Source organism: Poeciliopsis prolifica, unplaced genomic scaffold (assembly GCF_027474105.1).
Source record: "Poeciliopsis prolifica strain line A6 unplaced genomic scaffold, Auburn_PproV2 SCAFFOLD009, whole genome shotgun sequence".
Taxonomy (NCBI): Eukaryota; Metazoa; Chordata; class Actinopteri; order Cyprinodontiformes; family Poeciliidae; genus Poeciliopsis; species Poeciliopsis prolifica.
Window position 1 is genome coordinate 14,047,322 of NW_026562384.1, and position 144,179 is coordinate 14,191,500.

General features: G+C 37.8%; 4 protein-coding genes across 7 annotated transcripts; 2 read left to right on the forward strand and 2 right to left on the reverse strand.

Moving 5' to 3' along the window:
• Positions 1-575: 575 nt before the first annotated feature.
• On the reverse strand, positions 576-3,795 carry thoc3 (THO complex 3). Its single transcript, XM_055033896.1, has 6 exons — positions 3,600-3,795; positions 3,233-3,389; positions 2,946-3,150; positions 2,068-2,229; positions 1,873-1,973; positions 576-973 (listed from the first exon to the last, which is right to left on the reverse strand). Exons 1-6 carry the CDS (start codon positions 3,777-3,779, stop codon positions 810-812), a joined length of 969 nt encoding a protein of 322 aa, XP_054889871.1. The 5' UTR covers positions 3,780-3,795; the 3' UTR covers positions 576-809.
• A 534-nt stretch (positions 3,796-4,329) lies between these two features.
• shtn3 (shootin 3) lies at positions 4,330-27,852 on the reverse strand. Of its 3 annotated transcripts, none has more exons than XM_055034562.1 (17): positions 27,619-27,852; positions 23,690-23,750; positions 15,263-15,357; positions 14,845-15,016; positions 14,303-14,400; positions 14,116-14,197; positions 13,721-13,815; positions 13,186-13,332; positions 12,372-12,525; positions 11,638-11,806; positions 11,390-11,454; positions 11,032-11,135; positions 9,880-9,894; positions 9,567-9,626; positions 9,224-9,359; positions 8,397-8,673; positions 4,330-7,584 (listed from the first exon to the last, which is right to left on the reverse strand). In XM_055034562.1, exons 1-17 carry the CDS (start codon positions 27,688-27,690, stop codon positions 7,479-7,481), a joined length of 1,908 nt encoding a protein of 635 aa, XP_054890537.1. In that variant the 5' UTR covers positions 27,691-27,852; the 3' UTR covers positions 4,330-7,478. The 3 variants fall into 3 exon arrangements, with proteins under 3 accessions (XP_054890537.1, XP_054890536.1, XP_054890538.1); XM_055034561.1 differs by having other exon boundaries at positions 9,224-9,362; XM_055034563.1 differs by lacking the exon at positions 9,880-9,894 and having other exon boundaries at positions 9,224-9,362.
• A 777-nt stretch (positions 27,853-28,629) lies between these two features.
• gm2a (ganglioside GM2 activator) lies at positions 28,630-33,489 on the forward strand. The gene is made up of 4 exons (XM_055034564.1): positions 28,630-28,853; positions 30,109-30,261; positions 31,580-31,762; positions 31,969-33,489. The coding sequence occupies exons 1-4, from the start codon at positions 28,734-28,736 to the stop codon at positions 32,122-32,124; spliced, it is 612 nt and encodes a 203-aa protein (XP_054890539.1). The 5' UTR covers positions 28,630-28,733; the 3' UTR covers positions 32,125-33,489.
• A 7,251-nt stretch (positions 33,490-40,740) lies between these two features.
• On the forward strand, positions 40,741-57,630 carry pcdh12 (protocadherin 12). Of its 2 annotated transcripts, none has more exons than XM_055034697.1 (5): positions 40,741-43,702; positions 47,260-47,351; positions 50,301-50,452; positions 54,862-55,029; positions 55,958-57,630. In XM_055034697.1, exons 1-5 carry the CDS (start codon positions 40,832-40,834, stop codon positions 56,206-56,208), a joined length of 3,534 nt encoding a protein of 1,177 aa, XP_054890672.1. In that variant the 5' UTR covers positions 40,741-40,831; the 3' UTR covers positions 56,209-57,630. The 2 variants fall into 2 exon arrangements, with proteins under 2 accessions (XP_054890672.1, XP_054890673.1); XM_055034698.1 differs by having other exon boundaries at positions 47,263-47,351.
• Positions 57,631-144,179: the final 86,549 nt, after the last annotated feature.

A 144,179-nucleotide genomic window follows, 5' to 3' on the forward strand; every position in this document is an offset into this window, starting at 1 on the left:
TGCCCAGTTTGTTGCCCTATTCAGAACCAGTTTCAAAGTCCTGGCTTCAGGCCATTAAAAGTTGCACTACACCAAGACTAAAACCTAAATGCATCTGTTGATCCAACAGCTTCAGCCTCCTTTCACAAAAGGGAATTTTTTGGTTCCCTTCTGAAGACGGCTTCAACTCTTTGAGGTTTGCAGACGTTTATTTCTGCACAGCTCTCCAAAGGTCCTGCAACAATACGTGATCAAGCCTGGAGTTTAAGTAGCCCAATTCCATAACTTCATTCTTTTCTTTTTCAGTAATTCTGTTACACATTTTCACACAGCCATATCTCTGTGATCAGAAACGTCAAAAGATTGCAATTTTTTTCCCTTCACATGTAAACTTGTGAAATCACTGGATCTTTGTTAATAGTTTTTAGAAACTTTTTCTGGAGATAGGTAGCAAATGTCTGCCTATCTCTAGCACCCCTCCAGACCTCACTAGGGACAAGGGCGCACAGAAAATGAATGGATGTTTAAAATCTAAGCAGCTAAAAGAAGACCTTGAATTCAAGAAAAAAAATTCAAGAAAAAAACCCCAATAAGAAACCATTTTTATTACTTTAAAAAAACACGCTTTATTTTACATGAAAATATTTTACAGTTATGAGTTTTTACTGTATAAAAACAACCCGGGAATGACGTCAGCCGATTCAGACCAAAGTAAGGAAAGTTGCACCACCTGCTGGTGTCAGAAAGTTACTGCAGTTCCTCTTTTTAACATTTCACTGCCTTCGTCATCAAGTTGTAAATACTCCTGCCAACAGACGAGCTGATGCTCCTCAGGAGTCGTTGGGAAGGCCAAACAGTTTAACTGTTCCTGCCTCTCGGTTGTTGTCATATTTGCCCTCCTTGTCGTCGCAGGCGTAGGCCAGCAGGGGTCTCTTTGGGTGCCAGGCGACTGTGAACGTTGGGGAATCGCACTGAACCTCCCACAGCTTCTCACCTGCAACGTAAAAAAAAAAAACTACTGGTTTGTTTGCTTCTAAATATTTTCAGCTCGAAAACTAATTTCATTCATTTAACAAATCCCTATTTTTGTCCAGAAGGATGAGATTCGATAACTCTGAGGTTCTGACATATTATATGTTAACAACTTTATCTGCAATGTACAGCGGCACAGGAGCTCAAGCTTCGAGAACATCTGAAACAATATTTAAAAAATGACAAGCTCAACATGTCTAAACAGAAGTGTTAAAAGAAATCCACAAAATGTAATATTGAATCAGTGTTTGTGAAAACATTTGGACATGCTTGAGTGTGTTAGAATATTTGAAGGAGTGTCTCAGGAACACGTAGGACAATGTACTTGTGTGCTGCAGATTTCACAGAGGCTACTTGACAGACTCGAGTCATTTAAAATGAACATTAACACTAAAGCATTGGTGTATCATATTTAAAATATGATACACTAAATTAAAAATCACTTAAGAGTTAAATGCAGCAGGTCTGAGGCTTATTAAGAAATATAATCAATTCAGACTTGTTCATTCTGCTTCGCTTTCACCTCTGCGCCACAATCTGCTCTGCTGAATGTTGCGCAAAGTGTACCACAATACAGAGACCTGCTAACGAAAGCTGAACCATGGGAAGAGGTTTAAAACCTGAACGATTTAAAGACTCTGCTCCAAGACCGACAAAACTAATAAAGACCCGTGTGACATCAGCAAAAATAATTTAGCACACAGAATTTGCAAAAAGGAGGATTCATTTTCCATGATGAAGTGAGTGGAAACCTCTGAGGGGAATTGGAGCAAAAAGGGCCAAGTATCTGACCGAATCTGACTAAAGATATTTCCACATGTCAAACCCTGCTGCTAAATGTCTGCTGTCACGGTTACTGACCTGTTTCCACCTCTGCGATGTCAATGAAGTGATCCTCAGACGCGGAGGCCAACATCTTCCCATCATTGCTGAAGCTCAGCGTCCTCACTGGCCAGTCCAGTCTGCAGCGAGAGCAGCAAGAAAATAAAGATCCCACATTCATCCAGACGTTTGTCTGAGGGCAAATGGTTTGGAGAAAGAGAAACATGGACTGACCTGGAGAAGCAGCGGACACACACCAGCTCCTCCACGTCCCACAGACTAACGAGAGCATCAGCACTTCCTGTGGCAAAGTATTTCCCCGTGGGGTCGAACTTGATGCATATGCAGTTGGACGGGTGGGCGTTGATGGACTGGATGGGCTTCAGATCTGGATAACTGAACACAAAACATTTAAGATCTGAAGCACAGAAAAAACTTCTCATATAAGATCTCATCCATTAGGTGCAAAAAAAGTTTAAAAAAAAAAAACAAAAAACGATCATACACAAAAACACAAAGCCATATATAACTAAAAAAAAAAGTGTCCACACACTTTTACTTTTTCAAATTTAAATGGAGACATCTTGACTGAAGTAAAGGCAATCCTGCTACACAATTATTACACAATTATTATATCATAAATACAAGTATATAGAAGGAATGAGGACAGAAGTTATTCAAGACTAAAATACTGCTGATACATAAAAGTGCATTTACATTTAATAATTTAGACATCTGGATATGAATTACAATACAGAGTACTAATTATTTATCCATATACAACAGAAACACAGACATCGGGGGATCTGACATAAATTAAACCATGGATGTTTTCTTGCTCTCCCCATTTGCAAAAAATGACTATTCTGTCGTTAAATTCAGGACAGTTGTTCAATAATTTGAAATGAAACAGTATGAAAGTCCTACATGATTTTTCGAATTTGGCTCCAATACTGAAAAATAAAATAATTGTCAAGAATTTATTTGTCTGCTTTTTTCTTCATCAAAACCACTAACAGTTCATTTTTAGAAAGCAAGACAAAAACACTGTTTTTCATGGACACAGAACATCCTGCAGGAACTTCCGGTTCACAGATCAATTTGGTTCCTACCTGAGGATATTGATACAGCCGTTCCCGTTGGTGAGGAAGAACATGTCGTTGTCGTTGTTCCAGGAGATCTCGTTCACTTCGAACTTGAACTGCTCCTCCGCCCTGGAGCGGTGCGTCTTGGCGTCGATGAAGGTCACCACGTCGTCTTTGTTCCCGACTGCGATGGTCTGACCGTCTGGACTCCAGCAGATATTAATGTTCTCACCTTAACAAGAAAAAGAAAGAAGGTGATTTGAGCACTTGAGTTTCATTAAAGCCAGATTCAAGCAGTCTGTGTATGATTGTACCCTTTGTGTTGACTGTGGCGACACATTTGGTGGTGCGCACATCCCATATGCGAATGGTTTTGTCGCCAGACGCAGTGACGAACAGATCCGGGTTGGTTGGATGCCAGCACAACTGATCCACACTGTCACTGTGTCCTCTGTAGTTGTTCTCCTTCACCTGCAGAAAGGTATGAATTAGAGCCACGTTCAAATAAAACCTGACATGCAATCAATAATCAGAGTAATCAGGATAAGAAATATGTATATGTGGGGGCAGCTTTGTTGACAATTCGGCTATAACTAAAAACATCGTATTCATAAGAGCGTGAAATAATAAAGAAGAGAGCGGACAGGTTAAGCTTGCATTGCACTGCGCGGCTTCGCTTACCAAGCGGTCCTTTTCCAGGATGAAAACGCTGGCTGTTTTATCAAACGAGCCGGAGGCGAGCCTCCTTCCATCGCAGCTCCACGCCACCGAGTGAACTTTAGCTGTATGAGCCGGGAATTCCCGACTTTTGTTGTTATTTCTGAAGCTCTCCTGCATTTCTTGGTAATACTGCGACGCCATCTTTCCACCCTCAATCTTCTTCGTGGGATGCCTTGAAGGAAGGTGTCGTCCTCTTGCGGCTGGATTAGGGTTTGCAGTCATATATCATAAGCAAAAATGTTGTATTTGTTTGCAGAAAATGAGGAATAGTCAAAGTAACAAAAACTCCGCCGTGCTTTCAGACCTCAAATAAGAAAACAAGTTTATGTTAATTTAGAAACAACAATACTAATGTTTTAATTCATGTAGAGTTCAGAAATCAATATTTTGGTGGAATAACCATGAAGTTTGCAATGGGGTTCAGTGCAGTGGGCTCTTTATTTTTTCCAGAACTGCACATGGAGAATTTAAGTTGCAATGTGCAAATATTATTGCTTTTAATTTTTTATGTTGAAAAAAAGTGTTCAATTACCTGACTTTTAATCGTCTGATTGTAAATTTGCTGCAGTAAAACATTCTTTCAGATAAAATCACTGTGAATTTACAGTGTCCTCTAGTGACCAAAAGATGAAAGTCCAAAAACTGTCTGTGACTGGTGCCAATTTCTTTAAAAAAAAACCCAAATAGCTCATTTCTTTAAATTGCATTTTATTTCAAGTGATTCTAAAATGAAAATCCATGAAGTTAAAAAACCTTTAACACTCAGTTTACATTTCCAATAGTACACAATCCCTACTCAATGGCATACAGGAAATCCCTTTAGGTAGCCACATTGTTATTAAATGCAGTTATTTAGAGGATGCAACATGTTACCCAGCTGCAGGTTGTATTTTTCTGCTATGTGGAGGTTTTGTGCAAGGCCTCACTGCACAGAAAATCCAACTCTATATATGCAGTAGAACCATACAGTTCTGGTCCTCTGCATGAGTAAAATACACCAAACGAACAGAACAAGATGCACTTTAATATGTGAGTTTGTGAGTTAAGAAAGAACAACAAGGTGTGTGAAAGCGTCATACAAAGGTGCCTCACGTAGTTTGCATAAAGGTGTTCAGAAAAGCTGTAAATGTACAGTAGAAAAGAAAAGTCAAGGAATGCACAATAAGCGTAACAATATGTGCATCACAGGGCTCAGTGCTGATTTAGTGCAGGAAGACGTCTGATCTCCAGTGGAGGAACTACGACAGCATCTCACAAGTTGTCATGCTACAAATTGATGTTTTTAGAATGTTTCAGTGTAGAGGCAGGTGTCAATGGAGAGGTAGAGAAAAATACAAAAGCACCTTATTCCTCCAAAGCACTTCTACTCCACATTTAGCCAGAAAACATGGCTTTCCATTGGTTTTCTTCAACATTGGCTCCCTAGACTTGGTGAAGATCTGTCCTTTGGATCCTGAGAACGTTCCTGTTCAATGTGCTACATCTACTCCTACTGATGTATGTCAATCAGATTCAGTTTTATGTCTCCATTTTACAAACTTCTCTAACCCGTCAGGCTGATAGTCGACACGCTGGAGCTGAAACTGAAGCAGCAAAAGTGGAAGAGAGGAACCCTGGTTGTGAAAACATATTCCTGGGAGTTTGCGCTCAGGAGCAAGTTCAGATTAATAAAAGAACTTCAGGATTGATACAACAGTCGGGGTGCACACTTAAAGGGTCACACAACTGAAGGCAGCTTGACTAAAAATGTACATTTACTCAACTTATGTGTTACAAAGCTTTTGTCAGAAGCTGACGTTTGCTTAAATTAAAAGAGAACTCTTCAAACCTCTTTGCCAATACAGGAAAAAAAAAAAAACATAAAAAATATATATATTTTAATCACCAGTAGCACAATTATTGGCACACCTGTTAATATGTTGTACAATTTCCTTCTGATCTTTGCAAAACAAAAAATCTTGTGAAGTTTTGAGCCTAAGGAGAGAGGGATCTTTGACCATTCAATGGTCTAGAGACAAGTTCTCCAGATTGTCTTGCGTCCTCTCTAAGGTTTTCCTTTCTTTAATATCTCCCAGATTCATAAGATTTAGCTCTGGGGGTTGAGATAACCATGGAAAAAAGTTTGGTCATGTCTCAGCCAAACCATTTATGTGCTGACAAACTTTATATTATGCGGACAGACCCAATGATGCCTTGCAAGGTCTGCAGGAACGTTAGAAGAGAAACAGGCTCACAGAATAACAGATCTTGTGATTCTCACGTTTACTGAACGGTGATTTTTCCCATGTCCATCCTTGCTTCACACCAACTCCATCTGGTATGTTGGTGTGAATTTGTCGCTTTACAGAATTTTACAGCTAAATTCTGTAAAGTTTTTTTTATTTTTTTTCACTCACAAACAACTACTTGGCTTGCAGATAGCACTTAATGATTATTCTTGTTGTAGTTCTCCAACCCTGACTATCCTTTCTAATTATTGCTCTTAGAGATGATGAAGGTCAGCTTAGATAGGAGCTACAGTATTTTATTCTAAGAATTTTCCAACATATGAAAACTTGATGCCATGTTTTTTGTTTTTGTTCTTTTCCATCTTGAACGGTAGCCAAGGGGAATATTTAAATCTCAGGAAACGGAAGTGTATGGATTATTTACGAACATTTTTAGAAAAACCAGATCATATAAAAAGTAAACTATAAAAACAAAGTCTTGAGTTTTACTCATTTTACATAGTAAATGTGGAATTGCTGATTTCACCAAAAAAGCTTCTTTTATATACCTGATATCTTTCCCGCTCCCTGAATAATTTAACTCAAATTATGTAGTAGTTTTTAATTTCTTTACTTTTCTGTATGAGATGTTGCTCCAGAGATAAAAGCTGAATATATTTTAAGGCTTTTTACATATCTTTGTCAGGGGTGCCAATAGTTGTGAAGGGAAGTATATCTTTATCAGTACCTATATCAGTCAACCTTTGTAGGTATTTATCTGTACATTGGATATGGGCATAAAGCTGATATTAAGCATCCTAAAAAATGAACTCCAGTAAGTTCCTACACCGCAGTAAGAATTAAACACTTTTATTGCATAAAAGCAGCTAAACTCTCTAAACAAATATGTAGCGGCAAAAAAAAAAAAACTAAGTTCAAATTATTAATTGGATTAATTGATACTTTAATCCACTACCACAGGTGTCACGTCTACGTCAGCTGCAGAAAGTGGCTAAACTGCATTGCACTGCAGACAAGGTGAAGAAAAATCTAATGACATGGTGCATTTTTTCTGATGACAGAAAGTTTATCTGAGAGCATCTTTTGTCAAAAAGAGATAAAATAGAAGCTACAATTGAGATTTTTGCAGGTAATAAAAGGTGACTTTGTTTCATAAGGCTGCAGCTTTTTCTGGCTCAAATCAATCAGGTTCAGAAAACCTGATCGACAGATTGTTAGCATCTGCCGAGAATCCTTCACTGACTGCACCAGCAGCTGAACAAATAATCCTCTACTTCTTACTGATTCCAGGTAAATCAAGAATTCATCTTTGTTAGTTAGGTTTCTTTCTTCAGCATTTTAACCTGGACTTTGTTATGAATCTCTATTTTAGAACAGTTTATGGAAACTTGGGAGCTAAAACATCTGACTGAACTAGCTGTGTCTTGTTTTTATTAGTTAGTTGCCTATTTTTGTATGTGGTTAGTGTAAATATGAAAAAAAAACAAACAATCCCAACAACTAACAAACAACATTTTCAATGCGCATTTGATACCATAATTGTAAAAAGGCAAATGTGTTTCATCGCTCTGATTTCTCTCTGTTCACAGAATGAAACCCGCTAGAGTTCATCTCAGCAGTCGGCGTCAGCACCAATGTTTACATGCTCGTTTTGGTCGCCATCGCTGGGCTCCTCGTGGTCAACTCCATTCGACTTTATCTGATTTTCCTCATCGGTGCTGTGGTGCAGAGAAAGAAGAGACGCCATTATTTGATTTAGTATTCGAAACTACTTTCAAAAGTAGTCATATCAATTGAGATTGAGGAATATGACTAAAACGAAAGCAGTGTCCCTTTAGAAGTCACTTAATTAATAAATAGGTTAGAAAAAAGAAGCAATAATCAGAGAAGAGAGAACAATAAGAGAACTGAAGCAATCTACAACTCTCCTCAATAAGCTTTTGATGAGACAACACGCTAGCATCCTTGTCCTTATGGAGAGAAGCCATTGGTAAAAAGAAAACACAGGAAGTCCAATTTGTAGTTTTAAACATGGTAGAGGAACTATCATGCTTGTGCTTAGCTCTAGCAGGGACAGGAAAGCTGCTCAGGAATGACGGGAAGAGGGAACAAGATAAATGCACATCTGGACGGTTGTCAAAGACACATCTGGGAGTCAAAATATACAAACATTCAAGGCTTCAGTGAGCCTTAATTTAAATCTTAAAGCTTATTACTTCAAATGCTCTAGTCAAATCAAGACCCAAATCAGATTAAGAATTGGTGGAAAAAATTAGAAATTGATGCTCACAGATGCTAATCCTCAAATCTGACTGATCTTAAATGACTGTGTCAAGAATAATAGAAAAACATCACAGCATAGATGTGTATTGTTACTAAAGACAAACCCCAACAACAGTTCACTGGTTCCTGTACTGATGGTGGTGGCTGAATAAAACTGATTAGTTAGCATGTGACAACTCAAGGCTCTTCATATTTAAAACTAACCGATCATCTGTTCCTCATATTACATGAAGCTGAGATGCTTCACCTGCTGATGCAGCCGTTGCTGACCGGAGACTCTGACATTTCCTTTTCAGACAGAGAGCTGCAGGATCTCCTCTCCAGGTCAGAGCGCTTCCTTGGGGCCACCGCGGGCCCCGGGCCGGAGCCCCTTCTGTCTGGACTGACCCGGATGACTCCTGCTGCCTCAGAGGGGGCGCTCAGGCTGCTCGCTCCCTCTGAATCTTTGCCTGAATCGCTGCTGGTGCGTCTTCCATTCAAGCTGTCAGAAGACGAGACGTGGCTCATCTGGCCCTCACGTTCATCTGGAGGTGGAAAGGATATAAGATTCATGGAGAAACAAACACAGATGGATCTCTGCCTAAAGGACAGAAGCTAGGGCGTCTTTGCTATTCAATATTGAACAGAAGTTGATGGGTATGTAAGGTTACATTCACACAGCAGCCAAATGGAAATGGTATCCGACTCTTTCACAGCAGTATGAACTCCTGACTTCTGATCCTTTCACACACAGGCAAAAAACATCAACATAGTAATAATAACAAATCCAATCTGTGCCACTTGCACTAAAGGTACTAAATCGGTTAAGAATCCGGTCATTTTTAAAGAATTTAAAGTCTGAATTGTCATGTCACTCATTATTTCTGTAAACAATGCATTGCAGTGTGATATGTTATTTTTCTGCACATGTAAGGTGCTTTGGTGACGTAAAATGTTCACGCAGAAGCTCGACTAATGTTGGATTTACGTAGTAGAGTGAATGACCACATTATTAATTGGTCATTCCACTACTAAATAGTCCTGCCGTGTGAATGAAGCATAAGGTTGGGCTTCTGGCGGGATGGACGGGTTCACCTCCTGATCCGGCCTCTCCAGCCTTGTTGCGCCGGCGCCTCAGGATAACCTCCAGCTCGCTGTCCTTCTTCACCGGTGGTGATGGTCCCGACGGTCCGGACTCTTGGGAGCCTCGGCTGGGACTCCTCTTCACCGTCTCCTTCAGCAGAACGGAAATGTCGCAGCATTAACGGACAGCGTATTCACTCAGATGAAAGTGCATCTATCATCTATGTCTCTACCTCGTCGGTCAGACTAAAGTGAACATAAACTCTACATAAACTGAAAAACAAATAAAATATTCAAATCTGAAACCAAAACTTGAACAGTTGGTAAAAAGCACTTGGTATAATATGTCTTTTACCAGGATGCATTTTAGTTCGTCCATGGCGCTTTCCTGCTGCTTCTCCTCACAGGGTGAAGGCTGCAGGGGAAAAAAAACAAGAGTTTGTGATGTTATACTTTTCATATTATTAGAGTATCATCTCAAGGAAACAATTTCTGAGGAAAATACTTTTTGTGTGTTTTATTGATTAAAAAGCTTTGACATGCTGCAAAATGTTCCATTTAATGTAATTTAAGCAGAGTTAGCAGAGCCTTTTAGGTTGCTGGGTTAGAGCGACTGCAGGGAGGAATGATCTGACTGTCCTGATTGATGCAAACATCAATATACTCACTTTCACTGCTATTCGCTTGTGTAGCACAAAAACGTGAAAGCAGAAAGGAAAGAGAAGAGACAGAGAACAGTCAGAGTCCTAAGAGAATCATGAGACATCCTGGTCTTTATAACAAGATGAGAACCAGGACAGAAGAGGACAGAAACAGCAATCTGGGTTTCCCTGCTTGATATTTGTGACTTTATTAGCATAATAAAAGCTTCAACAGCAGGAGAATACAAGCGACACCCGGAAGAAAAAATACAAAATAGGAAACAATAGTGGCATATTGAGAGAAGACAAAGAGCTCATTCACACCTAGTGCTAACAATCTGATCATGTCCTGGCAGCATCAGAGACGCTTTTTATCCCAGACCACCCTGACCTATCTGCTTTAGTTTAGTGATGTAATCCATTTTGAAGGACCACCCACTGACCTGGTGTGACCCTTCTCAACCAGCAGCGTTATCTGTTTAAGTAACAGACAGCACAGACAGTGGCTGGGCAATTTCAAAGCAATAGCTTATGGATTCTTCTAAAAAAATGTTGTCAGACATTTTTCAAAACTTGTTCAAAAGATCTTAATGTAAAACAGAAATCACAGCTTGAATTGAATTATCACAATACATTACAGGATGAGGTATGGTTGGGTTTTCTCACACTGCAGATTATTTCTGCAGTGTGATTATTTCTGAGCTGATTGTAGGCCTCCTGCTGCAGTAATTGTGTTGTAAAATGCCCTCTGTCAGTTCCATTACAATACAAGCTCTTCAGCAGAGCTCCTCATTTTTACTGATTTAGAAGCACAATGTGAGCAATGGAAGTTTGGAGGGGAGCTGCATCAAGTCATCAAATTATTTAAATTTTACTGGCTTAATGACAACAAGTCAGAGTCTGGAGGGGTCATCACAGAGTCCTGACCTCAGTTCCATAGAAAATAATAATTTGGCTTCAGTGATTTAATGTTTCTGTGTTTGTTTGCATCTATAGCAGGTAACTGAGATCTGGGCACCTAAAACAGATGTGAATAACAGATCTGGTCCTGCCATTTATCTGAATCCACCAGGACACATGTCACTACCAGGTCACAATAGGGCCAAAGAAATAGAAAATTTATTTTCTTTTATCCAACTCTGTAGTTGTCTTAGATTAAATATAAGATTATATTCTCACCTTACTGTCCTGACTTTTGACAGGTCGCAGGACGACCCCGTGTTTGATTCGCTCCATCATCTCATTCACTGCCTTCACCTTGACATCGTCCACGCCTTCAGCAGCTGCCGACACAGAGAGAGAAGATTATGACTTATTTATATGACAACCAGACAGAAATAATTAGGAAACATGGAGGGAATACCCAAATGTACAAATTGGAAACCCATAAGACCGATTGCATGACATTACAGAAACAGTAACAATTCCAAAAAATCTACTGATTAAATAAGTGATCTTTCACTAACCTGATCATGAAACAAAGGAATAAGGTGCTGTCCGACTGGCTGGTGAATGGAAACTATAAATAGATTCTCACCTGGAGTTGGCTCTACTTTTGCTTTGGAGCCTTTGGATGACTTCCTCATAATGGCGATCAGAGAACTAAGAAACAGAAAATCTCATTAGAAGCAAGAACTGCTCACTCGTTATCTGACCTGCTTATGAATATTTTCTACCAGTTTTTTATGTTTAAAGTTTAAACGCAGGAAATAAAATGTGCTGCTGCATCACAAAACCCCCCACTGTGATACTTCTAAGTAACTGCTGTTTGTTGACAAGTCTCACCTGAGGGGGTTGCATCTGGATGGAGGTGGAGGTGGTGGAGGAGGAGGTGGGGGAGGAGGGGGTGGAGGCGGCTGTGGAGGAGGTGCGGGAGGCGGTGCTACCCCAGGTTCTGGGGGAGGGAGGCTGGTGCTGTCTGTAATCTTTTTCTGGGCCTCCTGGAGCTCATGGACTGTGAAGAGACGACGGATCGAACCAAAACCTCAGTCACTATCACCACCAAACAACTAATATGTACCACAGATATGTCAAGGAGACGGTTAGAGCTAATTAATGAACACATTAACACTGGAAATCATGCAACCCATAAAAGGAAGATTGTATTTTTGATTTATTATGTAATATTTATTATTATCTGAATTCAGCTGTCAGGTTTGGGTCCTGTGTGACCTCAGGAACACTGAACTGCTTCTCATGCAGCTCAGGGGTCAAAAATGTGCGTCAGCGTCAGTGAAATCAACAATTGTTACATAAATGCACAACTGCATCACTTTATTTTGTTTTCCATAAACAGATTCATAACCTTACAGCTGATAATCTTATCATTTTAAATGATAAGATTATCTTTAACTTTCTTGTAAATTCTTATTATTTTCCTTTTTAGAAAAAGGATTTTTCACTTGTTTTTCAGCTAATCAAGAAACAGTAGTTTATGTTGCTATGCAGATTTTAATTACAGAACTATTCTGTCTGCTCTTTTTTTAGCCCACAAATGGCCTTATCCCCCTTCCACCCACCTCTTTTCTCAAGCTCCTCATTCTTCTTCTCTGTCTGTTGCACACGTCCCTCCACCTCCTTCTTCTCCACCTCCAGGAGCTCCAGCTGTCTCTGAAGATCTTGCAGCTGTTTCTTCACACAGCTTTCCTGAAGTTGGGCCTCCAGACTCTGCACCTACACCCCCACAAGTTGATAAGTCAGACAGATGCAGAGCAGGGTTAAAAGAGGTCTGCTTTTTAGCCTTTAGGTTTTCAGCATCATGCAGCACTGATTATTTAGATTGGTGCGTGTTGGTAAGGCTGATTTTATTGCATAGATCAAACAAATTGTATGTAGCAATCTACTGTATTTTCTTTTCATTTTGTGTTTAGTGAGTCAATCAAATTCTCAACAAAGCACACATAAAAAGTCAAATGGATTCAGGTGCATCTCCACAACTTAAAATGTCATTTAAATTTGTATTTACTTCAATAACTTCAGTTAGAATGTTTTACAATATTTGACTTCAGTTCTCGGCGTGGCATGAGGTAGCCCTGCTGACGTTGTTTCAGTAGCAACCTTGCATTGTCTGACCTGTTGCACGTGGTGCTTCTGATTTAAGTAAGAGGCTTAGTACTGCTCTTCTACAACTCCTTTGCTGCAGGAAAATTTTACACACTTTTTGTCATTTTCATTTCCTTTTTCAGTCTTGAAATGTGAATATCTGCCTGATTCATTGAGAGCTTTAGGTTTGCACTCGTTGCAGCGGCAAAAATGTCATGAAGATCAACAAATCCTATCCTCGCCTGACATTAAGAGTAAGGATGCAGGAAATAAAGAGGCTTCTGGATTTACCTTCTGCTGATGCTGCAGACGCTCCTCCTCCAGGGTTTTAGTGATAGAGGCGATGTCTTCCAGAGCTTTCAGCAGCTGAACGCTGGGCTCAGCACTCTGCAGCAGCAGCATGCTCTGCCTGTTGGCCTCCTTCTGCTTAACAAGCATCTGAAAAAAAAATCAGGAGGACGCAGAGACCGGAAAAAAAGATAATTACGAGAAAGAAAAGAGGAAATGTGCATTAGCCCTTTTGCTTTCAACACATCATCTTCATTTGTCAATTATGTTCAAAGTTTATATGAAACACTTGACATAGGACCTTTTTAAGGTTATTATCACACATCAAATTCCAACATGGCAATACGGATCACAGCTGCAACATTTGGCTACTCATCACTCAGATTATACAGGCAAGTTATTAGGTTGGTCTCAAAAATTATGCAATACAGTAGAATGAGGGAATAGCTACAGCTATTGTGTTTCCACCGCTTCTGTTAAATGTCTAAAAAAGTTTCCTACAGTTTTAATCCAGTATTTCTATAACCTCCTTCTTTACCTCGTGTGCGTACGTCTCAGCTTTGACTCTGAGGTTCTGCTCCAAATCAAGCTGCTCCTTCATCCCTTCATACTCCTGAGCTGCCATCATAGAGACTGTAGAAACATACAGATTATATGGTGTTAAGTCACAAACATACCAATTATATGGTGTTAAGTCACAAACATACCAATAATATCAAATTTAACATTTGATATGTTCTCAAAAATATGGGATATTGATTTTTCAAGTTGAAGTTTTTTGTTATAAATTTGTGATCTGTCTCAAGACATAAAGAGCTGAAAACTGTGTTGCTGACTTAAAACTTATCTATTTATGGTCCATATAGGTTATCTATGATCTATTATCTATTTAAGTTGCTTGTAAATTCAGAAGTTCCTTCAAATGTGACTTACCTCTGTTAAATCTCTTGATTGTTTTGCTTTGTTGCTCGACTGTTTCACGAAGCTGTTTCATCTCCTCTTGATTTTTCTCAGACTGGTGAGAGAAAACAAAACGCCACAAATTCAGCATCACTTAAAGAAAAAAAGAGGAGTCAAAACATTTAATAAGAGGAGGGTGAGTGCATACACCTGATCTCACCTGTGTGGTCAACTCTTCTATCTGTCTCTGCTGTTCGTGAATCTGACAGACAAAACCTTTCTTCTCCTCCAGTAGAACATTTACGGTCTCTCTCAACTCTGGTGGAACAACATTTTGCAGTTTGTAAAATGTGTTATTTATTTATTAAATGAAATAGCCCCCCTAATGTGGCAATGAGTGACAATGAGTTTTTATATCTGTGTAGATATTTTGATCCAGTATCTTGCATCTTTGCAATGGTTGATCAAAACAAAATAAATCAACAACTAGATATTTTTCTGGTTTACTTTGTGACTTTCTGGATGAGTTAGTGATGTGCTCTTGGAGTGATTACTTTTTCAAATAGATCCAAGTTCATTTAGATAGGCTTTTCCTTATAATAAATAAAATCATTACTTCATTAGGTGAATTAAAGAGAAATAGAAAGATAAGGGAGTTTAGAGAATGTGATATTCTGAAAATGAATATATCAAGGATGGGAGGCTTTGGTGAGACACACAATGTTAGGCCATTTTGGATAAAAATATACAGTTTGGTGTTACCTTTAACCTGTTGCTGGCACTGAGAGAAGGTGTCAGGACTGTTTCCCACTGAATCTGCAGAGTCTCCGTCAGCTTCGAGGGCAATGCAGTCAGAGATGCTTGGCAGCAGTTCATCCAAACATGGCCGAGACGATAGGCTCAGGTACTTCAATTTTCTGTTCTCACAATTTAGCTGCAAATCAAAAATAACAGGGATTGACAGCAAGTAACTAAATTCAGCTGCATCATGGTTCAACCATTTAGTTTTTATTTCACCTAAATAAATCCAGTGGCTTTCATGTTAACCCAAAAATTATATAATGAGAACGTCTCTGCAGCGTCATCCTTACTCAACTGTTTGCCCCATTCGCTGGCCTACGGCACCTGACAACGCTGATTATCTTGCATTGATTACTAAGTGTTAAGGTGTGAGACAAACCTTGGTGGCCAGGGCCTCTGCATTCTCTCGGCAAGACTTCTCAATCTCGAGCTGAGTCTGCAGAACACCCACCTCTTCAATCACCATCTGAGAAACTAGTTAATAACACACAGACACAGACTCTGTAATGTAGATGTCCACTGCCGCAGCACAAAGCATCCAATGATATCATTAACAGGATATTTATGATTTGTTGAGCCTCCTTGCTCTGACCTATGTTCATTCAGGCTTAAAGAAGTTTGATGTCTAAATATAACACAAAACTTAATGAACTTGTTTGAACTGGACATTATAAACTTTCTTTCTGTCGTAAAAGATCCGTTCCCACCTCTTTAGTTTAGCTAAAGGAAGAGTTTCATTGTGGAAAAGGTAATTCCCAGAATTCCCATTCTGATCTTTAGAAGACTTTTAAGTTTATTGATAAAAATCAACAGATTTAATTTGATGGTTTTGGTTTCACAGATCTGTGCTCATATGCCTTTCTTGGGCTCCAAATAGGTTTTAACGTCAGCTCATCAAAGATCCATGTGAATAAATTTTTAAATAGGTTCTGCAGATAACTTTTTATTGAAACCTCTTTAGACCAACACATTATGACAGTCACACATTGCCATGTTGTCTGTTGCTTCTTATGTTTTCATACTCATGAACGAATCAGTTTTTTTATTTTCCCAAAGCCTTACAGATTAAAAAGTCAAGCACAATAAAAAAGCACTTAATGATTTCAAGAAATGCATGTGTACATGTAAAAAACAGCAAAGATTATGAAACATAAAAAAAAATCAAATAAATATTGAAAATGATCAATGAAAACCCCATTGCAAATGCAGTTCCAAGAAGTAAGTAGGTCCAACGAGTAGTGAGTGTTTGGGTTTGAGAAGAAGTAATTATTGCACACAGTTCTGTCGGCGACATTTGAGAAGTAGAAAATTGGTCTAAAATAAAAAGCAAGAATCTTTATGGAGAGAAGAATCTAATGTGGATAGAAGACTGGCTTTCAACTTGGTACTGAAAACCAGTTCATCTTTAGAGATTTGCTGCTCAGTTATTTTAGAAAGACCTAAATATGGAGGAAATCCAGGTTAAAACAACAGTAGTCCCCGAATAAATATTCCAGTTAGCAAATAGACTGTTTTGCTTTAAATCTTTCTAAAATCCTGAGCTTTGTGTCACCGTACCTTTGTCTTCCTTTATGACCATAAAGTTGGAATCCATCACTAACTTCAAACAGAAAGCATGTGGATTTCTCTTTCATAGATCTCCAGTGTGTTTGAGAAAGTTCTTCACTCCTGAGTGACTGATGGGGAGTTTCTGGATTAGAAACCTTTGTTGGGGGCACATCTTCAGAGTCGCTGTAGTTCTGTGACCCACCCACTGGAATCTGCGGATCATCGAGATCTTTGTCATCCATGACTTGTTATCTGCCTCCCCCAAAATGTTCCAGTCACATGATTCATGGTGACAATGGTTGTGAAAGCACCCAAAGAGCAAAAGTGTTTGATAAGATAAAAGAAAGGCCATCACTTCTGATAAATTGTGGTTTTAACACTTGCAAAACGAGAGTGTCTTTAGATTTATGTTGACTCAAACAGGCAGAGACTGATGATCAAATGTGTTTATAATGTGTTTATAATCCAATTATAAATGTGAATGTAAACAAGATACATTTTTGAATTAGTCTTTTAGTCATGAAAATCGTTTAGTCGAGAGTCCAATGCTGTATGAATCAACTATAAGCAGAAAATGGGAGCAGCAAAAGAGAAGGACAAGACTTTGAGGAAATGAAACCAGTTTCATTTAATGGGATGAAAATCTTTTAAAAGAATCAGCTGGAAGGAAAAACTCTGACTGAATGAAAAACAAAACATTCTTTAGCCATGGATAGCAGAAACACAAAGTGAGTACAATCAGCACGTGAATATTTTTCCACAGTGTTTCGTTGAGGAGGTATTACAGGTTAATACACTCTTGATTTAAATATTATGTGAGTGAATTTGTGTTTTGGTGTAGATTTGGTGGGGATAACATAAAATGGAGGTTGTTCAGCAGTGGGAGACATACTGGGTAAAAGTAACAAAAAGGCAACATTTTTAATTCTGCAAATGAAGGTAAAATTGTAGAATCTGAATATTTCCCCTGGTCAAAAGATAAAAAGTCTGTGGTAATAAACCTTATATAAGTTTGATGTAAAAGGTCTCAAAATGCCAGTTCAGTCCTCTAAAATTTTGAGAATGCTTCTGGACTGGACATAGGACGGGATTTCCTTAAACTCTGTTACTGCATATGCCAGAAATTTTCCAAGCTGATTTCCATAGCTTTTTTGGAGATTAATAAGTAACAGTACAATTTCCCCCAAACGCCAGATCAGTTCACCCCTTCAGCACATCACACCAACATTTCCTACAGGTCTGCCCCTTTATACTTTGCAGTCAAATCTGTGCCCATGCACCCAACTATAATTTAGCTGATTGTTTTTTTTTGCTAGTTAGGTATAGTGATGAATTATAATCATTATTAATAATAAAATACTCAAATATCACAAATATGTTTAGTTACCTATGATTTGATTGAAAGTGTTTGGTTTTTGTCTAATTGCGCAACGTATTGTATTGTAATTTCCGATCCAACGAAAAGAACTGTGAGCAAGGCGTCAGGTATGGATTTGCAAAACAACATTTTCTTTCTGTAAACTATGAGCAGAGCATAGAAAATCACTTAAAAATTCGATAAATAAACATGACAATTGGATCCTGTATGTATTGGTTAAAGTTAGCTGTAATTCTGTATGTGTTTGCAATAAACTAAAAACTGTGAAGAGAAGAAAACAAGCAGGGTGAAATAAGTTTTAAGTGTATTTTAAGAGATGTTAATAAGAACAAAAGAAGGGTTCAGCTGTTAAAATGTACATAAGTTGACTTTATGGAAATAAAATATATAAAACTGGAAAACAAAATGAAGAAAAAAAATATTCTGATGTGATGACATATTATGTCGTATCTGGTTTGTAACATTTATCTGTTGTTTCCATGTAGCACTAAGACAGGAATTGCATAGTTTCTCCAAGTTTAGTATTCTAATAATTGACCCAAAATGTCACATAATAGTTCAGCCCACTTTCATGCTCTGTCAGATCTGAAGGCTAGTCACCATTAGTTAAGAAAAACAGACCTGTGTTTCTAACCCTTAAACCAAATTTCAACATTCACCATGATTAAGCCATGAGTAACACTTGTGATCATCGACTCTAAGCATCACTGACATCAGCTCAACCAGTAATGACCGGCTGCTGGTCCTTTGTTTTCCTGACTGGTTGTTAGGAGGCTGTAAGTGAAGCCCTCCTGCCTCTGAACGCACCGTCAGGTTTCAAACAGACAACAAAATTATCTTCCGCCTGAAATACTATGGTCAGTCCACTCTCAAGGAGTCTGTTATTATACACTGTCATGTTATTGTAGAAACTGGGCTTTTATGTACAGATCAGTATCACAGTTTCTCTGGAAGTCACCTACTGCTTGTAGAAACAAGCTACATATATTGCTCAAATGTGTTTTTGATTCTTCCACAGAAACTGACTTCAGATCTTCAAGGTTATGGGAGCTTTCTCAATTCATATTAGCTTTAGTTCATTCTATTGGGTGTTTTTTGGTCTTACTGTCATGCAGAAGACCCCATCATCCTTTCATTATTTGTATACTAGTATGGCAACAATTTCCAATCCAAAATACCCTAATTAATTTCTCAATTCAACCTTTTGACCAAAGGTTCAAATATAGCCTGAGCAAAGAAAATGAAAATCTAACACTTTTTAATCACTTTCACAGTGCAATTGATGTTATTTTGTGGACTTCTTTTAACCTTCAACTTTCCAACCACAAATCATTTTGTTTCCATGAAAGGTGATGTTGCCTTTTCAATGTCCAATCAACAAAAATATGCTTGAGGGTATAAAACCCAAAAAGTCTTGAAGAAATGTCAGAGATGTCTCTGTTCTCTGTAAGTTCTTCTGTAAGGCACTTGGAAAAATTCAAAGCTAAAATTCATGAAGAGTAACACCAGTCTGTCATATTTAAAAGATTTATTTCATTTCGGAGACTCAAAAGGCAGCAGAAGCAAGAGATGTCAGTTATGGGATTTCATGGCTTGGACCTCCTGGTTTGCTCTCATGCTGAGCAGTAATAAAAAAAGCCAATGGGACTAAAGCCACAATAAACCTGGATCTGTGTCAGTGAAGGCCCGAGGCCTGAGCCCATTATGCTCCCCTGAGACTGGATCTTACATGCTACTCAGGTGAACATGACTAATGCTTTTCCACCAGATGATGTAGCCTGGGAGCAAAATGAACATACAGGAGAGGGAGCGCTGGTTTTAATGTGATTGCAAGCAGTGAGATGATTTTATGGAGCAGGCTCTCTGTAGGATACCACTGGTTTATATTGATCCGATATCCAAAGCACAGACAGATGCTTTAATTTCAATCTGCACAGAAATGAGGTATTAGGGATCAAATCAGCCCCTTTTATTTTACAACAATGGTTGCTCGGATCTTAGAGACATAATGTTATTTTAGAAGATGGATTAAAGTTTAACTTTTCTATTTGTAGAATTCACTAGACAAGTAAAATAATCAGAACGAGTAGAACCTAGCCCCCCTCTCCCCAACCAACAAAAAACAAAACAAACAAAAAAAGAAAAACCTAAAAAGAGATTTTTACTAAAACATTAAGTTTTAATAATATTAAAGGACATGTCTGAGCCAGAGTTCTCCTAAGGACAGCGAGGGAGGGAATGAGATCAGGCAAGGCTATTGGGTCATTCTTTAATGCTTCATTCAAAGTTTAATGCTTCAGGGTTGGACGAGCTGGGGCTGAACTTATTTAATCCTTCAGCATATTTGTTCATATTCATTCAGATGCACTGTAATTCCACTCTGCTTTAGGCGTGTGGGTTGAACACGTCACAGAAAGGCAGAGATGGAGAGAAGATCTTCCATTTAGGACAACAGCCAATTTCTACAAAACATACATTAGGCTGTAAGTAGAGGTGGTTTGTAACTAGTTACATTTACTTTACTTTACTGTACTTTACAGTAAACACTGGCTGTAAGTATGCACAAGAATTTCATATGTGTTTTTTATTGAAAAAAATGTTTAAAAACATGTTTCTCCTGCTCGAATCAGATTTTGGTCATTGTGTTATTTATTTATTTAGCATTTAAAGTACCTCATAACTTCATATTTTGTCAGTCTGATTAAATTATTTTTTAAACATTACATCAGCAGTTATGACTCCACTGCTACTACAGTAGGCTTTTAAACAAATATATATATATATATATATATATATATATATATATATATATATACTATTAACTCATTTCTTGGATAGCTACTTGTTAGTTTTAATTGAGAAAATATTTTGAAGTAGTGCTACTCTTATTTGAGTACAATTTTTGTTCTTACTTCTGCTTAATAGGATACAAAGGTTAAAACAACAAAGAAACTCAATGAAATTAACTTTTCACATTTATTTTTAGAATAAAAAAACAATTCATTTGTTTGTAATGATAGATAAGTTCCCGCAAGTGTGAAGAAACATTTGTTGCCTTGTTCATCGTCCGCAGAAGTTGGTCACTGCTGACAAGAAGCTCCCTGTTCAGCATGGCATATTAGTTTTAAAGTTTATTATCTACATAATCAGGTATTCAACTCATCAGTCTCACAGTTAAGTTTCAAACAAGTCTGACCTGAAGACGCTGACTGGTGGCCAATTCTCATTAAAACCTTTTAAAAAGGCCATCAGAGTTAAAGTATCAGGTAGAGAGGATGGGGAGGAGTGACAACAACTAACACTAATCCTTCCACATCTCTTGCTGCTCAATAATTCATGTCAGAAGGTTTCAATAATTCATGAGAATAACATGACAAGAGCAAGCGCTGTTCCCTCTGGGGGCAGGGCAGTGAATGAATAAATGAGTGAATGAATGAGAGACTGAGCGCACAGAGTGACGAGACTCGCAATGGAGAGGGGGATCAGCATTTCTGCTGGCTACACTGAGCATATTAGACCCAGTTCTGCAGCTGCTGACCAAGTTTTGACATTGAAGAATGAGAGTTTCAGTCACACCTTAAGACTTTTCCCAGCTCTCCAGATTTTCACAGTCAAAAAGAGTAATAAGTGATACATCCTTGGTATGTTTGTAACTCTACACCATCCCCAGGGAACAAAGCTACTGTGGTCTGTTTTACATGTCCTATAGTGACCTTCATCCACATTGGAGAAGATGCTCACTAATCATTCTACTCTGACAAAAAGAAGTAAAGAAACAAAATTTCACAGAGCTGTTTCATCTAATACTCCCCTGAAGAATAGTGTCATCTGGTTATATTTCTGTGCTGCTCATATTTCTTTTGAATTCATACATTTATTTGTTATCCTACAACTTAAATCTTCAAAAGGACAGAAAATAAGCAGAGTCGACCTCCTGCCAGGACTGTAAGACAGTACTAGACGATCAGCACAATCAACCAGAAATTTTCACTAAATTCATGTAACCTGAAAATCTTTCTGTTCATCCAAAATATCTTGCTATTTGGTTAGCTGCAGCAATTACCTCAACCTTAAAGGACATTTTCCTTGTTAATATACAAAAAGCATTTATCATTTAACTGTGAAAATGTATGCATTACAGTTAAGTAATGGTGTCTGTACCGCACTTCTACAGTGGTGGAACATAACTTTGACAGTGTTTATTTTTGTTTTAAATTTGCTTTAATTTATGAATATAAATTCACTAAAGGGATGTCTAATAGTTGATTTCAAGACAGACAATACATTTCTATTCACCATGTTTTCTTAGTCTGATTATTGAGTAGCTTCTCGGTCATTATAGAACAAAAATGCTCTCATGATAGAAGGAAAATGTGGCAGGTTTAGTGGGTAACCCAATCTTCTGATCAATTTAAGAGGAGATGTTTCATAAAAGCAGATGAAACAGAACACTGAGCTGCACCTCCAGATGGAGACCGCTGGGTTCTCCGGTTACCTTTTCAAAGGTAACGTCTCACTCAGTCGCATGGACTCACCCGAACTAATGACACCTATCATCTTAATATGAGAGAATTAAGCCATCAAAATGCAAATAAGCAGAAATTTAAAGATTTCTCTTTAAACTTTTTGTTTTTTTGAAGCTCGTCAATTTTAAAAGCCTGAATTTTGGTCTGCATAATTAAGTATTCTGTTCACATCTTTATCAGCAGCTATCAGATTGTTTTATTTCCTGCAATGAATGCAGCCCAATTGAGATCTTTGTTCTTAGTTTGTTAAGAGGAGATAATATCAAAATCTCTCTTACCTCTGTAAATAGTCATAGCTGATGGAGTGAAGCTCCAGTTCTTGACTGTCTGGATTTAAAGGTTAAACTCCTGCAAACTTGGATGCTCTGATGCTGTTGGCTAAGTTACCTCTCAGTTACCATAGAAATGGAGAAGTCCTGCCCTTTCCTCCCCCTTAAACACACCCATTAAGCGAACAAGGTGTCAGTGATGTCATGCCAACAGAGGTGGAAATGTGTGAAGGGAGGAGAAAGATGAGCAGAATGGCGTATCTCCAGTGTTCTTTTTTTTTTCAATGGATGCATTAAAAGGTTAGCAACCTTCAACATTTAAAATAATTATAGGAGTTTAGCTTCTACTTAGTATCTGAAAAGGGGGGTTCCAGCAGTTCAGAGTTATTTCCTCGTGGCTTGTGAGTGGCTTTCCAAGAACATGCTCACTATGTTCCTGGAAATTGAAAATTATTTTCCTTGAACCTACAGGTTACTGTGCTGGAACATCCAGGATGATTTCTGGACCTGCTATAGTACATGCACATACATTTCAATGTCAAATTTAGAAAAGCTTTTAGATTTTACAGCTTTCCTGAAACTTACATCTATAACATGCCAGAACTTTAAAGGACATTTTCTGGGTTCTTCATAGAACCTTAAGTTGTTTTTGGATTCTTTTATTCTCCTGGAATATGAAGCGTATTTTTTGTGGTTCTCTCTAGTGGCATCATGCAAAAATATTCACATTCACAAAAAGACAAAACCCAATAGTTCCCCATTTCAACTCTAATTATAAGTCTGTATCAACACATCCAAAAAGCAATTAAATTCAGAAGCCTTGTGATGAATCTTGTTTCTTGTCCAAACAGGCAACCTTTGATTTCACAGAGAAATATTTAAGGATTGCACAATGTGGTAAAATAAATAAAATCTAGCAGTATCTCATACATCTCATAAAAGACAGCGAGAAAAAAAAAATTACAAGAAGTTGAAATGAGCCAACTCTTTTTTTCATGAACTAATTATTTCAAATCTCAGCTTGCTTTGGTTGTGTCTCTGTGATGATGGAGATGTCGGATAAGGCGGGAGGAAGTAGGACTCACCTCGTTTGATATGTTTGAGCTGCCTCTGCGCCTCGTCCCTCTCCTCAGTCAGTCTGTTGCACTGCGGGAGCAGACAGCAGGTCAGACCGTTAGATTGTGTTTCACAAAAGCACAGACCACACAGGTCACCACTAGTGCCAGATAGAGTTACACAGACACACTAAGCAATTTAAGCTCTTCACACATAATGGTCATCATGGAAAAATCTCAAAATGCGATATTGTAAATATTTTTTAGCAATCGCCAGGTTATCAAAATATGACGCACATCAACAATAGCAATTTTTTTCTGAAAAAACTGAGAAGAATAAACAGAGGAAAAAACATACAGCAGATTTCAACAGATAGTTTGAAAGGGTGCTTCAGGTATTCATTTTTCATCTCTAAAAATAAATGTCTGAAGCACAAATAAGGTTGCAGATCAATAAGGACTTCTTGTGAACAAAACAAAGGAGAAATGTTTGACCATAGTGTACAGAACTATGTTTGGAGGAAACACAGCATATCAGCACAAATACCCCCTATCAAATGTAAAGCCTGATGCCACAAAGGCTGCGATTTGGGCTTTTTTCAGCTGCATAACAGAACTTGAGACCCTTACAGGCATTGACTCAAACTTAAACCAGTTTTATTGTGAAAGATACGTCACACAGATTCTAATCTTCCAAAGCGTGGACATCTAAGCAAATTCAACCCAACGTCAGATTTGAAACGCTCACAAAAAAGAGCTGCATTTCAACTTGTTCAGAATAACTAGCATGATTAATGTTGAGGCTAATGATAAAATGGTCAGAAGGAGACTCAACAAGTATTTGTCGATAAGAAGGGTTGTGGGAGAAACTGTGCTGAGACCTTGAAAGTGAAGAGTAGAAGCAAATGTCAACAAACTTCAATGATCTGAAGCAACATTGTAAACAATAATTTCTTCCACCATAAGGTGAGAGACGATCCTATAAACTTATTCCATATCAACTATAAAGCACGGCAGTGGCAGGCAAATGATAGACGGTTGAATTGCAGCCTTTCAGTAATAGAATCTATCATAAACCCCTCTGTGCTAGTACATCTAAAAAAATGTAATATTGAGTAAAAGTGCAACTGTGCTACATTTGTGCAACTTCACTAAAGTGTGCACAGATTGTGTTAAAGTGATCTGTTTTTCTACTCAAGCTTAATTGTTCTGATGTTGTTCTCTATCTGCTGAGCCTGCAGTGCCACTTGGAGGTCAAGTAATTATACAGTAAACAGTGCATTGATTCAGTGCAGTGTGTTTAGTGATACTGAGCAAGCTGCAAGAAAGTGACAGATAATAATGTGAACAGCTGCCCTACAAAGACACAACAAAGAGAGGCATTTGCTGCTTGTTCTCACTTCCTCGGGTATCTGAGGTTTGAATTGTTTCCTGTTCCATATATAGAGTGGACGGCTGTGGAGATATCTGGAGGTCGGAAATTTAAAACTTGAGTGAAAAAAATGGTAAATTTTCAGGAGTGTAGAATAGAACAACAGCTGAATTATACTTTAATCTGTTAATTAAAAATATTTAGCTTTTTTTCCTTTTTAAAGTTCAGCTTATATTGACACTTCCAGATGATGGAAGTGGTGTTGTTATTCAGTCATGGCTGGAGTTGGATAAATCCAGTCTGTAAAAAAATCAGTTTTCAATTCTTCTAAATAAATTAGTTTTCAATTACTACATGTTATAAGTAAGACAGTCATCAGTCCTAAAATTGTTGACTATCATTGCTCAGAACTGAGTGTCATCCTTTTTGTGGCTCCCCAGAATTCATATAAGTCTCTTTTTCTTTGTACGACAGACGAAGCTGAACTTTTACTGACCAGAGTCGAAGGAGGAGTTTCCGCAAAGCTGCTCTGACATCCACTCGCTTCATTTGAAATGGTAATTGGAACTCGTAAAGAATTCAGTGACCTCTCGTGCAGCAAAAACAACAATAGTGCAGGCAAACAAAACTGTCCCTATGGTTTCAAAAGACCTCCAGAGATCACTGAATGTCTACAAGCTTTTAAAAGGAACCAAAGAGGAGAAGAGAAAAAAGCAACATGGTTTCCAAAACATCAGACGACACAGGGGTCAATGTCACCATCTAAAATCCTAACCAATGTTAAAGTTTAGATCAAAAGCTTAAAACCAGTTTGAACTAAACTGAACTAAAAATAAAAAATCTATAAACTATTAATAGTTTATATTGGCCTCCCACTGCTGGAGACCAGTGAATAAAATGAACATTATACAGGACAAAACAGTCAAGATTTTGTAGCAAATAGTTTTTTAGCCCGTTAATCTGACTAAATATTATCATTGCTTGCAAGTGAGGTTTAACAGAATTAACAGACAAAAGATACAGAAGCACACACACACCCACTGAGATTATTTGTCAAATAAAATGCTTTTAAGCTAATTTAGGCAAAAACGTAGCTTACAAGTGGTTCACATTTCAGTATGTGGAAGCACAAAACTGCAACAAAACCAGGCTGATCTCCCTGGATAAAACCTTCATTCTGCTCCTTTTCACTGCTCCAGCTGCAGGAAACTATTGGCCCAGATTTGTCCCACTTCTACCTGCTTTCTCACAAACTGTCATCTTAGATTTCTCCAAGGAGCCCAACAAGAGTAGCAGGTTCACTGAAACACAGAAAGACACTGATGCTGTCAAGGTAACCAATAGAATATCAGCACCCCGATATTCTTTTGCAACACCTGAGGAAATGCAAGATGTTTACACTCCACATGAGATAATCTGCAGACAGGGAAACTATTAGTCATTCACTCCACAAAGCTGGTCATTATGGAAAAGTAACAAATAGACAAGCATTGTTGAATGAAAACCATCATTTGACCTGTTTAAAGATCTGTGTCATGCTGTGTAGAGGACAACAAACATGTAGAAAAAGGCACTCTGGTTAGGGGAGATTAAAATTGAAGCTTTTGTGTGGTGTGCTAACACCACACATCACCCTGAACGCACCAAGGTGTCATATGGTGGTTAAAGAGTCATGCTGTGGGGATACCTTTCTTGTATAGGAACAATGATGTTGGTCAGAACTTATAAGAGGATAAACGGAGCTAAACACAGGGCAGTCCTAAATTAAATTTGGAATCTTGGAATAAAACAAACCAGGCAAAGATACCTTGGGATGGCCCAGTCAAAGCTCAGAAACACTCTTCATACAATCTGAGAGTGAGTTTGTTTGATTAATGTAAAAATATATGTATCCCAAAACTCTTGGTGTATTGCAGTCAAAGGTTGTTGAGCAAAGCCTTAACTTCACAATTATTCACTACTTTGGATTGGTCTGGACCATAAAATACAAATAAAACACATTTAGTTATTGTCACATAAAATGTGAAATAACTCAGTGTATCAATATTATCATTATGAATAATAATAATAATAATAATAATAATAATAATAAGAAGAAGAAGAAGAAGAAGAAGAAGAAGAAGAAAAGGGGTTATATCTATAGTTTCCTGGTTCCCCCACATATCCTGTATGAATATATATATATATTTAAAATATAGCTACAAATAACAATTTAAACCAGAGGCCATTTATTATCTCACCTTAAAATTGCAAATCAGACATTACAGCCCGGAAAAATGCCTGACAGTTTCTCTATACTCAGCACCTGCTTTTTGAGAGAGAGGCTCAAAAGATGAACGGTGGAGCACATTTAACAAGTAATTCCTCATTTGCGTGAAAATGGCGAGTGCGGGGCGACTGATCCAGGGAGGGGTCTGGCTCTTTCATGTCGATGCCGGCCGGCGCATGCAGCCAGCCGGCAAAATGTCCCATTGGAGACGGAGAGTAAAATAAGTGTTGTTTTTCAACACTCTGGTACGCTTCATCTGCAGTGGAAACGACTTACACGAGAAGAAGGTGGGGTTGTTAGTATGTTTTATCGGTTTACCTCTGTTTCCATGTGTGTTTCGCTGTCCTCTTCGCATCCCTCCGCCTGCGCGGATGATGAGCAGGGAAGCATTATTTCCAGAAAAAAGGCTGAAAATAATCCAACTGGCGCACGTTTAACTTTAGGGTGACCTTAATAAAAGATTTACTCTAGAAGCAGCTCATAATGCCGTTGTGTTTGGCTGATTTTCTTTCTTCCAGACACATGGGATAGAGCGCAGCTCTTTGGTCCTGATGGTTGCTCTCCTCTCCCTCCTCCTTTCACTGACAGCATCATCTGCCCCTCCCCTTCCATCCAGCGGTGGAGTCCAGTCAAATGTGCGCATGTGTATGGAGATCATTCCCAATAATATCTAGTCATTTATGCTACATGGTCGCCTCCACAGTTTGTGATTAAAAAGAAAAATGTTGTCGGGATGCGTTTAACTGCTGAAGAAGGAGTCGGAAAATCCGATCGTATATATATCATATATACATATATATATCTTAAAAAATATATTTGTATACTTTTTAAAATATACAATGATAAAGAAATATATAATTAAAACAAAAAAAATTTAAATATGTAATAAATATTTCATATAATATGTAATATAAATACTGTATATATATTTATATATGTAGATATACACAATTACAGTTGCACAGCAGTGCCATCTACCGTCTATGAAATGGAATTACAACATCTTTTTTAGTTCTAAAATACTCAGAATAATATAATCTGTGTTCAAATAATTTTGTTTATCCATTAATTAATGTAAAAAAAAAGTCACAATCATGTATTGTATAGACTGAATATATAAGGTGTTTCCAAGAGGTTAATGCTATTTAATTTTGATTATTTGAATAACAAAATTTTAATACATATAAAAGTTGTATTTTAGTACAGAAATGTTATGCTGTGGAATGTTATGTTGTGCAAATAAATACTCAACTAGTGCATCACCATTTCAATGAAAAACTGTCGTCCGTCACGTGACTCTTGTGGATCACGTGACAGTCTGTTCAGGCGGCGGTTGTAAATACGGAAGCGATGGTCTGGGGAAGCATTCTGACTTTCTCTGCCCGTGGAGAAGCTCGCTTTACCGTCGCAGAGTAGCGGGGTTTGCCACCGTAATGATGAACAGGATGGCCGGCTGTCTGAAGGGGAGTGTAGCCGTGATGGTGGTTTTAGCTACGGTGGTATTTCAGGCGAACTGCGACTCCTTTGGAAGGAAGAGAGTCACAAGCGCAAAGGTAAGTTTTCTTCTTTGTCAAAAAAAAAAAAAAAAAAAAAAAAAAATCTCTGTTCGGCTACACCCGAGTTCTTACAGTGTTTATTTCTCAGTTACTTTCATGCATTTCTCGAATCATTTTCAACGTTTTCAAAAACAGCTACGCGCATTTCCCAGAACAATTAGTAGAAACAGTGAAACAACATGGATTACCTGCAAAATCCAGTTTCTTCCTCGAAATACTGATTTCGTCTCTCATAATGAAATATCTGTATCAAAGAACACGTCAATGCTGCATCATGTTATGTCTTGTCTTCCTTTACTTTCAATTTCCACGCTGCAAAATGATTGCTGTAATATAAGAACTTGTTCAAGCATTTCCCATGTTAAGACTTATGCAATGAAATTGTGCTTACATTTTGGGAAAATTCAACAGAAACCTGTTTAATACATTTTGATCAACATGACAAAACCATTTGAAAATGTGAGAAGAAGCAGATAATTGTACATAACCACTTGCACCAGCAGCACTTAGCAAACATCTGGTGGAACTGCTTGTCTGCATGTCATTGCTCAAAGGGGCTTTTTGATGTGCACAAGTGACGATTTGAAGGTTGAACAAGTAGTTTTGAGAATTTCAATTCTGTTCTGAGAAATGCACCAATGCAAAATTGTCAAATTGTTCATTGAAGGATTAAAAATAGTTATTTAACATGATGCATTAACATTAGAAAGGTTGGATTTCTTTTTTCATTTCCAGGTACTGTAGTCAAACCTTGGTATTTATAGAAATATGTGCAACACATTCTGTTTAAGTTTTAATATATTCATAAACTTATTTAAATCTGGGAAAAAACCTGGCTGAAAACACTGGAAATATGTTCTCTGGAAAAGAGCAAGTTTTAAAACTTTAATAATGTATAGAATCCCTAAATGCTATTTCAGTTTGGCCTTTTTTTTTTGCCTAGCATGGAAGTTATATTTTCTTTACAAATCTTTCATGCACCGTACTAAGAAATCAAAATTAAAGTTTAGTGTTGTGTTTGACATCTGGCATGAGATGGCCAGATAGTCATATCTTTTTTGAAGCTGCTCAAGAATCCTGGTGGAAAAGAAGCTTAATGATAGCTAAATGAATAAACTGTTATAGGCAACTTCAGAGGAAGATACATTTGATTTATCTCACATTTCAGTTTTTCTATGTTGGTTTAAAGAATAAAGCTAGAGCTTTCTGGCAGAAAGTCAAACAGTAAAGTGAATGTTTCATCACTCTGCAGGTTTTGGGCTTCGCCTGGAAAAACTGCGGACAGCCCGACGCTCCGGCTGTGCTGAAGAGCCTGACTGTGTCTCCAGATCCCATCAACATTCCGGGATCACTGACGGCTGCTGCGTCTGGATCCACGTTGGTTGAGCTCGCCTCCCCTCTTTCTGTGAGTTGACGTCTTGCAACACAAACCTGAAACAATCAGCTGAAAATCTTTCATACGTTTCAAGATGTTTGTTATTTGGATGTTTAGCCGTTTGGTTTGGTTACATCATAAAAAAACCGCTGAGACTCAGCAAAACACACTGACAATGAAAACAGTCACTGCTGACACTGAAGGTATTTGGTTCTCAATTTGTTCTGATTACACACTCATCAGATTAGACATTGACTGTTAGACTGTTTATAATGAAACAATAGATAACTTCATCAGGTTTGCAACAGCAATAAACTAAAAGTAGAAGTAGTCAACGCCTGCACCACTAGCACTTCATCATTTCTGTGGGAATAAACCACAAACAGCGTTTATCAGTTTTAGCATTAACTACATGTTGCATGTAGTCTGTGAGAAAGCCTCAGACACTGTGTTTCTCAGCAGCAGCAGCAGAGCTGTTTCACTGCAACTTGCACATTTTTGTTTATCTCAGCAGATTGGATTTGCTGCCCAATAATCATGTGAGCTTACTGATTAGAGGTTTGCAAATTTTTTTGTTTTCTTTTTTTCTTTTTTAGAGCACAGTGACTTGAAACAGCAACTTAAACACTTTTAAAAAATGAAATATATAAACTAGTGTTTCTACTTTCAACTTCTTTTTTCTTCTGTCAATTTGTGGATTATTTTTTCTGTAAATGTCTTAATTTTGTAGGGTTGCACACAACAGCATGAAACAAATCAAAGTATTAAAGAAACTGTTTGTATGTAAAGTATGGTAAAACTGATATTGTATTTTGTTGTTCCTCGTTTTAAATAGCTTATTAAGAGTTTACATTTTTTGCTGCTGTCTCCAGCTGAGCTTCCACCTCACTGAGCACCTTTCCTCCACGCCTTCCCCACTCAGCTCCTCCAAACTAGCACCAGCAGCACTTAGCAAACATCTGGTGGAACTGCATGTCTGCTGAGCTGATCATATGAACTACTCCTCAGTCCAACACTCCTAAAAACGAGAAAATAAAGGAGCATTGTTGTGACGACGTGCTGATACTCTAGTGTCAGAAAGAGCCCCAATTACAAGGCATCATATTGTGAAGTCAAATTTCTTTTAATTTATGTTTGACATGTACAGCCTTTTTATAAAACCTGAAAGTTACCAAGTTACTTGATTGTGCAATGTGCCTGGAAAATACACAATACTGTTTTAACAGCTCAGCTCCAGACATTTGTTACTCCTGCCGGTCAGTTATCATGTCGTGTTTGTGCAGGTTTGAAACTAAAATCAATCTTTTTGCATCTCACTTAGACCTTGTTTTTTTTTTTTTTCCCCCAGGTGAATGTTACCCTGGAGAAGGAAGTGGCTGGTTTCTGGGTGCAGATCCCCTGCCTGGAGCAGGTCGGCAGTTGTCACTATAAGGATGCCTGCGACATTCTGAACCAGCTGATCCCACCGGGACAGGACTGTCCAGAACCGCTGCACACCTACGGCCTACCCTGTCACTGCCCCTTCAAAGCGGTGAGTTTTCTTTTCACCGATAGAAACTGAGCCTGGGTTAGGTTTTGGCATCATTGTTTAATGCCGCAAATTAAAAAAAGGTTTCAGTGATCAAGGGGACTGGAAATACTCACTGTATATTGAAATCTGATCTACCTCTTAAAGGTCAGGTAATACTGAGCTTCAGTGTTTCCAGGTTTGCTCTGATTTTGATATTTTCTCCTCAGGGCTCTTACTCGCTGCCTCAGTCTCAGTTCTACCTGCCCTACATGGACCTGCCTTACTGGCTCAGCAATGGGAACTACAGAGTTCAGGGAGTCCTGGGTGGTGGGGGCAAAGAGCTGGGCTGCCTCAAGCTGTCTCTCTCCATTCATTCCAACTGAGATGATTCACAGCAGTTTCATGTTTCTGTTTGTCTGCACAGAAAAATGATGTAACTACAGCCTTTAGAAAGTTGCGTCAACTTTTAATTTTATGTTTGATTTGTGTTTCAGGAGCTGTTGTTTCCCCACATCAGATTAGGTACTACTAATGGTGTTTTATTTAAACAGGATCAAGGTTTTGCTAGTTTTTTTTTGTTGTTGTTTCATTCTATGCTTTTGTGTACAAAAAGTTACAGTAACCAGAGAAGAAAACTTACATTCTGCACATGAGCCTTTTATTCTATTTTTAATGCTGTCTTTTGTCTCAAGCTACATTCCATTTGAAAATTGTCTTTTTTTTCTACCTAGTGGCACAAGTTTCTCTTTTCTTTCAGCTCAAAAATTATATTATACAATTAATTTATTAATTGATTATATAATTGATTATATTTTTAGCAGTTAACAAAAACCAAGTTGTGCAGTTTAATTCGTTCAGCACAATTTTTGGATAGTTTGCTGAAATGTTAAGATTTTTTTTTTCTTCAACAAGTTTTATTTTTTAAATTAGAGTAACAGAATGATAATGAAAACTGAAGTGGGAGTCTGTGGAATATTTGACTAAATCTGTAAACATAGTAGTATAATAAACTTAAACATTGGTCATATTGTTGCACGCAAAAATCCCAGTGTTTGAGGCAACATTACTTCTCTTGTTTAGTTTGCATCATCTCAGGTAAAAGGATGAGGTCATTTTTTCTTCATTAAGACTCAGTTTAAAAAAACAAAACACTTGAATTTTTGGTAATGGGCACATTTTACAACGGTTTAAATATTCTTCTTATAATGTTAAAGCAAAATTATTTTAACACTGAAAAAAAGCTTCATAAAATTGCCATATTCATTAAAATACTATGTTTTAATAAATATGTTGTTTGCACTGTATAATTGTTTTTTTTGACTCCTATTTCTGTAGCAGCAAGAAGGAAAAATGAAAGTGATTCTATGTTTTTCTGCCTGGGTGATAAAATCTTATTTCTTTTATTTTGTTGAGGAAATGGTTTTAACAAATCTATTAGTGGCCAACATACAGTAAATAGATTTTAATTGTAGATGGTAGTTTTAGCCAATTTTTTTTTAAAGAACAAACTCCAAGACAATTCTGCCTTTTTATAATTTAGAAAAATATAAAGTTTGGTTTTCATTATATAAGTGAACATACTGTTATATTTGCATGTTTAGTAAGATTTTTTTACATAGAGTAACCAACACTAAATCTCCTGTGGGGTTTGAGTCTTAAAATATGCAGTTGCCTGTTTCACCACACGGTGGGAGTATTTTACAGTCTTCCAACAAAGAATTACACAAAATAAATATTTTTTCTCCAAATTTTTGTGTCAGTTTTCATGTTCTCAGAAAATGATCAAATAACACAACTCAATCATTACAGTTTCAGTTTCCTGGGGTTGTGTTTTTATGATAACATTTCAGCATAAAAATCAGTTTTGAGACTACAGCATGATTGGATATTATAGGGAAGCAACAAACAATGCAGAAAACAAAAGGAGGAAAGAGACGAATTGCACAATAATAGCAGATAAGATCTGCTGGACTTACAGGATTTTATTTTCTTTTGGTTCGTAGATGAGTAGAATGACTGCTTAAATAATTTGATTCATCTAGACTTAAGTCCACCTGTGGCAGCTGAAGATTGCAGTCACACGTAAGAACAGCAAAACCAGAGAATATTTAGTAACGTTGGTTGCACTTTTCAATCCTGAGATTTACGTTGATGCAGTTTTCAACTTCAATAAAACACTTTCCAGTTACTGGTAATATGTCGGTGGTATATCTGCTGTACACATTCTGTGGTTGGGCTCTTAGTGAGGCCACATTATCACAGTCTCCCTGGTTAAAATGCTGCGGCTGCAGTTGATTCAGTGTGCTTCCTGCTTCCTGTCTCAGAAACAAGTGGTCTGCAGATGCTTGCAACACACAGCCAGTTGGGACGTACAAAAAATACCTCCTTTAAACTGACTGAAAGCTGTTTTCCTTGATGTTTGATGGAAAATGTCACAAATTGAAAGAAATAATATTCACAAAGCATTTAGCATAAAAGTATATCAATTTTGATCAATTTTACTTTCATTCCTGATTTAACTTTGTTTCCATTCCTGTTCAAAGCATCATGTTGTAAGAAAAAACTCAAAACAAAAAACGAAAGAACAAAAACGTTCTGAACTGAGAAATTCCCCGTTTAAGTCACACGTTCAAGTAGCTTATATGTAAATTAAATTAGTCTAAGTTCTGTTCCCTGTTTAGATTTGCAGAAATGAGAGGAACGTGTTGAAGACATCATTAAAGAATGACCAAATTTGAAGCTCTATGTGCAATTTCTGCTTAATAATAACCAGTGGTGACAGTAAAAATAAAATCAAAGTAATATTTACAACTTTTTTCCATCTCAATAAATTATAACATCATTAAAATGTTTTCATGTCAGAACTTTAATTCAAAATGTAAAATGTAGCTTCACTGATATACTGCAATGATTTATTTCTGTTAATTATGATAATTGTGGTTTAAAGCTCATGAAAAACAAATTTAGCTTTTCTGAAAACTGCAACATTAGAACAACTTAAAACAGATTCTCCCTGTAGTGTTCCGCAGACAAATATATTCATACATTACTTGGTTGGTTCTCCTTTTGCATAATTTACTGCATTAGTACAGTATTTCATCCTGTAGCTATGCTAAGGAATAAAGAAAGCCCAGGTTGTCAATAGGAGCCTTCAGGACTACAGGTCTTATCTTCCACACCGAACTGGGATTTTGTTACTTTTCTACAATCTTTTAAAATAAAAAATACATTTACAAATAACAAGACTGACTGGACACATATAAACATATATATATAACATGGACACGAAGGAATAAACCATCAGATGGGTCCAACCCAGCAGTTTTGGCAAAACTCCAACTGGCAGGTATAAAAATGGACAAAACAACCAAAGAACTTCCTGTTTCTGGCGCTAAATATTGATGTCTGAGTTGCAGCAATGAAGTATACAACTTATTCTGCTGATGTCTAATCTCCTTTGCTGGACTTCCTGTCTCTGACCTCCATCATCAACCTTTTCCTGAGACAGGAAGCTTGCACTGGGTGAATGTAAAGAAGAGACAGAGGAAAGTCTGCATAAAAATGAAAAAGGACGAGTAGAGGATTAGAAAAAGAAGAGAGGAAGGCGTTTAAAGGTCAAGATGCCAATAAACGAATTAGCAGAACAATAGAAGTGGAGGTGAAAGGGTTCGGCTTGGTCTGTGAGAGTTAGCAGACATGTTGCATTATCTGTTCTCGTGTGAAATAATCAATTAGAAGATAATAAATAAAAATGTTGCAGACATCCTGATGTCAGGGTAATGATGATAAGCCATGCTGCATTTGCAATGATATTAGTTTTCCAGTGATAAATATCTAAGCATGATCATTTATTTTAAATACAAGTAACAATAACTTAGTTAATATCATTAGCAGTATGTTAAACTTACATTTTTACCGCTTGGAAAAGAAGAAAACAAGTGAAGAAGGTCTACTGAAGTTCAGCTGAAAGGTACCATTATGAAAACTAAATGAAGGCGTGAGAAAAGTGGTCTTTTTCAATGAAAAATGTTTGGAGGCCATCAACATTTTGGGCCTGTAGAGATTGTTTCCTTTGTTGCTGCAGTGTTTTAAGAGTAGTTATCAAATGTCAGTATCCTAAGTGCACCAGACAACATTCTACACACCAGAGGAGCACTGATTTCTGGTAAGTGACTTTCTGATGTCCCACTGACTCCAGTCTCAAATATATAAGATCATCAAACAGTTTCACCACCGTCAAATGTACATTGTACTTTTAAAATTTAAGAGCTTTTGTTAGGCTATAGTGGCCTTTATTGAACTGTAAACACAGTCATGAAATACAGACAACGGTCTTGGTCTTCCAAGGCTCAGAATCAAAGTCAGAACAACCTTTTCAAAGACTAACCTCTGCAGACTGCCTGCTAAACCACCAGAGCCTCTCATCCTGCACAGAGCCATTTTTAAAATAAAAGTTACTCTGATGAGAACTCCAGCAATGTCTAATCAGTAATGCAAATTTATAAGAGATAATGAAACTAAAACTACCATTAATAAAATGAGCACAATAGGTGAATTAAAAGTTTTAAATTTAAGAGCAGGACTCCATGGAGCAGCTTTTCCCAACGCTGGTCCTCCAGCCACAGTGCCCTGATTTTGGATTTTTCAAGCACACATACAGTAATTTAAAAAAATGTGAATAAACTTGTGAAGTGCTATGGAACAGATGCTAAAATTTCTTGCTTTAAAGCAGGTTGTGAAATTCAGAAAAGTTGCAGGATAACTCCAAAAGAAGGAAGACAGAAAAGAACTACAAAGTTTTTTTCCCCCTAAATCTGTTTTGTCCTTTCATAGAATAATTACATTTGACTCCCTTTGGATCTGTCTTAACAGACAAAAATGCTGAAAATATTTAAAGTCACTTTTTTTTTTCTTTCTTAATTGATTTCAGAGGAGAGAAGCAGCTTCTGTCTTCATCTGAAAATTAGATTAGACTGAAATATTCATCCACACATTCAGCTTGACCTCATTCTAGTCTATGGTATTTGCTTTGTGTGACTCTGATAGTTATCTGGCACATGTGGGTCAGCAGATCAGTCATACACACAGTCACACACGTCTACACACGCACACACAATGTCCTTGAAGGGGTTTTCAGCAGCTTTCAGCAGCTTTCAGCAGGGTTTTAGAAAAAACAAAAGGTAAATTAACCACCAATTCCTCTGCTAATGGCTGCAATGACATACACACATAAACACATGAATCTTTGAATTCTTCCATTTTTCTATTAGTCTAGTTTCAAATGACAAAATATAAATACAGAAGCAAATTTGTTTTTGCAATACTCAGGTACTGATCTTATCACATCTGATTTCATTTTTAAAAATAAAGTCAGACTAACAAAAATATAGTTATGAGCAATTTCTGATATTTTAAGTACTTCCAGTGCCAGAGTGTACTGTTAACAGATTACGTGACAAATAACGGTACAAATGGTACAACAGACTCAGCAGATAGAAAATAACAAAAATAATTTTAACATCAACTGCAGGTCTTTGTCTGGTGCATTTTCAGTTACTATTGTTCTTCATTTACTGAATGAAGAACCCTCCAATAATACATTTATTTAAAAGTTTTATTGTCATTCTAAATTTTTGTCTTAGTTTAATCTGTTGTAGTTTTCTCTTAATCTCACGACTTGTTGAAACTGGTTCGCCTGCTGTTACTTTTTGACTTTTTCAGCACTGCTGATCTTATTTTTAGCTTTTTTTTTTTAAATATAGCCTTAAAGTGAAAGCAGAAGTTCAGCCTACCAAAACTATTTATCTTACATTTTAGGCAAATATCATATGGAAAATGTGCTGTTAGTGCACCTAGTCCAAAGAAGCAACAGTTGGGACTCTTGAAAAGATGCAGTAATGTTAAACAACCTCAGTTGTGAATGAACGTGGGAAGACTGACAGTGTGTAACTTCCTACCACACACTTTTATGCAGGTAGTGGGTTAATTGGAAGCAGATGTGTACATGTGTGTCTCTGGAGAAATGGTCTTCCCTCCTTAAAAGCTTTTCAGCAAACAAGAGTCACAAACTGAGCCACACACTAACAGTGTTAGCTGATTTGTTGCAGACAAGAGGCTGAGGCTGTTTGTTTTGGAGATAACCTAATGCGACTGGTTGACCTCTGTTCATCTCAGATTTGGGTTCCTTGGACAGGTTGCAGAAACGGGTAGACATAGGGGACATTTGAGTTTCTCAGATTCAAATAATGATTCAACATGAATCAGTTATGGCGTTGATCTAAACTTAGAATTCAGATGAATGATTATAGTGAATCACAGAGATGATGGTTTCAGGTCTGGGCGTATCAGGGTCTCATCTGTGTTTATTGCAGATGATGTGGTTCTACTGGCATTTCCAAACAATGACCTCTCTGTTGCAACAGTTCACAGTTGAATTATGTTATTTGCAGTTCCCGAATGTTGGCAGGCAGAAGATAAGTAGATAGAAAAGTTGGAGCTTGATCTGCAATGATGACGGCATTAAGCTATGCCAAAAGGCCAAACTATCTATTTTCTGGTCCATTTATGCTTCAATCCCCATATTTTGGCCATGAGATATGCACTATCTCTCTTACAATAATATCACTAATTAAAGTTCTGTGTGTCCTGATGACCCAGAGCGAACTGATTCATTTATAAATGTATTTCTATCAAACCAGGGATGGCAGAAAGGTTTATTTAACTCAGTCATGTCAAAACTCTTATCTTAAAGGAGAAAAACAGTGAAACTTTGAGCTATGGAAATAAATCCTTCAGACTGATTCAAAGTCTTGATGTTGTCATATGATCAAGTTTAGTTTTAGTTTTTTCTCTCTTACTCAAAACATTTACAAAGATGCATTTTATTCCCTTTGGAGCATTTCTCTCACAGCTGCTGTCATGCATGCTTTAATAGCAGAAAAGTTTACTGCAGTGCTGTGGTCATGAATGCTGACAAATACCAAAAGAGGGCTTGCAAGATTCTCTTGTTGAATTTTCTGCATTCATTACCTGAATTGGACAGCACAGTGGTGCAGTTGGTAGCACTGTTGCCTTGGAGCAAGAAGGTCCTGGGTTCGGTTCCCTGTCCAGAGTGCTCCCTCACTCCCCTCTCTCCCCTGAAACATTCGCTGGAGATAAGCACCAGCACCTGATGGATGGATTGCCTGTATATTTTTAGTAACGATTTTCACATCTTTTAGGGTTAAACCAAAATACAATATTTCTGTTTTCAAAAGAAATGATTTTAACTAGATATTTTAATTTTGACAGTTTATTGTAGTTTCACAGACCAATGTCTTCCAAATGTATCACAAGGACAATCAAATCACAAAAATACAAGCCACTAGAGCCGCAAAAACTCTTCGGAGAAAAAAAAAGAATAACACTTTGTTTAAACTGTATTTTTATAACTTTATGGGCAGCAAGTGACTTCATTAGATGTTCTTTTATCAAATAGTCCATCTACATCCCTCAGCTTTCCAACATAAGTAGTGAAAGTATCAGTCTATATCTGTGAAATAGCCAACATGTCACCATATGGGTGTTGATAAATATTTTTAAAGCTTTGGATTTTCATAATCAAAAGTATTTATTCCTAATTGTGTAAAAAAGACAGGTCATTGATTGGAAGCATAAGATGGTTGATGTTATAATGTTAAAACACTCAAAAGTTTTAGGCGTAAATACAAATATAAACTACTGTGAAGTCCTTATCAGGTCTCAGAAATTGATAAATCTAACTTGAATGAAACTACAACATATTTACAAGCAGATAAGAGAAGCAGCTGTTGCTCCACATCAGGTTGGGACGGTCTATAAGGCGACTTTAAAACTATTCATCCATCATTTTGCAGTGAGAAAGACTATTTAATAGTATAAAAACATTTAAGACAGCTGCAGTCTTGAACAATTTCATAAAACTTTTGATTAAAGTTTCAAATGGTCTCTCAAGAAGACATTTTCTAAAGTCCAAATTCTCTGGATTCCTCTCATTTTATTCAAAAGTTTTAGCTAATTTTGACTGAACCACTGAGGAATGACAGAAATGAGAATCTCTGGGAGATTTGTCAACCCCTGACTGTGCGGTCAAAAATGAATCTCTCTGTAATTACATTTAAACGACAGCTGGAATGCGAGGTTTTGTCACATTAAAAACAGACTTCTGGATTGTGTTCACTTCATAGCTAGTGTACTCACAGAAGCTGTTTTTTCGTCCACATTCGACATCTATGAATACTCTCAAGGACACAAAATGCATCCGAAAGGTTATTCAATGCAATCATAACAGGGAATGCTTGTCATTGTGATGGTTTATTGAATGATCTATGTTTCTGTTTCTACTGTCAAAAGTCCAGACCATACGTCACCGTGATCGAGTTCAGGTAGATCCAAGTGCTCCAGGCTCTTGTCCCACTGGGAGTTAGCACATTTTCCGAGTGATTTAAAGTTCCAGCCTGCAGCTTGTGATGAGTTTACACAGATCTTTGGAAGGGCAGAGGGGGTTTAAGTGATGGAGAGGCAGTGTCATGTTTCTGTGAAAGCACTGAGTTTCCTCAGGGCAGGAGGGCTTTTCTTTGTGTCAAGTTGCGGCTTATTTGCATGTGACCCTCCTCCTTATTTTTGATTGGTCGGGGCCCCTGCTGGCATGTGGAAACACATTTCCAAACTTTCTCACTTGGAGGAAAACTTCCCTGAGTTGAGGATGTACTGAGAGGCTGGAACGCCAGCAGCTGTGAGTAACAGCAGGCAGACAGAGGCTAGAGGTTATGGGGAATGAAATTATGATATCTTCATTATGGGTTTCAGATATGTTTTTTTCTAAAGCGACTGAAAGTTTTCTTTTTTAGCTTGGTGTTTTTTTTTTCCTAAACTACATATTTTCTATAGTTTTGTGGCTGTAGTTGGTTTTTGTAAGAGAAAAATATTTTTTTTTTACAAAAAAAAAATTATTGTTAAAAATATTAATAATTACTGTTAAATTTGCTTAATTGATTTTTAATAGAAAAAGTTAATTTACTATCTTATTTATTGTCAAAATAAATAAAACAAATCAGCTTAGCCAGTGTATAAATGTTACTCTGTGTCACTATGCTGCTGGCTCTGCTTCTGGTTCTGAGCCTTTCCTCTGGGACTCTCTGCTCTGAGTCATCTTCAATAATTATCCATTACCGGGTTTGGGAGGAGCAGCCGTCGGGAACTCGGGTCGGCCGTCTGTTGGACGACCTCCGTCAGAGGGATGAAGTCGGCCCTCTGGAGGATTTCCAGGTGGTGGAGCAGGTAAAGGCCCTTCCTTTCTCTGTGATGCCTCGAGATGGGGTCATCTCCACCCAAGGTCGACTGGACAGGGAGGCGCTGTGCCGGGGATCGGACCTTTGTGAGGTGGCCTTCAGTGTCCTCTACAGAAAAAGCGGCTCTGTGAACTGCCTCAGGATCCGTGTTGAAGTGATGGACCTAAACGACCATAGTCCCAGCTTCCCCAACACCACACAGGAGGTGGAGATCTCAGAGACTGCCCCCCTTCGTATGCGAATCCCTTTAGATCGAGCTGTTGATCTCGATGCAGGGCCCAACGGCCTCCAGACCTATTCCCTGTCAGTCAATCAACACTTTGCTTTGGATGTGACAGATGGTTCAGGTGGGTCAAAACAAGCAGAGCTGGTGGTTATCAAAGAATTAGACAGGGAGGTTCAGGACTCTTTTGACCTGATCCTGGTAGCATACGATAAAGGGAACCCACCAAAGTCCGGGAGCATGTCTGTTCATGTTGTGATTCAGGACTCAAATGATAACAGCCCAGCTTTTGAGAACAGCAGTCCAACTGTGACTCTAAGTGAGAATACACCCATTGGGACAACCATCTTCAAGCTTACAGCAACTGACCCAGACCTAGGTGCTAATGGTGAGGTGAAATACTGGTTCAGTAAACACACACCAGCAGAGTTTCAAAAACTTTTCCATGTGGATTCACAGACTGGAGAGGTGATTGTAAAGGCTCCTCTGGACTATGAGAGGGAGCCATACTTTGTGCTCAACATACAGGCCATTGATCATGGTCCCAATAGCATGCCAACTCACTGCAAGCTACATATCAAGCTTGTAGATGTAAATGATCACGCACCAAGGATTAGCACAAAATGGCTTTCACCCACCTCAGCTGTCCCCACTGTTAGGGAAGGAGCTCCGATTGATACGTTTCTCGCACTGGTGACAGTTTATGATGCAGATTCAGGAAAAAATGGAGAAGTAAGCCTGACTATTCAAGCAGGATCAGGGCCTTTCCATCTTAAATCCACTGATCATTTTAATTACTTGATTGTAACAAAAGAATCCTTGGATCGAGAGAAGGTTAATAATTACACCATCAAACTCATTGCTCAGGACCATGGAAATCCATCTTTAGTTACTATTGAAAACTTGCCAGTTTCTGTTCTAGATGAGAATGACAATGCACCAGTATTTCTCAAATCTATTTATAAGACTTCAGTTACGGAGAACAATTTTGAAGAGGATGCAGTTCTTGAAGTCAAAGCCAGTGATGATGACCAAGGACTCAATGGAAAAGTTTCTTACAAAATAAAGAAACTTCCTGACCAGAAAAGTTTCTCCATACATCCAACAACTGGAGTCATAAGGGTACTCCGAAGCTTAGACCACGAGGAATCTCAGAGTTACTCTTTTATAGTTGAAGCTGTGGACTATGGGCACCCACCACTAACTGGTTCGACCACAGTCCATATTGATGTTGAGGATTTAAATGACAACAATCCAGTCATCAAGGAACCAAAACCAAGAAACGGGGTGGTTTCTGTGAGCATCCCTGTGAATGCACAAAAAGGGGAGATTGTGACCGAGCTTGGAAATGACACAGAAAAAAAACCCACTTCTCCGCCAATCAGTCACTCAGTTTTGGATGGATTCAATGGCTTTCCTGCATCAACAATAAAAGCCGAAGATCCAGACTCGGGTCTCAATGGACAGCTAAAGTACATGATTTCAAATGGAAACACAAATGGCTTGTTCTGGATGGATGAAGATACAGGGCAGCTATTTGTAAATGCCACCAATGCCACTGAGCTGATTGGGAGAACTTTTGAGATGGAGCTGTCTGTAGCAGACATGGGCACTCCCAGCTGTAAGATTGAGGCAACTCTGGAGGTAACTTTCATCAATCTCCAGGACCACTTGAAGAACTCTTCACCTGGAAACCGAGGGCAACTTAGCTTTACTATGATGATGGCCATCTGCCTGAGTGCCACATGCTTGCTTCTTCTGTTGGCCATCGCTTTATTGACAACATTTTGCCGACCCGAGAAACGGGACAACCGTGCTTACAATTGCAGACAGGCTGAATCCAGCTACACCCGGCATCCTCGAAGGCCACAAAAGAACATCAGAAAATCTGACATCCAGCTAATTCCAGTGATCCGAGGGCGCAAAGAAGAGCCGTCTGAGGAAGACAGTGAGGTCCAGCCTCTCACTTCTGCTCCACTACCAGAAGATCAACAAATTGAGAAAGAGTATAACTTTATATCATCGGTTATGAACACCAGTTTCCATTCTCAAAGCTACTCGGAAGTGGATTCTACTCAACATGTTGGTCATCACTGCAAAACACTTAGGAAACCTGGAAATATTGAAATTGATGGGACTTTGACCCTGACACCAGCTACATCATACCAGACCCTCTGTAAAACCAGAAACCCTTCCTCGTCCTCTTCTTCGCTGTCACATTTTAGCACTTTGAAGCGTAATAAGCTGCACCCAGAAAGCGAAGAGTCACGTCCTCAGCGCTCGACTTCCCAGGCAACTCTAAGGAGGCCGAAAATGTCAGATGGTCAGCAAGATGCAGAACACCAGCAAATGCTTAGAAACCTGGTTCGTCTCTCCATGGCTGCATTCGGAGACACCATCGAGCTTTCCTCAGCTTCCCCCGAGGTGCAGGTGAGTTGTAGCTTCATCACAACATTCACTACCTCAGAGATTCATGTTTCTTTCTCTCTGTCTAGTCACAAATTTGTCATTTTCATTTTAACGTGCAAAATTGGAGTGAAACTAAGCTGTAGTGTCTTCTCTGAACTCTTTGAATCATTCCTTTAGGCTTTAACGATCTATGATTGGTTCAGAAGTAACATTTATGGTAGAGCACATCAAGTTGAATTGATAAATATGCCCATCTGTTTGACATTAAAGACTTCGCTAATCCACCGGATGATTCTTTAATGTCTTCTTATTTACTTTCTCTGCTGTAGCTCAAACATTAAGGCCGATGCACGGCTGCTGCTCGCTCTCATTTAAATGCCATTTACTCAGATCTAAAATCTGTGTGATCACATTTATTTTAACATGTGCTTACAGTTAGTGTTCAAGTAATTAAGTGTCCCCCCTGCAGGCTTTGAGATTAATCTGAAGTGAAGTCCATTAGAGAGCAAAGATGTAGGCCCCCCACCCCCTCACACCCACCCTTCGTCTCTTGCACAGACAGAGCAGCTTCCCTTCCTGCAGCCTCCATCCTTTTTCTACCTCCTGTATGATGGCTTATTCAGACGCCCTAAAGGCTGGAGTAAAGGGAGGGAGGGGGCGGGGGAATGTGACTAGCTGATGGATCACCATGAAGCCTAAAGCAGCCAGCATATTCAGGTACTCATGTGTCACAGAAAAAAATGCTCCCTGACTAACTGTGACATTCGTTTTCTTACTGAATATCATGTATCTGACTTTTTCTGAAGCCTGGAGAAGGAGGAAGACGATGGGGGTTGGAGTCAGCCAAAGTAAGCTGTGATGTGTTTGTAGTGTAAGCTAAAACCGCCCTGGCACGCCACTCTGTTGCTGATAAATGACCCTAAAATCACTTTTACTGAAGAGTGCTGGAGCAGGAGGGAAGAAAAACAGATCAGCCTGAAAACAGCTTAGATCCACAATCAGAGGAGACGCTCAGCTGCAGACGCTAAGTCTGCAGGGAATTAATAACGTAACACACCATAAATAATATCTGAGGCATTACGTGTTGTATGAAAACCATTTGTTCATTTTATTTCAGTTAGCAGCTGATTTAGTACCCAGTAAGAATGGCTGACTTGTAATTTTTTTAGTGTTTTTTATTAGTAGTTCTTACTTTCTGAAGGTCTTTCAGAGATTAGCAGATTTTTTACACTGATGTGACTAGTGTCTGAAAATCTTGCATTACATTTTTACCATTATTTAGTCCACTGCCTCACAAATCATGGAAGCATAAAGAGGTTTCAGATGTCTTAGACAATTATTTTATTTTATTTTTTATCAAAAACTATGTAACAATAATAATAATAACATTAATTAATTTAATGCTTCCAAACATAAATAGAAATGACTTAAAATAAATGTAGAAGAGCGGCAAGTGTTTTCTGTGGTTTTCACAGACCTTTAGTAATTTTCCTATAACTTCTGAAAATGCATTGATGGGTTTCCAAAGTGTTTTGTTCAATTAATGTCAGTGCTCGACACTTCACAACTGCCTGACACTGATTCTGACTAAACCTTTGCTGTTTTGTCACAGTTAGTTTCTCTATTTCTATCTACTATATTTTATGCTTTTTTGACTCAGTTCAAGTTCAGGCATATTTTTTCACTTTTATCAGACCAAAATGAAACTCTTTGTCCTTTTGCAAACTGAAATCAGACTTTTTTATGTTGCTTTTTTGAAATGGCTTTTTGTGGGGCTTTTTAGGCCATTTTGAATACCAGTTTTTTCACTGGGATTAATAACACAAATTCAATCACCATTTTTACAAGGTACTTTGCTTTTGCTCTGGAGTTAATGCCCACATTTTCCCTAAAACACATCAGTCTTTGGAGCACAGAACTTGTCTCCATCCTAAAGGGCGTGATGGCTGCAAATACTCATGTTTTGAATATTTGCAAAATATTCTTGGGATGGATAAACATGGTTTCTCAAAGGAACTGGAAATTGTACCTTAGGATGGAACAGACTTGTTGAGGTTCATAATTCTCTTGTTGAGATCTTGGCTCCTTTATTTCCCCTTTTCTGTAATGTCAACACAAGGAAGCAGTGTGTTTGAAGTGCTGCCTTAACCAGTTGACAGTTCAGTGTGCAAACCTCTGAATACAAACTAGACATTTCAATCAAAAGTTTTCAAAATGTCACATTTTATTGGGTGCAATAAAAAAGTTTTTGCGACTGTTTGATTAGAGTAGTAAGAGCGTTGGCATCTAAAGAAAGATTGTTGTTAGTTCCTTAATTAATAAAACTTAAGTATTGAAAGTTAAGCTGACTTTTATAGGAAGTACATGTTTTAGCAAATTTAGACCTCATTGAGGTCTAAAGTCACCACCAACGCCCTGCACACAAAGGACAAAGACTGCAACGAGCCCCAAAGCCCTCACGTGATTTTCATCAGACAGGAAGAGGCTTTCTTAGTTTGTGCCAAGCTTTGCTTTCTTCCAGAACCCTCCCAGTCGTCCCAGTTGGCACTCATCACACCTCAGATGTTTCTCTCCTCCCTCGAGGTCACAAAGGAAGAGGCCTATTGGACGGCCGGAAAGTCTGAGACTCACTGTTCACCTCCACACAACACACACATTAATATTTCTCTGTCCATCCTGGAAGGAAGCCGAGCAAGAGAAGAATGGGCTTTTACGTAGAGGCCATTTCCTGTCACCACAGCGGCATGCACATGCAAAAACACACAACAATCATGGTTACAAAAGTCAAATATGAGTATACACACTCACCTCTGCTAGTGTGTGTATTTTTCCTCTCTGGAGAGCAGTGTGTATCCGCTGCATAACAGAGCTGTCAGCAGAAAACGGTGAGCAGTGAGACGGACAAATGAGCTCGGTTCTCACACTGTAACTCTGAAACAAAGCAAAAGAAAGTTCATCTAAATCAAAGCTGCACTTATTGTTTAACTGGTCAAAACCTCAAGCACACTTGTTCTGTCTGGTTAAATGCAAAACAGCACAAAACGTATCAACAAACCTGACTGACCCCATCATCACACACTTAGTCTGAGCTTCTAGAGTTTGACTTTTGTCTCTTGTAAAATGATATTTATTTATTTTTAAATGTGACCATCAAGGCTGTCATGAAGATGCTCCAAACTGAAAAAAACACCCCTATAAAATCAGATTTAACATAATCTCTCTATTCCTTTCTATTCTAAACCTGCTCCTTTCAACTGTGAGGCAACACTGCGAACAACAGTACCATGGTAGAAAACAAGTTATGCGAAACAAGTTATGTTTCGCATAACTTGACATTAATCATGCTACATCTGACCAGTTGTAGGAGGTGACCACTTCAAAAAGTACAAATATAAAAACTAAAACACATCTGAGTTCAACAACAAAAATATTAAAATACTAAAGTATTAATATAAAAATAATTTTCATATCCTAAGAACTTGTTATTTTTTGGGAACTCAAGAAAGAAAATAAAAAATGCTGAAGTAAGAGAGAGATTCATATTTATTATTCCCTTCTGTTACTCTTCTCTCCTGCAGCAGATCTCCCAGCTCCTCTCCCTGCTCCGTCAGGGTCAGCTCCAACCAAGGACAAACTTCCGGGGAAACAAGTATTCCCATCGGAACGGCAGGTATGTAAGAAATCTTCCCTCTTACCCTCTGAAATTGATTGTTATTATTGTTTTGCTTTTTAAAGACGAGATCCAGATTTTTCTAAACCACTCCCCTAAGCTGCAGGAATTCTGTCTTTGATTATTATCAAAATTATTGTGTAGGCACATCATCTTCCTGGTTGTAATTCATAAAACATCCTTAAGGGGTTAGAAGCCATTGAAAAACAAAAAATTGGTTACTTAAAAAAAAAAAAAAAAACACAATGAGAACAAGAATGAAATTTAAAATTTGAGATTTTGGCCTTTTGAACATGTACTTATATGTTTACAAGGCTAGTTTTCAAGTAGTTGCAGTTCTGTTGCAGATTGGAATAAATATAATCAGCCTGCTGCTCTCCAGGAAGCCCAGCCTTTAGTTAATCTGGACCACTGGGTCTGGTGTCTCTCATCTTCACACTACCCACAAATTCTCTTTGAAGTTTTCGTTTGACAAGTATTTTGGCCAATCAAGCATGGTGATACTGTCACACTTTTGACAACTTTAGGAGGTGTTAAGTCCTCCTGTAAAATAAAATCAGTGTCTACATAAAAAGTGGTCCAGAAATAGCTAATAAACAGCTAAATGGACTGAATTTATATCACACTTTTCTAGTCATACTGATCACGCAAAGCACTAAAGCCATATTCATCTATTTGGACTCACAAAGATACACACATTTATGTACCGATATACCCAGGAACACATAAACATGTGACAAGAGGATTTAATGTTGAACAAACAACCTTCAGATTGAAAGACAACTACTTGCAATCTGAAATAGTTGTATTGTCTTGACATTGGACTTAATAAAACAGAGTGGACCAACTCCACACCCTTCAATCCTCATTCAGACTCTTAGAACTTGATTTCTAAAAAAAATATAAATTTACTTTCATCTGAAAAGAGGGCTTTGGACCACAAACTAAGGATTCACTCCTTTTTATTCCCTGGAACATGTAAGGAGCTCAAGATGTTCTCTCTGGCTCAGGAGTGGTTTACCATGAGAAATGCCAGTGAAACATTAATTTATATACTCAGGTACAACAATTACCTTCTCTATAAATTGTCTTTTTTTCTGGTTCACATATTAAATCACTTCTTTCTTAAGTAGAAGAAGTATTCATCAAAATAAATAAATGCTTTGACTACATAACTCTGTGTGTAAATGACATGCAGAAATGTAACTTTTTAGATTAAATTGCTCAAATTAATTTACTTTCATTGATGTGTTGTAATCTATTGAAATGTAGCTATATAAGGAGATAAAATCCTCGCAACACCTTGCAGGTTTGCTGTGTCCTCCTGCTGACCTCTGAGTCCACTCAACCTTGAAACCCTCAGAAATCCAGCAGGAAAGATTCAGGGTTGTTTTTTTTTTCTTTTCTTTTCATCAGCTGAGGTTTGTGTTAGAGCCAGCTGCAGGTCTCAGGTTGTGATCATTGGTGCGCTTTCAGATCAAACGAGGATTCCTCTGTTAGGACACACTGACATTAAAGGGGAATGCCACCAATTTAAAGAACTTACAGATGTTTTTTCGTGAGCTGTTGTGATGAGGATTGGCGTGTACTACAGAGGAGAGCAGGTTTTATTGCCTGCAATTTCTCTTTTATGCTGCTGAGGTACACTTTAAAGTAAACTTTTCAAAGCCAAAGTATGCACTGCACATACAGTTGCAGTCCTTCCCTTTAACTTTTGTCCTTCCCTTTAACTTTTGCTTATACTTTAACTGGCCAAAAACCAAAACTGAAACAGAAAAATGCCTTCAGCTCTATTTCTGACCAACTGACCTGCTGAGACTGAAATAACAGCAACAGACAAACAGGACAAAAAGGCAAACAGTCAAAGTCACAGGAAGAGAGTCTCCTAACCTCAGAGAGTTGAAGTGCTTTTGTGAATGAAGGCAGGTTAAAACAGCTTTGTTGGAGTGATTCAGATTGCTTACAGTTAGCTCAGTGTTGATTAGAGATGAGATATAAGCTGACGTCACCTTGATGCACACAATGCTTCAGTTTGCACACACAAAGGCCTTCCTACACTCACGAAGACCTTTGAACAAACTTGTTCTTTATCTGATTAAAATAATTATTTTGTCTTTTTATGAGCTCAGTCTTTTCGGGCTTCAATGAGAGTAAAACGATCTTTTTTCCTGTTTGTTGTGATTTTGTGTGAATGATTTGTATCCAACTGCCCCATCGACACAAGAACAATAAACTTGTTTTCGGCTGCAGTTGCTATTGCAAAATTGCATGCTTATATTGCTAAAACAAGGTTTGATTGTCTTTCACTATAAAAGTTGATACAACTTGAACTGAAAAGAAATTATGCCTTTTGTAAAGAAACATGTTATGTAAATATTACAGTAAATTCATTTAAGTTACGAGGGACGTTTCAAATAAAAACCAAAGCAACAATTATGGAAAATAAACAATTTTTTTGACAAATATTCAATAAATTTTTACATAATGAAAGCGAATGTACCTTCTGACTAAAGTTAAACATTAGTTTTAACTTTACAACTTCTGTGATTTTGATACGTTCAGTCAATTTCCACTTTTGCAGTATAAATAAAAGTTCAATAAATTAACAAAGATACCTGCGAATGTGAATATTAATCTAAAACAGGTTTCAGTCAAATTTAGTATATTTAAAGGGGTTCACAATTACTGCTACTTTAAGCTACAGCTAGTTTGAACTGTGCAATTAATGATATTTATCTGGTTCATTTAATTACTTAATTTAGCTTATTTTTTAATATCATCCAACTTTCGTGCAATTTTCAAGGATCTTTATCCATTTTTGATCACCATAGATAAGAACTTTTCAAACTTTAGTTTTTCAGTTTACAGGATCTGGACATTTGATATATTTGATATTAACAATTGAAAATCAGACAAAATTAATCAACATTTTCTTCTATTTGTCTACAGATATGGAGGTCACGACTGCTCAGATTGGCAGAGCACCAAAGACAGTGGACATGGAGAGAGTGAGGCTGGTGATGTGGACTGGGAAGCAGGAAGAGACTCACCCATAGACCCACAGCTGGAAGAAGGCCTCAATAACCTGCTCAACAGCCCAGGTAACATGTCCTAAGATACATTTAAAAAAGAAGTCACACTTACAGAAGATGTTAGTGCAAACTTAACTGTGCACACCCCAAAAAATTAACATAATTTGTATAGCAATAATTTCTTGGCTAATTCTGAGTATAAGCTGAAAATATTAAGCATATTTTTTTTTTTTCACCATGAATAACAAAAACCTAAAGTGTGGGTTTTTCCAGAGACATGAATGACTGTTCTTGATGTAGGTCTTCAATAAAATTTATTATTTCAGCTGAAGAGTCATTCAAGTAAAATAAAGCTGATGTCAAAGTCTTTAAACACAGCAAAAGTTGATTTTGTTAGTAATGTTAACAACATGGATTCTACAGTTGTGAATGTTATCAGTGCTTATGCCTATTTTTGGTAAGTTACTTGCTATCTGATTGTTTTGGTTCAATCTTTCTAGGGTTTTAAAAATTCTGGGTCAAGGTAAAATCCCCAGATTAAAAATGCAGTTGTCTGCCGAGCTATGATATACTCTGGCTCGTGCAGACAACATGCAGACTGCTCTCCTACAATCAACATGTCAAAAAGGAGAAAACAGGAAGGCAGAAGGAAATAACAGGAAAACAGTGTTCCTCTGGAATCTCTGCACCCATTCATAACATTTTTCAGATTCAAACTGATGATTGTTTTACTAACCACATCGACAACATCAGTTACTCTGTGTGACACTGTCAAAAAAATCAGTTTATGTAAAGAAAAGCTGAAGACTAATAAAATGTAAGTTTTTCCTATTTCCGAACCACTTTGATAAAACTACAAATGTGGGCGTTCCTCAATGCTTCATAATTTGTTTCCCATTATCAAATTGTCATTTTATGACAAATTATTTTGAAATTAATTGTCACATTGACTCATGAGTATAATGGTGAATAATGCAGCTGGACAATAAATGTAGCACCTATGGATTTATGTGAAAAAATTCCCAAAGAAACAATATTGCAGAACCAATTGGGAGATAAGTGTTTTTCTTGTATATCCAAACTATAAAGTTTTTGTATCTTCAACCTGGGTGGAGATCATTAGACATAGGTTTGTGTTTGGATGTACTGGCGAGTCTTCATTCTTCAGCTGCTAGACCTCAAACACACTTACAACTCATTGTTTAGCCGGGACTTTCTCGGTGGCATGAAGCACACAGGCATCTGCGTGCACACAGTTCATGTGTTAAACAGTTTCTTCCTGGCATTGTGGTTTGGAGGCTGCAGGAGCCTCCAGGCGAGTAGGGGGGTTTACTGCCTGATGATGGAGGCCAAGCTTCACTTTATGACTCGTCGGAAGAGAGAGAAACAAAAGAGTGAGTGGGAGTGTGTTTTTCTTGCGTGTGATGGTTGACTCATCTTTTGGCCCGAAGGGGCTGAAATGAGTGTAATGCACACCTGAGACCTGGCAGGTTGTGTTGAAAGCTGCATTATTTGATCATTATTTTATTTTTTCTTACTTGAATGATTCACAGACAAAATTTGCCTCTTTCTTTACATTTTAGGGTAAAAATATATGTCGTTTAGTCAGGTCAGAACTGAGAAACAGTTGACTACCAAAATTAAAGGCTATGTTGAACTTATTTCACAACCAACAAACACTGAATGAGTAATAAAAACGCTATATCTGAAGAAAAGCCAGAAACTTTGAACTTATCGTCCTTTAAGGATAATTTGTATGATGAAAGATTGTTGTGTTAATGCTGCTACACAATGAGTGGAAAGGGGGAGTTTGAAGGGGAAGGGGTTAACTCAGGGGTGGTTTAAACCACTCTGGGTGGAAACATCAGTGTGTGTTTCTGTGTGTGATGGTACGTTACAGTCCCCACATCTGGTTGTGGTTAGATGAAGGAGACCAACAGTTTTTGATCACTCAAAGCTGAGAAATATTTTAATCAATTACATTCATTTGGTGGCTGGTGGGACAGCCTATTTCTGGATTTTCGTACAGATGCCAACATGCAGTGAAATATGTAGTCTCTCCTTTTTCACTTTTAAATGTCTCATTTATTAAACACCAAACTCAAAGTCTGTCAATGTGCAGCAAGAACCAAAACCCTTCCCTATTATAAATGATTCATCTCTACATAAATAATTCAAGTGAAATTAATTTGGTTCATAGTGTAAGTAAAGCACGTTTTATTTAGATAACACTTTTCACAGATACAAATATCACCATGCTTCAGAGTGTAGCATAAAATATGTAAAATTGAAGTGAAAACCTAATTTAAAAAAATTAAAAACCAATATTTGAAAAGGTAAGAGATGTAGGTGCTTTGTGTTAAGGCAAAATGGACAGATGGATGGATGGATGGATGGATGGATGGATGGATGGATGGATGGATGGATGGATGGATGGATGGATGGATGGATGGATGGATGGATGGATGGATGGATGGATGGATGGATGGATGGATGGATAGTTCATTCAATAAAATTCAATTTGAAATACCATAACCAACATGTTATGAAAACATAAGCAGCAATCTGCTCCCAGCTGAAAATGTCTGTCTGGCTTGTTGTATCAACAGAGTATAATCTATATTCTGTAACTTAACATAAAATATATATCTATACAGTTATACGTGGTTACTTTTAATGATTTAGAATAAGTGTTACAATGTTTATTACCTTTAACCAGGAAGTAAACAAACTTTTCAGTGTTTTGTTTTTATTGGTCTAATGCAATATTCAAATCTTAAATGTATTTTCATTGGCTGTGGGCATAATATCTTCATGATTAACAGACACCAAACCTTTAAAATATCAGCCTGAGTATAATTAATCCATGTTGTGTTTAAGTTACTAATAAATGAACTTTTCAGTAATCTAATGTATTAAATATGTTCATTTTTAATCCAAAAGTGACTTGATCTTAGATTTCTATGCAGTTAAATGTGTATGTCCAGTAGGAGTATTTTAAACAAATATCAGAATATTTTCAGACAGTAACACCTGGAAAACTATTTTTAGAACAAGTCAGGGCTGCATAGAGCTAAATCTGAATCAGTACTTTTCATACTTGAAAAGATTCCAGCAACATGTTGAGAAGATCTTTCATGTTTTTCAACTAAATTAGATCAGATGAAACCCAAATATCCTAAAGAGGAACTCAAGCTGTCACAGCAGGAAGAACAGCACATAAACAGGATGGGGTAATGGGGAGCAAGGAAAAAGATTAGGAGATTTAAACAAAAGGATAAACTCCGACATTAGTGAATGCATGAAATGAACCATATAATCATCTGTGGCCAGCTTGTTTGTGATTCAGAAGCTGGGCTTGCTGTGTTTTCCATGCAGACACACCCGGTGTTTATGCCTCTTACAGGGACTCAACTCTCTGGCTGCAGGAAGTTTGCTGCTTCAGCGTGGACGTGATGTTTAATGCATGCTCAGAAGAGCAAAGGATGCAAGAGATGGCAGGAAACTCCTGTTAACATTAGCCAGATAAAACCCCTGTGTTGTTTCCTGATTTTCCTGCCTTGTTCTCAGCGAGGAGGCACACACAAACCAGCAGGACACATAAATGGGTACTTTATTTAAATTTGACCAGCACTTGCAGAGTTTTATGTGCAACACACTCAGATTTTAGTTATAGTTACACAAATACAAGGAGGTGGAGACGGTGATAGTAACTTAATTTTATTCCTGAACATCCATTTTTAATTCATAAACCTCATGCCAGCTCTGTCTTGTTTTCAGGCTCTAAGTTTAAAGTCCCACTGATCATCTCTGTTTTCCTTTTTAATTCATTTTACTTAAGTTGAAGTAAGTGGTGTTTGTGGCTGTGTGAGAAGAGATTCTCAAAAAACTGTGACTAGTGCCAGTTCTTGCATAGATGGTGCCCAGAATGAGGCCACCATTGTGCCACAGTGTCAATAAATGCTCTTCTTAAACAAAGCCAATTCGAAAAAAAAAGGTAACATAGAAGAAAACGTTGAAATACTAATGTGATACCACTTTATCTGGGAAATAAGATTTGAAGCATGCTGTTTATTCTTGTGTTGCTCTAATGTGTTCCTTATGTCTATAAAAAACATGAAGGGCTGCTGTTTGCCTGCTTTAATTAATAGAATGCAGGTTCCCTAAATCTGAAGCTGTGTCTTAATGAACTTTTGTTTTGCCTAAATTAACACGCTTTCACATGCAGTTCAGGGCTCTTAAAATGCCCTGGACTACGTAGTCTTTCAATTCAGTATTAAATCACATTGCTTTCCAACAACTGAACATACGTTAGCTTTAATATTCTAATCACAGTCAGAGGCCTTCCAGATATTCACCTTCCTGATGAAAAGAAACCTTTGACTTGGTCAATAATCTTAACACCTTAAACTGTTTTCTGTCAGCAAAGTGTTCAGAATCCCAGTAGTTGCACAAAATGTCTTTCTTTTTGTTTACAGATGATGTTTTCTCAGAGATTAGTGACCCCGCCTGGATGGCCAGGCTCTCCCTGCCACTCACAGCCGATTACCACGACAATGTCTTTGTCCCCAACGGTCCTCCGTCTCCTGAAAGCGAGATTCTGCCGCGGGATGGACTGAACTCCACCTCGTCATTCTCCACCTTTGGTAAATGTTTCAAAAGCTACAAATTAGAGTTATTTCAAGATACAGTATCCTAGAATATTTATAAATGTTTATTTTTCAACTGCAACAACCTTTAAAGTATTTTATTGGGATTTTATGTGATCGATCCACACAAACCAGTGCAAAACATTTAAATGGAAAGAGAGATTAAAACAAGATCCTTAACAAATATATATCCAAAAAGTGTGGTGCGCATTTTGGATACTTTTTACAGTCATGTTTTAATGCAATAAAGCTGAAAGCCTTTTCACCACCTTTGCACATAAAAAAGGGATAGTTTTTTTTTTTATTTTTTTTTTACATATCTTAAGAACAGTAAGTTTGGACAACAAACATAAACAATAACTATCAAATATGCTAGAGATTCTGAGTTCGATTTAGATCCTGACTTTATTCAAATTCATTTGTTGGGTGTCTGACCGGTTGTTTCAGGTTGTAGTCCTGTTGGAAGTTGCACCTCAGTCTCAGTATTAAGCCTTTAACAACAGTTTTTTCCTCTATGCCAGCCATTGTCTCATCGACTCTGATCAGCTTCTCTTTTCCTGCTAATAAAAAATACATCCCCACCGCCTGATGGTGCCACTACCATGCTTCATGGTGGGAATGTGCAGAATTAGTTTTCCTTGGAAAAAAAATGTACGAAAAAAAAAAAAAAATTCCACTTCACCATTGTGTGCTACATTTGTGTTGCTGTATTACATAAAATCCTAAACTGTCATTGATTTTACAAAGTGGAAAAACAGTATCAGCCACTGTAAATAGTGAATTCACTCAGTGATATGATATATCACTCATATGATTCCAGACTGGTTAAATATTAATCGCTCATGTCTTGTATGTATCTTATTGTAAACATGCTTTCCATTCAGTGCTGGCAGATAGAAACCTTCAACCTCTCACTCTTTTTCAGGTAAAACTCCAGAGAAAGATGGCCAGCTGGGCGGAGCTTTGCTGTCAGAGGTCAGCACACTGTTTGAGATGCTGATGACTCAGAAGGCCGACGCCCACCCAGGCCCTCGGCCTGACATCCTGTACAGGCTGTCAGCAGCGTACCAACGCTCTCTGGGTTTGGACGCGACAACAGCTGGAGGCAGCGCCCCAAAGAACTGCTCTGAAAAAAGGCCGGCTGTGGCTGGGGCCTCAAAACATCAATACCAATGACTGCTACATGCATTCAAACATTGCAGAAGACTAAAGGGAGTGGGGACCAGAATGAGAGAAGTGTTGTGGTTTAGAAAAATTAAAATATAAATTCATGAATTGAAATTGATTAACTTTAAAAACTCATTTTCAGTAGTTCTGTGCAAATACCAGGGAAGCCCCAAGAATCTCACAAAGTGGTGAGTTTTCCAGCTTTTGACTGATTGCTTAGGAAAGATAAAAATCCAAATTTCTTCACTATTATCACTAAAGTGGAACTGAAATAAATCGTGACATGTGTACTTTTTTATCTTTAGACTCATGGAGAATGAGGTACGAGGTGTTCAGTTGGTTGCAGATTGTAGTATATGTTGCTAGATGTCACTGGATCACACACTGGAGCTCACAAATGCAAAACAAAAATAACTGAAGATGAGATAATTTTACAATTTTAAGCACTCTAATGGGTTTACTGTTAAAAAGAAGGATTGACATTTACAGAGTCATTATATACATCTGTTTAGCTCGTTTTAAAGAATGCAATAGCACAACAAAAAAGTGAGGGAAAAACTAAATCAAGATAATTTTTAAAATTCATTGAATCCTGAGAGGTATTTTAAATATCAGAGCAAATGGTTGGAAAATAATATGAAATTCAGTTATGCACAACAAATAATAATCAATCCATAAAAGTGTCTGGTTCTAGAAATCAGAACAATTCAGCTATTTTTATTTGAATCTTTAAATGTTTGGTGCCAGATTGAACATTGCATGACTGTTTTGTTTTATATGGTTTTTAGCTTTCAAAAGAGTTTCATGAAAAAAGGAGGCCAGTTTGTCAATGACAAAGCAAATGAGAAAAGAAAGATCTTTTTTTAATCTTAAGAGGATAATAAAATCCTCTATGATTTATAATCTATGATTTATGTCAAATCATAGATACATTGTATAATTGCAAACTGTGAAGTTTACTCATTGCGACTGTTAATTTTCCAGTTACAGCAAACATGTTTTCCATCATGCTGGCTGTTTGAACAGAAGTAAATCTGCTTAAATTTGCATCTAAAGGGTCAAAGTATTTTTGAAAGCAGTGCAATTCTGTAAAATGTTGCTTACAAAGCAGGAAAGGAGGCAGGTGATCTCCGTCTGTCAAAACCCGATAAAGTCCAAAGGGGACTTGGACTTTATCGGGTCCAAGTCCCCTTATATACTGATATACTGATTCTTTTACCTCTGACCTAAAATTGAGCTGAAATCCAATAAGAAGAAAAGGCCAAAGATTGTGATTGTTTGAATTCCCTAAAAGTGTCTTACATGTAGTTGATTCTGTTCATCAAACAGCACTTTGTACATATTTTTTGTTAAACTTTTCTTCAGTATGAAAATGTATTTTAAATGAAAACTAACTTTTGTAACATTCTCAATAAAATGTGAATCTTTAAACTCTGTCCATCTGAATTATAAAAGAGTCAGTTTGCATGAACATGAAAATCTATCTCTATTACAGAGACAGCCGCTTTCCTTTTGGCTTCCTCGCTGGGTCATTTCAGGTCAAACAGGGTCGCTTCGTCTCATTTCAACTGACACATGGTCAAAACCCAAGTGGACCTTAATGAAAAACTCCCCAGGGACTTAGAGAGCGAGTCCAGTCAATTTGTTGGAGCAGTGCGCCCTCTGCTGTTCAAAAAATGCTTTTACGCGCCATGAAGATGGCAAAAATGCTCATCCATACAAAAAGAAAACAACACTTTGGATCACCTTTTAAAGAGAAGTTAGAATTTAAATAGGAAAGCAAAAAATCCAACAAATGAATAAAATTTAATATTTATGTTTAGCATGTATCTAAAACCAGAATTATATTTTCAAATGTATTTAAATGTATCATAACTTACCTAATGACAGGAAGAAGAACCAACATTTTATTTAAATATTCAACAGCCACATTTATCACTGATTAAATCTTGTTTACATCTATTAAGCTTTTAAGGGTCTTTGCAATCAAATGATCTGCAGATTATCTCTGTGCAGGAAAATCTTAACAGCTTCTTTCAGATACATAAAATCCAGAGAACAAATCCAAAATGTTCTCTACTGAATATCCCTGGTTGTTTGCCACTGTTTCTATGATCGAGTGTGTAATTGGAAGGAGTTAACTTCTTTCCGTTTGGCTTTAGATATGTTTCTGGAAACATCTACTAACCTCTGTGCATTTAAAGGATTCTCAGTCTTCAGAGTAAATATTAATTTGAAAATATACTGGCCTAGCCTGAGCAGCAATAACCTGCTTTTTTCATATTCCAATCGAAGAACAAGCAGGAAGGAAGAGACAGAATCAATCTGGAAACTGCTAATGTGCTCCCCACAGTTAAATGTGCCACATGTGAGCTACTGAGAGACAAAGAAACCAAAAAAGTTCAATAAAAGTTTGATTAAAAACAACATCATGATTTTCTTTGTAAAGAGCAATAATGCGGCCAACAAATAAATAAATAAATCAGACAGAAACGTGGGTATGTATTTTGAATGAAAAATTCATGAATTGAAATTGATTAACTTTAAAAACTCATTTTCAGTAGTTCTGTGAAAATACCAGGGAAGCCCCAAGAATGTCACAAAGTGGTGAGTTTTCCAGCTTTTGACTGATTGCTTAGGAAAGATAAAAATCCAAATTTCTTCACTATTATCACTAAAGTGGAACTGAAATAAATCCTGACATGTGTACTTTTTTATCTTTAGACTCATGGAGAATGAGGTACGAGGTGTTCAGTTGGTTGCAGATTGTAGTATATGTTGCTAGATGTCACTGGATCACACACTGGAGCTCACAAATGCAAAACAAAAATAACTGAAGATGAGATAATTTTACAATTTTAAGCACTCTAATGGGTTTACTGTTAAAAAGAAGGATTGACATTTACAGAGTCATTATATACATTTGCTTAGCATCGTTTTAAAGAATGTAATAGCACAACAAAAAAGTGAGGGAAAAACTAAATCAAGATAATTTTTAAAATTCATTGAATCCTGAGAGGTATTTTAAATATCAGAGCAAATGGTTGGAAAATAATATGAAATTCAGTTATGCACAACAAATAATAATCAATCCATAAAAGTGTCTGGTTCTAGAAATCAGAACAATTCAGCTATTTTATTTGAATCTTTAAATGTTTGGTGCCAGATTGAACATTGCATGACTGTTTTGTTTATATGGTTTTTAGCTTTCAAAAGAGTTTCATGAAAAAAGGAGGCCAGTTTGTCAATGACAAAGCAAATGAGAAAAGAAAGATCTTTTTTTAATCTTAAGAGGATAATAAAATCCTCTATGATTTATAATCTATGATTTATGTCAAATCATAGATACATTGTATAATTGCAAACTGTGAAGTTTACTCTTTGCGACTGTTAATTTTCCAGTTACAGCAAACATGTCTTCCATCATGCTGGCTGTTTGAACAGAAGTAAATCTGCTTAAATTTGCATCTAAAGGGTCAAAGTATTTTTGAAAGCAGTGCAATTCTGTAAAATGTTGCTTACAAAGCAGAAAAGGAGGCAGGTGATCTCCGTCTGTCAAAACCCGATAAAGTCCAAAGGGGACTTGGACTTTATCGGGTCCAAGTCCCCTTATATACTGATATACTGATTCTTTTACCTCTGACCTAAAATTGAGCTGAAATCCAATAAGAAGAAAAGGCCAAAGATTGTGATTGTTTGAATTCCTTAAAGTGTCGTACATGTAGTTGATTCTGTTCATCAAACAGCACTTTGTACATATTTTGTTAAACTTTTTCAGTATGAAAATGTATTTTAAATGAAAACTAACTTTTGTAACATTCTCAATAAAATGTGAATCTTAAACTCTGTCCATCTGAATTATAAAAGAGTCAGTTTGCATGAACATGAAAATCTATCTCTATTACAGAGACAGCCGCTTTCCTTTTGGCTTCCTCGCTGGGTCATTTCAGGTCAAACAGGGTCGCTTCGTCTCATTTCAACTGACACATGGTCAAAACCCAAGTGGACCTTAATGAAAAACTCCCCCAGGGACTTAGAGAGCGAGTCCAGTCAATTTGTTGGAGCAGTGCGCCCTCTGCTGTTCAAAAAATGCTTTTACGCGCCTTGAAGATGGCAAAAATGCTCATCCATACAAAAAGAAAACAACACTTTGGATCACCTTTTAAAGAGAAGTTAAAATTTAAATAGGAAAGCAAAAAATCCAACAAATGAATAAAATTTAATATTTATGTTTAGCATGTATCTAAAACCAGAATTATATTTTCAAATGTATTTAAATGTATCATAACTTTCCTAATGACAGGAAGAAGAACCAACATTTTATTTAAATATTCAACACCCAAATTGCCACATTCAAGTTTGACTGAAATTTATAGCTGATCTCTTGGACAAGCCAAATGGCTTCTGAAGATTTATGATCTGGCCTAAATTGCATTTGGAGAAGTCGAGTCTCAAGGTTCCTTTATCAGTTTCTGATAGGAGAAATTTCTGATGAAACAACAACAACAACAACAACAACAACAACACATATTTATCTTCACTTTTCTTCATTCAAGAGTTTGAGAGAGGAACAAATTAATTTGTAGTTCCTAAAAGTCAGACATTCAAACCTGGGAACTGTGCAAACTATCAAATATGGTGGGGGTAGCATCATGTGAGTTGCTGGCGGTGGTGCTGGTGGTTTGTTAAAAGTGGATGGAATAATGTATAAGGTGATTATTTGACTTAAACACAAATCAACCAGTAGTGAGCTGAAACTTGAAGATAACTGGATGTTGCAATCTGAAAGGTCCCCAAACAAACTGGTTTTAGAATGGATAAAACAGGCAAACATTAGGCTTCTGACTATGTTTAAAGACTATGACAGAAAATCAAACCCTTTAATTGAATTGTACAAAATCTGGAGAGAAGAAAGGTTCAATATTCAGTCTACAAAAAGTTTGTGGGTTCTCTGCTACTTACTTAGGAACAAGTGATCGACATTAGTGGGACTAAATATTGTGTTTGAAGGAAAATAACAGAATTTTCTTTGCAGTAAAAAAAAGAAAATAAAGTTTTTTTAAACCAGGTTAATCAAATATGCAAATGAATGAGTCAGTTTAATTACATTAAATTACAATGAATACAATTCAAAATAAATATTTCAAAAATACAAGAACGAGAACATTTTAAACTGAGGCTAATGTGTTTAAATTTTAATAAAAATATTAACAGAGTTAACAAAAACAATGCTCTCTTTGATAAGCAGGAAACCCAGTTCAGACCCACCAGAAGAGACTGGAACCACTAAAGATGAGAGAATCATAAAAGATCCGACAGTTTTCAATATCTCACTCGTTGATTGCTGGAGACCCTGCAAAGATAAATATGTTAGATAATCAAAAGCTACATAGATATCTCATTTTTATAGCAATACATCTACTAATTAGGTTGACAAAGTTATTTCAGCTGCTCATTTCCTAAGTATCATCTGACCAATGACTATACTCAGTTGATAATTTCTGGCAAAATACAGAAACATTTATCTCTGATTAAATCTTGTTTATATCTATTAAGCTTTTAAGGATCTTTGCAATCAAATGATCTGCAGATTATCTCTGTGCAGGAAAATCTTAACAGCTTCTTTCAGATACATAAACTCCAGAGAACAAATCCAAAATGTTCTCTACTGAATATCCCTGGTTGTTTGCCACTGTTTCTATGACCGAGTGTGTAATTGGAAGGAGTTAACTTCTTTCCGTTTGGCTTTAGATATGTTTCTGGAAACATCTACTAACCTCTGTGCATTTAAAGGATTCTCAGTCTTCAGAGTAAATATTAATTTGAAAAATATACTGGCCTAGCCTGAGCAGCAATAACCTGCTTTTTTCATATTCCAATCGTAGAACAAGCAGGAAGGAAGAGACAGAATCAATCTGGAAACTGCTAATGTGCTCCCCACAGTTAAATGTGCCACATGTGAGCTACTGAGAGACAAAGAAACCAAAAAAGTTCAATAAAAGTTTGATTAAAAACAACATCATTCTTTGTAAAGAGCAATGATGCGGCCAACAAATAAATAAATAAATCAGACAGAAATGTGGGTATGTTTGTGCTTTGAGTGAACCCCAGGAGGTTAAAGAATATTCACCTGCTGTGGAATGAACCACAGCCAAGGCATCTCTAGATACACGGAAACAGCTAATAAAAAAGCAACTATGGAACAACAGGTGTTTAATATTTTTCATCCTTTGCTAAGGAATAGAGAGATGCAGACAAGAATTGTTTGGGATAACAAAAACAATTGTGCTTCATTTGCAAGCAAAGTATTTTTCGATTGTTTTCCTTCATTTTATTACAGCTTTACAGCAGTTATGCTGTAGTATATCTGACGTTCTTTATTGTCACATGAGACGTCACGCAACTTTTTTTATTTGATTTGATCCACGTTGCATTGCAGACGTTTTTGGTCTGTGCTTGCAGAACCTCAAAGTAAAAAGAACAAGCGTAAGTAAATCATTCAGACAAATGTTAACTAAACTGTGCAGCCATTATAACATATATGTTTTCATAAAATTATTAACTTAAGTTTAAAGTAAACTCTAATATTAATGTAAATTAAGAAAAAATATCTAAATAAATACTAACATCCACCACAGAAGGCACAAACAGCAAAAACAAACTGCTTTTCAAATCTTCTCGGTGCTGTTAGATTTGGCACTTTTTTACATTTAAGTTGAAAAAGTTGTAATATTCATGAAATGAAAAAAAAATCTGTACAGGGGGAGAAAGGTCAGACGAAACTGTCAGGTATTTAAACTGAAAAAAATGTATGCTCTTATGTGCTTTATGTTAGTGAATTAAATGTTTTTTTTTGCCACAGCTGCAAGAAACACTGGAGGGCAGCAGCATCACACAAATGAACATCTGCAACATCAAAAGTCTGATCCAGAAGATTCTAGTACAGCTGAACAACAGAAATGATTGATAATCAATCTTATAGAAAAAATATGCTTGAGAAACATCTCATTGGACAGGGAAGAATATCTGTGCTACTTGTTTTATTGAGCTGCTTTTCAAATAAACGACTGTAAGAAGACAATCCGCTCAGATATCCCTGTCAGCTCCCTGCTGAGCTCCGAGACGCACAGAGCAGTTTACAGCTGTTACTGCGAAGACAGTATGCACATGACATGGCGCAGTGAAGCTGAGCTTTTTCGACTGACAGTTGTCTTGGATGTCTGCACATCAGTGAGAGGAAACAAATCCGATTTGAACACATCAAGCTCAAAATGTTTGTGGATTTAAGTTGTTGAGTGTCGTATAGCTCCTATGGAGTCAATTACAGTACTTCAAATTGGGTTTTGTGAAAGAGACGAAACCCAATTTTACCAAAATGTGAAATGAAAGAAGAATCATATGTGACTTTCAAGTTTTATCCAATGAAAAAAAATGTTACATTTATTTGTATTCAGCGCCCTGCATTATGGCACCACTAAATGAAAGTGGAAGCAGTTTCTTATAGAAGTTCCATAATAATTAACAATAATTCAGTACAGCTATTCTGTGAAGAACTCTGAAGTTTGTGAGAGAACATTAATGAACAAAAGGCATTAAGACCAATAAACAAGTCAGGGAGCATGTTGTACAAAATATTGTATTAGGACTGGGTTATAACACTTTGAACAAAACTCGGTATGACCACCCACTTAAACTTACAATCTGAGAAAGAGCAGCATTATTCAGAAAATCAGCCCCCCAAAAAAAAAAAAAAAAAAAAAAAACATTTGAAGATTGGGTTAAACTTTCCCTTTTTGTAAGCTGTACATTGGTTTTTGTGGAGGTAAACCATTACTTTACAACACCCTGATAACTTCAACTATAATACAACAGGGATGGTTCTCTTTTCTTGTCAGAGTTCACTTCACCGGTCAAAGACCAGCTCCTTGTTCTACTCTACCTGCGTCAATATTCAGAATACTGAGTCGCTTTACTCTTATTCATTGCAAAAACGAGAACCCTACACACTCCCCACTCTGCAGATTTTCCAAATTGGATGCATCAAGATCAACAGCTCTGAGCTGAGAAGGGATTGCTTTCTGGAGGGGTGGACCATGTTGATGTGTTTTACCAAATTCCTAACATTTGCCCATGACATATGTTATACATCAGTTATACACTGAGACACTTACTGTTGAATTAAGCGTCTGCGCTTAGTGTAGCTGTTCACCAGTGGTGAGACTGGTGAACAACCAGTTAACCAGTCTCACCACACGGGTGAACAATCATCTTCCAATGGTTGCTCACCAGTGGAGGATGGTTGTTCACCATCCTCCACTGGTTGTTTACCATCCTCCATCCTCCACTGGTTGTTTACCATCCTCCACTGGTTGTTTACCATCCTCCATCCTCCACTGGTTGTTCACCATCCTCCACTGGTTGTTTACCATCCTCCATCCTCCACTGGTTGTTTACCATCCTCCACTGGTTGTTTACCATCCTCCACTGGTTGTTCACCATCCTCCACTGGTTGTTTACCATCCTCCACTGGTTGTTTACCATCCTCCACTGGTTGTTCACCATCCTCCACTGGTTGTTTACCATCCTCCACTGGTTGTTTACCATCCTCCACTGGTTGTTTACCATCCTCCACTGCGAAGAGAGAAGTGTCGAGCTGAATGAGGCATCAGTTAAGGTTAGTTCAATATTTGGAAGGCTGGCTAATACAAACTGACTTCGTTCACTTCCTCTGCTTCTATTTCTAAAACTACAGGCAGACTACAACTTTAAAAAAAGTGCAGAACATCACAGTCATCGTTCACAACTTCTCCTTTTGTTCGCTGATTGGCCTGGTCAAAAATGGATAAACCAGTGGAATCCCAGTCAATGGAGTGTTTGGAGGTGATAATTATTTCTGAATGGAATTGCATGATAAGGCAATAGCCAGGCTGGAGTTGACTATAAGATGGATGAAATTAATACAACTCAACCCTGATAGAAAAACTGTAAAGGGCTCCAAAGGGTTTGAGTCTGGGATGGAGATTCACCTTCCAGCTGTACAACAAACCTAAGCATTCAGCCAGAACTACAATGGTATAATTTCAGTATTTATTTATTTGCTATATTGCCTCAGTCAAAGTCCAGACCTTCGTCCACTTGACAGTCTGTGGGTTAAAAATTCAAGTTCACAGATACCCTGAATCCAAGAATGTTGGCCTTCAGTTAATAATGTGAAAATAAACTTCAGGCTCTCCATGTGCAAAACTGGTAGAAGATTAGCCCAGAACACTTGAAGCTGTATTTGTAATGAACAGATGGTTTTCACAGGAGGCAAATATTGTCTCATGAGGGAGTGAACACAAATGAACCACACACTTTTCAGATTTATCTACACCTTGTCAGTTTCTTCAATGCAGAAGCCCTCTCGCTTTGTGCATTGACAGAATTTGCAGATTTTTTTTTCAGCAATGTTTTGCAAAACTTCCACTTATAAATTATGTAAAACTTTGTGTTGGTCTCTCACATATTCCAGTGGAATGCATTCAAAATTATGATTGCAACAAAATTTTATGTTGGATCCACCTGCACCTGCTCACAGATTCTCCGTGGAAGGGTGAAATTTTGAATGTTCAAGATTTGTGTCATGTTCTCTGTAAAAACATATAACCAAAGGTCATCAAGCCTTTAACCAAGCTAGATTTTCATAGGTCATTTCTGATCTGTATCTGTTAAAATCAGTTAAAAACAATTGAAAGTCACAAATACAAAACACATGGCCATGTGATGGACTAACAAGAGGCACACAAACTCAACCACAACACATCGTTAATAGAAAGAAAACCCTCAGAAGCAAAAGCTTGATATATTATGCAAAATACATCATGTTAAAATTGATTAAAAAGTGGCTTCAAGTCTGCTTAATATAAAACCCAACCTTTGGAAAACAAAGAAAAGCTTGCAAAATTGTATCTATTTTTGCCAGTTTGCTTGTGTCAAATGTTTTTGTTTTCAGTTTCTTGAAAGTCTGAAAAGATGTAATCTTTTTTTCAGCAAATGGTAGCAAGAGACAAAAAAAAAAAAAAAAAAAAAAATCGAACAGTCAAAGTTGTAGTATTAATTTTTAAAGCATGTTCTAACAACAACATAGAGATTTTTGGTTTCTCACTTTAAACCAAAATTCTACTCAGATTATTCTGTTACTTGACATCTTTATATATTTGTGAGGAAACTGTAATGTGTTTGTTTGAATGCACAAAGCGAGAGGCCCTTTGCATTGATAAAACCGACAAGGTGTAGATAAACACGACCAGGTAAACTCTGCTGGTGACAGGTGGCTGGGAGACAAAACAACAAACATCCAGACATACACACCAACACTCACGCATACACGCACACACACACACACGCAAACACGCACAGATGAGGACAAACCCCAACTGTGGAAGCAGATGTAAACGCCTGACTGCCTGGAACAGTGTCGATGCAAAATGCTGTTATGCTCCATGGATCCTTCTGTTAGCTTAGTTTGTCTTAACAGCTGCAAGGAGATGAGCTTCACATTCTCTTCCATCCATCTTCTCAAACACTTATCCTGCTCTTAATTCAAAAACACCCAATTTATTCTGCCAAAGTTTTTCCCCACAGAGGCTGTCATAAACCCCGAGGCTCACTTATCCAGCTGTGCTATCCATGCTCATGACTCTGTTATTTCACAATCAAAGTCATCGAGTTGGGTTTATTTACTTAAAATTAAACTTTGAAGGACCAAACAGTAAAAAAGCTTATGTTAAAAATAAAGAAAAAGGGCAAAAAGCTAAAAAGACAATCTAATGTGTTCATTCACTGATCATCATTAGTATGATCATTTCTTAAAAGCAGAAGTTTTCACAGTTTCCTGCTCTGGTAAACTGAGAATGGCTCAGTCAAAGTCGAGACCTTGATCCACTTGACGCTCTTACGTAAAATTTGTTTACACTGCATATTTAAAAACAACTAGTGTTGAGCAAATACTGACAGGAATGTAAGAAGAGAATCTATAGGTACATTACCTAAAGATCAATAAATAAATGCATGAAGATTATGCAATTAAACTCATAGTAACAAAGATAGGAGGCATATGAAGATGTAAAATCAAATGTAATTGGGTAAAAGTTTGTTTATTGCTGATATTTAAATCTAGTTATGAAGGGAATGCTGCTCTACTGTTTGTGGGTGAAGACATAAAATTATCAATTTGAATAATTTAGTCGAGATTGTATGTCCTCAAAGTTCTATACAGACAATGAAACGGTTAACAAGAGGTTTTATTTTAGATTTTCTGTTAGGTCTGGTGAATTTCTCACAAAATGCAGTGACAACCATCACATTTTGGTGTTCAAAGTTTCCAATAAAAAGCATTTTTGCCCTCAAAAATAACCAAAACATGATTTTCACTCTCATCCAGAGTGTAGATGTAGCTTTTACTTGATGCTCCTGCTCTGTGCGCCATTCACAACCTAAAATAAACAGATTTTACAGGGGCCAAATTTTCTTCATTTTCTTTGAAGGAGTATTCTGAACATTTCTGATGGACACATTTGGTCCAGAAGAGACACTGCTTTTAGAAGTGGGATGCAAATAGACACAGCTGCAGAAAACCCAAATGGAAGCACAGAAATAATAAGAGAAAAAACTCTCAAAGAATAAAAAGCGAGGACCGGAGAAGCATGTCGCAGTTGCTGAATTACCATGCTTCATGTTTCTGCCTCCAGACTCCCACGTCCATGGAGCAGATTAATGTTTATTTGTTTTCCAGGCCTCTATAGTGAAGAGAGCACGAGAGGTCCAGATTGTTTTTTTTAGATGTGAGTTCAAAGGCTGTAAAGCTCAGTGACAGAGCAGACTGTGGTCAAACACCAGCACCCAGCAGACAGTTTACTCCTCACTAAACATTTATCAGACTGCTGTTACTGCTGGTGTACCCTTACATCACTTCTCATGTTTTCCTTCTGTTGTTATGGAAGATAATATATAGTTAAATTACATTTTTTATCAAAATGCCAGCTAGCAAATTCTCAGAGTGATGTATGAAATATACAAAAGTTATAATTCACATCTAAAGTAAAACCCCCGTCCCAGACCCAACTTATGCCACACTACAACGTCCACCATTTTATAGACTGACACCAAGCAGAAGCATAACTGTGAAGTAGGAGAAACATTCTACATGACTTTCAACAAATCTCACAATTGAAAATCAGAAAAGGTATGCCATTTGTATTTATCCCACAGGAGGTGGAACCAAAATTTGCTGTAATTGGCTTCAAGTTATTTGTGGTATGTCTCCATCAACTTTGCAGAACTAGGTATTAAAGTATTTTTCCATTGCTTGCAAAATAATTTTACGGGCCGGGGGGATTGTGGAATTTGATTTTGTGGATAAACCTGGTTTTACTCTCAGAAGTGACTGGAGTCTTTATTTAGAGTCCAGTTATGTCCATCCCTCAATTTTTGACATATTTCTGAAATTCACCAGGTAGTAGGTGGCTCAATCTGTTGTGTTCACTTTTGAGACTCAGTGTAACTTCAGGCTTTCACAACAGCTCTAAGCTGTCCCTTCAACTATAGTAGAAGAAAGCAGAGATAGAGAGCAGTGGCATCACTTCCTCCACCCACTGCCACCACAGGAATGCAATTCTGAGGATTTTAACCACACCACATTTCATTTCATCAAGATATCAGGAATTAGTGACAACGATGAGAAATGGAACTTGTTTGTTGGTCCCACAAGGCAAGAAACATTTGGAGAAAATAGCCTGAAAGGCTTCTTTAGGAAAAATATTTGGATTCGACTCGTCATTTGGATGGAGTGAACAGTCGGTCTGAATTGGTCCAAAATGCGTAGCCAAAGGACTGTTAACACACAAACATCCCACTCATATGCGATAAAGCGACATTTATATCCAAAAACATGTTTCCAGCAAGGAATCTAGTCCAGCAGCATCAACTCATCTGAATTTAAATGGGTTCATTCAACAAAGCAAGAAAAATAAAGAAAGTACTTAATTGAAAGAGAACTATCTTTTCCACTCTGTGACCAGTGCTTGTCTGAAATGGGTCTATGTGAAAGCTTGGCAATCGGTTAAGAAAAATCTTCACTACGTAAGACGAGACACCTGAAAGATTTTTTTGCATTTAAAGATCCACTTTACAGTTTTTCTATCCTTGTATTGACAATCAAAAATGAGTGGAGGATGCTGATATGGTCGCCTCCCTGTTTTTATTAACGGCTTGGTTTGTCATCGGGCTGCACCATCACTTTAACCTCCTAATTAGGTGTCAGCTGACTCGCTCCGCTGCTGCTTTTTCTTCAGTTAAAACCGAGGGCAAGATAGGGAGGAAATAATGAAAGATGGTGGTAAAGATGGAGGGAAAATTAAAGTGTCTGACAGAGACAGATAGATGGAGAGATTCTCAATAATCTAAAACCAGGATGAAAGGTAGCAAAGTGAGGCCTGGGAATGTAATTGATCTTTATTTTTTCAATTATTCATTGGCTTTAGATTGTTTTTCTCCTTCTATTCAGATAAATTTCTTGATTTCCATATATATCACTGTTTGCTTGATTTATGGTTTTTATTGCAATCATATGCAAATTATTCCGCTAATTGTGCATGTAGATTACCAACCTTAAAATTACCAAGACCACACTTTTTTTTTTTTTTTTTTTTTTTTTAAATATTCAGGTGCATTCTTACCAACTTCATCACAGTTCCCTTGGATGATATCCTAAAGTCTACAGTATGAAATGACCCTTTTTCAGATTATTGGAGGCTCTATATTTGTCTGGCTTACCACAAACTGCATCAGAGAATGCTGCCGGCAGCAACCAGATTTATAGCAACTCCGGTTGCATTGATTTGCCCAAATCTCCAGAATGAAAGTTGATTGGCTGTTTCATCAATTCTTGGGACAGTAGTGACCTCCAACATGATGCATCAAAGAAGACATGGGCAAATTAAAAAGAAGAAAATCTGTTGTCTTGGTGTCTCAACTCAAATTAAAAACTGCTCACTGTCTAGAATACTTTACAATTTTTTGCTTTTATATATCAATCATGATCAACATTTGTCTTTTTCAACAAAAACACTTACCAAAACAATTGTCATGTAAAAATGAAAATTTTAACAAAATAATGACAAAATAAAACTATTTAACATAAAATGACTGTATAAATATTCATAGCACTCAAGTAACTAATTGGTAGATGCACCTTTTATTGTGAAGAAGAACACATTTTGTCGATCATAACTGATTTGTAAAACATTAAAAAGGTGTGAGTATATTTACAGGCACTTTAAGTGAGCAGCAGCCTCCCCAGATTAATGGTTGCAAGGATGACTTTCCCCATCGAGGGGTCTGCAGCCTGTTCAAAACAATGAGTTTCCCAAGCTGCATTTTCTTCCCAATATTTCAGAAATGCTCCATGAAAAAACGTCCATGAATAGTTGAATCTTACTCAGATAATTTGGAGCTACATCCACAGAAAATTCATGAATACTGTAGTGTGAATTAGAAGAGGTTGGTTTTACTAAAATTTATTGCGGAAGGTTCAAAGAGCCACTTGTGACTCCACAAGTTGCAAACCCAGGCTGTAGACAACAAATCCCTCTAAATGCACCTTCAGGCCACCTTAATGGTTGCTTTTGGCAGTCCATCTTAAAAAGTGGTCTTGATAATTTTTCCTGCTTTCCTGGGAGGTTTTTCTACTTATTTAAAGCCCAGTTCCCAACCATCCTCATAAGATTAATTTTGTTTTCTTTCTGAAGCTACTAACTGTGAACTATTAAGCATACAGACATACAAATACTGTAGATCCTAAACTGGAGGGCAAAGCCAATGTCAACACATGACAGATCATTTAGAAAAAGGCCGATTTCAAATGAGATCTTTTAGATCTTTTTTACAGTCTGTCTCAGAGAGATAATTTGTTCATATTTCTTCAGTTGATTCACCTGGATTAAAAATTTGTAAAAAGCAATAGGATTTCAAAAGATTTCTTTAACGGAAAGAAAACTCGTAGAGCAATTAATCAGTGTACGAGTCACAGGAAGTTCTGTCTTCCTGAAAGCCAGCTAAAAGCTGTATGTTGCTGTACCGGTTGGACATTAATGGAAACTGTTATGAATCAGACATGAGCTTGTCTGTACTGCCGAGTTGTTTAGCATTCTTCATCTAAATTAGTCCCATCATGCAGACCTGAAGACTGAAGTTCCAAGTGAATATTGCGATAGCAGGATTATAAAACAGCATGAACTTAATTTTTTAGTTTTTAACAGAAAGAAAGATGAGGATTTGAAAGACGCCTCAAAAAATAGTTAAGAAACACTCAGTGAGAATTCAACTGCTCATTTTCTCTCAAACTTTTCCCAGAAACAGTCAGGTTTAGTTGACCCAAGACAATAGCTTCTTGAAGATGCCGAATTAAATGACTACCATTTGACTGAAATATATAAAATTGAACACTTGTGATGATTAAGCCCTGGATTAAAAAGTGTGCTTTAGTGATTCAAAGCGCCTTTCTGGTTCCGTGGATACATTAGTTGACTTCCTTTGAAGGTTTCCAGCAGTTCTCTGGTAAACTGCAGCTGTGGCTCTGCAGATCACTGTGTTCTGTTTCTAATTACGCCTTTGTAATGGATCCACCTGAGCGATTTTAGCGCTGGGTGCTTCTTTTTGCCGGAGGCAGGAGACTCCATCTTGGTTTAATAGGGACTTTGCCTTTCAGGCCTGCAGCTCGCTGATGCAAACATTAGGAGCTTAACTGGTTCACTTAACCCTCCACCATGCCTCTTTTCTTTTTCCCTTATTTTACACTCTGCTCTGACTGTACCTGAATATTCTACTGACATTAACTGATGCTGTTTCTGTTAGTTGATTTTGTGATTCCTCCTCACTTTCCATAGCTGCTACCTTTTCAGATTTAATTGCATGTTTTTTTTTATTTCCAGACTTCTATTGGCAATGCCTGCTCAATGCTGCAAAACAATAACCATCCATCCGTCATTGATATCAGACTTTAACAGACGGTGAAGGACATTTGAAGCAGTTTTTATAAATGTTCAGTGCCTAAAAAAACATTCACCTTCCCCTTTGATGTTTTACACTATTTATTGTTTTTACAGTTCAGTCAGGATTAGACTATTATACTTTTTAACAAAAACATTTAAAAATAAAAACTCTTATATGACTGCACATATACATGTTTCTGTGCCGGTAAGGACTCAAAATAGATGTTTGATTATTTTTAGTATTGTTAGAAGCCCAGACAGAGGCGGCTTTGTTAACTGCTGCCAAATACCCAGGAGCAAATTGCTTCTTCAATCAGACCGATTCTGTTTCAGCCAAATGTACACAAGTTCATTTAATCTGCCCAGCAACCACAAATGGCATTTTAAAGTCTGTAAATTCTCCCAGCTGTTTCCTAAGTTTACATACATTGATGCAATTGCTATTCCAGTGGGCTCAGACCGCAGTAATAAGACACAATACCTGAAGCCCCTGGCTACTCATCAAATACACCGAATAACCGAGTAGAGCTAAAAGGTAATCTGCATTGCAATGCTAACTGTTTTAGAGTGTGTATTTTTCTGTGGCTGGAGTAAAATCTATATGACTGTTTGGCCGTAGCGGCGGCAGCCCACTGAAGCCAGGAATGATCGAGAAACTCAGAATGGAGGTCTCACACGTAAACATGATTGATGTTAATGATTCGAAAGTACTGCTGTAAACACAAGGTGTGAATGTGTGTGTGTGTGTGTGTCTGCAGGTTGGCAGACTTTTCCATCCAAATAGAGCCAACCTCCAACCAATGTTGTGTGATGGCAGGAAAACATACTGAATGTTTTTATTTTTACATAGTGAAATGGAAAATGTGCATGTCTGTGTGCTCTGATAATAAGGTGTAAACCTCGAAATCAGACAGACTAAAGTTATCTGCATAAAGGGACGATAAAATCAACTCATCAAAGAAATTAACTAAAGAGGTCCTAACTGATACAAGGCTCTACATAAAGCTAATTAACACACAATTAACATCTGACTTCATAATTTCACCAGTGCAAATGAGTCAGACAGTTTTAGTGCCCCATTAAAGCTACATTTATCAAAAGCAGCTGACAGCCCCTTGATCATCAGCCTATGAGAGCTGTTATTAATGCAGATTTCTGCTTTTGCTTCCACCAGATATGCAGCACGGCCAGCATTTTGCCTCTGTGTAAAATTAATTTGAGAAAGCATGAAAAATAACAAAGTAAAACTTTTGAAATCACTTTTGTTCACTCATCTAAAGATGTTCCATAGCCAGTAAATAAAATAGAAATAGGCTGTATCGTCCCACAAAGGTAAAATTAAGGTGTCACAGATCACTGGGTTAAAAGAGCATCAAACTACCTTTTTCTCTTTCAGCATTAAATCCAAGGGTCATGCTTTTTGAAAGAAAACTTTACGACTTGATGCACTTTTCATATTTCTTTAGCTTTTTTTGGCATGTTCATCCAAGGTTAATAAAAAAGGTTTAAGAAAATTCGACTGCTGCAATGACCCTCTGCTGAGCTCAGGTCAGAGTCAACCACATTTTCCTTTATGGTGTTTTTGTCATGTTTGGATAAGATCTCAAAATTTAGTCTTGGAAATGAGAGCATGTGGTTTGGAAACGTCAATGTCTTCTGTAAAATAAGCTTTTTGCAGATAATTTTCTATTTGCATTCTTAAGCCAGTAAATTCAGCACTCAGGGAGTTTTCAAAATAAGATTCAGTCAAGTTTGCCATAGCTTTACTGTGTCTCTACATTCCAAAACCCACAAATGGTACTCAGATATCCATGATAACCTATAGAACAAGATCCTTGATACCATCAGCTGCAATTAGCTCCTTCTGCAGTGTGGTTGGACTCTGCCTTGGAGATAAATTGAGGAGCTCAATCATCCTGCAGAAGCTTAAATTGAGGTTGTCAGGAGGGGTAGTTTGGATATTTGATCAGGATGCCTCCATAATTCCTAGCTGTAGAGATTCAGAGAGCAGTGGGAGTAGACTAAAATGATCATCTCTCAAACTGGTTTCAGGAACTATATCTCTCTTCTGCCCTAAAGATGCCCTGGACACATAACAAACCTGAACTCACTGCATCTCTCCCTGCCATTATTACAGAAATATCCATTTGTTTTCTTTGCCAGAATTTGACAATATTGTCTAAAAAAAGAGAGTTTAATTTCACCTTGAAGGCAAAAGCTGCTGTGTGAGTTTAGTCCAAGCTGTTACTCACATTCACTTCTTTGTGCAGAACCTTCACTGACAATTCATCCTTCTCTCCTCCTTTTATCCCTCATGTGATCCTGATATTTTGTTTACTCTCCTTGTCCCATGGGTTGAAAATGACCCACCCTAACAGACAATCTGTTATTTATCAATTCAACTCAATTTAATTGCTTAGTGAACATTGTGACTTGTAACTTTTCTCTCAAATCATCACACAGGTCAAATTTTCCTACACATTATGTGTTTAGATGGTTGACATGAGCAGCAGATCGTATTGATGAATAGATGCAATCTTGATGAAATTCATGAAGATAACTGGTTTTGTTGGTCCTTAAAGGTCCGAGTGGAGTCAATGTAGTTTGCATGACAACTTCAGGGGTAAAGGCACCAGGATGTTGGTGTAAACAGGGCTCAGTTAAGCCACAAAACCTCTCTTGCACATCAAAAATAATTAAGGTCACATTTCACTGCCTTATGCTACCTCTACCTGTGAGCATGCAGTTACCCCTTGTTGTGAAAACTGGTATGAGGAGGTGAGATATTTCCAGGTTCATGCAGAAAACAGATCATAAAAGGCCTAACAGACTGGAGTAATCTTGTATGTTGATTTACTATTGATTATAAAAATGTATATTATGTTGATGTATTAATGATTATCAAGTGAGTGAATTCAATGATCATCAAGTTGATTATTGATGATTATACAAACCAGCTGAATGATAAATCACAAGTTGAAAGTACTATAATCTGATTTGATTAATAAAACTAATGAGTATTAAGCAGTTATGGTTGAAGACATGTATTAAAAGATGATTGTGCTGATGAATTATGGTAATTAATTAATTAGCATGTAAAAGACTGAAAGCACACAATAAGAGAATAGGGACAGTTTGTGAGTGCAAAAGCAAGTTTGGACATGTCTTGAGAAAGAGTCTGAAAATGCCCTGGTCTGGGTGCCAAATAAGGAAATCCGGGAATTAAGCCCAGAAGCTTCAGATAAACACGTGAAGCAGAAGTGGACAGAGCAGGGCATTGACTGAATATGGGAAGGCATGGGACCTTCTATGAGGTAATCGAATGATTGAAAGTCACATATACCACATATACCAACAATGAAGGTGGAAAAGTATAAAAACCCAAATGACAGTAGGAACTGGGTTCTTTGTCTTCGGTGGATTGAGCTGACAGAAGCAGGCCAGAAGACCAGCAGAAAGCCACGCCCTGGAACCAGAGGGAAGTCAAGCCTTCATACCGCTGAAAGAGAGACGGGACTCGATGCCCAACAACTCTGGCTCCTAATTTGATTGCGGCTCTGCACTCAGCACTGAAGTTAGTAGTTTTATAGATAATGACCTTGGGGCTTACAAAGTCACTAAAACTAATATAGCCATTAACAAGTGCTCATTATCATTAGAGAGAGGGCTACTGTTAACAGAAGTGGTTATTGGGGTTATGCAGTTGTGAGGGCTACTCAACTGATTGCTTCTTAGCTGAAAAGGGTAATAACTTCTGGATTGTAGGTAGGTGGAGCTAGACAAGTCTCCCTCGACTTTAACTTTGATAGATTGTCTCTCCTGAGATCTTTTACAGGATAATATGCAGGGTTCAGAGACTTTCCGGACCCATTAGACGGAAAGCTGGCCAGTAGTCAGCCCAAGGGAGGTGCGAGGTTCTTGCTCAATAACAAAACACCCTTAACTGTCCCATAGCTTTGCTGTTCAGACACGTTCCTGAGAAATCTCATAACACTCTTTGTAATTCTGTCAAGTAGCTTTGGAGGCAATGGATGGGGCTCTATTACACTATGGGAAAAGCCTAAATAAAGAGTTAGATTGTCACTTTTCAATCATCTCTTACTTTTGGGTTCAGGTACACAGACGTGGTTTTTTTTCTGCCAGTCATGTTTTTCTTCTGACTCTTGTTTCAGAGTTAATTCACTCAGATCAAGCTATGGCTGATCGTCTCTGCTTCTGATACTTATCCCACCAGCCATATGTTGGAGAAAGAAAATCGCCCAGCAGACCTTCCACCTTTTGGCATTCTTCTCTTCGCTCCACTGTTCAAAGACTATTAGAGCGTTTATGCTGCTGGCAGAGAAGGAGCCACTGAACTCATTTCACAGGTTAATTAGAACAAAAAGATCAGCCTTTCAGCGGGCGAGAGGCTTTCGATTATTGAAAGGTTGTGGCTCACTCTCGTCCCTGCAGGCCTCCGGTGAGAGGAATGGGTGTATTGGGCTACATCACGGATAAATGCCACCTATCAATCACCTGATCACTCCTGGCTGCCATCATTAGCGTGCTGTGATTGAGAGGCAAGCTTTGTAATCATCCTCAGGCAAATGTAGAGTGGGGATATTAATATGCTGCGTGTCCTCGGGAAATGAAACGACAAGTTGGGTCAACTCTCAGGAATAAGAGCGACCAGACGGACTGAGGAGGCTGAAAAGTGGAGTTCCTACGTAAAGGTTAAACTAAAGAGTAAAATCACCGTTATAGTAGCAGAAGTATCCCTGGAGACTCCCGTGGGATCATTAAGGAACATCTCTGTTCATTTTTAGAGCCAGTCGTTTATAAAAGATGAACCAGTCTGACAGGTTTTGACAGACTTTGTGTCTCCACAATTTTGTCATGTATCAGAAAATGATCATTGTAAGTTAAGTACTTTGAAAATGCAGACCATTTCCCACATGTAGCACACCAACTGGGATTTCATTCTTAATTTAATTCAGCTGTAAAAGCACACATTCTATTTTACACAACATTTTTATTCAGTCCTACAATAAGAAAACAACTTAGAAAAGTTGTTTTCTGCTATGAAACGTACATGTATAGTAAATACAAACATGTTAGAAGATTTTGTGGTTGCAATATTTGACCTGCCAATCAATCATCAGCTCAAAAGAGATTATAATAAAAAAGGGATAGATGTGCTTGAAATCCTTGTCTTCTTGTGCTCCAAAAATGCTCCCCATACAGGAAACCTCTACTTGGACAACCGCAGTTGAAAGAACAGTTTTCTGAAACATCGAGAACATGAAGTCCCTCTGAAGAAGACAGAGTCCATCATTTAATTGGGGAAAATTTAAAACTTCAAGAGTTCACTCTTCCAGAAAGTGATCGTTCCTCAATAGCAGAGGATCTAGACCGTACCTACGAAGCTAAACACAGAACAGGGGCAGGTTTTGACTAGGCTATTGTGGAACCGTAAAGAAATTCTAAAAACTTTCCCCTAAGTACCTCTACCAAGATACAGAAAATGGCCTGAAGATCCACTGAGTTTTGTGGAAAGTCTGAAGCAGAATTGGGACCCCGCTGAAATAGTTCAAGTTTTTCAGAAAAATAACATTCAAAAACATTTGCATCATTGCAACACACAAACTCTGTAGCATGACTTTTGTTTTGAAGTTCCTCTAAAGCAGTTTTGCACAGCAGAGCTGAGAAATTTTTAGAACACATCCTCCATCCATCTTTAATTTTTAATGTGTAGCTCATTATCCTTTTGTTTTCCTGTGTGCTTCCATCCAAAAGGCAAAGATAAAAACACGACAGGCACGTGTGATGCATGTTTTCTCAGATCCCATAAACCACCAGCCGGCCCTGCAGGCGGCTCAGCTTCAGTGACTGTTGACTCACTCTGCAGCTTTTCATCGATCAGATTCAGACCGACAAAGGTCATGAATTCACCTTCGCTCAGTTCCACCTATCCGTACTCTTTGTGAAAAAGAAAAGAAAAAAAGAGTCTCCTGTAAGCGCTGCAGACTCTTTAAAGTAAATTGAGTAAGAGGGAGAACTCTGGGATGTGACCTGGAATCACACCTCCTGACTCCACACAGACTGTTTTCACTGAGCCACATCTGCTTCCTCTCAGCGCTTTAAAAAGTATTTCTCATTCTCTCAAGTGAACAAAACTACCAAAGAACATGAGTAATTTTTCTGGGGAATGTTTCTATTATAGAATACAATAAAATAAAGCTAAATAGAATTTTACCTCTACTTCCTCAAATATGAACAACAATGTCGTTGGCATTTTTGATCATCAATTTTATTTGTAAAGAATGTAGAAAATAATGTACAATTTTTTCTCTATCCCACAATTATTATTTTTATTAAACTTTTGTTAAGTTTTTTAGGTTGTATAGAAAAAGATCACCAGAGTGAATTAAAAACAAATTGTTACTTTTTGTTTGCTATGAATGATTACTTGTCCTTGTTAAGGCAAACACTTGAAGGCATTTATTGTCAATGAGACTTGCGCATCAAATCCAAAAAAAGTGCATCAAAAAAGTCAAAAGCACTTGGAAACTATTTATTTTTTTTATTTTTTTATTTTTTACAGTAATGTAAATCTTAAATATAATGCCATGTAGTTCATGGTTGCAACCTGAATGGTAAATGGACTGAACTTATATAGCGCTTTTCCAGTCATTTTGACCACTCAAAGCGCTTTACACTAGAGTCACATTCACCCATTCACACACACAGTCATACACCCATACGCAGACCGGTAGGCAATTTGGGGTTAAGTGCCTTGCCCAGAGGCACATCGACATATGGCAGGAGGAAGCTGGAATCGAACCTACAACCTTCCGATTGCAAGACGACAACTCTGCCACACAACCACAGTCGCCCAATGAATTAATAAAATTCATTATATTTTGCAATGCAACTTCAGCAGTGTTAATAAAATGTTCCTGAATAATAGTGATTGATGTATTTAAAGTTCAGACTTGTTGAACCTGTTTCCAGATTAGGATTATTGCAATTTCAAACAAGAAAAACTGTGCAGCTCTGATTTGTGCAGCTCTGATTTGTGTAGCTCTGATTTGTGAAAGTAATCAAAGACAAAGATAATGACATACAATTCACAGCAATGACTAATTATGAGAGCAAAGCTAAAAAGAGAGAAGCAGGAGCAGCACATCAACAGTAGAAAGTGTAAGCAATTTAAATATGATTATGAGACTCATAAATACCCAACAGTTCTCTAATCTAGTGACACTTCTTAGTTAGGTTGCTCATGTTCTAGTAAATAACATTCTTGTTTTAAAGTTAGTAGGAGATGGGGACAGAAAGAATCTTATTTGAGATTATTTTATATTAGTACACATTTTAAAGTAAATTCAAATTAAAACCTTTCAAGTCTTACAGCTACAATCTGTTGGGAAATAATAAACAGAAATATTACACGTTGTGTTACAGCTCAAATAAAGTGAAGTTCTGGATATTGAATAGATCCATCCATCCTTTTTCTGTTCACCCTTGTCCCTTGTGGGGTCAAGAGGTGCTGGTGCCTATCCCCAGCTACGTTCCGGGCGAGAGGCAGGTTACACCCTGGACAGGTTGCCAGTCTGTCGCAGGGCAGATATTGCATAGATTCCTCAGTATTTGCTTGATTTACTTTTAGCCAGTGTCGTGGCTCGTTGTGTGAGGTCAGATGTCAGCATGGCACCAACTGCTGCTGAAATAAACGTAAAGCTTTGCTAAAGACTACTGATCAAATTCTGTTCAATTTAACTTTCTTTGTCCAAAAGGAAAATGAAGTTTATTGTAACTTATAATATGTAGGAATCTTTAGTTGTGGTGGATGTGGATGCTGTGAGCAGGAACAATCTCCGCTAGCAGTCAGCCTTGCTCGGAACCTAAAAAAGCCTCTGACTAAAAACACTGTTCCTGTATGACTCAGAAGTGTCATGGATGATCATCATAATTTGCTGACAGCTCCATATTTGGGCAGCAGGGGCTACATTTCACAGTAGCTGTTGGCAAGCACTGCTAATCTACCTCCTTTGCTTTAGCTAATCCTCTTTAAGTCCATGTCTGAAAACCATTCACACAGCAGGGAACATCGCATGTTGAGTGATAGACACTGACTGTGAAGAAGTTCTGCCCTTGTCATGTTACAGTTACATCAGCAGTAGAAGCTGGTTGGGAGTGATGGAAACAGTAAACATTTATTTACTATACGCCTCCAGATTGTGTTCGGTCAGAGGTTTTCTCTCTCTGGTCTTTCTACCAAGTCACTAGTTATACCTCTGTGCATTCTGGCTAAAACAGGTACAAAAACCAAACTTATCTTCACTATTGTCATTCCATTTATCATCATTTGTTGTTGTTTTTGTCCCAGCTAAATGATAAATCCCAGCCGAGGAGGCAGATTGATACAACTGGCAGCCTAACACAGACTTTATGGCTGATATTCTCTTTATAAGGGTCTTTCGCCTGAAAATTTACAGATTTTATTTCTGCCAAACTCACTCTTTTTGACCTCTGTCTACTAGAGGTATGATACAGACTACTGATAAGAACTTCAAAAACACCCACTTCAAAAAAAAAGAAAAAAAAATCTAGATTTTTCCTTTGAGTTAAAAGTCAGGGAGGAATGACATTTATTTATTTTTTTGCTGTTTTTCTCTAATGTGCAATGCATCACACTGGAAAACAACACTAAAATAAAATGTGTGATTGAATGCAACGAGGCCAAACATCTTTCTGTACACTCCTTGTAGCCTACAAAAAACAGCCGACAGTAACACAGCTGCTTTCAATTCATCAACGTACAAGAGCATTAAAAGGGTTTGGCATTGATGTGGACTGTACATCTCCTGCAACAGTTCAGTAAAGAAGCGTTAACTTTTTTCTGTTGCTGATGTCGGGTCGACATCAGCAACAGAAAATGTTTCTGCTTCTATGGATTAAAAAATTCAGCTTTTATTGCACATCTAGACATTTTCAACTCCTATATGGTTTAATATGAAAACTATTTCAATATATACAGTACAAAAAATAAGTTTGGAAAGATGTGTGTTTTTTTTTTTTTTGTCAAAATAGATACAAAACTGGCCAGTTGGCACAGACCTTCAAACAGCTAAGCTCCAGACACACAGATAGCTCCTCCCCTCTCCTGTTGCCGCTCACATGAACAGCTATAGCAACTCTGTTATTGAAAAGTAAAGGCAGACATGTTGTTTGAGGGTATTTTATGTTTAAGGCATACAAACATAAAAGGATAACATCAAACACCAAACTTTCTGTTAGCCAGTCAACAAGTCTTTCTATGGAACTAGAAAAACAATTTTGAATTCCCATTTGTAATTGGAAATTTATGCTAAAATAGAGAAATACTGGATGAAAACAGTTTTTTAGGTGGCAGAGAAAAAAAGAAGTGTCATACCATCACTGATTGATTGCTGAGTGCATTTTGGTTAAAATATTTTTTCGCTTGCTGCTTGTTAAAACACTAGAACTGATCATAATGGTGAATGCACTACAGTTGCTGTTCAGCAGAAACAAATTATTTGCTGCTTTCTTTACAAATATGTGCAGCATACTTTGCCGAAAGTTGCTATTTTCATTATTGTTCTCATAGTTATTATTATTTCTTTCGACCTGAATCTTCCTGGATTATGACTAACTTTGGGCATATTAATGTTTTTAAACAAAACTATAACTGGATCAGTTGGAACACAACAATCATGGCACACATATTTTCACATATCGCCATGACAGCTTTGTCCATGTCTCTGGTTGGTTTCACTCTGACACATGAAGCAAGTTAAGATGAATTTACTTACAAAGAGAAGGAGGATGTCTGGGCAAACAGAAATACCTGTTCCATGCTTCAGTTCAACATGTTCTGCTTGACCAGTGAGACATTTTCCGCAGGATATTAACAGCCCTGTGAACTTTCCATCAGTCACAGCAGGATGAAGTTTTCAGCCTCAAAGGCGACGTCTGAAAGTTAGTAATAGGTCGCGCTCGGTCGTCACGGACTGCAGACCTGAAGTCCTGGGAGCACTGAAGCCCTGCAGCCCCAACCCACCAGGGTGCACATCTTCTATGAGGCTATAAAATGGTCCTGAATGCAAAAGCCTCACTGCTATTGCTGCCGAGTGAAAGAAAAGCTTAGGTATTTTAGACATAGGTGTGGAAGGCGCAAACAATAGTGTGCTGCATGCTCTGTTATGAAATGGAAATGTAATGTGATGCATTTCTTATTCTTCCTGTGGTGGGAAGTTTGTTTCAGACACTCAAGTGTTTTTCTGGCAGAGAGCAGAAAAAAGATCCAAATAAAAAGCAGCAGAACCCACCCAAAAAATGTCCTCAATTTTCCTTAGATATGAGCAACACATGACTAATGGATGCAGTACACATGGATTTTCCTTAAGTATTTTGGTGGACCAAGCAGTCAAAGGAGAGCAGGACACAAGTTTAAATGAAAAATAATTGTTTTTCATTTGCCCAAAACAAGAACTTAGGTAAATACAGAACAATGACAAAGTTGGGCCCATAAAAGAGGTAAAAGTAACAGAATTAAACTCAGACTGACTCAAACAAACATACTTACCTAAATGAGACAAAGGGAAAACTTAAATACTGGTTGATCAGGCGACACAGAAGACACAAAAGGGAGAAGACACAAAAACATAACTGAGCCAACATAGAAAATCTCATTTCCCCCCTTTTGACGATGAGTAGTGGTATGAACCAATTTGGAGCCACAGTAGGGTTGCTCCACCCCTTCTCCACCTCTTTGTTCCCCTGAAGGACTGGAGAGGCTGGCACTGAGGTAACTTAAAACAAACAAAGGTTAAATCAAGCATAACATAACTGTGTAAAATAAAATGTGTGCACTTATTCTAGAATACAGGGTGATGTGTTGCACTCTAAACAAAAACATTTATTCTGCAAATGACATTTAGATTTAAGGAAACAAAATAGAAGTGTGGTGAGACTGACTACACTGTTGTGTGGCTGTAAATGTAGTCATCACATGCATATATATATATATATATATATATATATATATATATATATGTGCCTTCTCATCTGCATGTAGATGATCCTGTAAATATCTGAAGCGTCCTCTGTGTTTCAGTGACATTTTGCAGTTGTGAGCATTTCTGAGTGTTTGAGGCGGGTGGCTGTGATTTAAATGCTGCCGTTTGTTTTTCTTTAAAGCAGCCACAGCAAAGTCTTAGGGCGGTGAACTAGAAAATGACATTTTAAAATCATCTGTAGCCTCTGCAGAGTTGTGCCCTTTCCTCACTGTGGTAAACATAAACGGCATCATCATCTTCTTTTTTTTTTTTGAGAAGATAACACATTGTGCACTCTAAATGCACCTCAGTAAGAAGGGTGGTACATTTTCCCTTTTATGTTGCTTTGTCCGCAGGTATTGCTTTCTGAAATAGGAAACAGTTTTTATTTTCAAAGAAGCGCATCAGTCAATCCATTTATTCATTGTCTTCAACACTTTTTGTTTGCATTTTACAGCTGATTGGGATTATTTAACGATTCATTTAAGGGTCAGTGGGCAGCTTATTTGGGTGCACATTGTTTGTTCTTCTCATTCAGAGCTTCCTTGTGGGGTTTATTGAAGCACCTGGTGGAACATATGCTCACACTACTTTGGTCTCTTAACAGCTGATGACAAATTGCTTTGATGGATTCTTACTTTCAACGAGACTCATTAGACCAAGCAATGTTTTTCCAAATTAGTTTTTATCCAATCTTGTTGAGACTGTACAAATTGTAGCCTCAGTTTTGAGTTCTCAGCCAATAGGAGTCACAACCAATGTCACCTTATGCTATTGTAACCCATTTGCTATGAGGTTCAAAACTTTGTGCATTTAGAAGTAGTCTAATCAATGAGGAAGGTCTATTTCCTCTTTAAAATGGTTGAAGAACCTGAAAAGCCTTCTGCTGTAACTTCACTCCACCTAAGAACTCATCAACACTCCTGACCACAACCCCAGTTGAATCAGGATTGTGGTTCAATTCTCTGTAACCACAACCCTGTTGCAGAGGATTTGGCAGCTACCACAACCCATCATGTTTTGACATGCACTGGGGAAAACATTTCCACAACCAAACTCAGTTCTATTTGATTGTTCACACTGTTGACAAGCAGCTTGGAGAGAGATTCAACCAGGGGAAACATCTGGCAGAAATGAACACTTGGACTATTTTCCAGCTATAAATTTAGCATTTTGCTTTTTCTGTATACCGATTTTGGTGAGTAAATTATTGTTGTAACCATTTGTGAAACATCTTCCAGACACAATGCAGTTCTGCAGCTTCAACAACATGGGAAAGCCGTGTCTCATGTTGGTGTTCAACAACTTCTTTTGCAATTCTCTGATTTGTCATTTGCCAAGTCATCGAGAAAATTAAGCATATAGGTCGACAAAAAATAGAAATCCTGAGATGTGTGATTGTGTTGTGGTGCATAAAAACTATTAGTTCTTGGCACAAACACAGGAGAGTTTGGAAACCTGCCTGCTTGAACCAGAGACAAACCACAACACAATCTGCTTGTGTTGTGATGACACAAATATATGAAGTTGTTACTGCATTCCAGAAACATACTTGGGTCTGATGGGCTTAGCTGATCTAAAGTTAGACACGTTGAGCGTGTCAACACAGCATTGCTTTAGCATCTATGAAAACGCTGAGTGGTTTTAAAAGGTAAACATTCCCTTTTGATTTGATCTTGCTGTGAGTGGTCATTTGACTTTCTGGTCAGACTTTCTTCAAGATATTTCAAACTAGTTATTTCTGATTGATGTATGGTTGCATGCTGATAGCTAGCATTCTATTGTGTTGCAAAAAAGAAAACATCAAAACAACAAACTAAATGATGTTCTGTTTTTCTCTGAAATTTCTGAGTATTCAATATGTATTCCTCTTGTTTTGAGAGCTGCAGCTACAACACAAAGGATGTTCAAATTTCCACGGTTCCCAATAAAATTTTTCATTGCTGCATCTGCTTTAAACCCTCTGAATAATGATAGAGAAAATGCAGAATCCAAGGCTTTGAAGTAGACTTAAGAGACAAAAACCTGAATAGTTATGTTTGAAAGAAACACAGAAAGAAAGGCATTGAGGTTCAGTCTTTTAAGCATGTTTGTATACCAATCATCTCATATGGAGCCATGCATTTAAATTATTTGTCTCTTCTGTGTTCATACTATCATCCAGTGTATGATCTGAGGCAGAATTTTGCTGCCGCTGTAATTTCTCAAACAAGACTCTAATCTCAAGAGACTGTCTTGACACTGTAAAAGGCCAAATTAAAGTGAAAATAAATGATAACAGACAGGTGTTGATGCTGTTGTGTCCTCTGCATGTTTCACATGTGATAAGTCTAATTTTGACCCGGCCTCTGTTCCTCTGAGAGACAACTCCTGACTCGGGCCACTTATACAAGCTAGAGGTCGCCAAACAGAAAATTAAACTCATATAAAGGAAGAAAGGCTGCTTCTCTTAATCTGGGCGTTTAAAAACACAGATGAGCATAAAGTTAAGTGACGGCAGCGAGCTGACTCCTTTTTGGACATTGTTTTCATCTCACCCTGGTGATCAAGGCCTGCAGTCTGTCCGTCACATGTGGTTGTTTTCGCCTCCCTGCTCAGCACTGATTGGCCCCATTAGTCGAGCATATGTGCGGATTGTGCTGTCGATCCTAATCAGTTGATTTGGAGCTGGGCCGCTTCTCCTTAGGGAGCCGCCTCCTCCTCATTGTCCTCCTCTTCTTTGTCTCAAAAACAGTAATAAAGTCACTATGTACATTTTAAACTATTTAGTACTTCAGTTTAATGTCTAGGTAAGAATTATTTCCTTTTATTTCCTTATTTCATGTTTGTCATTTTCCACATTATTAAATAACTATGTCTCTACTGTCGTGGCAAAAGTATCCCTATCTTCTAAATCTTTTCCTACTTTTTTGTTAGATTACAATCCCAAATTTCAAGGTATTATCGTTGGATTTTATGTGATAGATTGGTATTAAGTAGAGCATAATATAGAAGTGGAACATGAGGTATAAATGATTTATTCCTTAATGGTGTGTTTTCCATCAATATTCAGAGTTTGATACCCCTAAATACAACCCAGTGTAACCAGATACCTTCAGAAGTAAAAGGCAATTCAGTATAAATCCTGTTGTTCTGTGAGGGCCTCAGAGATTTGCTGGAGACAATTAGTGAAAAATCCATAAAGCTTTTTTATGAATCCAGTTCATAAATGAAACATAAACACACAAAAAGCCAAAAAAGTAGAGCAAAACGTATAGCTTTGTGAAATAGTAAGGGATTTTTCTCATACTTTAACTTCCTCTGGTAGCGTGAAGGAGCCGAGATGAGGATCAGTGCCCAAGATCATTGTCTTGAGTTGCAAAAGGGTAGAATGCTTTCTCCGGGTCAGGGAAGAGGTTCTACCTGAAGAGGGGGAAGTTAACTACGTCAAGGTCTTGTTTCACTGCAGATGCCGTATTGCTGTTCACAGTGATGTACTGTACCGGTCTGACATGGTGAAAAAGGCTCAGTTCTTAATTTTTGTTTGGCTGTTCTATGTTCCTACACTCATCATGGGCTCTGAAGCTGAAGAGTAACCAAAAGAACCAGATTATGAATACAAGCAGCAGAAATGAGTTTTCTTCACAGGGTGTCTGGGCTCTCCCTTTGCGATATCGTGAGAAGCTCAAGGGATTTCAATACGATGCGAGGGATTCAGAGTAGAGCCGCTGCTTCAACACGTCGAGAGAATCCGGCTGAGGTGGCTTGGGCATCTGGATGGGAGACGTTGGAGGGATTTTGTTTCTCAGCTGGGCTGGAAATGAGAATCAACTCCAAGAGTTGATTCCAACTGTGTGCGGAGACAGAAATTTGTGTCTCTCTGCTTCGAGTGTTGCCCCTGTGATCCGACTCTGGATATGCAGGAGATAAAGAATGGATGGATTTAATTTTCTGTTTATTTGCCCCCGCAGGTTTTACAGTTCTCTTCGATCCATTCTTGTTTTTTTAATAATTCTCCCACCGTTTTAAATATGTTCTTTGTCAAAAAAAAAAATCAATAAAAAACAGATTTCAATTTTTGCTTCTCTATTCTCTTTAAAACTATTTCAGCTTTTCTTGCTGAGTCTCTTTGTTGTTACTTTATCTAAATGCAGCAAGTTTTGTATGTCTAGACATTTTATCTACTTTTATCTGGTTTCTGTTGAATTTTCTCCTGTAAGCGTGCTAAAATTACTGATTTATTATTTATTTCCGCTGTCAGGCGGGGTGGTGGTTACTTTTTCAAGGTGGAATGTTTCTATCTCAAATCTGATCCCTCAGTTTATTGAGTGAATGTTTGACTTCTTGAGTGTGTGTATGTTTCTATGTGTGCAATTAGAGAGCAAAAAAGTGAGAAAGGAAAGCTTGTCAGTAGCCTCCTGGCAAAGTTGCCTTTGGCAGCGCAGCTGCTCATCATCTTCACATCGGGATAAAATGAACCCATGAGACCAGTGCCCCCGAGTCCCTCTGTAGACTTAATTTAACAGAGTTAAAATCAATTTCTTTTCTCTCTCCTGGGTCAAATTAACTGTCTCCTTGTATGAAGAAGCCCCAACGACTTGACAGCTTGTCCAGATCCCAACTGTGTCCGTCTGTCTGTCGACTGGCAAACGACTTCTCGCTCATCGTCCAATCTCCGATTCGGTCTTGGATTGCAAACCACCCGCATGTTGAGTTTGGATGTGCCAAGAAAGCGACTTAATGCTGACGCCACTCGTGCTTCTCTCCATATCTCAGTATGTGCAGTTCACAGTAATTGCTCTTATTTGTAGAGACACACAGTGAAGATGACAGCGGATGAAATTGAGCATTTCACATTGGAATGAATGCAACACTGATGTAAGATTCAAGTGTTGATTTCAGCCGGAGTTAACAGGCGGGTCATAGATTTCTCCCCGACCCAGCCGAGCTGTTTGCAGAACAGTAATGTGTTGATTTATGTGAAAATATTTTGAGCAGCTTGGTAAACAAGCTGCAAGTCCACTGCCTCTTCCTCATCTGACAAATATGATGAAACCTTTCAAAGTCACGCCAACTGTTGGCTCTTGTCTCAGTGGCTCCTTCAACAACAGCTTAAAAAAACTCTGCGTTCAGAACAAAATGTTTACTGGGTGCACATACTTTACTCAGAGTAGCTTCTGAAACTCTGGGAACCATTCTCTTTCAATTAACTCTTTCAGTGTCAGGAAATATGTTTAAAGCCGGTAGAGTTTTTCTACTATAAAAAGTTTAGTTTGTTCATTTTCCAGTTATTTGTTTTTTAGCCTCTTTAATGCCCTACCGCAGTATTTTATTACAAACTTAATTAAAATTATATTAAGTTAATATGTTTCCTAAAAAGTTGTTTTGCACATTGTCATACTGGAGTGAAATTTACAGCAGATGTCCTGTGATTGCAGTGTGCTACTACAGACCTGTATGGTATATCAAAGAAAACTTACAAAACTCCCCATTTCATAAAAGTGAAAACACTAAAGATAATCAATCAAACGATTCATTAGCAGCACCTGGATGTGGCTTTCTCTCTGGAGTCCAAAGGAAGCAGTAAGGGTGCAATTAGTTTTGGACATGCTGCCTTTCCTGTTGTGCCGAATCGGTACACTTTTGTTTACTTGAGATTGAATTTGAATAAGTTTAATAACTCATAGAGATCAAATCATTTATATTAGGTTCTGATAAAGATCAGAAATGTTTCTCTTATCCTGTGAATGTTAAAAAACAAGAATTTAAAATGGGAGATTTTTATTTTTTATTGTAAGTAGATGTTGATACAACACCCATACATTTATCTGAACAAATCCTTTTTAGAATAAATGTGATTTCTTCCAGAAACAGAAAGGACACAGCTAAAGCGAAACATCTCAGAGCTCCCAGCAGCCTCTGAGCTTCGTGTGTCGGTGCAGCGATGCAAGATAACTCGCCGTGTCACAGGATACCGTTTAATAATGGTCCACATGATGAATTGCTTTAATCAGAGAAGCAGGCTTTTCCTGTAAGTTATGATTCAGGAAGCTTGTGAAGAGAATTGTTACGCCAAGCCTCATTGAGCTTCTTAATGTGGATCTTTAAATGTCCACAATTAGATTAGGGCTGTGACACGGCAGCTGGCCCAGCTAGTGGAAGATCAGCCCCTGTGATGGCTTCTTCAGAAGAAAGAAAAGAAGAAGAATTAATGGAGGCAATGGAGAGCAAAATGGAGGAGTGGTGTGTGTGTGCAGTGAAGGGACAGGAGTCATTGAACGGATCAATGGAAGTTATTATTTGGTGCTTACCGTTGGACCAGGTCACCTGGTGATGGATGTGAGGTGGCAGGTAATGGTCCTCTGCTGCTTCTGCTTGAGCAAACAGAGATGATGGACTCAGATGTTTTCACTTGTCAACAACCAGTTGTGACTTCATCTGGTTCAGGAGTCGACCATAGAGCATGTACACCTAATCCTCCAAAAATTAGTTTTCAGTCAACTGCCTCAGCGACCCTGAGACAGACTGAAATTCAAATGTGTCCTTTCTGCAGTTTAATTAAAATTTCTCACCTCATGCAATGTGTTTGCTTTGAAAACATGATTTTCTTTTCACAGTTCTTGTGTTGTTGTTATTTTAATATTTCCCTAGTAATATTACATAGTAGAGCTGAAAATACATCTAATTTCTCAAAAGAAGTCATAAATGTTTTCAATTTGTTGAGACTACTTCTGAAACTCAACTGTTTTCACACCAACTCAAACAGAGGGTCTGCAACTCAGTAAAATGAAAGCACAACCTCTTGAATAATTCATTATCATCAAGTTAAACCACCTCCAAACAGACATTTTTTTTGCAGTTAGCTGATTTGTAGAGTACAGGTGTATTTCAAAACAAAACCAAGATGGAAAGCCATCAGCTATAACCTTAGAGAAGCAATTTTGCCTCCTTTTCAGGCCATCTACAGAAGCACATTGTTCACAACTGAAAAACATTTGAGAATAATTTCTAATCCTTTAAGATGTGGACTTTGTGACACATTCACCTCTAAAATGACAATGTAAAGTAGTGTTAAGAGAAATTACAAAATTGAAAAAAAAAATCTTTTAACACAGTCTCAGGTGTTTTCTTTGGGAGAAAATACGACTAGTTTCCAGCTCTCATGCAGAATATTGTCACTAGTAGAACCATGTGGTTACTTGTTGGCAGCTTTTTCATTGCTGCTCTAGGCCTCTTGAACAGTTTCTCTTATCTTTTCATAACGTTTTGCAAAAACATCAAAGATTGGTGTTTCTAGAGTCTCTCCTGTTCGTCCTTGTTGCTGCCACTTGGGACCGATATGTCCTTGTCTACATTGTCCATCATAGGTTGTTTTCTTTTGTACAGTTTTTCCATATCTTTGTAAATAGTCTCTTGTTTTATATAAAAACATATAAATAATATGTGCAGCACAGTTGGACATTTTTTAATAATCTTACTTGGTTGCACATATGTGAGAATCTCTATGCATTTGACATAAGCCATATTTAAGTAAAGTGTTTAAAAAAGATTTATCATCTGAACAAAGTATTTTAATAGAAAATAAAGCTGATGGGAATCTCCATTCTTAGAGATCCTGTTTCTAGCTACAGATTAACCCAAAAGACCTTGTCATGCCCAACGCCATGACTTGTGGAGGAAATCCTGTTCTCCTTCTTGGCCATCTGTTCCCATATGTTTATATTGGGACATTTACTGTCTCAAGCGTCATAAGTAGCATATAAAACCTTTCCGGTCTGCTTTAAGTAACTGATCTGACATCAGCTCTAATGCAGCAGCTGTTTTTTATCCATTTGTGTATTTTTGCTCCCTAAAAAATGGGAGCATAACATAAATCTGTTTATGGCACAGATTTGCATCATACAGGATCCTGAAGAGCTCATGCGCTGTACTTTCTTTTCCTGATGGAATTAAATGAATGCACCTCTGCTTTCAGACACTTCATGGAAAGAAAGAAGTAAAAAAAAAAAAAAAAAGAAGACTGAATGCTTTTATCCTGTATGACGGTGGCTCATTGTGTTGAGATAAAAGCCAGGGAATCTTACGGAGCAGCTCAGCTCGGTCTGCAGCATCTCTGTGTCTGTGCTGCCTCCCTGCAGACTGAAGGAGTGAGACGCAGCAGGGATGGAGAGGCCATTTTGTCTTTTTGGAAAGGCACTTTAGCAGCTGCCGCTTTGAGTGCTTTTATCATTATATGCCACTACAGTCTGGCCATTTGTTCTGACCTTGGGAAATGGTTTTAAAGGTCTAACAGAGTGTGCATCTGAGAAATCACCCGGATTGAGATGTTCCATGGAAATGTGTAGTGAACAGCCTCTGTGGGCCAGGTGGAGGCAGATCAGGCTTGGTGTGGAGGTGGTGGGGAGAGCTATTTGTGAGACGGGGGCACAATCCAATTTGTTTGTTCACACTCCAGTAGAGCCAGATCAGAACAATTGATACATTAGGACTGGTTTTAGAGAGCAAATATGGCAGCCTCAGAGAGAGAGAAGGGAGTGGAGGACTGTGGATTGCAGAGAAATGCTACAGAGTAAATTTACCTCATGGGCCATTGCACAGGGTGCAGTCTGAAACTATGATAAAAAAGAAATTGCTTTTTTTCTCCAAGTTATCAATATAATTCAGTCCCTGTCGCTTGCTGTCTCATTTTGGCAGCAGGGAGTCTTTTGTTACAGCGAATTTTGTGTGGAAATTATAAAAAAGCTTTTGCAGGAAGAGTGATGCCTTTCTCAATTTGAACTGCCCCAACATGCTGCAACATCAAGATCTTTCAAACCTGAATATGTCATCCACTCCCTCACTGACAAAGGAAATAAATATGAAAAATACATTGTTCTTAAATGAAAATGCTGTTGTTTTGCAGCGGGGGAGAGAGAATCACAGCTGTTCTTATCAGACAAGTCTGGTTCATTTTGGCTTTGAACACAGAAAAAGGGACAGCTGTTATTTCCCATTCAGCATCAGGATCTTCGATTTGATAATGTCTAATAAATTAAATTTGATGTTTTCAGGAGCGATGTCTGGTTGACGTTTGGGGCTTTGAAACAAGATTTTGGCTTCCCACGATTGCAGGCAGCTCTAATATTTTTCCATCCATAAATGATTAGATTATTACAATTATTCATTTGACTACGATTGCAGAATCAGATAGTTATGGTGTTGTACTGGATTTCTTTAGAATGAGCAACATTTTCATGGTGTTATATATATTTTATTGTTTGAAAGATATGTATTGAAAGCCCTTTCCATTAGGTTTATCTACTAAAACAATATTGTGCATTCATCCAATTTATCTCTGCTAAATTTCACTCCTTTACTTTTAAATGTGTTTCTCATTGCCTCGTTGGCTGCAACAAGGCAATGAGAGGCACATAGGAGGCATCTTGATAAGATGGATCATCTTAGGCAACCCATTATGATGCAAAGGAGGAACAAAGTAACTACTCTGCATTACATCTTATGTCTTCAGCTTCAGACATTACTGGTAACAAGACACCAAAAAAACTCACAAATTACATGGATTGAGTATTATAAACAGTTTTTAAAAAAAGTTAACGACTTGACATCCATCGATCCATCCATGCATTTGTCCGTCTGCCCATCCCTCCAGTATGGATTCCATGAATTTCCTCTCGCCACCCACTTTGGCCAGCTCCTCGAGGGGAATCTCAAGACTTTCCCAGACTGGCCAACAAACATAGTTTTTGTATTGTGTCCTGGGTCTTCCTCTGGCTCTTCTCCTACTGGGATTTGCCCAGAACACCTCTGCAGGAACACGTCATGAAGGCATCCTAACCAGATGCCTGAGCAACCTCAACTGACTCCTCTCCATGTGGAGGAGCAGCAGTTCTACTCTGAGTAACTTCCAGATGACTGAGCTTCTTCTCAGTTTGTCTAGTAGAGAAGTTTTTGACATATTTTTTATTTATTTATTTTTATATTTACTGTAGATACCTGTGAACTTTTCTTTTCAAAGTCTGCAGGTGTGTTGTTAACTCCAGCAGTTACCAAAACTGGCACCTTCAGTTTCAATGGAAGCCTGGGAAAGAACCATTTATTTAATTTCCCATCTATGCTTCTCTTTCTCTTGGGGTTCAATTAATCTTAATCTGCTTCAAACCTGCCAAACAGCCAGAGTCAAAGCTGCCTGCTTTTTCTATATTTTTTATTTATTTATTTTTTGTCTCTAAGTAACACTCAAAATAAAAGCCACTTAATCCATCTTCTCCAGCATAAGGCCCGCTTTTCCAGGCAGCAATGATGGTAAAGTACATAAGACTGCAGCATCGAGTCAGTCTTGAACAGAAAAAACATCTATCTTTATCATTCTCTGGGTACAATTGATCCGCAGCACTCTGGAAAACATTTATTATAGAAAGTCTCATTTTTTTAAGCGGCCTGTTTAAAGTAGCAGTGGCAATAAATCAACCCGAATCAGAGTGAATCAGAGCACGCACTCTCACTGGAATCCATTATTCCTATTATATCAGCTCTAAGTGGACATAACAGCTTAATCCAGTATTGATCTATTCATGTGCGTTGGTCATCCCATCCAATCCGGCCTTGATACCCAGGATGCTAAATGACGAGGTTTGCATCTGCTCTCTCTTTAAAAAAAATCACAGGGCAGAGATGGTGTGGCTGACTCCTTGCTCATTAGAAAGCAACACGTGTGAGAGGGAATGTGCATGTGCAGGCATGTATGTGTGTGTGAGAGGTCTAATCCCAGCCAATACTCCATTTAATACCAGAGAACTTCAGCGAGCTGCCAGCTCTGCTAATGAAGTGAGCAGGAGTCTGTTCTGATGGCTCTCTCTCTCTCACACACACACATAAATTATTCAAGTGCCGTTAAAATAAATAATGAAGCTGATTGCAGCATTTTGGATGTGGGCGGGAGGTTAAATTATGCATGTGCTCAATATTTGTAAGTGTAATAGGAAGTAAGAGCGGCGGTTCTTAAACTGTGAGGAAAAAATATCCACCACCCACAGCTTTTAGCCAGATTTAATTTAAAAGGGAAAAACAGCCCCAGTCAAATATCAAAGTTAATGTGCCAGAATTAGAGGGTTATAATAATATTCCTTTGCACAGAAGTTTCTGAAGCGCAGCTAGGATTTTATTAGATCGGATGGTGTGATCTCCATCTGTCCAAGTGGGGCTGAAATGAAAGCTGAATCCCATTTTAATACCTCCTGTACTCTTTGGCCCGTGTTTTACATTTTGGGAATTCACACCAAGGCGGCAGGAGTGTCTAAAGTTTTTTATGATGATACAGTGAGGGCTATCTGACCACACAAACAGACATATTTTTGGGCACATTTTAAGTGAGCGTCATACAGACAGAAACATAACATGAAAAAACTTTAAATTAAAACTTTAATTTTTCCAGTTTCAAAGCTATCAACATCACCCAATGTAGGTTCATTCTGACGATCTCTGCCATTTAAAAAATAGTGGTATATTTCTATGCAAGAAAATAATGTTACACAGCATTAAATATTTTAATTATGTCCAAATGTTGTGTTTCTAGGTAAGCCAGAGGCTTAATGAAAAGACACTTTATGCCTGCAGTTGTTCATTTTACTACAGAAAAGGCCCCAAGCATTTCTCTCTTCAGAAATTAGGGTATGCATTTCAAAGAAAAATCCTTCTTGACTTGTCCTGCATAAAGTACTAAAGATTTGCAAATAAAGTCTTAAGTTTTATGAGACGGAAGAAAACATCTTCAGTAAGATTAAAGTTAATCCCAAAGTTACAGATACTCATAAATGTGATTACCCAGAAGCAAAGAAACTACAGTATTACATTCTATCCAAACACATCATTTGAGATATGTATGTTGTCTCAGGTTTATTACCAATGATACCAAATGTAATACATTGGATCCGCACTATTAGGAAAATACTAACGTTTATTGATACAGTTTCAATGTGTGCTACTATTCCCTCTCTCCATGTTGTGCCTCCAGTCATGAAGGACTGAATCTGCTGGAGGCTGATATTACTATTTGATTCAACAATGAACTGACGTAACCCACTTTCGTCTGAGTTCTGGGAAGAGTAGGAACTAAAACTCAGTGTCTACTAACACAGTGGTTGTTGTATCTGACAGTTATAAACAATTAATACTGTTATTTACAGTTTGTGTTGAATTTAAAAGAGATTTTCTTTATATTCAACAAATATTGGATACTTTGTGTTCATTTAAACTGCTTTCTTGGTTGATAACTTAATTGATAACTTAATTATTGAGTTATCAACCAGTAATTGCAGTAATTGTCAGATTAGAAATGAGTTCTCCAAAAACAATTATTGATTTCTAATGAAATGAAATACCAATAAAGCATTAGTTCCTCAAAATAATGTTCTCTTTCTGTCGACTGAAATTGAAATAGGAAATAGGGTTCCAAAAATATCTCAGAATCCCAGTTGTTATGCCCACTTAAATTTCTGCTAATATGCTTTGGCAAAAGCACTCTGGAAACCTTGAATGACCTTCTGTAGCTTGTCCTTCTTGAGGAGAGTCTGTCAGCTTCCAAGACAGCTTATATAATAATCCTTCTAATTATTGTATGAGCTTTCACATCAAATTTATTTAATTCAAAGATAGTCTTATGTCACTTTGTTTTGTAAGAACAGAACAGTTAATTATCAAGATCAAGCCATAATTAAGCCATCCAGTTATGTAAATTATATGTATAGTCAATTAATATATTATATTTAATTTTGTATTGCTTAGATAAATTAGGGTTTTGGCATTTTCTAATGATGTTCTGATTTATTTTGAAATTCTCTTGTCCAAATGTAGCACATTTGGACTATGTATTACATTGTCCAAATGTATTAGAAGTATATTTGGACCAATACAAATTGCCAAAGGCATGTCAATTTGGGAAATTTGGCGTGTCAAAACTCCAGGATGTAGATAAAAGCCTAATTTTTAGATCAGCAAATAAAAACAGCCAATAAATAAAGCAAACTGAATGTATTTCCATGAGTTAAAACCAATCCAAGCAAAACACTCACACACAAAAAAACATATTCTTCGAAGCCTGCCTGTCACCTTTTATTGCCACATGCTTGGATTTCATTTTCTCAACATAAACTTTTCCCCAAAATGATTTGAATCTTCCACAGGTTCGCTGTGCCATATTCATGTAATATTAAATTTTCATTGGAAAATGCCGACAGTCGTACAGAATGCCCCCTGAATGTACAACGGGACACACGCACACACCCCGACACACACCCCAACACAGGTTAGTCGTCAGTAATGGCCTTCTGCCTCCTTCCTCCGTCTCGTCTATAAATAGGTTGAAGCAGAGCGTGAAATGAAAAGGAGGAGAACAGCATGAAATGGGACTAAAGTTGGGAAAATGAACATATTTATCCCTTTGTTTTTGAAGGCCCGGGAAATAATGGTGCAATTTTTTTCCTTTTACATAAAGCCATGCAATCTTCACAAACACTACCGATGTTATGCCTATTTTTACAGCCTACTCGGGTAAAAAAGGATCATTGTCGGTGGTCTGCGCGGCAGTCTGTTGTTCCCATATGCAGATGAGACAACAACTGGAATTATCTGTGTCAGCAAACACGATGCTGAAGTATTTTACTCATCAGATGCGACACGGGGAGCTTAGTTTTAGTTAAATTTGCTCTCTTTGACATTTTATTGTGAGCCTTCTGTAATGTTTGAGGCCAATGTGGAACACAACACATTAGAAATGTAATTTGTTCTGTTCCAGAGGGTAACATTAGCATCAATTTTGTAGGTCAGATCATTATTTTAATTTGCTGTAATAACACTCAGCAAAGAAATACTAGATGTAGTCATGGTCTCAGACCTAAAGCTTAACAGCCAATTAGAATATTTTAAAATGAAGCTAGTAACATATTTTGCTGTTCTCATTTAAAGAGGATGCAGAAAAACCAAACTTACCTCTATAACTCCATGTAGTGCTGCCTTAAGGCCATGGCCAGGAGGCCATATATGTACGTGGATAGACAAATAAATAAAGTTGAAGAATTTGGAGCTGGTTCTCCTTCCTCATTATTCTATACAGTTGCAAGACACAAAAAGAACCACTGGCACTGAAATAGAACCAAGATGCTGCCACCATAATGCTTAAAAGTTGGTGTTTTCCAACTTGAAAGCCTGAGATCCAAAATAACCAAAGTAAAAAAAATAACCAAAGTAAAAAAAATAGTAACTCAGACGACAGGAACACAGCACACAATACCACCACCACCCAATTGTTGAGTTTCAGTGGGTAACAGTGCAGTCTTTATTGTATTTGTTGGGAGCGAAGATAATTTTTAGTTTCTTGGTTTGAACTATTTGAATGTGTTTGCTGTGTTGATTGAAAAAACATTGAAACATTATTTCAAGTTATTTTTAGAAGTCACAGTCTAAAGGATTAGCAAATTTTCACCCTGGGACATTTTAATATACCCCATCAGTCAGCTCCACTGTCCCTCTGAATGCACCCTGGGAATACTCAGCCGTCCAAGGTTACCGAAGCATTGATCTACAGCAACACACTGTGTGTTTGAGCGCTCAACAGCTGGAAAAACAAACAACATACAAGAGTTTACTCTGAAAACTACTCATCTGCATCCTACACACATTGTACACAGACATCATAAAAGGTGTGTGTGTTTGCATGACGGCGGTGTGTTTGGACACAATTAAAACGTCCTCTTGTCGGTGACTGCCAATGCATCACTCTGATGACAGTGGACAGGCTGTTTGCTTTAGCCGCCGCTGATATCGAGCTTAATGATGTTGTCCTTCATTGCGGCTGCTGTGGCTGACCTGCCCATCACCGATGTGTGGCAGCGGGGTTTCAGCTGAATGGAGGACGTTTGCGTGTGTGTGTGTATTTGTGCGTGTTCACAGGCAGCCAGATTGAACCTCCTGTTTGAAAGCGAAATGTGAAGATGCCGGCAGGGATTTGTGTAATGGAGCAACAACAAACAGATCATGGTATGTTGGATGAACAAATCCATTTCAATACTTGATTTGTCTTTTTTCTGGGGTTGAACTTGGTTACTAGTCATTAGACTGGACTACAATTTAATTAAGAAACCAACAATATTGGACAAGAAATACATTTAGAAATGAATTTAATTTATACCAAGATGTGACCCATAAACCTTTACACGATTTTATTATGAATAAGTTATCAACACATGAAGATGTGTAGCTGCTTCATTTACTTTGCTTTGCCAAAGTATTTACACCCCTTTGACTTATTACAACACAGAAATGCAGCATGAGATAAAGTAGAAACACAAAAAAGGAACTGTGAACAGTTAGACAACTTAACAAAGGCTGTTCCACAAAAAAAATAAAAATAAAAAAAATAAATAAATACATATATGACCACACTGGTCATTTTGTTAGACCAGGATTAGCCGTGACTTTGCTTAGCATCAGTGTTCTTCCATCATAACTTTTCTACGAACTTCATTGAAGGATTTGAAAGAACTAAACATGCTTTTCAACAGTATTGTTTTTTCATGCTAATCGCCTGTTATGATCAAGTTGTTTATTTTAAGCCCTCTTTGTTTTGCTTTTTTTAATATTTTGACTTCTAGCCTTTTCTCTTGCCAGTTCATTTCTTAAATTGTATGAACACCTTGTTGCAATGCCAAAACAATTTTATGAGAATCACATTAGAAGAAGTAGAGTTGAGAAGTGGCTCATAAATACTGTGCAGTCAGCCTTTAGCTGAAAGAAAAGCTTCATGGTCTGAGAAGTGGGAGTGTTATGCTTTGAAAGCCTTTTTTGATTCCTATTACTGCATACATGTGGGATTTAGATGTAACAACTGAACCAGAAAAAAGGTCAGTGTTTCAGCAGTTTCCTGCTCTCCTGTGAACATCTGCCCCACCAGGATGGCAAATTATTCGCACTTATAACCCAAATGTGGCAAGGTATGTAACTGGCCACTTTTTTCTGAGATCGGGGTTACAGACACAATAACAACATTTGAAACAAATGATCTTAAAAAAACAGCTTTTAGTAAACTTTTGGACAGATTGTGATATGATGAAAACCACTTATGTCAGGATGCCTCCATTTGACTTCCAACAGAACAAATTGCTAAATCTGAGTGAGCAGGAAACAGCAAAGTGCATACCACTTGCCTCCTACGTTAAGTTGCTTGATGCTGCTTGAAGTGTACAACATACCTGAGTGACTAATTTTTATGAATACGAAAATAAGAAACTTTTTCTTTGACAGAAATCTTTCTCTTTCCTCTGTCGTTTTACTTCTCAGTTGCTCTTTGTTTTTCCAAAATATGTCCCAGCTGAGTTTACAGGTGAAGTGAGAAGCGACTGAGTGGAAACTGAATTTTAACCATGATCGTGACTGGAACAGTGGAAGACAAATGTGTGGTGTAAAATGGCTACTGGGAAGGGTAATTTTCATTATGGGTCTTATAAAGGATAATGAACTCAGTTATTTCTTGCAGCTTGCTGACAGAATGCAAACACAAAGGCAAACAAGTCTTGAATTTGTGAAGAAACAACAGAGAGAACGAACCTGTTCTGACCAAGCCTCCGCCAAACTCCAGGGCATTTCCATTAAACAAATATGTTTAATGGAAAGACCATGTAAGAAAAAAAAATTAAGATATTTGGTAGATGTTTTGGCACTAGGATGAAGTAGTTTTTCAGCCGTATCAAAACACTTTTTGTTACATCACACAATTCATGTAATCACACACGAAAATACCAAAGATGATTACAGGAAGTAGTAGGATGATGATGGTTTGTTTTTGTTTTTTCAGAAAATGTGCAGCTGATTGCTTTTTGTTCGAATGTGAATCCGTAGCTCTTTGCTGTAAATTTGCTGACAACAATTTCCCCAAAACTCTGCATAAGTAGCTGCTACCGAAGGTGTTGTTGCTCTAACGCATGAATAAAATGCCAACATTTCCTCTATTAGATCAAGATCACTAGCCCCAAGGCTGAATTATGAAAATATATCATGTAATGTTTTACAGATAGCGCTGGCATAATTTTTAATGATTTATTTGTAATGGAAGCACCAGTAAAGTCATACAAAAAATGACAAGTACTTACAACTTAATTTTGAATCAGACCTCGTGTAGAATGTTATTTTTCTTGAATTAGAAATAAGATGCACTGTTCTTGTACATCTTAGAACAACTATAGGGCTATTATCCTCAAGTATTGCAGTTAGAAGTCAATATGTGTTAAATATGTTCTTGTGATCTCATAGACTGCACACTTTTGAAGTCTATAGAGATTGCTGAACCAGATTCTTCTGACATACAATTATGTAGTAAGTACAACCAGATGTTTGATGGGACATGTTATAATGGAGCATGGGATCCATTCCAAGGCATTTCTGAGGTGTTCTTGTTTATTGAGGCTGATAAAGAACTCTGCTTCAGATCCCTAATATATTTTTCAGTTCAGATATTCATAAGTTCCCCGTGTATTCCGCAGTGGGAAAGATTTTTCATTTATAATATGAAATGATCCGCGTCATGTTTCCCCTCTAAGAGCGTGCTCAGTTAGAGTCTCAGTTGCCGCTCCCGTCAATAATCTCTGCAGCATGACAAACAAATCACCTCCTGGGGAGAGACAGCGATGGATGTTCCTGGCCGGCCGCAGTAATCAGTTCTGCTCCGCCGCCTGACAAACAGCGACTGGAACAAAGTGCAGACGTATACAGGAGCGGGAATAAAAGCAAAACATTTAATGCTCTGCTGCGCTGGACGTGCCGGCCGTTTCCGGCCACATCATCTGCCAATCACAAGCACAGGAAGTGGAAAATTTGTTGTTGCCCTACTGACTCCTGCAGAGCTCTCAGAGTTTCATGGAGACATTCAGCGCAGGCAGACTATTCTGCTGAGGTGGCAAAAAAAAGGAGGCCAACTGAGGAGAACACGACTCGCCTGCCATCGTCTGAATCTGCTGACTGAGCAGCTAGAGGCTTTGAAATTAACGTTGATAAAGTAGGCTGAGCGTCCACCCCAGCCCCCTCAGGTCCCAACAAGACTTGTTTGCTAAATCACCACAGGGATCATCGGACTGAAGGAGTGCAGCCTACATGTTAAAAATACAAAGAGAGCAGCAGTGGGGCCAAGGTTGCCTCTGAAACACCTGGTTGTTAAGGTCGCAAAGAGACCAGGTCCATATCCGCAAGCAGAATCCTACAACTGCAATGTTTCTGACAATGCCTGCAAAACAGTATCCATCCAACATACTTATCCTTGTAGGGTTGCAAGGTGGGCTGTCACATTATAACTTGTGAACATCTGCAACCTCATTCAGCAAATTTAATAAATTGTACAGGCATCTCATGTTCAGAGCCTTCTTCAGGTCACTCCACAAGTTTTGGTTAGATGAAACCAGTTAATGATTTGGATTTATGTGAATGCTGAATATAAATTCTCTCTTCAATGGCAAACTGTCAGGGAATTGAGGACCAAAAAGTTTTGTTTGGTTCATCAGATCATGACAATGATCTGGTGGACCAATCATAAATGGTTTTTCCGATTTATGATTGGATTCAGTGATGCTGAAAAATTTAGTCTCTTCATTTCCAGCTTTCTTGTTGACACTTGGAGATTTTGAAGAAAAAAAATAACCGGCATTTGAACCTGTTAAAAGTTCCATGTACAAACTAAAGCTGTGACTTATATTCATTGTTGCACAGATAATCCGTAAAGATTATTCATTTCTCAGTTCTGCACAAAGGAAACAAGAGTTTGAACAAATGAAAGAGCCAAATGAAAAAAAATTCACCATCAGACCTGAAACAGCACAGACTCAACACCAGTAGAGTCTCAGATCGAGGACATTAAGGGAGCGCTGCATGTTTACACGGTTTGCAGCCGCCTCTCCCATGGGGGTTAATAAAAGCTAAGGTGGGGGGTGTTTAGTTGTGCAGGAGAAGCTAAGGGGAGGGAAGAACATCCAGCTGGGATAAACACGCCTACGGGTGTGGGTGCACGTCAAGAGACATGGTGTGACCTTTCCAGCGGCCGTTGATGAACGTCACCAGCTGAGAGTTTGCCCTTTTCCCACCTGTATCCGAGAGCCGGCTGAAAATAATCATTTTCTCTCCCCTTCAGTCTCTGCGTCAACTCTGCCGCCTTCTGCTGAGCCATTAGTAAAATGAAAGAAAGAATAATTCAAAGCCAGTTATGCTGACTACACATTAGGAGACATTTACACATTCTTGCATTTATCAACAATCTGTTGTAAATCATAGTTTTTTTTTTTTTGTTTTCTTTTCACACTGAGAAGCAAACACAGCTGCTTCTGCAGGAATAAATCCTTATTTATTATAGTGGGACCGCATTTTTGAAAGTACTCTCACACGAGAACTTTTTCTCTTTAAGTGGCTCATTGGGCTCACCGTGTCATATGTTTTTCTCCTAAAAGAAACTGACACACTGCCATAACAACTGTTATGTTGTTTTCCTCTCTGTACATCAACCTGAAAACAATTTTTAAGTGCACCTTTCCAAATCTCAGAGCAGTGGTCTGGATTTTAAAAGTGTATAGTTTTGGAATTATTAAAGAGTCTGTAATTTTGATCTTGTGTGGATTAATGACAAAAATATTTTTGGAAATCTGCCTGTCATGGAAATCTATCTTTAAAAAGGTGTTATAAATTACTAGTATGGTTCAACCTGATGGCAACACTTATATGTTGGATTTTCAGGTTGTAGCTGCTTTGGCATTCATCACAAGTTTTTTTCTGAAATGGCAACAGTCCACTTTGGCTCTGTAATAAACTAGTTTTAGGCATGGCATCATCTTGTTCAGTATGTTGATTTCACATCACAGGCCACTATTATGACACATAATGAAAAAAACAACAACAAAAAAAAAACAAGCTGAATGTCATTTCAAACTTATTTACTTCCATCTCTACTATCTACCAGCAGGGATGGAAGACGATGCCAACAGGTGTCCGATTGATGCTTTTCTTTCTCGCTTCAATCAATGAAAAATCTTTTTCAGCTCTGCTGCCACATTTTCCTCGCAATTATATTTCTTGGGTACAACAACTCTTGTTTTCTCTGCTCTGTTTTGCAATTTATTTACTTTGAAATGACCAACAGGTCAGAACTATATGAAACTGTGAAGAAGTATAAACATCTGCAGGAATACTAATGTGCAATTCTTTTTTTTTCTCCTGTAATGACAGAAAATTCTTCCAATCCAACTCTTGACCCTGCAACCAGCTGTGCCGTTGTGTGCATCACCACACCCTGATTGCATTATCGCTTCTGGATGTGAGAGGGCCGACTCAATCACTTTTAATTACTTGAACAAGCAGACGGCAAGTGCCGACAAGCCTCACCATCGTTGCCGCTGTCGCTCCGTAACTTGTCAATAAAATCCCAACGGTAATATCAGCAGCTCTTCCTTTTTTAAAACCTCTGGCTGATAATACAGCAGTAGGTTTCCTGCTGTTAGCAAACACATGCTCTACCCTGAACATTTTCAGATGATCAGGAACTCCACATCCTAATAACACGTACACAAAAAGCTCCACGAGCAAATCCCTCCTCGTCACCCCCGGAGACTCATCTTGTCGTTTTCGTCTTTGCAGGGATCGAAGTGGTTTTGAGAGGCCCAGGTGACTACAGCTGTTTTCCCTCCCAGCCCGTTGTCTGCTAATTAGACTGAAGAGTTATTAATTAAATTAGCAACCCACGAGCTGATTGGCTATCTCTGGATTTAACTCTCAGAGGACATCACACTTCATCTGGCACATCAATGAACGTGACAAAATGGAACATCAATAGGTGTGTGTGATTGTGTGTGCTCGGAGACTTTGTTACCAAGTCATGTGACATCACCTGCAGCAGCTCCTTTCAACAGCAGAACAGAGCAAGAGAGAGGAAAACAGCCCATGAGCTTCAGAAGCGCATTGAAGTGCATGTTGTTGAGTCTGACCTTTGAATGTGTGGCTGCAGGCTGGAGAGTGAGATGGAAGGCTGCATTATGTGGTGCTGCTTAATTCAGGTTTCTTGGCAGGAGATGTGACACTCGGCGCGCATAAAGCAACGTTAGCCTTGGTAGAAGTGCGGCTGCACAAATAAGTGATGATGTGTCTGTTTGTCGGTTCACATAGGAAAACGTGACAACCTCAAAATAGTACAACTTTACAGAATTTTGGTGCCAAAAAAAAAAAGAATAAACATGATCTAACTCATTTGACCAATACCACCCATACCACCAGTTGTGCTAAAAATGTAAAACTGAATGTTGAACGTTACATTTAACCATCTATTTTCTGTACACCCTCATCCTTAGTGGGGTTAGGAAGGGTGCTGGTGCCTGCGAATGTTTCGGGTGAGAGGTGGGGTCATCCTGGACAGGAGCTCAAGAGGAGACTGGTAGAAATAAACAAAAATATTACACAAATAACAGAATTGCAGGTGAGACTTACGTTCCAACCGAATTGAAAAACAAAAGAAATCCTACAAAGATCAGAGCAGAGTCGCTGCTCCACATCGAGCTCCAGTTGAGGTGGTTTCCCATCTGATAAGGTTTTCAAATGAATCCCTCTAGTTGGACGTTTTCTGGGAAATTCACTCTGAGAGGACAGATAGAACTGGCTGGAGAAGCTGAATGCAGTGCTGGGAAAAACGATTTATCAGTTTCTTTGGTTTTCTACTCTTTTTACTTAAATGTGTCAGACGATCAATTTGATTAGATTAAAGGTAGCCGAAGGACCAGTGATGATTTAATTTGGTGTTTTCCAACCCTGGTCCTCAAGGCATCCTGCCCTGCATGTTTTTGGGTATTTCCTTACTTCAGTTCAGCTGATTTCAATTGATGACCGATTAACAGGTGTTTGTTGAACTGCAATCAGTTGAATAAGGCACATTAAAGCAGGAAATCCTCTAAAACATGTAAGACAGTGTGCGTTGAGGACCAGGGTTGGAAAATATTATTTACTGAGACAAAAACCTAATATTAATTTTTACCTGTCTGTATAAAATCCAATAAACAAAGCTAAGTCATATCAGACTCTGCAAGAACAGACAAGAAAGGTTAAACAAAACTGAACTACACTTTTTCCTGCAAGGCAAATAGAACAATAGATTTAAAGTACAATAATAAATATAACAATTTTGAACGATTCCATTCCAGAGACTCTGGGATTCTACATATTCACAAGAAATCAGCCAGATCTTGTTGTTCAGTCTGTCCACATTGTCTTTCTGCTCCTCCTGCCCTCAGCTTGATTACAGAAATGGTTCCTGATGTGCAAGGACAGGTCAGCTCTGCACTCATATCCATACAAGCCAGGGTCAAGCCTCTGCTCGACACCAGGTTATCGCTCACTGCATTACTGTCAGTGGCTCTCACAACGGGTCTCACAATTCCACAGTATTGGAGACTGTTGTTTTTTTTTTCATGGTAATGCTTTAGACAGTCTATGTCCATAGCTGGTCAGACTAATATCTTTGATGTAAAATGTAAACAGTATTTTTACTATTGCAGATTATTTGAAGTATTATTGAAACTAACAGCAGTCTCTCTATTTAGAATCTTGGCTTCCTCCTCTTTCCTTAAGATGTGAAAGAAGACATCTCCAAGCACACAAAGGACTAAGACAGAAATAAACCAGTTGACCTCACCACTGCTCTAAATCTGCTTCTAGGTCCTAACCAAATGAATCAGTTTTTTTCTTCATGAACTGAAAAAGTCAGTCCCGGCATCTTTTATTTTCTATCTTTCTAGTTATACATTTTAAAACTGTTTTTGGGGTGACTGAGCTGCATCAGATTATATATACTACAGAGTCGTGCTAATCCCACTAATTCAGCCTCTGAAATCTGTCAGTCAACAGTATATGGAAGTCAAAAGACAGAAATTTCAGTTTTTTAACACTCTAAAAACAATTTGAGAAGATTTTCTTGCAGTTCACACTACAGATAATCATTGTTGGAGGTCTACAGAAGCACCACCCTCACCTTTTTTATACAGTGACATTTTTGAAGACATGGTAGTAGATTTAGCATGTTATTAAAGGAAATATGTTGCTCTGTGCTGTAAATTATTAGTTTGGCGCCTTCTAGAACCTGAAAATGTACCAAACCAGTACCTGAGTCCCTCATGCACTTAAACCTCCCTGGAAATGTGCTCAGTTAAGTTCTTCTTGCAGCATCAGCAATGAGCATATCCACCAGAAAGTTGTTTTTGAAAGAAACTGGCTTTTTTTCCGCGTGAGTCATGAACAGCTTGGATAGCAGATAAAAAACACACCATCACTAGCAGTCATGAGAACTGACACTTTGGAAATTTCCACATCAGTCTCACCCATTACTATCACAGTAGCAACCTCCCATCTTGTTTGCAGTTCAGATGGTTTGGGATGAGCTGGATCACTGCATGAAAGAAAAGCATTTAACAAGTGTGGAAAAAAGCAAAAACGTAATTTGTGAGCTTCTCGAAAAAGTTCTTCCCATGGCATTATCTCAAGAATCTAAGCAAAAAAGTATCAGAGGTGCAAAACGATCTTAAATAAAACAGTGAAATGTCGGTGAAGTGCAATGTTTTTACTTTGTTTTCTAAAATTGCCAGACTGAAATTGGAAATGATGTGAAGCAAATTCCTAGTTGGCATTACAGATTCACACTGTAACATTACAACATTATGACATCACAGTGTTTAATATCAAAACAGGAGACCTTTGGGGATTATTTATTCTCTTTGTAAATTGATGTTTTATTTAACTGAAATCAAATAATCAGAGCTGAGGATAAACAGAGTTGTCTCTCAGTCAGCAAAGAGAAACAAATGAAAGTTTGTGTGAACTGCAGATGACTGACCAAAAGGTTGTGTTGAAGAGCTGTTGCTCGTAGACTGCAGCAGACTCTGACAGAGTCAACATGTATAATTCAGCCCGAGCACTGGGCTGACTCTTACACTGGAGGAAAAGTTGTCAAGGAGCAATTCCAAGTTCTTGTTTTCTCTGCAGTGACTCAGGTAGGTTTTGTTTATGAACCACTGAGGATAATCACAGCTCTTAATCTGTATTTAAAAACATGGAGAGTTTCTTCTCTCAAACAGTAACCTTGCACCTTGATCACCTTAGTCTTTATAGATCTGACTGTAACACTACCATTGCTTAAATAAGCAATGGCAAACTTTATGAAACCTTCAAGAGAGAAAAAGAAACAGGAATATGAAGAAAACAAGGGAAAAAAGTGTAAATGAAGAAATTAGAAATGAAGGAAAGAAAAAAAGACTAAAAACTAAAATCAATCAGTTATACAATAGCTGAAATCAGCTTAAAAGATGGCTTCTTTTTTTCCCCTACCTAACCTGAGCAGCATAACCTTCTTGACATAATTGCACCGTTTGTGTATATAAACTTATTTTTCATCTGAATTATCGTAGTTTTAATTGACCCATTTATTTAAACAGTGTAACAGTAGTGAACTGGAGTTTTTGTATATACACTTTGCACTCTCTGGGTTTAATGGTCAGATATCTGCAAGTCCTTAGCTCAAATCCTAGGCTGAGGTCTTTCTGCATGGAGTTGACATGCATAGGTTATCTCTTCCTACTCTAAATTGTTTTTAAGTATGAAAATGTGCCTGCATGGTTCATTGTCCTGTATGCTATCCTGTGATGGACTGGTGGCCAGGTCATGGTATTTTTATGTCTCTCCTAATGACTGCTGGAGACAGGCACCAATCTCCAGCAGATGCTGCAAGATAAATGAGAAAGTCCTGTTGAACTGGGTGAAAGGAGAGAAAAGTTCTAACATAAACTCTAGATGTTGGAATTTGTTCTTTGGGAATGAAATGAGGTTTGATCAAAAGTTTATGAATAATATCAAAACATCAAAATGTGTCTGAACTGAAGAGTCAGGGGTAAAATCTAACAAAAATAGTTGTTAAAATGCAATAATTATTTTAAAAGTAATCAAAAAACCAATTGAGTCAAGCAGCATTAACCTTCTATGCACCTCAAAAATGGAACAAACTTGCAGAAATCTGCAAAACAGCCAAAACAGAGTTTCTTTAAATGTTGAAGACTGTTTAGAGTTGCCTTTGAACCACTATTAATGAAACATTGACCAACACATATGATCTGAGTCAATGTTTTTGATGATGGCATTTAATAAAATGTTGGTTCTTAAATTTGTGACTGTATGATGTTTTTATGATGGAGAGCTCTTAGGAATGCACATTTAACTTAACTGATTGATAAAATTAAGTCTGTGCCACTCCCACCTTAAATCGACGTTTCTTCTGTGAAGTACAGAGGAGCTGTGGTGCTCCAAAGTGAAGTTTTCTAACTTTTGCCAAAATCCAACTGACATCATGCAGGAGTCTTTTCAACATTTCTAGCAAATAATGGCTGATTTGCAGCTTCTCAAAATCTTAATAGACCATCTTCTGTCAAGCCGTATGGGTTGATTCATTTTTTCGTGGGCTTTTCCAACATTGTTGGAAGAAAAGTGAACCAAAGCTCAAGCCTTTATGAGAAGAAATATAACTCCACTGAACAGTAATGTGTATGCATTGTCTTAATGGGAGAGCTCTTAAAACCAATTAGGGTGGAAAACAAATTACCATCAATGTGTGCAATGTAGCTTATATCAAACTAACCCATTAATATCATTGTAATGAATTGGAATGATACTAGTCTGTATTGGAAAGTATTTTATATAGTGATATCAGCCTTTTAGGAAAAAAGGGGCTTCAGCTTGTGATGGATCACTCTCTCACACACACTTACACCTATTATTCACAGAGCACAGCCGTCATGCCAAGACATAAAGACATCAGATATATGGACAGGGCTCCAGTGGCTGTGGTTTTAGGAAGTAAAAGCCCTCTGGATCTGTTCAAACCTGCAACCCCCCACCCCCATCCTGCATTTTTGTCTCAAATCTCATTCAGGATGAATAAATTAAAATCCTTGCATGGATAAATTACTCTAGCTGAGTTTCTGAGTGAGTAAAGTTGAAAATATGAGGACAGAGTTCTGCTTTATTTTGATTGCCCAACAGTTTTAGTTTTACTTCTGCTGTAAGGAAACAAGAACAACCAGAACAATGTTGCCCTTACCGTCCTCTATCAGGTGAGGGATTTTCTTTCTTCACTTTCTCCTTCCGTCTCTTTCATCAACTGGGCTGTAATTAGCCAGAGCTGAGATTTTTTCCTTTTGTTGGCTCACTCAAAGGTGGATAAGCGTCTTTTGTGCCTCTTCGCACCTTTTATATTTCTTTTTAACAAGCTTTCTTTTCCCCAGAGAAGACTCTGCAAACCAGCCATCTCAGAGGAAGGCTGATAAGCAAGAAGGAGTTTCTACTTCTCTCCTTAGCCGACGTCTTTATCTCCCAGGACACAATTAGCTGCTCTATCACTCATCTCCTTGCTGCTGTTTCTCTTCTCTCCTCGATGCCTTTTCTTTCTTTTTCTATTCAAAAGACGTCACACTTTGTTGCAGCTCACTCAGAAAATACGTGGAGTACTTTTCCAGAGCAAGCGGAAACAGACGTAACTGGCGAGATAAAATTGTGGCTTGCTACTTTTTGTTGTTTACGACAGAAAAGCATAATCCTGAAGGACATTCAAATTGCATTTTACAAAACACACAGGTGGAGGTACATTTTGTGGTGTTTAGTTACATATTGACTTGAGGTACTCTACTGTGCAAAGAATGTGGGGTTTAAGACAAGTGTTATGTCTCCTCATGTGTAAGAATTTTGTTTAAACAGGTCTTTCATGAGAACACTGAAAAAGAAAGACATACAGGAAAAATTATACCGCAGGCTTACTTTTGTGCACTCCTATCTTAATGATCTACTAGTGGAAGTAGGTGGGTACTTACTCACCATTGCACATCTGCATTGTCTTTTCCACAATGCAGATGTGGAAAAGACATCTCTACATTAATAGATCTTTTTTCATTTTTTCTTTCCAGGGGATAGGTATGAACGATCTTTGGCCTCCTCTCCAAAGATTTGCAACGTTAGGCTTTACTATTAGTTTATAAATCAGAATGTGGTTAACAAATAAAAATAAAAACATTGTTAGTTACCTTCTAAATACAGTGACATGCTGCACATTAATCTGCAGAAATAGCAAGTAAGCCTTATTGTAGTGGTTTTAGTGAATGTTCTGTTTTTTTCCCCCACTGCTCTGAGCATTATGCAGCCTTTTTGTCATGCCCAGGTTTTTTTCATGCCATGGCTTAAAGCTTATTAGGATTTCAATGCCAGACAATCCAAGTGAAGGTGAATGCATCATTATTTGACGGACCTACTTTCAAAGAGAGAGACGTCACATTGGAACAGATCTGGGGAAAGCCTACTATTGAATCGTTGGTTCAGTCAGGAAACAGGCAGGTTATCTTACATGTGAGGTAAGTTTGTTTTTCTAATGTTAGGATCTCCACACTTCTGCAACCATATTTATGTTTTGTTTTATCTCAATCTACAGCATACATGTCATATAAATAATTTTGAAATGATTTACAGGAGAGCCACTACATATCACAGAGAAGAACTAGATCAAACTCACTCAATGACCCAAAAAGCCTGCAGATTTGAACCAAATATATGCTCCCCACATCCAGCCTAGTTGAAAATCCACATTTATCCCAAAGAAAAAAACTAGAGAAATACTACAGGTTAGGGTCATCCACAAAAAGACTATTCAATTGAATGTGAAAAAAACATAAAAAATGTCTGAGAGTCAAAGACAGGGATTTTTTTTAAAAAAATGCACATTTTAGATTCTTACAGAAAAATATGTTTACTAAAGAAAACAAATTAATAGATGAGTATAAAGTATGAAAAAGGATGTGAAAACAGTTTCCTGTGACTTTTGTGCACACACTGACTGAATTTTATGTATTGTTACAATTTTGTAGGATTTCTCTATCTTTGCCTCTTGAACTGTGTTATTTGAGATGTCTTTGAATCTCTATATTAATAGATCTTTTTTCATTTTTTCTTTCCAGGGGATAGGTATGAACGATCTTTGGCCTCCTCTCCAGCTTATTCTGTTTTATCTTATCTTTAATGATGTAAACAAACATTCAGGCAAATGTTCTCCACTTCATCTGCAGCCCAAAGCAAGCCAGCAATTAAAACAGAAGCAGTGAAGTCGAACCGCGTTCATGCAGATTAAAACAACATGATGAGGAGTCTCGTGCATTAGGAAACACTGATAATAAATTAAACTGTTAGCAGAGCGGTTAGTGAAAACTGTTTCCTTGTGTCGATTTGTTAATCTATGGCTCATTTGCAATAAATATTAGATGTTCAGCATTTAGTGCAGATGTTGTAAGTGGGAAGTTTATTTTGATCATTGCATATCTCATTTATTCCCATTATGACCCACATGTTGTCTTGTGCGGGCTGCGTTTGTTTCTGTTAACTTGTTAACAGAAACGGTTTGGGTCATTCATTAAAAAATCTCAGGTTAGAGTTGGGGACTGGATTTACTTTCTTTTTCATTTTTTTTATTAACTTTTCTACTTTCTCAGTTTGTAAGTGCCAATGTTAAGCAATGAAATCTACAATTTAGTTAACTGACCATAAAGGCACTTTAGGCACAAAATAGTGCAGTGGTGAATCCATGGCTACGTTCACACAACAGGCAAATGTAAACTCTGAACAGCCCAGGTCAGATCATTTCAGGCTGTCCCACCCTACAAAAAAAAAAAAAGAAAAAAATTCTGAATTGTGCTACTTCCATGTATGCTGATGCAAATCCAGTCAATTTCAAAGCAAATGCATTCAGAATAATGATGTTACATTCTATTCAACTTTTACGTTGTTTACGTGCTGCAAATGTGAGTGTAAAAAGGAAGAAGGAAGCAGTACTGTCTTTTTTATAACATCCTTTGATACTTCGATGATACTTTGGTCTCTCTTTGCTAAGCAACTTCACAATCAATGCATGTGGCAGGATCCATCATTAATTATGTAAACAGGGCGCTTCTGTAACATCTCTCCTTGTCCTTCGCATGTGAAGTCACTTTGTGGTCATAAATTGTTCACACAGAAGTCTGATTGCCTTTGCATTTCATTAGCAGCATGAAAATAAACACACACACACACCCTCCCCCAACCTTTCCCCCCCACACACACAAAAAGGTAATTTCAGAAAAGGGCTAAGTAGAACCCACCCCATGTATATGCCAAATGTGCTGAGTGTGCTTTTTTAGCGTGATGTAAAGATAGTTTTTTGCTTCAATATGCCTTCCCCATTGCTGTTTCACTTGTGACTTAAAAGTCAGATAAAACATCTAGGAAAGACATTGTGTTTTTATCTGACGTAGTAATTATATTTCTGTATGATTCTATGGCATAACACTGCTAGTATGAGTTACTTCTTGTATCCAGAGTGTTGTGAGTTTGTGTTTGTTTTCCTACCTTCCTCCTCCTCAGGGTGTGACGAGCAGGTGCAGCCTCCAGCTGGAGTTCGTCAGCAGCAATCAGGGGAGCAGTGTTTAGAAGAATGGTTTCCCTGAGACGGACACCAGGGCTCTGTTTGAGAAAGTAGGTTTAGTGAAAACTCCCATTAAGTTTAGAGTTAAATATGGGGATAATCTGGGTTTTTGACTTCAGGAAACCAGGTGCCCAGAGTCTAGTTAGCATGGCATCTTTCTGTGAACCAACCCGCCCCGGTACGCCATGATGACACTACTTAACTATATTTAAGTGTTAGAACTTTTAGCTGTGACTACGCCTTCCAAAACTGCAGTGCTGAACTTTAAATTTCACCTGTGTGGGTTTGAATTGGCAACACTAAAGGTGTTTTACTACCGGTGTTACTTAACAGTTTGGGTCATTCATCACAAAATCTCAGCTTAGAGTTTGGGACTGGATTTCCTTTCTTTTTTCTTTTTTTTTTTTGAGGTTATGTTACATCCATAAAAGATTAACATTACAGATTTATTTTAGCTGGGTGTCAACAGATGTGTAGAGTTATGTTTCAGCAATATGAACAAATGTATTTTTTTTTTTGCTGTTTTTTTTCTAACATATCTTTTAAGATAATTTTTTGGCTATAGTTGGCGAAAAAACAATGAGAAATAAAGTTCACAGTTTTTATATTCACAATTCCCACATTACAATAATGGTCTCAAATGTGTCAATTAAAAGGATGAGATTTAATTAAAAGATTAAAAGTAGTTCACATGTCTGAAAAATAAGTAATTATGTAGCTCTTGTATAAAATAGAAGTCGTTAATTTTCAGGGCACTTACAGACATCAGCTGTCAGCCTTTTAATCCTCAGGTTTTATGTTCTAACTCCCTTGATTTTGTCTCCTATTCATACTCTGCAGCTCCAACATTACTTAAAAGTTTTACAGCCGTGTTTGAAAAGAAGCATTTACAATGCAGAGTGGTGAGGTGACACTGACATTGAAACAGCACTCAGGCATTTTCTGTCTGAGTTATGGAACTATTCAAAACAAGTTTTCAAAAGCAGGCGCTGCACAAAGACCCCCGACGAGAGAAATATTGTAGACTCAAAGAACCCTGAACAAGTCAGTGCCTGGTGAGAAAGAGAGATTTAAAGTCTGACAACCTCACTGTCATTAGTCATGGTTTTCCAGAACCAATCCATATTTTTCATGCTTCAGCAGAGGTTCCTCTGATTGTGGATTTTTGCTCATTAGAAGTTCAGTTAAGACAGATATTTTCTTATTCCTGCTCTCTTGTGGCTAGTAGGAAATCTTTAATGATGGCGGAGCTCGAAGTACTGCAGGAGAGCGCTGTAAGAAACACCCAATTTACAATCGTGAAAATTCAAACTCACTCATGGATCATCGCTAAGTTTTCCTTTGTGTCAGAGTTTTAACTCTCTTATTCAAGAAACCCCTACCTTTGTGGTAAAAAAGGAATCGACAGAGGTTTCATAGATCAATGTAAAGAGTGAGCTCTTGCTGTCAATACCTGCCTAAAATAATGGTTGAACAGGTGCAGAAATGTCTCCTGCACTTCTCGTACTGTTAATGACACTTAAAATAGTGAGACTGCATTTCTCTTGCTCATTTCTCAACAAAAGGTGGCTTCCGAAGTTTGCTAATATGAATTAATTTTGACGTTTCAGGGTTTAATCTCTTATTGCATGAGAAGAGAAGACACTTGAGTTTAAAGTTAGTCACTAATAATTCTCAGTGGTGTGAATTATCATGTGGTCTGGAGTCCAAATCCAGTGGTGGTTTAAAAGTTGGAAATACGGAGGTGTGGACATGTGGCTGGGGGCAGGAACAGCAAACACACGTCATTGATTAGCTACACTAAAACCTGACTCTAAGTCATTGCTTCTAGTTAGCACCGGGAGGAGGCAGAATAGCTTGATTGTTTCATCTTTTTTCTGTTTAACACTTTTTAAAATTTTATCCTCAAAACAAAACTAACACAACACAGAGTTGGTGTCGTTATAACCCAAGCTAACATGTGAAGAGGGAAAAACACAAAAAATCTGTCATACCATGTTATTGTGACACAGTGGTGGTTTTAACAAATATGTCAAACAAATCTTGATCAAAATTCAGTGCTGCAGCTACAGTAACACTCTACAGTAACAGAATAAATTCTGAACCTCAGTCTTTGCAAGAGAAATAAAAAAAAAATCAGATTTTTTTGAAAATCAGTCTACAGTAACAGAATAAAAACAGCACACATAAATCACAATAAAATGTGAACTAATTTTAGTTGACTGACAGAAATTGTGTGATCTTTTCTCTCAGTCTCTTGTAACACCTTGTATTTGAAACAATTTAAACACTTTTTTTGTTAGTTTAAAGTTTGAACATAAACTTCCATAAGAGTTAATAAACCTAAGAGTTGACCCTTGTTACTTGTTTGCATAAAACAAAATGTTGCTTGGAGTCTTTTGCAAACATCTTTTTTAATTAATCCAATTTCAAATTAGTTCTGTTATTTTTTGCAGTGTGCATAAAAATGCGGCACGTATCCCTATTAAGACCACATCAACATCATGTTTGCATCCTGCTGAGAACTGTATTACATGAGTTTATCTGTCTCTGCGTGTTCTGTTATTATGTCTAATTTATGAGCCAGCAGGTCACTGTGATGTTTCATAATTAGAAGATTCTTAGTAGAGTGATTTTCCTCGTCATCATCGTGTTTGATTTAATGTGTTTTAAATTTTTTTTCTCGCTGAGTATGGGAACAAAATGTCGCCTCCCTCCAGGCTTGATGCTGTGAATGTGCTGACTTTCAGCAGGTGCACTGTGGGCTCGATTCAACAGAGAGGCAGGTTGTTATCGTTGTTGTGCAGTCTAAAAAACATCAAACCAGCAGAGTTACAACAGCCTGAGGGCGTCAAACCCGATGGAAAAGTGTGGATAGAAAAGTTTTCTGTTTTGTTTTTAGCCTGGGAGGAGTGGCAATGCTGTGATTGATTTTCAGAAAAATCTGATTTTTTATTTTTTTTTCTTGCAAAGACTGAGGTTCAGAATTTGTCAGAATGTCGACCGCAGGCAGGGCAGTTTTTTTTTCCTGACTACATGGAGGTGGTAGTCATCAATTTCTAAAATATGTAATTGATCATGTGAAAGGAGGTTTACTTTCTTTACCCGAGGCTTGTGTGTTCTGAAATCACAGCTGAACCCATCACTACTTAAAGCAAAATGGGAAAAAAACATATTTACTCTGGATTATAAATTTTTTTGACGTGCAAATCTATGTCACAGTAATTTTGGTACTTTTGCCCCGTCTTGTTTTTCAGCAAGAATTTGCATTTTATCTTTTCTCGGTCTTATTTTGTGAGTTTCTCTGGTTTAATTCAGATTTTAAAAATATGCTTTATCAATAGATAAATTTGATTTTAAGATCGTCCTTCCTCTCAAGACGAAATGAAAGTCTTTACAAAAAGGCCTTCTGCATGTGGGACACCTGTTAAGGTTCTTGTTAACAGAAAAGTGAATGTGCCAATCACATGTGGTAACTCAATGCCGCCAGGAAACCCAGAAGAATTGCTTTGGTTCCAATCCAGTGTGAGATTGTGGTGAAGGAGGATGTTGTCTTAACATGGACAAATATCCTAGAGGAAATTTTTAGACACCATGTTGTGTGTTGGAGATGAAGAGTTGAGGTTCTTCTGAAGTCTAGTCCAACCCAGTACTATCAAGGTGCATTTAAGTCTTTACAATTGATCAATTACATCGTTAGTAAATCTTCTCTGAGCTTTTACATCTTGAACTGATGGAAACATCTTTATGGCGTTCCAAGATGACATGATGGGTAGTTTTAGGTGACACAACTCTTCATTGTCATTGAGCATCTGAACAGTTTAAAAGTATTTGAAGTCTGAGGCAATGGTTCATATTTGTACACTAGAGAGTTGGAAAGTATGTTTCAGCCACTGTGGCCCATGGAACAGTTGACTAGATATTTACAGTGTGTGCTTAGAAAATATATCTAAAAGGAGGATTTGAATTTACTGAATCAATGGCTTCCAGCCTTCACATTCAATGTAAGTATTTTACTTGGCTCCTCTTGCTAATTTTTTTTGTATGCCTGCTCCTGTATCTGAAGAACATTAACAGAAAGATAATTTATTTATAGGTCTTTAAAATTGAAAATAGCTTCAGCACAGTTTCATACATCAAGTTTAATTTTCTGTTAATGCTGGTAACATTTCCTCCCGAGCCACCTCTACTTTTACGCACAATGATAAGCAGCGTTCAGCCATCACCTGAACAGACTTCAGCTGATCTCCAGTTGCTGTTTGAAATAGAAATTTTCTGCTAATGCTACACCTAAAAATTACCCGAGCCGCTATCACCATTACCGCAGATGGAAGTGCTGCTCCCAGCAGCGTGACTCCTGTGATTGTTAGTTCTGCTCCCGAAGCGGCCGACGCGCTGGCTCAGTGAAACTTGAACTCCGCTCAGCCTGAGATTTGGACTCTTACTTGTCATTTCATCATTGGATGGTAAATTATAGCGGATGAGGGAAGACGAGCGTCCTGGGAGAGAGGGCCAGCGTTTTGCCCATCTGTTGTTGTGGTGATGGCGGGGACAGCCTTTTGATTCTCCTCCCTCCTCACCCTGTGTCTCCACACTTCTCTCCGGGTGGGCGCTAATACTTGTGGTAGTAATGCACATTACAGCTGACAGTGTAAATGAGGTTTCTTTGTTCTGTTGCCTCTGTGTTTCTTCCTCTTTTCTTGCTGTTGTTGGTGAAGGCCAGTCCCTCCTCCTCTTTCTTTCGCTGCTCCTCCACATCTGATTCTCTGCATTCCCTCCTCCACCTCGCTGATGGTTAGAGCTTAGAGTCTATTCACTGGAGAGATGAAGCAACAGCTTTCCACTGCCTCCCTGCATCCCTCCCTTCTAAACCCCTCAGACACATTAATCCTTTGCTCAGGCTCGGTTTACAGACACAATAGGTCTCTAAGAATTGGACTTGAGATAATTGTGTTGCTATCCCATTTCATCTGGAATGGAATCAGGTGGCCCTCGCCGCAGAGCTCCGGGGATCCCACATCCATGCACACACGCAGTCTCACACACGCACACACACACACACACACACACACGCACAGAGATGAAGTGGGTTTTGGCGAAAGTAGAACTGTAATTATTTTTCCCTTTATTCATAATCATCTCCATATAAATTCAACACCACCATCTCGAAAACACACATCTTGCCCCACCGAGTCCATCTGATCTGTTCTCATGATGATATCGCAGCAATATGGAGCTGCCCCACATTGTTGAGCGGGAGGTCAGGTAATTAACCACCTCGCCAACATGGTCAAACACCTGCACTGGTAGGTCCCACTGGTCATCTGGGCTGGCGACCCCTTTGACCTCTCAGCATACACCAGGAGGGCAGCGGCCCTTTAAATTACAGAGTTGGAAAAGCGAACAGGTGGAGAACGTTAGGTGAAGCAGGTGTAATGGTGAATCTCTGGCTAAAGCACAGGAGACTTTTAGTTTGCTAAAACCAGATAGAAAAACATTTGCTTTGAAAATTAGGAGGACAAAGGTTATTGAAAACTTCATCCAACCAGAAGTGCAGAAAGAAAACTTTTCCACAGAGAGCTTCAGTCAAATTGGGAGATAATGGATTCTACACTACATTACATTGGATAGACACACTGGCAAAACTGAGTGCAAAACTGTTTAATCACAGCAGTGTACAACAAAAAGTAGCTTGATTTACAAGTTGAAAACAGTGTCAGATTGGCAGCTGACCGCATTTGTTGAATGGCTCATAATTTACATCACGGAAAACTTCAAACAATGTTATAGTTTAGCTGTGGACCGCGGACATGCCGTCTGCCATCAGAGAGCTGCTCAGTACGGGGGAGCAACTATAAGTTTAATCATGTGGCTATTGCTTTACAACTTTTGATGGCACATTTAAAAAAATAAAGTGCTAGACCATAATTATATTTATATGTATTGCAAAAATAATCAGCGACACTGAGTTTTTATCATTATGTGTGGGCCAGCCATTAATTTCTATGAGACAAGGTCAAATGTCTGGGTCCAAGTCTGTCAGAACCACAACCTCCAGGTTCTCCATTGTTGACTATCACTGCAAACAACAAGTATTGACCACATGGTGCTGCATGCTCAGGTCCCATCCACAAAAGTTAGTGATCCTGAAGCAAGCCAAGAAAAGAACATGTGAAAAACAAAGAGTTTGTAAATGAGAAGTGCAAAAGCAGAACATATTTTTCTAATGTGACTTTATCATGAAATGATGGAAAATAAAGTTAAGCAAAGAGAAAATATTCTACCAACATTCAAACAGGAGACGATGCAACATGCCCACAATATCCCCCTTTATCTGATATCATCATCTATACCTGGAACTAATAGCTACTAAATGTTTTATATTAACAAAAAGGCGTTTTTATAATTCATCATTAACTTTGTAAAGCAACAATTGCCAAATTTACCTGTAATTTGTAGATTTTGACTTCAAAATATGATTGTATTTTATAAAGGAAAGGTAGGTAAAAAGGCTGTATACCACCCCACCCTGTTCCTCTCTTTACATTTAGGTTTTCTGTCAACCGACAAAACCTTTGAAAATCCACTGATTGCTAAACTAAAAAATGAAGACTGAGATCAAAGTAGAACTAAGTGAATTCAGGATTTTATGTTTGTATAACACTTCACCCTGATTAAAAGTTAGCAACTTTTCTGCACAGGTATGCCTCATCTCATTCAAGCTAAGCACTACTGAAGAAACCTTGGAAAACCACTTTTCACTAAATGTATTGCAAGCATTCCTTTAATTATTTTCCATTTCACTATCAGACAAAGAATTTCTCTTCACAGCTTTTTATTTTGTATATGTTGTATACAATTATTTTGCTACTTGTTAATTTAAAATTAAATTAGAGCATTTTTTTTTTGTGGAGGTTGCTCTGGGATGTCTGACATTTGACCTCCAAACAAACAAACAAAAGCATGCTTTCTCCCAATCATAGTTTTTACATTTCCTCTGTGTCCTTTTTGCCCACACTGTCTGCCAAGGATTGGATTGAAGTAAGATGAAGAACTTGGTGATTAAGGGCAATAAGACATCATTTTATTCTTTATATCATTTGATATCTTGCTTTCAAACATTCGTCTTTCTAACTGTTCATCCATCTACAAACCATTATCTGTACCTGCTTATCAGGGTCATGTGGGGGGCTGGTGCTTATCTCCAGCAAACAAATTATACATGTAACTTATTTATTTCTGCTGAAAAGAAGAAAATCATTAGTTGAGGGTAAAATAAACACACAGCTGTGAATCTCTTTTCTGCCCACGTGCTTCACCCTTTGTCACATTGTCCTTTGTTCTGCGTTTGAGCTGTTGATTACATAATTGTTGTTATATAATCAGCTTGTTTTGCAAGACAGAAATGCACTGCTTAACTACAGTCTCTTCTCGCAGACCTACCGAAGCAACAAAAGGATTAGCAATATTTTTTTCTGTGGAATGTTTTTTATTATTTCAAGATTTTTTTTCTCCATCTTTCACCATTATAAAAACTGTAGATGGAAATTCATGCTCATTTGGACACAGTTTAAATTTGAGTGTGTTGTATGTCAGAAAGATTAAATAGTATAACACCCCTTTCGACAAATGATAAAAGCTACAAACATGCTGAGTTCATAAATGGAGTTAGAGAGGCCTCTGTGAAGCCAGTATTATGAGTAAAGTCATAATACTTAAAATTATGTCAGTTTCGGGCTCTGGGAAATAGACATAATCCTAAGGTGGCAAAACATCAGCAATGACCTTCGGAAAGGAACTGTTGCTGCAATTTGAAAAGGGTTAGAAGTCCAAGTTTACAGAAAGAAATACTATTTTCAAGTTGAAAACATTTAGGAGAACTGACAATCTTCCCTGTAATGGTTGTCCCAGCAAAGTAACCCCATGGTCAGACTGTGTAATGCTCAGAGAAATTAGAAAAGACCCAAGAGCTCCATTTCAGACTCTACAGACCTCAGACGGCATGTTAAATGTTAAAAATGATGATGGGGCAATTGGAAAAACAGTGGAAAAGGAAGCCTTGTTTGGAAAGGTTAAAGGGTAAAACTTGATTTCTTTGAAAAGAACATGTTAGCAGAATTTAGAGAACTTTTCTCTGAATGAACCACACAACGTCTGGAACAAAGTCCTTTGAACAGATTAGTCCAAAGTAGAGATGCTTGTCCTTACAGCAACATGTTTGGAGAAAATCAAACACAGCATGCAAGCAAAAGAAAAATAAAATCATGTCATGATGTTGTGGGCAGCTCCATTATTTAGGCTTGTTTTATCACAGTCTCCAGTCTCTGACAGGCTCATAAAGACACTTTGTATAACCAAAGTGTCCTCAACTCAAATCTCAGACCTTTTAGATGGACCCAAATCTAATCTAATCTAATGGGAAAAATCAGAATAACACATTTTGTTTCAATAATGAAACCACTTGTTATTTTTGTGGCATTTTTGATAAGCTTCTTTACAAATATTTATTAAACCTCACTTTATCCTTTGAAAAAGACATGGAAGTTTAATAATTTGATATGTCATCTGCGACCCAAAACTGATGTTACTGGAAATGAGTACGACCCTAAACACACACAACAACAAATCATTATGTTTGTGTTCACTAAAGTGTGTACATCATCTTTAAATCAGTCATAATTACACTTCACCTGTTAAGCACTCAGAATTATGTGCATGGGCTGCATTATTGTAATGTTCAAACTGCCAATTAGACCTTGATGAACCAATTGAGCTTCAAGAGCCTTCCAATGAGCAACAGTAAACCCATTCACACAGAGATGGTGCTATGAAGCTGCAATAACAAGTCCAGTGTGGCTGAAGACAATAAAATCCTATGTGTTAAATATAATGATAAATTACCCTGCACTGTTAATTCCAAACCAATCTCTTAATGGATAGAATTAAAATTTGTTCTGAATGGCCACAAAGCCCAGTAATACAACAGGGAGGTTTTGATTGAAATGTGACCAAGCAAATTGAGTTTTTATTTATGTGGATAAAAACACATTGCAAAACCAAACAGACCAAAGTATAATAGAAACAGGGAACAAAGCTGTACACAGCCACTAAAAAATGGTAAAATAAAATAAAAACATCATAATGGTTCTAATGTTTCCTCAGAAATTCTGGACAAAAGGACAAAACAGAGGACGCAGGGAGGTAGAGGGAATTCTGACGGAGAGTCATGAACATCCCAAAACCATGTGACTGTGCATCGATTGTTCCAGCTTGGACAAAGTTACCATGGGAAAGACTGAATAAACACAGGCATACTCAATTTTGGATTTAGGTAGCTTTTAAAGCCAGGATATTTTTAAAGCAGTACCAGAGAAATCTAATGATGTTTCCAGCTAGTTTTACAGTACATGTTTAATTTTTGTCCATGCTACAACATATCTCGTTATAAAAAGACAATCTATAAGTTGATAAATTGTGACTGAAAATAGTTCTCTGTACATTACATTTGGTCTTTTTGATTCTGCACACCCAATCTGATTCAGGGACTGTGGAGACTCGGCATGAAGAGACAGCGTGTGATAGTTAGTCTTCTTAGTATTGTTAATGTGGATTTCTGAAATGCTTTACAAGTTCAGCTCCCACATTTTAGGAAGATATTTCCATCTATCGTTTTTACATGTGTCTGATTGTCAGTTTCTCTTGAAGCGTTCTGACTTTCTGCTTCTTCAAACATCAGGAGCGAGCATAAATATGAAAAGCATCGAACCTTGAATAAGAAATCATCACATTCAGTTATGACTTCTTAAAAAATAAAAACATAAAACCGGTGGCAATCATTAAATACTGAGAGCACCAGAACAATATGACTCACTTTGAATCAATGTTGTCTGAACACTCGTTGCTATTTAACTGGATGTATACATTTACTTTACATCAACATTAAATTATCCTTCTTTAAAATGTTTTCTAACTTCTTGAGTAAAATGACAAAAAATAACATATAACTCCAGATCTCTCGTTTTCCACCTGAATCCTTTCTCTCATCCCTCCTTCCTCCCCTTCACTCCAACAGTTCTCACCTGTAGGGGTCACTGGTGCTCTTTTTCAGCTCCCAGGGCCCCTCAGTGTTATAACAGCCCCTGTAGTGAAACGCCTTGCAGGCATCATTTTCTTGGTCTGAGTATAAAATGTTTTTCTTTTCTTTTTTTTTTTTTTTTCTTGCATAATGGAGGCTGGAGAATATTAACGGAGCAAATATCTGATTTCATGCAAAAGAAAATATCTGATGTACGGAGAGGAATATTAAACATGTCTCCTGGTATTGTAGTTTTTAGGGTAACTCGATGCTGAACAAAATGAACCTCTCGCTCTGCAACAAGAGAGGAGTGAAACTATGTTGGCCTCTGGTCTTAGAGGATCACGTATGCTGAATAATAAAAATAAAAAAATAAAAAATAACAGATCATCCTTGTTTGGACAAACGAATGTTACACATTTGCATGCATCTTATCACTGTATTTAAGTCAAGTGCAGAATAATTGCTGTACTTTTTTCTCGTCTTAATGCTGGCAAAACAAAAAACACCATAGCCATTTTCAAAAGAACAAACATCACTGTATTCGCTGACTTGCCTGTACAATTATTCAATACAGGCAACTAAAATCAGTTGTAAAACATTTGCTCATGCTGTTTCAAACTCAATGCTGTACAACCACAGCTAAATCCAGTGGTTGTACCCTCATCTTGTGGTTGTACCCCAAAAGCACAGACTTTTGGTGTCTGTGCTTGTTTTTGTGAAAAATGCCCAGATGCCTCTAGTAACTTGTTCTTGAAGAAAGCATAGATTGCTCTAAAATCTCTGCTGGACTTTTCTGTTTTAATTCTGCTATGACAGAAGTGGAAACAAGCTTTGCCAAGGGCACTGAAAAAGACCTGTACCATCATAAAGTATAGTTTTAGGTCTTGCTGCCCCTTCTACCTGTACCTTCTTCCAACAACAATCTGGCAACAAACTCTGAAACCACTTCCTGTTACTCTTAAAAGTACAAGAGCTCTGAAGTATATATCGGTGTCAAATTTACTTTGCTCACCTTCACATCTAAAGTTAATTAAAAAATCTCGGACTGAAGCAAGAACTTCATCCGACATCTCAAGACAGGAAAAATATTGAGATGTATTTTATTTGATGATATATAAAACAACAGGCAACATCATTATGAAATGTGCTGTACAAATAAAATGTGATTTATTGATTATGCTCCAAGCTTATTTGTAGTGATCAAACCCAGATTGGAGCATTAGAAGAAAACTTCTCAAACTGCAATAATATACTTAAAAGGCATAGTAGTCACAAACTAAAAGCAGCAAAAAGGAATCAATGAATGGAGGCAGCTATACCAGAACAGGAGCAAGAGAGATTTTGGGAATTCATGATGAAAATGCTGGGAGTTTTTTTCAAAGCAACTGTTTTGGTTTTAATCTTTCTGTGAGCAGCATAAGACAGGAATTCAATCAGGAAAAGATGATGAATGATGAATGTGTGATACTGCAAATTATGGCTGCAACTTTTATACCTAACCCATAACTAGGAGTTTTATCAATTTTATAACAATATTTTATGATATTACTGTGAAAAGGATAAAAGTGACAATTGTTCACTGTTGACTATGTGTTCTATTTTTGTATTTTTATGATGTAAAGCACTTTGAAATACCTTGTTGCTGTTAGGTGCTATACAAATAAAATTTGATTTTGATTTGAAGAACTGTTCATTACTTTTTTGGGTGATTGTGTCTGTGACTGCTTGACACAGCGACCATTGCCCCACAAACACAAATACTGCTCTTGAAAAACGTATACTTATTTTTCACAACAGTCAGATAAGTAAGTGTGATTTGTATCACTAAATTGCACACATTTGCTAAATTTATTCATATTTTCAAATGTGTTGATATTTCGCCATTCTTTTATTGAAAAAACAAAAAACATAAGACACAGGACCAGCCAAACTATGAGAAAAGATGTATCTCAAATTACGGTATAAGGCAAAGTGTTGAGGTGCATTATACCACTCCCAATTTGTTTCGGATTTGAAGTTTCACTGTAATAAAGGAAGAAAAGAGTCTGCAATATTTAACCACTATTAAAACCCATTGATTATCTTTCACTTACTTCTTTAGCAGCAATGAAACATGATGATTTGCTCTGATTACTATTCACATTGAACTCCAGGATTACAAATACATTGACATTAACCAGCATAAAAAAATAACGAAAAATCTTAAGTACTGGTCTGTTGCAGACAGATTTTGAGTAAGTCTCATCTGAGCTTGAGTCAGTGTAAGAAACAGTATTATGGTGACAGGTTCAGGAGTCAGTGATACTGCTGCTCCACCTCATACATCACATATATCTTCAGAGAACAATAACCAGGAAGGAAATAAAGTTTCTTTTTCTTCAGTGAGCTGGTGCATCCCAGTGACCTCGATACAGCCAGGGAAAATTCCCACATTCATGTGCCAACCAGCATACAGATCAGTGCTGCCGCTTTATGATTCTGGGAATTAAAAGAAGAAAGAAGAAAAAAAAATATACCTCCATCAGCACTTACTTCAAACACTTCGGATAGAGAAGATTTGTTTTCCTCTTTCAGATGGCGAACCAGACACATGCATTTCGAACAATTCTGTAATTGAAATACTGGAATGAGATCGATCAAAGATTCATGTTTCTGTCATTTTAGGATTGCAATATTGGTTTCTTGTAAAATCAAAATGGAATTTGAAATTCCTCTCTTAACATATAAAGGTGTAAATAATCAAGTTCTGTCTTAGATTAGAGATCTGATTGTTTCATGTGTTTTTCATAGAACACGTTTTTCTGAGACTCCAGCTTTACTGGTGGTTCATGAAGTTTCTAAAAATAGGACTGGATATAACACTTTACATTTTGATAAATTCATCTTTGTGTTTTCTTTCTGTTTTTTTTATTCTCTAGAAATTACTCTGTCTCATGCTCCTGTGTTTATTTGTGTCTTTGTTCTGGCTGAACTCATTGACAAATATAGACCTGTCATTTCTTAACCAATAGCAGCAGATGGCCACTTATACTGATGCTGTTTCTAGAAATCATGCTCTCCAGGTAATCCAGCTTCCTCCCACAGTCCAAAACACAACTAGCAGATTGACTTTGTGTTAGTTTGCACCGTTGTTTGGCCCGTGTGTCTCTGTGTTGTCTAATGATGAACTGCAGACCTGTTCTAGATGTCCCCGCATGGCGCTGCACAGAAAAGCAGGTATAGATCATTGATAGACGGGTGTTGTAATTGAAGAAATTAGAATTAAACGGCTAGAGATAGTAACATTTGCAGAAAATGTTTTTGATCTTGTTTGCGAAAAAATCTACTTTCTTTTTTTAAATATATAGATACATCTTTTTAATGAGGCTGCTTTATTTTTCTCATATGTTGAAGGGAGATGAAAAATACCCTCAAATATCTGATTTGAAGTGCTCCATGTCTGGAGCAAACCGATTTTAAAGGTTAAAAATCTTTCCCGCATGGTCTACATGAGTAAAAAACAGGAACTATAATTCATGAATCTTGCTGCTGATTTGTTCCTACATTTTACTTTTTAACTGCAGAGCTAGAAGCATAATTCTCTCAGAAATATGAATCACCTCTGGCTTGTCTGCTGCTTTGTAACATCATCACTTACAGATTGGCCTCCCTATGTTGAACAGTCAGAATCGGAGACAGTCGGAGGCCACAGATTAATGTTCACCTCGGGGTGTGCACAGCTTCTGGCCTCGCTCCAGGAGATTACATTCGGAAATATCCTGACTTCATCTGAACGTGCTTGATTTTGCCTAAAAATATGTTTCAGAGATGCTCTTCATGTTTTTTGTGAAACAGAATAAGAAGAAAGCAACCAGAATAAAAAATAAATCCAGAGAAACATCAAAAGGTTGTTGTCAGTTTGATTTAAACTGAAACAGAGGTTTGTTTATTACACAGAAATGCATGATTACAGAGACTCTAATTTGCATTGTGGATTACCCAAACCCTCTAGAATGACCGCTCCCGTCTACATACAGAGATGTATCAATGAATAATAAGCATTAGCGCTAATGACAAGAACAACACATTGCTCATTAAAGTCTCCTGTCAGCATTCAGAAGATGAGAGCAAATGGAGGCAATAGGACAGAAAAACAGCAAACATTTGTGTATTTTCTCACATAAGTTTTGTATAGCTCATATTTCTTCTTTTTTTTAAAAATCACTTTATTTTTTCATAAAAAACTTACGGATTCAAAGATCTCTGTGTCATACATATCCTACAGATGCACCACGTCTGCAACTGTTGACTCACGTTGCATACAACAAGCAAATGGGTTGTACGGTGCTGTGTCAAACATTAATGAGGCTTTGCTCCGATCAGACTAAATGCAAACAGTGATTTTTCATTCTGTGCTTCCTTGGTTCTAAGTGAGACTGCCATCGTTTGCAGAGTCGCTCCTTGAAGTATAACCTCCTCAGACACCTGTTCACATCCCTTCAACATAATGCTCTGAACACAGGAAATCAATCTAAGTACATGGATCGTAACTCCCAAACTCACTATAATCTCTCCTCTCTCAGCATGAGCTTACAGGTAGATGAGGCAAATAAAATGAATGATATAGTGCATAAAAAACACATCTTTCCCTCCTTCATTAGGTTTAGAAAGTTTTCTTATTCACAGTAAAGTTATGTCTTTGTTGATTAGAGGACAGATGGGGTGACTTTGGGAAGCAAAGTTGTCTTAGAATCTGAAAGTTGTGGGTTTGAGTACTGCTTTCTCCTGCCACATGTCGTTGTGCCCATAGGCTAGGGACCCGACCCCAGGTCGCGTTCAGATCTGGAGTTTAGTGTGAGCATGTGTATAGTTTTATGAGTGCAAGCATTTTGAGCACTTTGTTTACAAATTCAAACCCTGCGGAGCTACAAGCATCTTTTGTTGCAAGACAAAACAAAACAAAAAAACTGAGATTAATATGGGTGAATCAATGGTGAATGAGATCTCCAATACTCTGATCCATATGCCTGAAGTCAGTTTAATGTTTTAGGTCTCTAATAGTTGTTCTGAACATCTCTAAAGATTTTGAAATAAATAGATACTTTTAAAGTTTTTATTATGTTTACTGTTATTTTATAGTTTTGTAGTTACCATAGTAATTAATGGCCCATTCTCTTGACTTTTCAAAAGAAGAAAGAAAAGACAATGATACGGATAAAGTAGGTGTGTGTTTTTCTTCTTTGGTCTCCAAGGTTTACCCATATATCAGACATAACTTAAAAGAAACTTAACTTCCTATACTGACAACTTGAAATTGGACTTCTGTCTCCTTAAGACGCTGCTAGTATTTCCAAAACGCCCTTCAACACGTCATCATAAGCGACGGGTGCTCTGTGGGGCGGAAGCTCGGGTGGTGACTGCAGCTGCAAGGAAGAGCTTTATCATGTTTTTGATGGGGGAATAACATTACATCATAATATAAGCCTCAAAAAAAGTGGAAAATGGTTGTTTATCTCCACACTACCCAGACTCGGTGCCCCCCACCCCCTTGGTCAAAAAGTCTAATTTTGTTGGTCATGATTGATTTGTAAATGGAACAAAAGAGTAAATTTAAGTGGAACTGTGTGATTAGACTAAAATTGGGCTATTCTGCACATGCACCGTAGATCTGCCACATCACAAAGGATAAATATGCTGAAATCATTGTACCCAGCATGATTGCACTCCATCTCTCGGGGCTCCATCCTTGTAAAATATAAGAGGAGACGTCTCTTAAGACTGCGCTGTCAATATTGCAAAATTATTGACAGCAGAGTTGCCAGTTTGTGTAGCAGTTACTTAAGTAAAACTTAAAAAACACCTGTTTCTCTTTGCCTGATCACACAGTGTGTCAACATAACTGCTACCATCTCTTTTTGCATCTCTGATGTGTGAGTTAATAAAGTACAAGCTATCAAATAAAAGGGGGGTTATGGGATTTTCCAGGGTGTATACTTTCACCCTCACAAAGCCACAAGAAGAGAGAGAGAGAGAGAGAAAACTTATTTAGAAATATGGCAGAGCTGAGCTACAGACAAGCACCGAGTGGGAGGACGAGTGAGCAAAGGTGGTACAAAGAAATCTGCTTCCACCAGAAGAAATTACCACTTCAGCATGAAAACATGCAGCTCTGAAACCCTGCACTGATAAAAATAAAGAGAAATAAACAAGAAGCAGTACTCCGCCACCTCCATTTCTGTTCATTTATTCTCACCAGGCTCAGAGTTTATCATTATAAGTGCACAGCCACATCAGTCATGTTAAAGCTTGCGCGTATTTTACCACTATGGTGAAGAAAACACTTAATCTGATGTGCTTTCACCGCCTGAGGCTGCCCCACTTGATGAGAAAACTGAAGAGTTTCTATTCCCCTTCAAACAAAGAACGCTGTGCTTTTGTGTAATTGAACAAGTGCCAGCATTTTTGCTCACACAAGTCGTTTTGTGTCGTCATCTTCCGACAACACAGTCAGGAAACATCCAATAAAGGTCTAAGCTTTCCAAACACGGCCCAAACAATCCTCTCCTCATAAATCCATGGTCAGATCTCTGAGCCAATCAGCTGCTTTTATCAGCCTGTCGATCGAGTGCAGCCACACAGCGAGCTATCGACCGACAGTCCTTTTAACGTCCGAGCTCTTTGCTGAAAGACAGCCCACCGCGGGGATCAAACCCATGGCCTGCTGCGTTCAGAGCGCTCCTTCTTTCTGATCCGCGCCGTCAAAGAACATCACAGCAACCCAGAAAAATAATAATAAATAAATAAAGAAAAAACGACCAGAAATGACTGGTAGAAAAAGAGCTGTTTGAGCAGGAAACAAATCATTCCGCGGACAAGCAGGCAGGAAACAGTCGTGTCGGGCTTTTAATCAGTCACCGAGGCAGAGGATCAATGCAGCGGTCACTCAGTTACTGACTGGTTACTGACTGGATGTTGTGAAGCTCAGCAGGTCGATCTCTGCAATCGATGCTGAAAACAAGCAGAGATACGACCTGCTGTGTGTGATTGCAGGTGTGTGTGTGTGTGTGTGTGCGTTAACTCTTTTCTATGTCCTGAATAGAAGCTCAGCTGAAAAGCTTTTTTTGTCTCTAAGCAGCAAACAAACCAAACTGTTCTCAAGGAGAAAGAAAAACATTGAATGGAAAGTATTTAATGATGTGTCATATCCTATATGAGACATAAAGAAACACCTCTTCAACCAAAATATATGGTCACTTTTGAAAACATACCCCTTTCATTGCTTGAAAAGATGAATATGCAAATTTATTTTTTTAATTAACTCTGGAGGACAGAAAAGTGCTGGCCATTTCCTCAACCTGGACTGCTCCATGTCATAATCCTGTATGGAGCTCTGGGATGTCAAGTTATTTTATGTATTTACTTTTTAATCATGCTGTTTTTGTTGGTGCCTTCAACTCATGAAGTTGAGCATAAACTGCAGTAAATGTCAGCAGTATGAAGCAGCTGTTTCCAAGTCCAAGTCCATTATTCTTAACCAGAAAAATGTAAATGTTCCCATCAGGTTGTGGTGAGTCTAAAACACAGAAGTCTGAGTATTAGCAGCATCTCTGAGGATGATGGTTTTGCTTTAATCTGTTGTAATAAAAAAAGCTCAACAAATGACAAAAATCTAGGTTTACATCTGTCTGCAGTCTAACCTTCACTAAGGGTCTGTGGATAAGAATCAGAAATATATGAATGAGATCCAAGACAAGTGGCTGAGATTTACATCCTTCCATACCCTCTTATAATCCCTGAAGGGATCAAGAATACAGGACTAGACTGCTTTGAATCAGACTTGTTGAGTTTCCAACTTATTAATACTCATAATGAATATGCTCCAGGTTTACTGTTATGCTGATGATTCTCAGATACATTTATCATTAAATCTGGATGAATTCAAGAAGTAAAGACCATTGCTGACATCTTTGAGCATGATGTGATTTAAATACCACAATAAACAGATTTGTAGGATTCCAAACTAATCCATGCATTTGGTACCTCAAGCTTGGACTATTATACAATCAGGAAGTCCAAATATCTGCAAAGAGGCTATGGCTTAAGCAGTGAGATAATATTCCTTCTGTTTTTGCTTCTCTTCATTAGTTCTCTGTTAAATAGAGAATCAAATTTTAAATTATTCTTCTCACATATTTAGCCCTTAGTAGTCAAGTTCTATCATACATCAGAGATCTGATTGTTCCAGATTTTCCAAACATAGCTCTTTGTCCTGAGACTTCATGTTTACTGGTGGTTGGCAGAATTTCTAAATATTGAAAGGGAAGCAGATCAAGCAACATTGTTGGTGTTATTGTCAAATTCTGGCATATGTGTGTAAATTAGCCTCGGTTTTATGTGCATAGCTGAGTGTTGTTCCAGTCCATCCTTACATTAACTAATGGTTAACTCAGTTCAGCCATGTTAAAGTTAATTTATTCATTATCAAGATTTATCTGAAATGAAGTGGAAAGTATATATCACATGGATTATGTCATCACCCATCATCCATTTCATTCTCTCCAGATTTCTTTTCTCACATAAACTGTATTTGGTGATGACTGAATTCCCAAAACAGCTTCTCTCATTCACATATTTTAAATAAAACTGGATTTGGCAAGATTTTTCCTTTCTTTAGACTATTACAACACAGTCAAAAAAACACTGTGGATAGTGAATAATTGCCAAATACAGAAAACTGCAGTTGTCTTTGACAGAACCACCTACATCTCACACATTTTTGATAATTCTCTAACATGAATGTGAACATGAAATTAGAGTGCTTGCATTATAATTTTGGTTAACCGACCACAGTTTTGCAGTGATTCCTTCTCTTTAAAATATATCAAATGTATGTTCTATGTGCAGAAAAAACTAGAAATATTTAGTTCACGTTTCAAGCTCAAGTTTTTTTAAATGTGAGCTTAACTAATGCATGTACATAACTGCTGACAGGTGGTTTTCACTGTGGTTTCTACTGCTGTAGCACATCTTCTGCTGTTTGTTCAGAGATAGCATTCTGAACAAACAGCATAACTTTCTGAACAAACAGCATAACTTTCTGCATAACTTTTCAGTGGTTATTTTTTTTATCTCAAGCTACTCATTCTTCTCTGACCTCTGGCATCGGCAAGACATTTTTGTCTGAGCGATGGCTTTGTGTGCAAAAAACCCCAACTAAAGCTGAGGCTTCTGAAATACTCAGACCAGCCGTTCTGCACCAACAATCATGCCAAGTTCAAAGTTTCTTACATCTTCTTTCTTCCCCATCCTGATACTTTAACTTCAGACAGCCATATTCACCATATATGGCTGCCTAGAAGCATTGCATTGCTGTGACGAGCTAATTGACCTGACTGACTCTGTATCACCGAGCATTCATCATTCACCCATGTTGCATTGCAATATGATTAACAAGAAAACATCTGTGTGACAATATTTCAGTTGAATTTTTAAAAGCAAAACAGTCTAAAGAGTTTTTCTGTTTTGTTTTTATATCTGAAATAAATGTTTCTTCGATAAAGCCTTTTGTTACAACTAATCATGGATCCATTCAATGTCGGCTGATTAGCCAAAAACTGAGCCCTAACTATGTTTCAGGTAATGCTCTAAGCAGCGTGGTCTTACTGTGAGCATTATGTCGATTGAACATATGTATCTTAAAAAGTAACCAATGACTGTCTAGCACTGATGAACCAGAAACTAATTGTCATCACAAGCAGCTGAATAGTGAGAGATGATTGGCTTTTCTTGCTGAACCAGCTCCAATCATGGATTGCCAAAAATGGATGGCTGGGTGTAATTCTAATAACGCAGCAGGAACGGTTTCTTATCTAACACTAAATAAATTAAAGACTGATGAACAGAATAAACACATGAACTTGTCCTTTTCAGTTCTACTAAACCACTTTTGCAACAGATATTCAATAAACATAGCAAGTGCAGGCATAATGAGTCCAAGACTTTCTGTGAAGAGCTACAGAAATTATGTCAGAGACAAAAGGAACCCTTAGATGAAGTGAATGTTTGTGTGAGTTAACACCAGTATGAAGCTGTGCTCTCAAGTCTGACAAACAGGAGCAGAAGGTTTCTGAAGCTTGTCAGCACTTCAGCTTGCCAAACAGCGAAGCGTCGTCTCTTTTCTGTCTCTCCAGCCGACATCATCCTCTCCCCACTCGGCGTCACACCTTGCTGTGAGGAGACTCATTGCTTTCGTCCCCTGCTGCCTGCGAAAATTGGCCCAGAGGACTTAAGGAGGAGGTGGGCAAGAGAGGGGGAGGAAGCAGCTTCTGAGGAAAAAAAACAACAACTTCCAACTTGTTCAGAACCATCCTTCCCTGGGAGCAGCCGCTGTTTCACCGTCTGTTGGGATCATAATGAACTCAGTAAAAGACCTCCTGGAGGTTTCCCAACTGACTCCTCAAAACCAGCAAAAGTTCTGCAACAAGGTAATGGCCCTTCATGAAAGCTAAAGTTGGCAAAGGATTTTAGAATAAGCACAAAAATGATATATTTGGTTTTGAACTTGTTGCCCACAATGAGGAATCTAATAACAGCGGGGAGCCAAAAAGAACTTCACAAGTTCAGAGGTTGGGTACGCCACATTAACTGAGTGTTCGGTACTTTCTGTGTCTCTGTGGGAGCCGAGACAACAACAGAGCTCATCATATGCAGAGTTCTGCATCTTGCTTGTTAACTTATATGAAAGACTGTGGTTCATCCTGGGTCTATATAATAACACCTACAGATACTTTTTAAGGTTTATTTATACATGTTTCTCTCCTATGGAGATATAGCAGATGTTTCTGACTAAGTAATTTCACAAGTATTTTGGAGAAAGTGTGATTTTCTCTCATTTTGTCAAATAGTTTGTGACATACACCAACAGCAAATATTTGTTTTTGAAAGGAAGTGGCTTGCACTGAAGGATAACAGCCACGTTGAGCTTTGGAAAGCAAAAGAAAATAGCCATTCATTTCAGAGCTGAATCATAAACTGTGAGTAAAACCTCCAGTTTATAGTGCTTACTGCACATTGATTGGATGTGCAAATGTCACTTTGTAGATTACTGAGCATCTTTTCCTTTTCTTACCATGTCACACTCTTTGTGGATGGCTGGATGGCCAGCCAGATGATAAAAGTATTTTTAGATGATTTCTAAGTGATTTATTATGGAAAACCAAATAATGTATTTTTAATCACAGCATTATTGTCCACTTAAAAACATATTGTTTGGGTGGGGTTCTCATTTAAATGCATTTCAGACATAAACATGAGTTTGTAAGGTATTAACATGTTGTGACTGGAGTAATAGTTGTTTTTTTTGTTATTAATTTTTTTTCTCCATGATTTTTATTAATCTCAAATTCAATTTATTTTCTGGCCACAGCGTAACAAATTTGATTTGATTTATTGTCTCTGCAAACTTTTAAAAAGTTTGCAGAGGATAATTCTAGATTTACATGAAGAACCCTTCAACACAAGGCACAAAGCAACAGACGCACTACAGATGTGTGTGGGAGTGAAGCCGCTTGGCCTCTGACAGAGACTGAACAGCAATCACTAGATTGTGGCCATTTGGTGCTTCTCCAATTTTTCCACCATACTTTCTAAGTTTAAGTACATACTTTTGGTCAATCTGAGTTTTTTTTTTAGAGAACTGAGTGGTGGTAAAATTCACAAGACAGCACAGAAACTTACAAGGATGTACACAACACTAAACTTTACTTTAGGCAATATTAAGCTGAAGATTATGTTCCTTCTGCTCTCTGCGGGACCCTGACCCACATTTTGGAGCACAACTTTTTTTTCTTTAATATTTTTTTGTTTGACAACTTGCCTGCTAAGCGTGTTGATAGATCTATTAAATTGTCTTATGCAGTTTTCAGCTCCCCGAGACTGGCTCAACCACTTAACCATGCAAATGATGATCATTTCTACCACTGACGTGAAGGGAAGATTTAGGTTTTTTTTTAAAGTAGGTAAAGCAAATTTCAACATGTGATACATCTACTAACCTAATATTTTCCTTTGCACATTTTCAGAATGAGGACAAAGTCAAAGTTACATTCTATTTTATATCAATCACATTTGCCAACTCCTCAGTTAGAAGAGTAGCCATGAGCTGCCCCTAAAGTCACTAAGTGATCTGTTTCATCCCCTAAATTGAATAATTGACATTTTGTACAACTGTAACACCGCAGGACAAAAGTAACATACTACTTTAATACTACTACATTGTTTCTGTTTTTGGTTGACAGAAACAAGTCAGTAAATAATTCCCCACATATTTAAAAAAAAAAATAGAGAAAAAAAATCTTTAGGTTTCTAGTTTAACTTTTCTCTTCCTCCTGTATTTTGGATTCAAAGAGACTCTGCAGTTTCTTTCTTTTTTTAGGGTGGTCACATTGATAAGAGTTTCTCCCACAATCAATAGGTTGCTGGTTTGATTCCTGCTCTGTCTGCCCCTTTTGTGTTCTTGGGCATTTTGTAAAGTGCTTTGGAGTCCTTTGGACTTGATAAAGTGGTACAAACCCTTTACCTTTTTTTCTTTCTCGATTATTGCTTTTTCTTCATGAAGGTTTAGGTATTTCACAAAATGTGTGTTTTTTTTTACTTTCTTGTCCCTCAATTAAAACAAAACCCTCAACATATCACACATAGCACAATCAATTCATTAAAAAGAGACAATAGAAAATGCAGTCATTCGTTTTAATGCTGGGCTATATTTTAGACTAGCAAAATTTTGTATTCATAACCTGCTCTGACCACACATGCACAATTCATTTTCAGGCCTGGAAGTGGAGATGCTCTGACTATAGATTTAAAGGACTGTTGCCTGTGGATTTATTGTAGCTTGAAGAGTTATGTTTCCTCTTTCCCCCTTTTATAAAATGTTTAATCATAAATTGTCTCAGTATGTTACCTTAGTTGTTTCTGTGCTTGTTGAAATACTGATGTACGTATGTAGCAGTATATCTATCCATCCATCCATTTTCTAACATCCTTGTCACCAGTTGGGTTGGGAGGTGCTGGTGCCAGTCTCCGTTCTGGGCGAGAAGGGGGGTCACCCTGAACAGGTCGCCAGTCTGTCGCAGGACAGGCGGTACCAGTATATCCCAAACTAAATATCTATGAATTTCAGTGTCTGATTTGTATTTTTCAAACAAGTTGATTTGATGCAAAACAAATTAATTCTTTAAAGGCATGGGGTCTATATTTTGTATAAGGACGCCTGGTGATGGAGAAAAATAATAATTTATGTTGTTCTGGGGACATTATTCAGATACCTTTCAATGTTTTATCCAGAAAGCATAACAAAATAATATCCTCATGGTACTGAGAGACATCAGCAACCAATGGAATTGATCAATAGACATGAGGTGGTAGCCTCCTAAGAAACATTGACCGTCTCCACAGTCAGGCATCCAGAAAACACAAATCATGAAAACAAAACTGTGAGGTGTCCAGCAGGCTGGTCGATTGATGAATGACTTGGAGGTAATGGGAATAAAGTTGCAATGGAGTGATCTCCACTGGATCAAAGTTCCCTTTTAGTTGGTGGTCAGGAACCTTGCTGTGGTGGCTCAGCATGAAGCCATACTCTCACACATTCCCGTCAAACACCATGGTATAAATAACATCCTCTGTGAGTGTGGAGGCTGTGAGGACAACAGGGTTCTTGGCGAAAAACGATTAAGGTGAAAACACAGGAACATTTTAATCTTTGGCTAGTGGGTCCTTGATGTGTAGGATCAGAAGGTGATGATAGTGTTTATACATTTCTTTGGGGCATTTTTTCAATAATGATTCACGCTACTACAAGTCTTAGTAGGTTTGAAGATGCTTTGTGAAGATGGACGTTTTTTTTCCCTTTGGTTCTTTCTCTTGAGGGCGTCCCTGTTGTGTTAATTTGACACTTGCTATAAATGAATATGTCTTTGACGTACCCAGCTTTACAATCAATAATTAAATAAAGTAAATTGTTATATTGCTAATGTAATAGTTCAAAGATCATGGGTCACTTTTTTTTTTTTTTTTTTTTACCAAAGATTACCATTTATCTGAGCAAGAGGAATCACTTTTATTTCAACTATCAGGAAGACAATTTCAAAATGTCAAGAAGATAAGAAAGGTTGCCGAGTTATGGGAATGGTTTTTAATATTCACAGTTTCTCAGAATAAAAGATTCTGTTCTATGACCTTTGAATCACCTAGAGCAATGGTCTCAAGCTCACCTCCTCAAGGGCCAATGTCCTGCAACTTTTAGATGAGTCTCTGCTTCAGCACACTTGACTAACTTTAGCTCTTTTGTAGATCTCTTTAGAATCTCTTAATTCTACCCTGTAGGACTAAGTATTGTCTGAAAGTTGCAGGACACTGGCACTCGAGAATTGGAGTTTGAGGCCACTGACCGACCGTCCGTTCATCCAGCCATCCATCTTCTTATTCAAGGTGAACATGTTGAAATGTTGCCATATAGAGAGAAGATGGGAAAAGAGGGAAGCATCCTAATCAAGCAATTTCTGTTGAGTCAAATTTTTAAAAGTTGTTTTAGATATATGCAGCATTTTTATAACAACTGAAGGTGACTTGTGGTTACTTGGTTGTATAATAAAATGGCACTATGAGCTTAGGAAATTCATAACACTGCCCTTAAAATATAAAATCCAAAAGGTTTTGATTAGTTTGCATGGATGGTTTGATTAGTTTGCATGGATGGTTTGATTAGTTTGCATGGATGCATTCCAATCATTGTTACCAATGATTGGAATGCATTTAATGTCAATATCCTCATTAGAATTATGTCGAGATGATTTACATTAATGATTTGAGTTCTTATTACAGCTGACTTTTGCAGCTTATCCTTAGTAGTACAAACTAATCGGAAAGATATTGCAAGAATATGCAAAATGGAGGGTTGAAACCCAGATTCCAACCTTGAGGCTGCAATCTCAAGATAACAAATTATTTCATTATTGAAGTAAAGAAGAGACAGGAACATATTTGAAAATGAAGCAAAGAAAACATGTTGTACTGTACAGATCAAAACAAAGTGCACAACATTTTCCAAGTGAGTAAGAAGTGAAATGATGCTTGTAATGTCAGTCTAATATACTGTGGTTCCCAGATCTTCAGTCTTCATCCATCTGGTCTATCTGATCTCATACACATACTCATACACACACAAACACAAGACATAAGGTTCATTAAGATATTTTGTCATGCAAGTGTTCACTGATCAGCATATTAAGACCAGGATCCTGCCACACTTCCTGACACACTGTTATTTTGTAATAACTAACAAGTTGAAGAAATGTCACTCACACAGCACATGATAACATATCATCTGTTTTCAGAGGAACAAACTGCATCAGAACCATTGTCAGTACTAAATAGAAGACTCGTTCAAGGTCTCAAAAAATGATATTCTATCTGGCTCTCTTAAGTATCCAAAGCACTAAAAAAGACATCGCATCTCTCTGCTGCAGCTGAATTGATAAAAAGATTGATCAATGAATTATATATTAGCCTAGATATATCATAATCTATTATGTCACATGGCAAAGGCTGTAATAGAAAAAGACTACAGGAGGCTGGTAATGTACTCCACAATGCACTGAGTTATCCTGCTTCAAGGAACAGGAATCAAGGAAGAGGAGGAGTTCCAGACAGAAAAGTCTGTGATCATGGGGGGCTAATACCCAGGACTAAGAAACACTTGTTCTTTATTGACCTGCCGTCTGGGAGGGTGACATCTGAGAGACAAACATTGTACCTGAAACCCCCCTTCCTCCTGTCAGCATAGGGAAGGCCACTGCTCATCCAAGAGCTTTGAATCCAAAATACAGGAGACTATATTGTACTTTTGGGTGAAGAATTGAACTTTGCTCTTGGTTTTATTCAGAATTCTGCAGAAGAACCGTGTAATGACAGGTTCCCCAAGATTGCTGTTGTCAACTCGTCACTGACTGTCCCGCCAGTTAGGAGACCAAGTGGCCAATTCAGTTCCACTCCAGAGCTGAGAAGCTTCACTGAATCTTGATGACTGTTTGAGAGCTGACAATCACAACTTTACTATTGCTGGAACGCCAATATTGAGAGTCTGCGTGCCGTAGATGCAATAAAAATACCAAACTTATTAACTTAGACAAACAGCACTGTAAAAGATAAAACTTCACTGCAAATTTCTGAAAGATTTGTGATTTTTCATGTGATAAATTAGCCTAATCAGAACAACTATCCTAATATACTGAATATAACCATACCTGCTTGTGGGCTAATGAGGGAGAGGCAAGGTACACCCTGGACTGTCAGCAGTGTTTAAATTTCAGTGATAAAAATTGGTTTTACGTAATCGTGGATAATTACAATGAGATAATTTAGCAGTGGATAATCAATCCTACCAAAGCCGCTGACAGATAAACCAGCATTCCTCTTGGGATCATGACATAGTTTGACTACAGCTTTTGGACCTTGATTTTGAAATCAAGTGCTAAATGTATTTACAGCTTTAAGATAACTTTGGACCACTAAGCAGCAGTCCATTAATTGTTCTTCTTTGCTGAAGTAAAATACTGCTGACTTTGTTTTTGGCTTTGAGGAGGATTGACTTGAAGTCCATAACTTGCCCATGTCTGTGACTCTCTCTGTGTGAGAAGCTGTATATGTAACTTTATGATTGTATGTTTTCCTACAAGATTCTAAGAATAACAATCTTTAGGAATGAATTGTTGTGGCTTATCCTCAATATGAGTTTCTGTGTCTGTGGACCACAGGGCTGTCAAGTCAGAGGTCTTCCCTATAACTCTGAAATTCATTACGTCAAATTTCTTAAAAAAAAAAATTCTTTAAGAAAATTTATACATTTTTTAGTGTTTTAAAGCATGATTGAAGTCTTTTTCCTGACATATGTAATTTCTGTGATATTTTACTTCATTGAGGTACATTGTTTGATCTTTCTACATCTTCTCTAATAACAAGGGTCCAGACTCACTTCCTCAAGCTGCTGCTGTGTTAAATAGAACGCTCCTTTTTATTTGAAATAATCTGAACCTGTAAGAGTCGCGGTCCTGTAATGCCTTCCAACTTCCACCGCACACACACGCATTACCAGGGCAGCATTGCTAAGCCTGGCCGTGAAATGGGATTCTCAAGGATGAGAGCTGCTCTTTGTGATCGCAGAGGGGGATCCACCGCAGATTCACAAAAACACACCGACTACCACTACGTGTGTGTCTGTGCGTTCTTTATGTTGAGACACTTCTGAAATATGAGACAAACGCTTCTTCCCTCCGAAGACTCACTGGATGTTGTGGGACTCAACTGTTTCCATAGAAACTGCAGCCCATTTGTGTGTGAGTAAATATGCTGTGTTTTTGTCAGCACACACATGCGGCATTGTGTGAATAGTTGTATGTACACTGTTTGTTTGTGTGTTATGTGACATGACAACCCACTCCGAACGATTGAAGTTGTCGCGATGCCGATGGCGACATCTGTTGTCCCTCCCCCGACTCTCCCTCTGGAGCGAACAGATGCAAACAAATGCTACTCTGAAAATAATAACAGACACCCAACGTTAATGAGTCACGAGACAGAATTAGATATGTTTGGCCAGCTATTTAGATGGGAGCCTTGCCATGCTGTTGCAGGAAAAAGTAATAATAAAAGGAGAGAAAAAGGAAGAGACTGAAAACCTGCATGGCACAGATAGTTTCAACTGTCAACACCACAATGAAAAAGGCAGTGCAATTTCGACAGAAAAGACACTGAAATATGTGAGAAGTATGTATTTTTCTTTTGCACAATCACTTTCAGCTGTGATGTGATGGAGCTGTGATGCTTTGAATGGGATAAGATGAGGTTTGATTTTCTCACACGATTTTTCCTTTGTTTTTCATTTTTTGTTGTAGTACAGAGTACAATTTACATAACATTACAACTTTACAACCTTGGGTATACTTAGTTTATGAGGTTTGTTCATTTTAGTTACCAGGGCCTGATAAAAGCTTTAAGTTCATGCTGACAGAAACTTATCAGAGGTACATATGTAGATGCATAAGCTGGACTAGCAAAACACAAATAAAAGCATCATGTTTCGTGTTAGGGTCAACTTTAACAAACACAAAATTTGCACTAATAGCATTGTATTTTTCCATGAAATCTATATACAACCATTCCATCTATTACTATATTCATTTACCTAGAACTTTACCAGCACCTGCAGACCCCAATGTCCAGCATTTACTCCCTTGGTTGAAAGAAAACAGAACCCTATCAGTGTCTGGTTAATCTTATTAGCTGAAAGCTTATATAGACCTGTTTTCACAGGATGCAGGCCGGTTTCCTTTGCTGGCTTTGATCACAAGCTGCCGTGTGACACAGACGAACATCTTTATTGAACACAAATGAAAGCAGAGGGTGCTTTCTTTCTTTTTTTTTATCTGTTCCTGTCTTTCTCTTCTGTTAGTGGCTTTTGTGGCTGAGAAGGTCAACAGATGATAAACTCTTCTAAAACACTGAAACACTGGAGTCCCTCCACCTCCAACATCTTTAAAGTGGATTGCCTTCAAATTAGAGGATTGGAGGAAATGTCACTGTGCACTCTCTCTACACACGCACACATTCACACACACACATGCACTGTCTCTTAGGCAGCCCTTGTGTGGTTTATAGTGCGCTACTTGAAAGGTTATTCTCTGACCTTATTCAGACTCATATCTAAGGAAATAAAATAGAGGGTAACTCTGAGCTCCCTCCTGAATGCTCTCTTTGCTGAGACACGGCACATTTGTTGCTTTCTGCAGCCATCTATTTCTGCACAAACTAAAGAAAAAAGCTAAAGATTTAAAAACTCGAAACTGGATGTGTTATTGTAAAAAAGGAAGTCCGCCCTTTATGCTTTTTGATTGAACTAGAGATAGTTTCTGTGTCTCTGCAGTTTTATGCAATTAAACTGGAGACAGCGGGTCTGTTCATCCGCTTATTGTGTTAGGTTATGTATGCCCGAAAGGTCAAGTTATAATGAACTTTGCTGAGACTTAAAACCCTCACATTTATCAGAGATGAAAAGATATATGGAAAAGTACATTGATACATAAAATCTGCCAGATAGTTTATAAATAAGCTGCAATGTGAAGGCTTTGAAGATGCTAACGTCTCGTTGACACAAAGACAGGAAATAAATACATAGGTGGTCAAGTTTGATGCAGATATATACTTTTATGCTTATTATAATTACAGTTGAAAACATGTGTCTAAGATGCTTATTGGTCATAATCAACCCTCTAAACAATCCCCATCAGGGGGCTGTATACTCTTATGAACTTGGGGATTATGTTTCTCAAGCCCTTTTAGGACCCATCATTGCAAATTTGTCTCAGAGGAAGGATCAGACTAAGAGATGTTAAAATAGCTCAGTAAATGGCAAACTGCAATCAAAGATGCATCTCCTGCAAACTAGAGAAACCTGTGTGCTTAATCCTAGGGTGTATTCACGCTAGGGAAGTCAGTTGATCTTCTTGCGTGATCTGGACCAAAGACAGACAGATTTTTTTTTTGCTTTCAAATTATGTATGTGAGTGTGGGTTTTTTATTATTATTATTATTTAAAACAGACTAAAACTGTGGGCTCTCTGGAGAGAGCAGGATGTTTGGTTTTTACAATATGAACGCTGTACATTTTTTCTTTCATATGAGTATTGTTTTAATTGTCATTTTTATCAGTAGTATTGCTGCAATGAAAGTATTACATGACATGTTATACTAAAAACTGCAATTAACTCAGAGTAAAGCAGTTCACGACTGAAAACCTCTCTGCCATGCCATCAGTTCTTTGAGTAGCAGATAGAAATGAGACCCGTAACTGCAAAAATCTCCACCTGCTGCTTAAGGCTTTATATTGCAGCAGGTGGTGAGTATGAGTATAACACTGAGGCAAATACGCATCAGTTTGATTCTTTCTACTCGGATTTATTTATTCATTATTATTTCCTTTATTTAACCTGGTAAACCCCGTTGAGATCTGGACCTCATTCTCAAGAGGGTCTGGGCAGAAGTCTGCAATACACAGCAACCTGGTTAGAGAATAAAGACCTGAAATGTAGGAGTTCACATTGGCACCCTGTGATTGGTAATAACAGCTAAGAGTGACAGGCTGAGAAGCTGAAAAGACTTATTTTTCTTCTGTCTTTGCATCACTCTCCTCATCTGCCCATCCTGAGCTATTTGTCCAAGCCTTCAGTCTGTAATCAGCATCAACGTTCGTCAGCGCCTGGTTTGACATTTCAGAACAAAGCCTGGCACCAGCGGGGGGTTAGTGACAGAAAAATACAGCGAGGCGAGTGATCAGAGCAGAGGCAAAAAGGTGCTAATGAGCATGTTGGAAGCTCGCAGGTGGTTTCCAGTGATGACAAAGTGGCTTTCACCTGTCTGCTCTGCTGCCATCTCACGTAGCATCACACATCACAGCACAGCTCCATTAGATAGAAGCACAAAATATGAGAGCTGAAGTAAAAAATGAGAAATGAATCAGGAACTCAAGATAGACAACAGTATCAGCAATCCTTGAACTACAGAAATAAGAAAGCATATGTTTAAGTCACATACTCACATTTTTGTAAATGTAGAAGATGACAACATGATTACGATGTTATTTTCCGTGTGATTTCGAACCCCTGCTCTGGTGATAATGGCCAGAGGGTCAGATGGTACGAAGCATGGCAACCTCACATCCAAACTGCCCCAGGGCAGCCGTGGCTACAGTGCAGCTGTTTGCTACCATCAGTGTGTGAAATTTATAAAGTATTATAAACAACTTTCTTGCTCTCTGAACTAGCTTTAAAAGTATTGAACATTTACCTTTCACAATTGTAGCATGTCAACATAACATGTCACACACCTTGTTTAGTTTACAGTATGCCATTAAGAATAAATGAATGATTCCAACAAAGTGCAAAAAAGCCAAAAAGCCGATCATACAGTGTACAGTATATCACCAATCTTAATCTGCTACAGACAACTCTTTGTATTTTCACAGCAAAAGAACTGGACGCTGAATTTTTTTTTTTTAGTTAAATATCCACTACGCTCTGAAAGAATATGAACAGCTGGGAGAAAAGAAAAAAAAAAAACTAAGATACCTGAAAGTTTTTATTTTATTGCACACTGTACAATTTTAAAAATGTGAAATCTAAGTACATAATTAAACCAAAAAAGTAGATGTTAAAGACATCTGCTGCTGTTAACACCAGTCATTTAAGTTTAAATTTTAAGAT

What these genes read in the sequence shown, in the direction of transcription:
- shtn3 (XM_055034561.1), bottom strand. Translation starts at nt 27,690, where the DNA reads ATGCTTCCCTGCTCATCATCCGCGCAGGCGGAGGGATGCGAAGAGGAC. An exon ending in GTGCCAGCAACAGGTTAAAG is followed by an intron (nt 14,401 to 14,844) that starts GTAACACCAAAC and finishes TTGTTCCACCAG; the next exon opens with AGTTGAGAGAGACCGTAAAT. An exon ending in GTCTGCAGCATCAGCAGAAG is followed by an intron (nt 12,526 to 13,185) that starts GTAAATCCAGAA and finishes GTGGGGGTGTAG; the next exon opens with GTGCAGAGTCTGGAGGCCCA.
- gm2a (XM_055034564.1), top strand. Translation starts at nt 28,734, where the DNA reads ATGATGAACAGGATGGCCGGCTGTCTGAAGGGGAGTGTAGCCGTGATG. An exon ending in AGCTCGCCTCCCCTCTTTCT is followed by an intron (nt 30,262 to 31,579) that starts GTGAGTTGACGT and finishes TTTTTCCCCCAG; the next exon opens with GTGAATGTTACCCTGGAGAA. An exon ending in GTCACTGCCCCTTCAAAGCG is followed by an intron (nt 31,763 to 31,968) that starts GTGAGTTTTCTT and finishes TTTTCTCCTCAG; the next exon opens with GGCTCTTACTCGCTGCCTCA.
- pcdh12 (XM_055034697.1), top strand. Translation starts at nt 40,832, where the DNA reads ATGTTACTCTGTGTCACTATGCTGCTGGCTCTGCTTCTGGTTCTGAGC. An exon ending in CAGCTTCCCCCGAGGTGCAG is followed by an intron (nt 43,703 to 47,259) that starts GTGAGTTGTAGC and finishes TCTCTCCTGCAG; the next exon opens with CAGATCTCCCAGCTCCTCTC. An exon ending in TATTCCCATCGGAACGGCAG is followed by an intron (nt 47,352 to 50,300) that starts GTATGTAAGAAA and finishes ATTTGTCTACAG; the next exon opens with ATATGGAGGTCACGACTGCT.
- thoc3 (XM_055033896.1), bottom strand. Translation starts at nt 3,779, where the DNA reads ATGGCGTCGCAGTATTACCAAGAAATGCAGGAGAGCTTCAGAAATAAC. An exon ending in CGCCACAGTCAACACAAAGG is followed by an intron (nt 3,151 to 3,232) that starts GTACAATCATAC and finishes TTTCTTGTTAAG; the next exon opens with GTGAGAACATTAATATCTGC. An exon ending in CATCGCAGAGGTGGAAACAG is followed by an intron (nt 974 to 1,872) that starts GTCAGTAACCGT and finishes TTTACGTTGCAG; the next exon opens with GTGAGAAGCTGTGGGAGGTT.